The sequence below is a fragment of the Calypte anna genome, chromosome 2 (genome assembly GCF_003957555.1).
Source record: "Calypte anna isolate BGI_N300 chromosome 2, bCalAnn1_v1.p, whole genome shotgun sequence".
NCBI classification, from domain to species: domain Eukaryota; kingdom Metazoa; phylum Chordata; class Aves; order Apodiformes; family Trochilidae; genus Calypte; species Calypte anna.
The window spans coordinates 127675078-127787900 of NC_044245.1; the positions used below are offsets into that span (position 1 = coordinate 127675078).

The 112823-nt window shown below is 40.0% G+C and overlaps 3 protein-coding genes across 4 annotated transcripts; 1 reads left to right on the forward strand and 2 right to left on the reverse strand.

Moving 5' to 3' along the window:
* Positions 1-28561: 28561 nt before the first annotated feature.
* Positions 28562-93344, reverse strand: RAD54B (RAD54 homolog B). Its single transcript, XM_008502442.2, has 15 exons — positions 93250-93344; positions 88310-88463; positions 87453-87627; positions 49671-49871; positions 46269-46556; positions 43636-43798; positions 42823-43048; positions 37967-38174; positions 37280-37419; positions 36295-36585; positions 34455-34630; positions 32072-32333; positions 30724-30790; positions 30229-30429; positions 28562-28906 (listed from the first exon to the last, which is right to left on the reverse strand). The coding sequence occupies exons 1-15, from the start codon at positions 93297-93299 to the stop codon at positions 28689-28691; spliced, it is 2820 nt and encodes a 939-aa protein (XP_008500664.2). The 5' UTR covers positions 93300-93344; the 3' UTR covers positions 28562-28688.
* On the reverse strand, positions 65411-72086 carry FSBP (fibrinogen silencer binding protein). Its single transcript, XM_008502441.2, has 2 exons — positions 71127-72086; positions 65411-66901 (listed from the first exon to the last, which is right to left on the reverse strand). Exons 1-2 carry the CDS (start codon positions 71495-71497, stop codon positions 66376-66378), a joined length of 897 nt encoding a protein of 298 aa, XP_008500663.1. The 5' UTR covers positions 71498-72086; the 3' UTR covers positions 65411-66375.
* LOC103536313 (RING finger protein 151) lies at positions 92820-111884 on the forward strand. Of its 2 annotated transcripts, XM_030446477.1 has the most exons (9): positions 92820-92986; positions 98374-98491; positions 99926-100151; positions 101300-101439; positions 103175-103337; positions 104558-104678; positions 105638-105880; positions 108874-108890; positions 110948-111884. In XM_030446477.1, exons 3-8 carry the CDS (start codon positions 99946-99948, stop codon positions 108886-108888), a joined length of 888 nt encoding a protein of 295 aa, XP_030302337.1. In that variant the 5' UTR covers positions 92820-92986; positions 98374-98491; positions 99926-99945; the 3' UTR covers positions 108889-108890; positions 110948-111884. The 2 variants fall into 2 exon arrangements, with proteins under 2 accessions (XP_030302337.1, XP_030302338.1); XM_030446478.1 differs by lacking the exon at positions 98374-98491.
* The last annotated feature ends 939 nt before the right edge of the window (positions 111885-112823 follow it).

The following is a 112823-nucleotide window of genomic DNA, read 5'->3' on the forward strand; positions in this document are numbered from 1 at the left end:
TTGTAGTTATGTATATGCAGACAAAAGTAGTTCCTCAAATCCAATGGCATAAGCATCATGAATCAAGTTTGAGAGGCAGAGGAATGCAAGAGGAAAACAAAACATCAAGAAAAGCAGGGGAAAAAATCAGATTTGTTTTAGTAGAAAAATTCAGAGTTGTTTCAATAGAAAAGAGCCTCTGGAAGTGCACTTCATCCCCATGAATTTAGCAGGAGAATACATCTTAATTTTCTCCTCAGAGCACCTGACTTAGTAGACTGTGTTCCCAGTAGTCAGTTGCCTGTGAAGGCAATTAATTAAGTCCACATCTTCCTTTCCTCCAGACCACTGTGACATCACACATTTTGCTCTGCTTCTCACACCTGTGCTGGCTGTCAGTGCTGGCTGGCCCTTGGAAGTTCTCAGCCCCACCAATAGCATCACCTTTGGACAGAATGGTTTTTTGCAGCGTCTGACAAACCTTTCAGTGAAGAAATTTTTCCTAATATCCCACCTAAACCTCCCCTGGTGCAACTTGAGGCCATTTCCTTTCATCCTGTCACTTGTTACCTGGAAGAAGAGACCAACACTGACCTCCAACCTCCTTTCAAGTAGCTGTAGAGAGCAATAAGGTCTCCCTCCCTCCTCCCAGTTCCCTCAGATGCTCCTCATAGGATTTGTGCTATAGACTCTTCACCAGACTGCTTGCCCTTCTCTGGACTTGCTCCAGCAGCTCAATGTCCTTCTTGTAGTGAGTGGCCCAGAACTGAACACAGGGCTTGAGGTGCAGCCTCACCAGTGCTAAGTACAGGGGCACCATCACTTCCCTGCTCCTGCTGGCCATGGTATTTCTGATACAAGCCAGGATGCTGCTGGTCTTCTTGGCGACCTGGGCACACTGCTGGCTCATGTTCAGCCAGCTGTCAAACAAAGGTGAATGGAAGTAAGTTAGACCCACAGAAATGGGACCAATAGATCATTTACAGTGACTCATGCCCACAGCCTTTCCTGTTTCACATCCAATGGCCAGGTAAGACATTTTATCCTAAAAAAAGGTAGTAGGGATAAAATATTCTAAAACTGTGAGGTATAAGGTAGGGAAATGAAAGATTATGTGCCTGCCAAGAACTATTGAGGCTCTTAAGTGGGTGACAAACAGAGAAGGATTGTCAGAAAATAAGGAATAATAAAACTTACATTTGTTGAAATGGAAACAAAGTCAGGAGAACATTAAAGTGCCCCCTATTTAACAGAAGGTCACTGCCCCCCTCAGAGAATGAGATTTGGTATACTGGTCCCAGGAATTCTTTTCAAAGAGTACTGAATTTATTCCAGAACCTTCTTTTCCTCCATGCCACATCAGCATTTTTACAGTTCTCTAACTGAGCATTAAAAGCAAAAATGATCCTCTGATGATGAAGCATGAGGACAGGGAAGAAGCACTGATCTGTACTCCCTTGTGCACAAGACAGCAGTAAAAGCCACCATTAGAGCTTTCTGGGAATAAGATTGCCTTTAATCAGTCACCTCATTAAAGAACCCATAATTAGTCTATTTCTTGCAGATAATCTAGATTCTGATGTGCCAAAAGGAAGGTGTACTCCATTGCAGTGCACTGCAGAGCTTGGGTGGCTCTAATGGGTATTTTCCCCATTAAGGCATTAAGCCAGCACAGTCTCATTTAGCAGAGAGTGAGAAATGAGCAGCCAGAGGAACTATGACAGCTCACTTCATAATAAAATACAAGTCACTTTTTAGTATATTTAATTGGAAAAAAAATTATTAAACAAACTATCATCTATGGAAAAAAAAAAAAAAGAAGAACAATGATAAAGATCAAATGCCAAAAAGGGATTATTTCAGTAAGAGAAACTTAGGAGAAGTACTGCCCATTTCCCTTGCACTGAATGACGTTTATGAATACTGCCAATAACTGTCCAGGGAACAGGATTAATTGTGTATGACATAAATAAATGTACTTTTGAAATGGAATAAATGCAAATGAAAAAAAAAATCATAATATACTAATAATAGTAGGATGTGAGTTCGCCATAAATGTTCTTCGAATGCTGCTCTAAAAAAACCTTCAGACAAATGGCACCAGCACAGATCATTTTTTGCAGCTGAAATATGTATAGTATGTTGCAGCACTCACTGCATTCAGGTTCAGGAGTCACAATCTCCTTTGCAGCCACAAGAATCACAGGTTTCAATAACTTGATTTTATAGCATTCAGTCATGGTGGTAATTGAACAATAGGCAACTTCTGCACAGCAAACCCTGGGTTAGAAACTTTGGCAGGATAATCTTAAGAACTGCTGAAGGGAGATCCAGGAAAAGATCTTTTGCTCCAAATGCAATTTCTTCTTCACTGTGGTGCCCAAGACTCTTACATTGACTGCAACCAGCAGTAACAATTAATACGCGAGGGGGCTGGGTTATGCTGTTTCAACTCACACAAAAACACAGAGGAAGCCCTCAAAATCCCATTGATTAAAGACAAGTTTACTTCAGAAACATTCTATGTGGTGGCCAGAGCTTGACTTTCAGGCCCTGATTGCATTTATCTGCAGGACAAGCCTGCCTGGGATGCCAAGGGAGGGCTATTGAGTTCTCCAACCCACATTGGCTTGATAACTCCCCCAGAATGTTGTTTCAGGGTCAATGTTTGGGTGGAGGTATCTCATTTCTGGGACAGAAGCTGGCATGGGGTCCTGGGCAGGGTGGGGGAGACCTGTAGGGAGATGGCCAGGGCTGTGTGTGCCCCCAGAGCCCCAGCACCCATTTGGTGCACCCCTGGAGGAGAAGTGGCTGCACATGGTTGAGGTCTGAGCTCAGCCAGGCCAGTATCACTGAAGGGGTCATACTAGGGCTGTTCTTCACATCTGCACCAGGAGAAAGGTAACGTCTAAAAACACATGGCACAGGACAGTGCCTAAACCAGCTATGCCAATCTTACAAAACAACCTCAGGCCACAGCCTGAGTACTGTTTGGGTATCTCATCCCTCCCCAGCTCTCTCGTTTCTGCACAGACAACCAGCAGCAAGAAACCCACAGCTAAATATGGTCTGCTTGGAGGGAGCCAGCAGCTCTCCTCTTTCCCCGTTTATACTATCGTCCATCTCATGCCCCTGGTTCAGTGCTTGGCTGCCTGCTAGCTGCACCAGCACCTTGTAAAATGATGCTTCATGTGATTGCTTGGTGATTCATCACCTTGTTTGGATTTTCTGGCTCCCAGGCTCATGTTTATCAGCAAAACACAGGAGCTGTCCAGTGTCAGGCTCTAAGCAGATTGGAGCTGTATGAAATGCCTTTGAGCGAGATGCTCTACCCAGTCAGGTGCAATTAATGTCTATTCAATTGAACAAAGGAACCTCTCTTATTTACATGGCTTTACTATCATGCCTTTCAGAATGCACTTTACACTTTTCCAAAATGGAAGATGTGAAATGAACAGAAAAGTGAAGATACATTATTTCTTTCCTTTTTGAAGATCTAATTCTTCTCTGTTGTATTGTATTCATATCAGGACAACTGAGCTCTGGGCCCTGCAGGTTGGATTCACTTCACCTCATTTAAACTACTTCCCTTATTTCCCAGGGGGAACCAGATGGGGTTAACCAGGAAGCTCCACCATGATTCATCTAACACAGGTTGCAGGAATTGTCCCTGAAGCTGCCTCTGTCCTCACTGACAACAGAGGGACCTTAGGGAGATGAGTCCCTCTGCACTAGCCTTAAAATGCACTGTCTGAAAGCTCAACTGGCAGCCAAATGAACTGAAATGAAGCAGTCCCTAACATCTTAATGGCTAACTTTCACCCATGTTTTTTCACATGGGAAATAAGTAAGACAAGGTGAGCTTCAATCTTACTCCACAAAGCCAGTTCCTTGGCACTAAAGGCTCTCACATTCTTACAGGGAGACACAAAAGGGTGGTACAGCTGCAGCAGGCTCTTCTTGAGCCCTCCAGCTGGGACACCCATGTGCACACATGTATTGTCCATGCTCAAGTTGCTGGGTGACCTCCTACAGCCACCACTTTTTTTGTCTTTCATTTTCTCTATATTTTTTCTCAGAAAATGGTCGTTCATAGCAATGGAGACATTATTTTAATGCTTTCTGAGAATTTTCTACAATGAAAGCTACTAACATTTCACATTAATAAGGGAGAGCCTCTCTTCATGAAGGCAAGGGCACTGAACATGCTGCTGATTAGAAGCTGTGGGTGGCTAGAAAAGGGAATATCCATCAGTTGCTCAAACACATTTCTCAGCTGAGCTGCTCTGAAACCAGGTACTTGCCATGCCTTGTTCCTGTGACACACAAAATGAGAGCAGCTGGTAGGAAACGTTTCAATGTCTTGTGCATTCTGGAGTAGCTACAGGCCTGGTTTTCATAAATCTTCCTGTGTTACTAGAGTTTTAATCAATGGCAGGGCTGGTGGATTTAGGATGTAAAAGAAAAATAGCTAATTCAAATTCAGAGGCTCAAGAAGCATAATTCTACACTGACTCACAAACTAGATCTGACTGTGTGTGCTTTACAATTCTCAGTTCTCTGTCGCTCACAATTTGGCTGACAGGGCAGAGCAAGCCAGGAGGCTGCATGGCCAGGCTCTCCCATCCCTCCCCCTGCTCTCTGAGCCACCAAGTGATGGATTTCAAACAGTTCTGTCATGCTGCAAAGACCCAATGTAACACAAACATTAACTGAGATGATAAAACACACCATAGTGAACAAAGAGAGACGTGAGGGGGAACAATACAGACACATCCCATTGCAAAAGGCAGAGGAAATATTTTGATCTCCTAGTTACAAGCTGACTCCTGTTTGACTTCTGACCCGAGACCGTGCTGCGAGCAGTTACATCACGGCTGCCTCCAGAAGCTCTTGGTCTCATTGGTATTCTACCTAAGGGGGCAACACTGGCCCCTTAAAATAAGTCAAAACCAAGCATTATTAAAATTCTAAAATATATTGAAATTATGTGTGGACATGAATACCTCATGGCCCACATACCTGTACATTTCTGGTTCAGCAAAACCCATACAACACACGTGCCTGGATGCTTCTCACACTTCACACAAAGGACAGACCACTGTTACCACATTGGTTACCCTGTCCAGGTTATTGTCCCAGCTGTCTGCCTTCACATTGCAGGCCTTTTTTGGATTATTTTCTGATTAACCACTTGATTAATGTTGTCCTTATATTTTGCATACAACTTAACATATTAACCTTCTAGCTGAATAAAAAATAAAAAGTGAGGAGAGGAAGAGAAGTCAAGAAACAAAGAAATAAGAGAGATAGAAGTCCTGCTCTCAGCATAGCCTTCTGGAGACTGTGCAGGTTCAACCACTGTCCCTTATTTGATGATGTCATATCATTTGCAGAGTGTCACTCAGCGTTTTATGTTGCCAGCATCCCAGGAAAGTGCTCTCTTTGGATGACCTTATACTCTAAGTGTCTCAGTCTCATATTGCTTAGAGTGATTGCTTAGTGACTATATTAAGGAGCCACACATCCTCAGACCAAAACAATTTAGGGGACCTAAGAGCTCCACCACTTTGGCTTTCCAAAGCATTACTCAGCCATCAGTAACATAGCATTTCTCATCATGGATTTTTACCTAGTATAGAGACAGGGCAGGACTTCCTCCAGCTTTCTGGAAAGTGAGAAGTTTCCCCTTGAGTGCCTTACCATAGGCTGGCACCGAAACACTCACAGCTCTACCTGAAGTGAGTATCAGCTGCTCTGTTCACACTGGGGGCCGTGCACCCTCGTGCACAACCTCTGCTCATATTCAAGAGGGAAGGGAACCTCCACATTTGATCGACTGCAGGCCTAAAGTCTGTAGAACTGGGAGAAAGTGTGGATGGAGAGATGAGGACAGCCTGCATTACAATTTTTTTATCTATGAAGAAGGTGAGATGATGAGGTAGATGAGATGAGATGAGATGAGATGAGATGAGATGAGATGAGATGAGATGAGATGAGATGAGATGACTTCTTCCCCAGCCATGAAGCAATCAAGTTCTGGAGGCATCAGGCATGAAATGTAGCTTTCTGTGAAGGACATATCTGGCTTGCAAGCAGCTGGTTTACAGATTATTTTATTTTCCGTTTCTGAAGAACCCTGGAAAATACTTTTCACAGTGAGGGGAAAAGTTTCTGAATTTTAGAAAAGTGCAGCAAAAAAGTCATGGAAGTGAAAGGGTAGATTGTTAATACACAATGTGTGGGAAGTGAGCTACTTCATGGAGTTGTTCTTCATCTTCAGTGTGCTTGGTGACAGTCTACTTTAGGTGACACAAATCTAATTTCACCTCAGGATCACACCAGTGATTTCTCAGTGCAGCTGTATGAAAGGTAGTTGCCTGCTGAAAATCCTGCTCCACTTTCACCACATTAGCACCCAATATTAGGGAGAAACTCAGTTGTTTGGCCCTGGCTTAGTCTAGAAGCCTTGGAAGTAGCAATCATATATTTATCCTTTTAAAAAACCACAAAACCCAGTGAGGGTGACAAACACAGCCGTGACTGAAGACTGGCAGCCACACCAGCTCTCTGCCATCATGTGGCAAAGCAAAAGACAGAATAATCCCAAGGTCAGATGTGAGATGTAAGATATAGTGCCTTGCAGACTCAAATGCAACACACTGTCTCTAGTATTAATTACTAATTTCAGTAGAGCTGCACAAATCACTTGGTAGCAACCATTTCATTTATTTAAATTCTGCGTCACTCCCTTTAGTTATTGTCTTTCCATGATGCAGTTGTGGAGTGCATACTGCCCTGCAAACAGAGCAGCAAGTTTCCAAAACCCACCTCTTTAAATGCACAAACTGTGTGTATGGCATTGGAGGGAAAACTGATTTATCAAACACCAACATAGAGGGAGAGATTCCTGAGCAGGTTTAACAAACCCTCCTGTTTGCTGTCACTGTGCCAGCTGCAGAGCGGGGAAGGAGCTGCCAAGTTCAAAACACAGCTGCCATAGGAGATGCCTCTTGTGAGGCTCAGACAAGGCAGGGAATTCTGTTGCCACCCAGACTGGTGGAAACCTGCAGGAGGCCACAGCTGAGCCAGCCCAGACCAGAAAATCTGGAGGTCACCATCCCAGTGTTACATATTCAAGTCCATGTGGCTGTAAGTGGCAGCAAGCATTAAAAAGCTTAGCCCAAGTTTTTATTTAACACAGCAAGTCTGAAACATCTTAATGATATAAATAGCCACCATTAATACTCAGTGTTACCCAATGGCTGAACTAGGTTATAGTACTTTTCAGTTCAATTGGGGATAGCCCAATATATAAATAGGCTGCGGTTATGTTTAGTTGGGTGCAAGGATTAGAGACTGGCTTAACACAGAAGTAGATCCTAATGGACCATTTAGGAAATATAAAGAGATTAATGTAACTCTAATAATAGAGCCCAGACACAATGACAACCCAGCAGCACATAATGGGTTTCATTAATTAGGGATGTTTATCAATGACCGTAGGCAGACACCTCTGATGCTTGTGTCATTTCTGATAATGAGACAAGGGCATCCCTTAAGTATTATGAGACAGGTAAATACTCCAAGTAATACTCCACTAATACATTAAAGGTTAAATTATTGCTGACATTTAAGGCATATGCCAGGAATTAGAGGGCATGTGTTGTATTATTTGTCCTGCTCTCATTAGCAAGGCATTCTGTCCCAGAAAGCAGCACTTGGGTTTCAGAGGTTGTGCTGAGCAGTTTTATTCAGACAACTGGAGATGGTGTCCATGCTCTGAGGACTTGGGCTTTAAATCAACAAAATGGTATGTACATAGCATGGTACCTGTGAGAAATAGTGGAAACTGATGTGGAAAATATTCCTAAAATAGTGATTTGTTTCTAACAGTTTAAAAGATAACTTCTGAAACAGGTGAGAAGTTGGAGATTGAAAGAAGTGGAAACAACTTCATTATAATGTAACATATGCAGTCAGAGAGCAGGCTGCATTATGCCAAGCAGTACACAAACATATATCAAAAGTACAGCCCTTGTCCCAGACAACTGTCAGCCTTGCTATTAAACTAGAGACATGGAAAAACTGAAGGAAACAAAGAGAGAGCACTGGTCAACGGGGAAGGCAATGCCCAGAGAAAATCAGCATCACAATAGTCATCAGATATTTTCAGGCTAATCAAAGAAGACTTTCATGTAGATTTCAACGGAGCATGAAATGGCTCTGAAGTCCACAGGGATCTTCTAGGCACAAGGGACAGCACAGGGAAAAGCCTGGAAGAGTGGAAACTGTAGATAAATCCTCCTTCACTGCTACAAAAAGGAAAATATATTTTCTTTGGAGCACAATCGAGTATATCTCCTGAGCAAATTCCAAGTACCTCTGGGGTTTTTAGCATGCCTTGTAGCATTTATCATCCAGTTTCAGGCTGTATTCATAATCTATGACCTAACACAACATTTGGCCTTAGTCTGTTGGTCTGGGTCTCATCTGTTTGTCTCAAAAACAAGAATCACAGAAGATTAACTTGCCCATATTAATGCTTTTTCATTTAAAAAAAAATATATCATCCTAATCTGAATTTCCAGAATTAAGCAATAACTACTTGATGACTTGATGCCTTAAGATTTTCTTCTATTCCATTTCTCAGTCCTGTAGCATGGAGAAAAACAGTATCTGAGGAGTAGGTTCTTACCAAGCCTATTCAGCTGGGCATGAAAACCTGTGCCTGGAAATGTAAAATCCTTTATATTAAAAGACTTGCCTATATTAGAACAGAATGAAATATGAAAACAACCACAATGGAAAAAGTGGAATAGATTTACAGTTTCAAAATAGCATGCACGATACAAAAGTTCATGGTTCTATTTAAACTTCAACAAAAAAAAGCTCGTGGTTTTTTTCATTAAGGAAGAATGCATTCATTGTGGGGTTTTAGCGCCTTAATTTAGAAGTTGAAGGCAGTTTTTATTAATAGCACATGTAATTCCGACACAGGAGATTCCTGTGGCAGATTTATTTGCTCCTTAACAAACACCCTTGGCATCAGTAGGAAAAAGGGCTGAGTAAGAGCTGCTTGGCAAGGGGGGCTCCTGGTGACAGTGGAGTTCCTGCTGCCAGGGCCAACTCCCCGCTGTCCTGTGGACAGGGTGGACACACGGCTCACGTTCTGGGAACAAGCCAGGGATGTGCAGCCTCAGCCCTCTGGATGGAGATGCCATCACAGAGATATCCACAAGCCACGGTGGGTCCCAGCTCTAAACATCTGAGAAAAGAGGAGCCCAGGGTGTTGCACTGCTCAAGAGTGCATACACCAGCATCAGGAGGAGGAGCAAACACTACTATAAAGCTGTCTGGAGCTGACAGCTTTTTTCTATTTCCCTCTGTTTATTCCAAGAACTCCTCTGGCATACAGGGAGCACTGGAAGGGTAGGACTGACACCATCACTGTGGTTACTACATACGGATTTGGTTCATCACAGTATTTTCATGGAAATATCTCCTGTGAGCCAGGGGAGAAGAGAAAACATACACTAATCCCACCTTCCTGAGAAAGCAAATAGTCACCAGGAAAACCCCATGTCCCATACAGCTTGACATTACTGTAAAGGAGCAATCAAAACAAATGTCCCAGAATCCACGTTATTGGAGGTCCTGGGAAATGCTGTTGCTTTCCAGACTTCCAGAACTCCAATCTCCCCCTCTTTGGGGGAATCTGCCTTCCACAACATTGCCACTGAAACAGGAGACCACAGCTTGGGAACTGCAATGGGAACCCAAGGACTGTCAGTCCTATAAACTGAAGCCCAGCCCTGCGCAAAGGGGATAGGATTAAGTTAGACAGTCCTGAGGTTAAAAAGGGGACCTTAATTCCAAGAGGCATCTGAAAAATCTTGCATAAAATCTTTAGAATTGCAAGGAAGAGTGAAAAAGCAGGGGAAGGGGCTCAGGGGGCAGTTTAGGAAGAGCTTCAGGCAATAGCAGAGCAGTGGTGAAAGGGAGCTCAGAGCTGCAATGGCATGTCTGTCCCTCTGTCCTTTGAAAGAATTTAAGGAATCCCCAGAATGGGTCTGAATACTGTAAAAAATGCTTTTTCTGTGTGGTTTCTTTTTTTCCTGATTAGTATAAATTTGATGCTTGAGTGATTTCTGGCCCTAAGAGAGGAATTTCAAGCCATCTTGAACGTAAAAGGGCTTAGCAGTGGAGTCTCTGAAAGGAGCAACAGAAAGTCTAAGACTAACAAATGATAATTTCCAGCTGCTGATGCTTTCAGTGCACAGAACAGAGCTGTCACAAGCAAGGACAGCTCTTGGAAGAGGAAAGAGAGATGCCAGGATTGCAGAACTCCTTTACATTAATCATTTTACATAAAGTTTCCAGTGGGAATCTTTTGGCACATCTGCACTCAAAAAAGTCTGTAAAACCCATTTATAAAATACTCTTCTGCTTTTCTAACTTTTCCCCCTTTGCATGTTTGGCCAATAGCTCAATATTTGCCACCAAGCTGTCCCTGAGGCAGTTCTGGTACTTCAGAAGCCACCCAACAGTGACAGCATGGGAGCTGCAGCATCAGCCCAGACCCATTGGCCAGTGAAGATACTGCCTCAGACATTCCCTGCCAAGGTGACTCCCTGGCCATGTGTTTTATCTTCTGAGAAGTTGTGCAATCCCACCAACATTTATCTGATGCTGTTATCAGGAGAGAATTCAAGATAAGTGCAACTCTCTGGTGGAAATCCTTTGCCGACGCTCTCTTCCAGGGCATCCTCTGCTCCTTAGAAGTGCAGTTACCCCTCTGGCCTTTGCATATATTAGTGCAAGAGGTTTTTCTTCCTGAAAAGGTGGTTCTCAAAGCACCCTTTGGAGGATCTGAGGTCACAGGAAATCCTCATGATGGGGAAGCTTGGGGTGAAGTCATGGCTCGGCCAGAGCCATGTCAGAGACTGGAAAGCAGAGAATGCACAGGGAGCCCCAGAGGTCTTCCTGGTGATCAGGGGAGGTGGTGAACACTAAAGAGCAAACAGCTAATAGAAGAGGTGCCTGCTGAACCTGGGCAATCCCTGCTGGCTCTACCACCTGGTTTTAAGCATTGCATAGCAGGGAGGGCTGTGCCTCTTAACCCAATGGGCAGGGTCAGGGAGTGCTCTGCAGCAGAGCACAGAACAGGGATCTAAAAAAACATGATAAAAGCTCAATACACTGTTTTTCAGTCTGGCCCACTATTGCAGTCCAGATAAGGCCTGCCAGTAGAATAAAAGACCCATAGTGTCATGTGCATGACACCATACCAAATGCATGTATTGTTCTCCAAGACCTTTCCAAATAATGACAAATTCTCTGAATGCAGATGTTTCTTTATGTGTTATTCCCTTTTCATATGTCTGCTTATCCTCTTACAGGCACTTTCTGGCACTTAGGTAAACAATTCAGCAGATTTCTGATCCATCAAAGGCCCAGGCAGTTGTCATGATAATAGGGATAACAGATATCATACAGTCTTACATCCTTTTATTACACAGACAGTCCTCATGGACCTCACTGCTGATATGAGCATGAATAAGGATTACTGCACAATAAAGCTAACTATAAAAGAACAAAACAAAGGAAGATGACAGAAGGTCAGAATAATTTATGTGGAATATCAATAAACTCTCAAAAAAGGAACACTTTTCTCTGCTTTTATTAACAAACATTTTTACAAGCACTGCACTGCTGCATCCCCTGCTGGCTTCTCAGCTGATGCTCATGCACATGGACTTTGCATGAATTTACACGTGCAGCAGTGAGGATATAAAACATGATTTGCACACAGAGCTACACTGCTGAACATGCAGAGAGAAATACAGTTCAAAAGCTTTTTTTTGGAAGACATCTTTTTTCTTTAGTGTTAAAAGATGATGAACATAATAGTCTGTTGGCAGTATAAAACAAAACGAAACTGTAAGTAAGGTCATAAATCTTACATCCACACATTGTGGTACATGGGCTGGAACATATGCAAAAATATTTGTGTTTGCATGTAGAAAGAATTAAGTCTTCCATTACAGCTCTTTCCATGACACCAAATAATGAATTTCCATCTATTTTATAGCCATTTGAATTACTTTGCACTTTATAGCTTTTCCATTTTGTGTGATATTGCTTTCTTTATTTCATATGTGCCATTTACCATCTCTGGTTGCCAATGGCTTGGATTCCAGTTCCAGGCATTTTCTGCTCATTCACTCCTGCAGCAGATACCAAGCAGCCACGTTGACTGCAACAACACACACACTCAATTCATGATTTGTTATTTTTGGTTCCTAAGAGTATTCATGATCCTAATCACACTCATCTGCAAGAAAGTCAAGTGCACTTGATTAATACTCATGAGGAAAATGTGAGGGCAGGTAAGGATGTCATTTCTGCTTCATTTGAAATACATTTTGAAAATGGAAAACCTGTATTGGTGCAAAGCCTATGTCTAAAACATTAACTGTGTTTTATCTTTCTGCATTTGCTAGCTGTAAGGATGGATGGGTTAGGAGCAGGGTTTCCCCATTACAGCTGCCATATGGATATTCTTCTTGAGACACGTGTGCACATAGTATTGCAGCCACATCACAGTTTGTCCCTGAGGCAAAATAAAATTTATAGGGAGCTTTCTATACATTTGCATGGCAGCAGGCAGCACAGTCCCACAGGGGCCACATTCTGCAAAGTATTTAGACAACTTGTCCCCAAAGATTTCATGAGCAAAAAATCTACACAACTTGCAGGATCATGGCCACAATCCCTAACCACAGAGGTGCAAAATAAAAACCAGCTTGTACCTGGCTTCATTAAAAGCCACTGTTAGGAATGACTAACAGAAATCAGCAGCAGTACATGTTCTGCAAACCCCTGAGCTGTGCCACAGTTGCTGACATACCACTTGGTTGTCACTTGATTTGTTAACACAGGTGGGCATGAGACAACAAACCCTTGATGCCCCTAGATGTGGGTAACCACAGGTGTGACACATAAACTTGCACAGCAGCAACTCTTCTCAGCAAACCTTTTGCTGGAAACTCCATTGCCCAGAGAGAGGTTCCAGGACCAGCAGCGCAGTGTTATTCCCATGGCAGTGTAACCTTCCTTTTCTGGAAGTGCAGGGGCAAAATCTCCCAGCCTGACTTACTGTAGCTCCATTGCCTGCACGGGAAGCCTGTGGACTGCTATCTCTGAGCATTTCAGTAATCCTGCTCCTTGTAAATAGCAGATAGCTGTTGCTGCAGGCTGCAAAACAGCTTATGACACAAGCAATGTTTTAATACACCAGTGCTGCAGGGCAGTGACAAGCAGCACTGGGACAGTGATGCTGCAGTGCCCAGGCTCCAGCCCCGGGAGGAAGCATCTTACTGCCCAAAGGAGACAAAACTGCTCAGCCTTCACCCCTCATCTGGGGGCAGGGGGTTTCTGTGCTGAAGTTAGCAGGGCAATGTGCAGCCTGTAGGGGAAGGCAGTGACTACTGCCACTTCAGCACTTGTGTAGGAGCCTCTGTGCTACTGTGAGTACAGAAAAGGCAGTGACTGCACCAGTCCTCCTGTCCAGGGACCCACACAAGGGACAAAGAGGAGCGAAAATGTGTGTGTGTGCGCTCTTGAAGTGCAATGCAACAGGGAATTTGGGGGACTAAAGCTAACAAAGCAAGCTGCCAAACACACCTAGCCCAGCAGCACACCTGGGAGGATATAAGCACACAGGATTTTGCCAAACCATTTTCAGGTGCTTAAAATTCTGCTTTGTGTGTGCCCCTAAGTGCCATTGCTGTGGTCAGGATTACCATGACTCCTCTGCTAAGATTTAAAACAATTAGCTGCCAAGACAGCCTGGTCCCCTAGGGATTCCCAGTGTATATCTAAAGTATTCAGTGATATCCACTTAGCAAAAGACAATCAAACAAAAAAAAAACATCCCTAACAGTAGTAATTTCCACCCTGAAATAGCTAGATTAATTGTAAGAAATTTTTCATAGCAAGCTTGTGGACAGAACACTCATGCAGGAAATGGGAAAGTGGTATTTTCTCATCAAACCCATACATTTCCTGGGCTGTTGCTGCAACATAGTCCCAAGAAACAGAGCCCAGCACTGGAACTCAAGCATGTCCCTCCAAACTGAATCTTTCAGACACTAGACCACACTCCTGATTTTATATATCAGACTGTTGCCCTTAATTTTGCCCTTAATTGCCCTTAATTATCAGCCCCATGTGCCAATTTTAGCAACAAGTTGCTCCCTACCACCTGCAATTCTGTAAAGTAGGAGCTCAGGTGTGCTCCTGAGGAAGCTGGAGAGCTGAATTCCTTCACAATAAAGAGCTCTTTATGGATGAATGTTGTAAGGATCTGTCTATTATGCAAAAAGTTACCTTACCTTCTGTGCCATCCCCTTTTCTCAAGGTGGACAGAGAAAATAAGAGAAATACCTCTCAGGTGCACGCAGGGGTTAGGTGTGATTTTGCAGCTTCCTCTATAAGGTTATTTCCCTGTGTTCCTCCTGCAGAACACCACCAGAAGAGCTCACTTGCTCACTTTTGGCTTCAGCCTTCTCCTCTCCTGACATCCCCAGGAGTGATGGTTGTGCTGCTGTGGTTGCACCCACTGAACTGTCCAGGCACTGGTGGAGGGGTCGGAAACCCAGACTGGTGCCATACTTAACATGGAAGTATCCTGTGGAGCAGTAGCCCCATAGGATACAGAATTAGGGAATGCATCCCTGCTTCAGGACGTACTGAATACACGATTCCTGCATCCAGTTTTCTTGAATTTAGCTAAGCAGCCTCCCCATCCTAAGACCTTTTGGGGATTTGAATGTTGTGCTTGCCTTCCACCTTACAGCTTTCTTGAAGAGCTGTGGAAATACCTGAGAGGAAACTAAATATTTTTGTTTGGATAGTACATCCTAGGGAACCAAAGTTTGGAGCAGATTAGCAGCAAGCTTGCTTGTTCAACCAGTTCAATATCTAAAACTCTTTAAAAACTCCATGGTTTAATCCTGTGTGTCTGAGTGTAGTCCAGAGTGCCTTGTGCCTAGCACAATTTGAGGCTTTGGGCACACATCATCATCTACTTAAAGAGACTGATCTAAGCTTCAGTAGGTTTTACCATTCTTCTTGTGGGTTTTTTGCTGGCTGACTTATCCTGTCTAATTCCCCATCTATTTTTCTGAATTTAGACCATATTGACAGACATACATCAGAAAGTGATCATCTGGGCACCTCAACCAGCTATGGTACAGGAGCTGCAATCTGTGGTAGCATTCTCTGCTCTTGCAAGGGGCAAGCGAGATCTCTTACTTGTGCATTAAGAAATCTTAGCATCTCACTTTAAAACTGGACCAAAAATATTCTAGCTAAATATCAGCTTCTTTTCCCCATTTAGTGGAAGAGGAAAGCTTTTTGTGCTAGCAGAGTCTTAGCTGTTTCAGTGTCATTGCTGCCCATAGCAGCATGGGAGGAGGAACAGCTTCAATAAAGCAGACAGAACTCAAGGATCTCTTGTGAGCCACACAGTTTAGATTTAGTTTTTCTGTGCAGCATTTTGTCATGTCAAACATTTGACACAACACTCTTGGTGCGTGTTTCTATACGTAAAGCTCTCAGCCCAACAAGAGACCAGCACAGTTTTTGGCTTTGGAAACCTCTCTTTTCTATCAGCTATGACAGCAAACAGAAGGCACAACCATCCTGATTAATTAATGCCCATACAGCACCTCCTAGCAACCAAAGGTTGTTTTGCTAACACTTCTAGCTGGGGCTTGCAAGAGTATAACTTAACCACATGGGAATGCACTATCTCATTCTCATGAGCTCAGAAGTCTTTAAAGGAAACGTTACCTACCTCAGTGCTTTTTCTGAGATGCCATCAGTGGCTGGATGGACAGCATGACCAACTGAGAGTTAGTCACAGCAGGCAGGAAAAGAAGGTCCAATGCCAAAATATGTAATTACAATTAGACACTCTTCCATTCAGGCCACACAGTCAGACCTTGGCTCCAAATGTGTCCACCACAGCAAATGATGAGGAATTTCAGAGTCCAAAATTGATGCCTTTCTGGCAGGCACCTAAAATACTGAATATGTGTCACTTAGTTTTACAGCATCAAGTGCTGATAAACAACATGATGCATGCCTGTCTGGGATGCAGGGCAACTCACAATTTTTGTGCTTTTTTTGACACCCTGACACATGCTATCCATGCAAGAGCCATTTCCAGACCCCACATCACAGTGGGGTGCATCAGCACTGAACTTTCTCAGTACTACTAGCAAGGGCAATGTGACATCCCACCCTTAACACTGCTTTCAGCAGTATTACGTTCAGTCTTGGCACTGACAGGTTATCAAGGTGTTACTCCAGAGTGTCTGTAACCATGTGTTTTTCAGATGCATCTTTTACTAGAAAATGTTAGCTGAGCAAAGCTAGAAGAGAGTCATCTCAGCCATCCTGAAGTGTGAGGAGAAAAGGAGGTGGCTCCAAGGTTTACACTTGAAACAATCCAGGAGACTCTGCAACCAATGATGTTGATTTACCTCCAGTAAGTGTTTTACATTGAGATGTGTATCCACCTGGTGTGCTTCACCTGCTACACACGCTCTTTGCTGAAACAAATTAACCTGAGGAAAGGAAATTTATAGCATAATTAATTAATTTTCAACACTATGTTATCAGAAAGTCTAAAGAGTGTTTATAACCTGTGGATCTCCATGACAAAAGGACATACACAAAGAGAGACCACTCAGGATTAAGGGCCCTGCCTGGAGTCACATACTGGAGCACAAAGGTGCACTCGATAGACTGGGACAACCTTCACAGCTGCAGATTAATTCTGCTGGCCTGGAGTGCACAGAGGGGCATCTCAGGAGTCTACATAAATGTTATCAGTAATTCTAAGTGTATGTTTCTGTTTCAGCACTTGCAACTCATTTTTTGGATTCTAGAAACTTATTTTTTAATTTAGCATTTTAGCATAGCAAGATGTATTTTACTGCCACTGATCTCTGGTATCAAACACCTGGTATCTCTGATCTCCAAGATCTCTGGTACTGAGAGGGATGTCGAAGTGATCTGGAAAATGCTGGTGCTCCTCCCTCTGGGGAGCACTGGATTATCCACTTAGGATGTTGAGGATGGTTCCTCACCAAACTTTCCTCCTCCAAGCAGCACATCATGTCAGTAACTGCAGCACTATCTACTCCCCAGGTCTTCTCTCACACATATTTGTAAAGCCACAAATATGCATCTTCTCTCCTAAAGAGGATGGAGAGACCCTTTACTGGTGATGTCCTGCCAGGCCATCTCTGAAAGTTGTTCCTTCTCAAGCCTGACCACTCGCAGCAGCACTGAGTGGGAACCTCATGACAGCAGTGGGAAGATGCTCCAGTTGGATACCATGAGGATTCAGTGGGGTGTCAGGTATGTGCAGCCTGCTGCACATGCTAGCAAATAAGCTGAGGCACCTGGACCAGGCTCTTGCTAGCAGCATCCTCACACAGCCTATGGGTCCACAGCCACAGGGCCCCCAGGAGTCCTCCTGGAGGAGAGGAGACAACTGCCAAGGCAGAGCAAAGTTCAGAGCTCCTTATCAGCACAGCTGACTGGCACAACTGCTGTCCCTTGCAAATCATGTATTGAGTTCTCTAAATCAGGTGCCATTAAGAACACAGGGCCATAACTTTCCTGGCTTTGCAAATCATGTGGTGAACTGGAAGAGTGGGAAGAAGTTATTTTTACTAATGCCTGGACTAAAAAAAACCCACTACGCTTCCTCCTCTCTGTGCCAAGGGGCTGGTGTGAGTCCCTACTCCCTGAACCCAGCCTGGCTGCAGCCCCTTGACAGCCATGGCTGTGAGCAGGAGGGGGTTCCCAAGGCCAGGGGAGGAACCAGCAAGTGTCAGAGAAGCTCAGCACAGAGAGTTCATTATTTTCCACAACTCATTTCCAGTCTAAGGGGAACATCTGCTCACTGAAACTTCTCATGCTCTTTCCCAGCTCCTGATTCTTTGCTTCCTGAGAATGACCAAAGTGCAGTAATGCAGTGTGCATCTTCTTCTAAGAGGCACAGACAATGATTTGGAGTGAAAGGGTTTCTGTATTGGATATCCTACAGGGCTCAGCTAGGACAGTTCATAGAATTATAGAATTATAGAATGGCTAGGGTTGGAAAGGATCTTAAAAATCAACTCACTCCAACCTCCTGCATGGTCAGAGATGCCTCCCACTAGACCAGGTTGCTCAGAACCCCATCTAACTTAACCCTGAACACTTCCAGTGATGAGGTATCCTCAACATGTTCCAGTGTCTCACAACCCTCACACTAAAGAATTCTTAAGACCTAAACTCAGGCTATCCTTTCTCAGCTTACAGCTCTTTCACCTCATCCAGTCACTATGTGCTTTAGTAAAAAGTCCCTCCCCAGCTTTCCTGGACTCTCCTCCAGGTACTAGAAGGCCACTGTAAGGTCTCCCTGGAACTTTCTCCAGGCTGAACAACCCCAACTTTCTCAGCATAAAGGTGAGAATCTTTGGATAGCTTTAGATAGCCTTTCTGATGGAGCTGGCATTCCCAGGGAAGCCTCCCTTTTCCGGCTATAGAGTATGGCAGAATCTCATGTCCAGGAAAGGCAGAACTTTCCCTACAGGGCCTTCCAGCCAGACTATTCACCTGAGCACCCAAACCTTCCACTGAGTTCAAAACACAGGAGGGACTGCGGTCCAGCAGCTACCACCTTCTACAGGGGCCAGAAGTGATGAAGCCAGGGTGTGCCCACAGCCAAGCCAGCAGCTGAGGTGTTCCCAAAGGGGTTCAGAGGTCTCAGCAGATGACTTCACTGTGGGTTGCAGCCTCTCCTTTAATGATTCCCCTTCATTCTGTCCACATCTTCCACAGAAGAAAATCTGCTAAGAGGTCATCCAGGGGGCAAACCCATCCCACTTGCACACTCCTTGCAGGGAGTCTCCAGGCCAGCTTCAGAGCTCAGGTTCAGAAGGACTTTCTTTTCATTCTATCTGACAGCACAACCACATTCAGCCATCCCAAAACAGGACCTGCTGATGAAAACTTCTGGTAGAAGTCAGGGGCTGGACATGAATTTTTAACTTGTCATGAAACCCATCTGTGCATGCCCCTGGAAGAGACTGTTTAAAAGCTGTATTTGTTCAAGCACAAGCTGTCCTCAGTTCCATCTCCAGGAAACTCAGTAGCTTCTCCTGGGTCCAGGAAAAATAAAGCAACCAGTAGCTTTGGATAATAATAAATAACCTCCGCAGGAGACTTCTGGTCATCTGAAGCCTGGCATATTGCAGAATGAAATGAAATCAGTATCCCCTTTCATAGACAGTTCTCAGAGATGCAAACAAACGTGTCCTCACATTTAACCAGATTTTTCTCCATGGCCTTAGATGATGCACTTCAGGTCACTATGCAGTAATCAACCCATCCATGTTTATCTTGGATGCTGTAACAGATCTATCTTAGTGGGAGGTATACTGTTCATATGGTGAGTCCCTGGAAGTATAAGAGAGGCTACCATACCTAAAGAGAGAAAATGAGTAAGACATGCTCATTTCAGACCTGGTAATCAACAGGTCAGCCTTCTGTATCATCAACTCTCTGCTGTCTGAAGCCGAACACTGTTAAGGTACCATGGCCCAAAGACATCAGGGAAGAGCAGCTGGAAAATGCCAGGCTTGCTTGAACTGGCTCTGAGCATATTCATGATTCAGGGGAAAAAAAAAAAAAAAAAGGCCAAACTTGAAGCATTATTCCTTTCCTACTCAATTCTTAGCCAAGAATTTCAGGAGAAGTGTAGCCTGAAAGAAATTTTGTGTGTGTGGTCTCAAGATTTTATTGCCTAATGGTAATGCAGTAAGAATTAATTCTGTCCCAAGGGACTCTGGCCCTCTCAAATGAAACACCAAGATCCTGGATCCTGATATAATAATGCAAAGTGGCCAAATTTGGTAATGAATAGAGTTGGGACCTTAAACACCACAGAAGGCACGTCTGAAGGTTATAATGGGTTGTGATGCAGCAACCTCTTTGAACTATTACCAGGCATTTTAATTTGGAGAAACCCTCAGGCTGTCTCAAGATACTTACAAGATCCTACTGTCTTCTGATGGCCCTGGAAATGAAAAGAACAGAGCAGTTCTATGCAGTCATTCTTCTTTCCACTCTTGGCTCGGGAGCAAGCTTTGGAGAAGGGTGCCAGCATCAGCCAGATTTGCTGATGACACAGCTCCTTTGAAGCTCAGTATTATGGCACCAAGTCTTTTGATACCACACCATCCCCCCCCCCCCTTGTTTCAGAAACCATGGCCCTGAGTTAGGTGCACAGGCACAGTCTGCAGCACCTGGGCTGAGATGGGTGACCCCGCTGCTATCCACAGGGGACAACAGCACCAGGAAAAAGACATAAAGTCATTCCCAGTTTTTTAAACCCTGTGGCAAGTCTTTGGCAACAAAACACTGACCTGAGATTACCCGCAGGAAGTCTATTTGTTTGGGTGTGTGTTTAAATTAGTTTAGATATTTTGCAGCTCAGCCTGTAGCCACAGAGTGATTTCAGGACTGGGTTTGTAGGTGTCTGTGGAAGCACGTGGGCAGCACTGAGGTACCCAAATCCCTCAGCTGCTGTAACCACCAGTGCCTGAACTCGGTTCCTCAGGCTGTCAGCCACCTATCAGCAGGTGCCAGCAGCAGCTCTGACCTATGAATCATGAGTCGCAAAACCTGCTCGGCTTGCCCTTTCTTCACTGGAAGGTATAATCCCATCACAACTCCCAACAGAGCTGGCGACCAGACTGACATGTGCCTCGTTGATTTTGAACAGAAGCAGCCATCGTGCCTTTCTTCTGCCTGGAAGCAGGCAAGCTGGCTCACATGAAGTCTTCTTTGTAGCAAAGTTGCCTTCCTCGCCACAGGCACTCCCGATAGGTGACAGAAATCCTGTGTCACCTTCACCTTCGCGGCTCCCTTTGGCCACCTCCCTGTAACTCGGAGATCCCTGATCTCTGTGTAGGTCTCTGCAGACCCCTCGCACCCCGAGTCCGGGCACCTGAGCACTGCGCAGTCCGGTCCGAACATCCCGTGAGCAGCTGCTGCCACCCTCAGGTCACCCGTGCGGGAAACCTCTGCCTGCCTCTGCTGAACGCTGCCTTTAAAACTATTAATTAAAAGCAAACGCAGCAAGGCTGCCGGATTATGAGTCTTGCACCTTAATGGGCACACTGGCATTGCTTGCTGTGAATGCGTCAAAGCTTTTAATCTAAAATACGTAAGAGCGGGAGCGGAGACAGCTCTGAGGGGGGTGGCACAGATGCAGAAGGACTGCTAGGGCTGTAGTCCAGTTTCAGGTTCAGGCAGAAGACTGCAGTGCAGACCCGCGGCCTGGGAGCAGCAGACAGTCAGTCCCTCTCTGCTGTGTGACTCCTCAGCTCTCTGCCACCCGAACCCCTCCGAACCCGGCACACTCGGGCAGCCCGCCAGGCAGCTGCATCAGCACTGCAGGAACATGAAGCTCAAGACAAGCTGTGCCAGTCCCAGGAGCATGGAACAGCAAGAGGGAAACTGGAAGACGGAGCTAAAGAGGGAGGTGGCCTGAAAGTCACCTTAATTCCCCACTTCCAAACCCCCAGGTCAATCCCAGTCTGGATTTAGACATGCACACTCTTATGCTTCTTGTTCCTCGCTGTAACTTCGTAGCCAGACACACAGCTGTGGCCAAGGCTGGAAAAAGAGTGCTGTGTCAAGCAGCCTTAATTGCTTTTTCATAAGTGTTTTCCTTGTATTTATACCACTGCACACCACCTACATGGATTTGTACCAGCTGAGGGACATAGGTCTGGACACAGTTGAGACAGAGCAGCGACGGGGGCAAAAAACACCCGTGGTGTCATGCAGGGTGTTGCTCTGAAAGACAGCAGTGACCCTTCTTACTTACAGACCTGCTGTGGTGTAGGAGCAGGGATGAGCTCAGCCACGCAAACTTCGCTTCTGCCCATTCTTTATAGCTCAAGTGCTGGGTTTTGCTAGGAAACAGTTAACAAAAAAAACCAAAAAACAAAAAAAACCCAAAACAACCCCACACAAAACAATTTGAAGGTGGGCAAAGTCTTTGTTCTCCTGCTACCCCTGTAATCTTTTCACCTCTGCTGTACTTCTGTAATTCTCCTAGGGAGAGGAAAACGAATCAGTTGTGTGTAGATCTCTCTTATTGGCACATACAAGTGCAGAACTAAATGAGTCGTGTCCTGGGGGAAATTTTATGTCCTCTCGACAATGTATGCAATATTTTGCTCTGTAATATTTTCACCTTCAGCATATCCTTACCTCCCTAATATTTTATCTGTTGGGTTCTGAGACTGTCATAGCTGCTAAGGAAGAAAAGATCTAGCAAGGTCATTTCTGGTCTGTGTTTAGTTTGAAATCAAAGCTGAGATTTCAGAACTTGTAACCCTTTAGCAGTATCTTAAAACTGCTTTTGTAGCAGTCTTTTGAGTTAGTATAACTTTTGAGTTATACTTTTCTGTATTGTACAGCTATGCAAATGACTAGACAAAGAGTAGAGTCATTGCTAAAAGCAACTTGAGAAAAGCTGGTGCTACAGTTTCAAGCAGCTCCCAGGTTCAGGCAAACTTCCACAGTTCACTTGCATGCCACAGGCTTCTTGGTTAACATTGGCTCTGGGAGCTGCCAGCAGGCTGTTAGTGAAAGAACTCACAGACCTTTCCAGGCTGCTGATTTCATGCTGGTGGTAATAAGCTTCCCTCCACAAAGCAGGATTCCTGAATTCTTTCATCATATCAGTTTTAAAATCTCAATTTTTCTGACCGGATTCTGTTACTCTACATCCATTACAGATTTAGAAGCCAAGGAGCTTCTGAAGACAGTGACTGCTAGTGAGACACAGACCTTCCAGATCTGTACTTCATCATCTGTACCACAAAGGATGGAGCTTCCACAGACTTCTGGGAGGCCTCTCTCAGTGTTAATCTCTTTAACTTTTTTCTTTTTCTTTCTTTCTTTCTTTCTTTCTTTCTTTCTTTCTTTCTTTCTTTCTTTCTTTCTTTCTTTCTTTCTTTCTTTCTTTCTTTCTTTCTTTCTTTCTTTCTTTCTTTCTTCTTTCTTTCTTTCTTTCTTTCTTTCTTTCTTTTTCTTTCTTTCTTTCTTTCTTTCTTTCTTCTTTCTTTCTTTCTTTCTTTCTTTCTTTCTTTCTTTCTTTCTTTCTTTCTTTCTTTCTTTCTTTCTTTCCAATTAGGATTTTTATTCTGCTGTTCACAACTGTCATCTCCTTTTGTTGAGCACCTCTGGCAGGAGTTCAGATCTACCTTCTTTCTAAACCCCAGGTCAGATTTCTGACTGCCCCCATCTAGCTGAGTGTTGCAAAAAATTTTGTTAATTTATCTTCACACCACTGCTGAAGGTTTATTAGCCACATTTAAGAGGTGAAACATGAAGACTAAAGACAGCAGCTAAAAGTTTAAGAAACAAAAGCCAAAGACATTTGCTAATTTGGAATGCCCCATTAAGATAAATGGTACCAGATTTCTGTGAAGCAGTTGCAGCTCAACTTACTCCCAGATCACTGTCCATCCTCTTAGCTGGATGAAGCAAGGAAACAGAAAGTATGTTCATGCAAGACTTCATTGTCATGTACATATACAAGATAATACTAATCCTGAATGCCTGCAGCTTGCAAAATAATATCTGCATCCTTTAAGAGGTCATGCTGCAATGAAGGTTGCAAACAATTTTATCTGGATCATACTCTCAAAGTCTGAGTGATTCACAAATAACAAAGAGAATTCAGTGAATGAAAGCTTCTAGATGTCAGCTAAGAGGAAAAAAATTGCTTTGTGGGTGACTTCATGGGTATTTGCCAAGAGCAGGGAATGGTGAGTCTTGGGAATCATGGGGTCCATTACAGGATCTGGAGGAGAGCATCCTCCCTCCACCAAACTCAACAGTTCTTTTTTTAGTAGTGGTACCTGGTTCTAACCTTGATTTTTTCATCATCTGATCCCCACTCTTCCTGCTCACTTAGCAGGATTGGCCTTCTTTGACTTCAGAATCTGACTCTGTACTCTATTTTAGCCTTTGCCTGCCCAGTCCCAGCCCTCCCTCCTACCTGTCCATTTCCTTGCTCCAAGAAGTGGTCTTCCCACTTCCTTGTCTCTCTCTGTGCCAATCCTGATCTCCCTGCTTTACTGTCCTCCCTGAGGCAGCTGAGATGTTGTAGGCTGATTTAGCACACGGATGAGACAGTTCCTTGATGTCTGTTGCTGCTGGAAGCAAGATTACAGGAAGAATCCTTTGAAAGGGCTCCAGTCAGATGGCATTTAGTCACTCTGTGGAGTGTGGTGTATTCAGGGCCTGATCACGGGTACAAGCTATGAGGGAATGCAGCTTGCTCAAACTAGTAAAACCTAGCAGTTCTGAATCTCATACAAGACTGGTGTGGAAGAAAGAAGCTTCAAAGAAAGAAGCCATTGCCATACATATTCCTACTGCCTTTTCTTTGCAAATATTTATAAATTGGTGCAGATTCTAAGGGGAACAGTGAAAAATGTGCTAATACAGAAGTCGTGCCTTTTCCTTCCATCTCTTCCCACCTCTATTTTAAGTCCAAATCCAAATATGAAAGCAAGAAGGTATTTCAGCAGAAGGGTTTGAAGTTCTGGAATAAGGACAGGCACAAACTGTTTTCTCCTACCCACAACCTTAGGAATGAATCTGTCATTTTTGCTGAAGCTTTTGACCCAACACAAACATAAATCATCTTGGCAGCAAGAAATTGATGGAGGGAACTTTAGTCCAAACAGGGAAAGTTTTAAAGTAACAAATCAGAAAAGTGCTGTACCAGGAATTGCTGGGCAGCTTCAGTGTTAGGAACACCTAACACCTTCTGTGTTTGTAGTACATATATTGAATACATTAACCTGAGCAACCCACAAAGGTTCACCTACTGAACTCAATGATTTGGGCTTCTAATCCAGACCCCAGGTCAGCACAAGTCCTATGAGGAAGGGCTGAGGCAGCTGGGGGTGTTCAGCCTGGAGAAGAGGAGGCTCAGGGGAGACCTCATCACTCTCTACAACTCCCTGAAAGGAGGGTGTAGCCAGGGGGGGTTGGTCTCTTCTCCCAGGCAGCTCTCAGTAAGACAAGAGGGCATGGACTTGAGCTCTGCTAGGGGAGGTTTAGGTTGGATATTAGGAAAAAATTCTGTACAGAGAGGGTGATCAGACATTGGAATGGGCTGCCCAGGGAGGTGGTGGATTCTGTGTCCCTGGAAGTTTTTAAGAAGAGACTGAATGTGGCATTCAGTGCCATGGTCTGGGAACTACAGTGGCAGTGGATCAAGGGTTGGACTTGATGATCTCAGAGGTCCTTTCCAACCTGGCTGATTCTGTGATTCTGTCTAGCAAGGTTTTGGATAAGCCTTGACACCTGCTCAGAACTTTGTTGACTCAATGAGGCTATGAAGAACAGTGTGTCCAAATCAGGTACAGGACAGAACAGAAAACCCATCAAAGGAACACCTTCTAACTGGAGGCAGGAAATTTCAGGCTGCACTTTTATTGTTGAGCAAAGTCCATCACTCACAATGAGCCTCAAAAAGCCAAAGGACATGAGGGAGCTCACTGTTACGTGACATAACTCACACTCCAGAAAACTAAAGCCTGGGCCAAGACAGTCATAATGAAGAGAGGGAAAAGATGTTTAGCTAATGGTCAGGAAGTGCCCAAAAAGCTAGCTTGTGGGGGCACAAGCTTTTGTCACAGTGGCTGATGTTTTGCCTGGTTGGAAGGAAATGAACTAGAGGAGAATGAAGAGCATATGTTGTCAAGTGGATGTAAATTGAATTAAGCAAACAAAGAAGCACTGGGAGAACTCAGGCTGACACCAAGGCTGAGAGAGAAGAGGCTGGAAGCAGCAACAGCTGCAGATGCTCTTAGACTGACTTCCTTCACATCAGCTTAGATTTTTACATGCTGATAAAAAGCCAGGTGAAAGGTGGCAGCAACCAGTGTACCTAGCCAGGGAAGTTTCTAGCAGGACACCCACAAGCTTATTGCAGTATTCAGTGTTATTATTACCTGCGTCCTGACACGTGCTGCTTGTGCCAACACGTATTACCCCTCAAGAGCAGGACATCATTCAAATCCTCCAAGTACCTGTGTCTACAAAAACAGTTATGCTTTTGTACTAAGTAATAGCACACAGATTTCAGTTCAGCTTATTCTTCAGTTACTCTATAAAGCCAAAAGTGGTTTTCCTCATTGTTTTTTTTATAGCCTTCCCAGATCTCCTAGCCACAAACACATCATTTATTTAAGCCACACATAAACAACCATAATTTACGTCAACTTCTCATTCAATGGAAAGCACATGAAAGAACTACTTTCCTTCTGTGTGTTGCTTGCCTGTGAGGGCTGCATTCTCTCTGCAAATTCCTACTGGTAACCCCAAGCAGTTGTCAAAGCTTGATCCATATTTGGCATTTTAAGAAGTTTCTGTAAGTTTATTCCATTGCTGAAACACACAGTCACCTTTTGGCATCATTTTTGCACCAGATGATGAGTCAGAGAACTTAATGATCTCTGAAAAATGCACATTCCTAACTGGACTGGATGTCAACCTCTTGTAAAAATACAAGTTACATCTACTGCAGTTGTCATACAGACTTGTATGACAACCAAAGCTTCTTGCACAGTTCCTTAAAAATAAGTGAGCAGATTTACAATTTAGATTGCTATGCTGCAAGGGAATAATAATACAGAGACATCATCTCAATCCCACAAAAAGTGAGCCAGGATGTATAAAAGCTGAATTGTCAAAAACAGTCATAGGAAACCAGTTGAAAAAATCCCTTGCTGCAATACGCAGAAATAAATAAAACACCTCCTCTTCTGCTTTTTAAATTCAGGGCTGGTCTCAGTTGAGAACATGCAGTACACTTGTCTCTTTGGCAGTATGCCCTATACCAGCAGTAACAGAATTTCTCCAAAATCTCCTCCTCCCAGCTACGAGCTGGCAAGGAACACAATATTGATTGCTGAATCTGAGGGCTGGTTGACAACCCCTCCTGCCCAGCACGATTTAGAGACCTGAAGTAGTCATCTAAGCTAAGCAGACCATCCCCTGGGAGCACATGTCTTTCTGATCACTTCTGACAGGGCTGAGCACTCCTCTCTTGGGTGTGCCCTACAGCACATCTCAGCTCAGATGGAGCACACCCTGATTTGATAACCTTCCACATCTCACACCTTTACTGGCACTGAAATATTTAGCTTGCACTGTCCTGGCCACTTGCTCAGAGGTACCTTTGTTTTCTATACATTGTTGTTAATTCTGTAGCAAAAATAAATGTCAAATACTGGCAAACTTTAGTTAGCATTTGAAAAAAAAAATATGCTGCTTTCCATTGTGCTTACACCTGTGGTTTCTGCTGCTCTTCTTGCTGCCCTGAAGAATCCAGCAATTGAGACCTATGGTTTGGCAGAGCTGCCTCATTCTTTGGCATGGGTCCAGAAGAACTACCACTTGGTGGATGAGTGTTTGTAAAAACTAGAAAAGACAGTCAAGTACATTAATCAACACCTTGTGCTGCAAACACTGTACTGGAACATGAAGAATTAGAAGCTATGACTTCAACAGCCCTTGCCTCCCCCTTTCTGCGGGATCTTGGATCTAGAGTAGGACTGTTTGGTGGGACCATGCAACATAAACTACTGCTTTACAGCTTGCATTGACACTGAAATAAAGGAGGTTGTACACCACATGGCACAGTGCAGGATTACTGCAATGGCGCCCTATTCTTGCTCAAACTCTTCCAAATTGTGTAAGCTTGCAGTATTTCTGAAAATTATCCAATCTTCTGTTCTTCTGGGCCTTTTGAAGTACTTCACTTAGAAGCTGTAAACTGATTTCAAGCTTTTGTGCCTTCAAAGGATAATATAGTAATAAAAAATAAAAAGTATATACCTTGAAAATATGTTAGATTCTCCAGTGTTTGGCAAAAGTGTCCTTAAAGGAAGCAATCTAAAATTAGATAAGGCTGTACTGAGAAATAAAGTTTGTTTATTTTGCCAAGTAAAAGCAATAGGTGAGTTTCAGAGTATTTTGACACAGTACCAAGCTGTGATCTCAGAATTTTGGACCTCAATGTCTATTGCTCTGAGTTTCATTAAATTGTAAATTCTGGGGAATGAACACCTACCTTGTTATGAAGTTAACACAAACACAAAAGTTTTCATTGCCAAAACAAAAATCCAACCAGAATCTTGTTAATAACATAAATGTATATAGCATTACCTAACCTTGTAAAATTTGGCTGAAAAGTTGCCAGCTTTACAAGCAATAAATCATTATGATCAAAAGAAAAATAGAAACTAAAGTAAATATACATAGGAATGTGCACATAAGCAATCTTACCTATTATGGTATCAGAGGAAGAGAAGACTGGAAAGCAAAGTCACTTTTAAAAATCTGTATTATAATTGAAGCAATTATGATTAACTTAGTAATAGCTGTAACTTTCTATAAACACCAGGAAACACATTCACCCAGAGACCTTGCAAGAAATACACAAAACAGAACCTGACAAACAGAACAAAAGGTAACTGTTTAGTACACCTATGAGGAGGAGGATGCAAGTGGTAGGGAAAGACACTTAAGTTTTATTAGGTGGGGGAAGTTGGATTGGTTACATTCTGGAAAATGAAAGAAACATTCTCTTTTATCCTTTCAAGGAAAGGATCAGCTAGAGTCTGATGTTGCCCAGAAAAATGTTTCCATTGCATCAACTGTGACATGGATAGTGGTTTCTTTGAATTAGGCTTCCCTTGGTTTTGTCCAAGTTGGCAACTTCTAGACACAGAAGGCTTTTCTGAAGAAGGATCTGAAAAAAATGATGCAGTAGACTAATGAGACAAAACTAGACAGAAAATTTCAGTCTGAATCAATAAGCAAGCTGGTGATAACAAAGGAGAGAAAAAAAAATAGAACATCATAAATAAACCTTGTGTGTCAATGTAAACCAAGTATGTATTCACAGTAAGAGAGGAAAGGCTGATTCTTGCTCATTGATTGAATTTATTGAAACCACCATATGCTAGCATAAAGACAAATCCTTTTACTAATAGATGGTAAAGGAAATATCTTTTCTGGCAATTTCCTTTTTTTCTACCTTTTTAATTTTGTGACATTTGGTCTACTACCATTCTTCAAGTAAATCTGAATCTAGAAGTATGTTGCAGCCAAATTCATGCTAGTTTCTATTTCCTCCCAGAGAAGTCATTCCATGCAGCTGAGAATAATTTGGATTTTGACTCAGCAGACTGGAGCTGGGTCTCTAGTGCACTCTGTACACCCAGATTATGGCAAGCCGTTCAATATACACAATATTATACACTGTGTATCACAGTAAGGAAAAGATTATTCTCTGTGAAGCACAAAGGGAGGAATTCACTTTGGACAAACGATTCTAAAGCCCCAAACAGGACCAGGCCATTGCAGGGTATGTCACACTTTGCTGGCTTCATGATTCATCTGATGCATGTGATAAGTAAAAAAAAACATTTGGGTAGGAAAAAGCTGCACCATTGCTGTTACTGGATTAAAACCCATTGTCAAATATTTTCATAGCTACATGCTATGTAACCTCAGGAGAGATTTAGGTTAAATATTAGGAAAAGGTTTTTCATCCAGAGTGCAGATGAGCAGTGGAAAAGGCTCCCCAGGGAGCTGGTCACAGCACCAAGCCTGCCTGAGCTCAAAAAGCATTTGGATGACACTCTCAGGCACATGGTGTGATCCTGGGGGTGCACAGGGAAAGGAGTTGGACTTGATGATCCTGATAGGTCCCTTCCAACTTGCCATATTCTGATTCTATGCTCCTTAGGAAAGACCCATGGTATTAGCAGAAGAATGACAGAATGACTCAGTATTCTTGAGGGTTTTTAAACTTTTGGAGAGCCCATAAAGACTCATACATGCAAGATTTTCCTTTTGACTGGTGCATGATGAGCCTTTCCTCTTTTTCATCTTGTGAAGGGCTCCAATAGATTAGAAAAATCAGCCAATATCTGGCAGATCCCTTAATGAACTTCACTCCTTCAGTCTTATTTTACTGAGGATCAGAGCTTTCTCTGTATTTCAGACCACATACTCAGAACAGATGTACTTCCTCAGCCACAGCCAGATAATGAAGAAGAAACTCACTTTGATGGTCTTTCTTTCCCATACAGTCACACTCAAGCAAGTCATGGGTAACACAGCTGGAATCTTCATGAAGTGTAAAGAGATTTCTAAGCTCCTCAATGGAAAAATGGATGTGTTCAGATGTCTTGGAAAGGTCTACAACTGCCCCAGAAAGGTCTTGTTTGCTGATCTGTCTTTGATAAATCTTTTCTTCTATTGAGCCTGTATTAGAAAAAAAATAGGTACATTGGGATAATTTTTGACCAATCCTTGTAAAAAAAAAAAAAGCAAAATCCATTTCTTCAAATCAATATTCATAGTAATGCTAAACCATTATTTCTACCTATTCAAGCAAAAGCAAAGCAAAGGCAAATCAATATGGCACCTCTATTTCAACTGAATTTAGAACAAATAATACATATTTTTAAAGAACAAATTATTTTTTAAAACTCTTTTTTTTATGGACAAAATTTCATTAGCTCTCTCACTCTGGGGTGTTTGAGCACCATCTCTGACCTGTGGTTAGCAGTCTGTAGATATATACAGTGCGTTTCTGGCCATCTCTCCACACTCTGGCCATTGCCTGAAGAAAACAAAAAGATGAAAAGCATTAGCTGCCTACTATGCAATATTATTTCAACTAAAACTTGCAGCCTACACTGATCAAATTAACAGTTCTGCTAGCTCATTCAGAAAGATGATGTCCAAAGAAGGCATTCCTCAATAAGTGTCTTTGACTTTTTATAAAACACTGCTGGTATCAACTGTAAATAATTTTGAAAAGAATATTGACTTTCTACCCCCTTTCTTTCCATGTAGTATAGCAGGGAGGTAGGGTTTTCACCTCTTTCCTGCCAGAAATCCCCAGAAATACTAAATATTTGTTTTCCAAGCATTAGCAGCTGTTTAATATTTCAGGAATACTCAGCATTCTCCACCATCTGTTTTTTCGACACACTACAACTTAAAATATGACATTCGAATTTCTTTTAAATTTTAAAAATACAAGTTTCATGTACCCTTTTAATTCTTAAACAAACAAAATGTAACTGAGAACTGTTACATGGATTTTCTTAAAAATGTATGGATTACCCCTGAATATTTGGTACAAGTACCCACAGCATGGCTTGCAGTCTTTGGCAACCTATAGCAGTTTTGATTGGTTTAGCAGACTGTGTTTCAAGCAACATTCAAGTGACCACATGAGGATGCTCATTCACACTTGGATCAGGAGTAGGGTCAAGAAGTAGGGCTTATTTCAGGTAATAAGCACACAGCATTATTCTACAATAAAAAGTTTTTTACTGTGTTTTTGGGGTGTTTTTCTTAGTTGTTATTTATATTTTTAACTGAACACTCTAATGCAAACTAAAAAATCCCTTGAGGCAAACAGTGCCATTCCAAGAATGCCACATCACTACTTTTGTTTTTTCTTTTAGCATAATTGCCACGTGATTTTCATATTCTCTTAATTCTGATCAGAACCTCTCCTATTTTCTCAAGTATTGCAAATCAACAGCATCGCTTACTAATCATAATTTTCACAGTCTAATCATAATTTTCTTTTTAGAAGCACAGCAACTTGCTGTTATAAAAGAGTTCAGGAGGCAAAGGATATACTCACTCCTCCAAGAAAAATGGAATTTACCCTGTATTTTTTACTGCAAGGTGGCTTCTAATGATACCAATATTTAGACTATGACAGACAAGTTTCTTTTTCTCAGATACAGTTTTCCTCCAGTAATATGTCTAGATGCAATGTGATAACTGCATAGCAATAAGTCATGTAAAACCAGGGATTTCAAAATCAATCAGGACCTCACTGATGCCCATCCCAACCCCCATGTACACAGCTGTATCCCACCTGAATATCTGTAGCTGGATTCCAGTCAATATCATACAGGATCAAATGAGATGCACCGACCAGATTCAGTCCCACTCCACCAGCCTTCGAACTCAGCAAAAAGATAAAAGCTGGACTGAATTTACTGTTAAAATTATCAACAATCTGTTGCCTCTGGGAGACAGGAGTTTGTCCATCCAGCCTGGTATAAGAGTATCCATAATGTTTGCAGGTTTCTTGTAGTATGTTCAATGTTTGAGTGTAATTGGATACCAGTACGACTCTGTCAAACAGTAAAATAAAGTTATCATCTTAGACCTTGCTAAAGTTACAAGTCTGGTAATAAATTACTGAAGACATGAAAATAAAATCATGAGTCAAGAAAAAATTACACAACCTGAGGTTACTCATTTTTCCTAAGAAATAAAACATTTCTTACTAATTTGAAGCACATACTAGATTTGGATGCATTACACCTGCTGTTGATCATTCAAATGTTAAATAATGTATGGTTTTATTTGTAAGAGAATTTGGCTTACTGCACAGACTGCAGAGATCCAGAACCTACCACAGAGATAGATTACTTATTTTTAAATCTCTATTTATATAAGATAGCTGTTGTTAAGGCAGCATTTGCAGAAGGTGTTGTAGCAGCTGATAAATAATATATATGTCTCTACTTACTGAAAAAGCTACTGTGAACTTTTAGACAACCTCAGAAATTTCTAAGAAACAAAATCCACAAAGTCAAATTGGAAAGCAGCGACTTTTTCCTACATATTATGATAGTAAAGAACTGGGATGAAGGATGGTGAAAGATACCAAAAACAACATAGTCTGCATTAGAAAAAAAAAATTAAGCAAAATGACCCATATTGTGTTAGTGTTTTTTCTCTGAAAATTTGACTAAATCAGTTCCAGAGTTCTGCGAATCTAGAATTTCTACCCTGCCAGACAGTGGGGATGATTCTACTGAAGGGAAACAAAGTTCTTTTGAATTTATAATAAGTACATAAAATAATAAGCACAGTTGGGGCATTTTCTGCTAGATCTTGTTTGGAGGACCATTACAATCTAAGTTAAATGTACAAAATTCCATCAAAGGGGCCCCATTTTTAAAAATATTTTTTAATTAAAAACAAGTATTGGAGAACTAAACAAATAATTTTGCAGAAAATATGGGAAATGAACATTTTTTAATTTTTAAGGTATTTTCCTTATCATCATTGATTCTAAAATAGACCTATATCCAAGATTTATTTGTAAAGACTTTTCAAGTTTGATTTTTTTGTTCAATCAACCCCAAATTTGCACTGTTGTTTTTATTAAAAATAGAATTTGAGCTTTATTAGTCTGCATATATCAAAAACTATTTAGTACTAAGGTAAGCAGAGAAACAAATGGAAAACAAACAATCATCACTGAAAGTAACTTTCAAGTGCCTCAAAGTAGTATCTCAGCAGCTCCTACAGCACTGATTAGGAAAATACGCTTTTTCGTGATACCACCATTTCTCTTGAACTACAAGAAATAAAGCCAGTACATTTAGATATTTAGCTGTCACTGTTTTGCATGGATATTAGGCATTTTATATGCCTAAAACAACAAGCTCTGCTTTCTGATTTGTAAAAAGATAGCATCAGGAAGAAGCAAATTCCATTACATCAGCGCCAAGAGATCTGCTGTTGCTTCCTGGTACTGAACTACAGCATATCCCATTTAAGTTAAAGGCAAAAGCTAAATATTTTTGGAATAGCTGGGCTTTAAGACACGAGTACATAAAAAAAAGTTATCATGAGACACAAGGCCATGTGAGATTTCTATGAATCAGCAACTGCACAGTAACTAACCATGTGCATCCTATTATCCTGTGACAAACAGACGTTTTCCTACATGTCACTGGCATTTACCACAGGGTAAATAACCAATTGTTGTGCAAGTTCAACTGTTGTGACCAGCTACCCAGAACAGAAAAGGCAGCAAGCACTGAGCAATTAAATGTGATTAAAAGAGGAAAGAACTTACAACCTCGTAATTAAAAATATTCTTGTGCAATTTAAAGTACTTGACTACAAGGAGATACAAAGCATTGGAAAGTCTTCACAAGTAAAGGTAATATGTCATAGTACAAAAGTGGTAGAAACTGTTTTACTTGCTGGAAGTCAAGATGAAAAATACAAGCAACTTTATGTCAAAAAAATGTGAAGGGCGACTTTGAAAATGTCAGCTGTAAATCCTAATCTAGTTATTCAGCAAGGAAGAGCCAGAAGTACAATGCATAAATAGGCTCAGTATCTCTGCAAACAGTTGCAATGCATTTATTTTGAATATCACATCCTTGTGAATTTGAAAAGCAAAACCAAACACTCCTATTATCTCTCTTCTACCTTTCTTTCACACTTGCCTTTCAGAAGAGTTGAGCTCATGGATTGCAGCTAACAGCTTCACCAGCACCTGCAGTTTTCCTGAATCACTTTCAGTGAAAGTGTCCGAAGTATAATTTTGTGGAAAGACATCTATTAGACCTTCATAAAGACTGGACTCATCATGTTCATCAGACATAGGCTCACAGCTTTTTTCCTATTAAAAATAAAAGGATTCAAGACCCACATTCCATTTAACATATTTTGGCTTTGTTTGTTTTTAAAAATTTTTCCTATATTTTTATTATGAAGACAAAAGCTCCTGCAAACTACTGTATGATACGAGCACAAAACCCACTAGTACTAGGTTGAAAGCACTGTTTTAAAATACCAATAGTGTTTATGTTGGTTTACACCCTCTAATGTAAGATTTAGTTCACAGCTAAGAGAAAGCTGAAATGCTTAAAACTTTAAAATGTGGTTTTATTTATTTCAGTACCTAAACAACCACACAGATGTACACCCACAGCAAAGCTGTATCTGAAAAAAACAATACTGTGCTTTGTCTTTCTAGAGCACATGCAAACTCACCAGTCACTGACTTTTTTTTTAGGAAGATAGAATCATAGAATCATAGAATCATAGAATTGGCTGGATTGGAAGGGACCTCAGAGATCATCAAGTCCAACCCTTGAACCACCGTTGTGGTTGCTAGACCATGGCACTGAGTGCCACATCCAGTCTCTTTTTAAATATCTCCAGGGACAGAGAGTCCACTACTTCCCTGGGCAGCCCATTCCAATGTCTGATCACTCTCTCGGTAAAGAAATTCTTTCTAATATGTAACCTAAACTTCCCCTGGCACAACTTAAGACCATGCCCTCTTGTCTTGTTGAAAGTCATCTGGCAAAAGAGCCCAACCCCCACCTGGCTACACCCTCCTTTCAGGTAGTTGTAGAGAGCTGTCATTAAGATTCAGTTATGCAACTGGAAATAACGAAAAGCTACCAAGTTAAACCAATAAAATGGGAAAATACAGGTAATATTTTCTGTAATTTGAAAATCAATCTTTCACTGGGAGGAAGAAGCCAAACAAATCAAATCTCCAAACCACAATGGTAATAAATGACTGGCACACATAGGCCTTTCCATCCCTATAGTTTCTGAATGGTTACATTTTCCCATATGGAAAATTTGTAGTGCTTATTTTATGAAGTAAAGGCAATGATTTTACTTGGTAGTGTTGAAAGTTAGAGGGAGTTCTGTGCTGTGGACATTCCCACAAATCATGAAGGATGTCTTTTAAGAAAGATTTAAGTTTCCACCCACCTTTCATGGATTTTGACTTGTGGCCATGGAAGTGAGTAATATTAAAGTTCTAACTATCACATTATTTACCTATGCATTTCTATAGAAATAACAAGGTGTACAGTGCAATAGGATGCCAGGAGAAGTGGAAATGGAGACATGTGGTAGCATTGACATCTTAAGCCTTCAGCTCCCAGTGTCTCTAAAACTTAGAGAAATAATCATGTGGACAGGGAGGTTTCAGAGGAACCAGCAGAGTTACACAGAATAATTTCTAGGTAGTAGTGTTCTTTGCAAAAGTCACATTTGTATGTATTTTTACAAATATTCAGAGACAAGATTAAGAGGGAAAAAACACTGAGAACAAGAAAATATGACAAGACAATTGGAAAGTGGTGAGGTAACTTCCCTGAGTACATTCAGATGCCTTAACATGTATGGTATTGAAACCAGATCTCCTAAAGGAAGTTGTATGTGATGACCTTAAATAACACACACATTCTACAGAATTTCAGTGACCTTTGCCTGCTGAGATGACTAATTGCAGGCACCCACCCCCATGCAAATAAATACCTTTATAGCTTTAAACAGAAGACATGGATGATTGCAAAGTTTTTTCAGAGCTCCTATACAAATTAGGTGAGGACTGTTTTCTAGCCTGCCTTGTAGACAGGACCTAATGACTCGAGAACTCAGCAGCTTTCGATACAATTCAAGTTGCAATGCTGTTGGTTGGCAGAAGAGTATGCTCTCCTTTTTGGGGGGCAGAAATTTGTTTATAACCTCCTGTGTTCTCCTAAGAATAAAGAGTCCAGTGAGGCGTGTGAGTTCTGCTGCTCTTTTTTCTCCTAATTCCTTTTCCTCCTGAAAGAAAAAAAAAAAAAGCACAAAATTAATTATAATCTTACATTTCATTTCAATAATATTCTGTATTATTTTAATTAGGTAGTTAAGAACAATGATTAATTAAGAACATTAAAAATGTAAATTTACCACTTTCTAACATGGGACTGTAATGATCAATTCTTCTCCATTTAGTACCATTACATTAGCTTAATTCTATGTCTGGTTTCCAGAAGTCTTAAACAAAGGAAGAACCTGTCCCAGAAGATACCCAAGAGTCTAATTGAGTTACAGAATTTCCTGACTGATGAAAAAAAATCATGTAGAATTTGCAGTATGGTGGAGAAACTAAGAATGAATAAAGTATCACCACATGGCAATATGCATGGCTGAAATGCCATGATCTCAATATGCAAATATGCCTCCAGCTGCCCCTGGAGAACAACTGATTTTATCCCAAATAGGAAGGTGAAAAGCTTTTGCTACCATTAGTTCTAAGCATCATTTTATTAGAAAGCAAATCCCACAGTGCTGTCTATGAATTTTTTTCCATAATCACATTTTTGTAATAATATACCTTTGTTGTTGAAGGTTCTCTAGACTTGACAATTGGTTCCTCGTATATCTTTCTATATGTGGATAAAGAGCCAAGTATTCCTGGATTCACAGACTCTATTAATGCATAAAATTAATAATAATTTTTGTAATAATATACCTTTGTTGCTGAAGGTTCTCTAGACTTGACAATTGGTTCCTCGTATATCTTTCTGTATGTGGATAAAGAGCCAAGTATTCCTGGATTCACAAACTCTATTAATGCATAAAATTCTTGCAAGTCATTTTGGATCGGAGTACCTGGAAAGAGAAAAAAATAATTCTGTACTTGGTAACTTTTTTTTCCTCAAAATGATAGAAGTACAATTGTTGAATGAAGGATTAACCACTGAGAATGAATTCTGAAAACAGATGTTTTGTTTCATGTAAATTACACAGAGTACTGAATTAATCTAGAACTTCATTGCAATTGATAAACTACTGTCCCCCTAACTAAACAGACTGTAAATCTAGTGGTTTTGACAAAGGAATTTTTAAAAATGAAGTTCTAAATTAATTGTATTAAATAACGAGAAAGGAGAACAGTGAGTGAATATAAACAAGAGTCCTGATTCCCTTACAGAAGTTTTCAGGCTCCTTGCCTGCCAGTGTCCCTCAAGTTAGAAAAAATTTGTATTTTGTTTTTCAAATTGGAACTAATGGTTTTACAGGACCTTAGATTTCTGCATTTAATACTCATTGCCAAAACTTATACTGTGCTCCTGCCATACCTACAATAACTTTTTGCTTTACCCCAACCTAGTATTATTAACATGGCTAAATATTTGAAGTAGCTATAGATACCAACCAGTAAGGATAATTCTCCTCTCACAAGACAGACTGGTGAGGGCTGCAGTTGTCTTAATAGAGCTATTTTTCAGACGATGTCCTTCATCACAGATTAGGAGGTCAAATTCTATAGCCTGAATTTGATCCAAAGATCGTAGTAGCATCTCATAGCTGATTATCAAAACTGAATAAAGTGGAGAACTGATGAACTCTTCAACTTTATGGTCCTGCAAGTATAAAGGAAAAGGAAAAGGTATAAAGGAAAATATATCATACAACTAATTTTTTGATATCACTAAAGATCCAGTGTCCATAGACATTTTTTGGCATGACACCAGATATTGAAAATCTCCTCCGTGAGTTTGGTTTACTGACTCTTTTCTTATTTGCAAAAGAAATTTTGGACCTGATACAGCAATTTAGAGTTTACCACCTCATTAAAAGAAAATTGATTATTATTTAGGCCTTCAACTCCTTTGAGACACATTACCATGAAGGTGAAAAGAACAGGCTCCCTGTAACAACTTCCCTGTCTTGTCATTTATGTGAGCTTCGAAGGCATAATTAAAGACAAGATAACGAACAGGAGTAAATAGCTGCCTGTACATTCAGCTGGTATGGGCAACATTTGGGATCTCAAGCCACAGGGTACAGTAATGAGGTCCAGTAGGATGTAACCACACTTCACTGCTCTAAATTTGTCTTTTAGCTTTGAACTGAACATGGTATTAACTTTTCTACAAGCCCTTAACATCGATGAGTTGACTAACAGGTGCAGCTTGGGATTTAGAAAATAGAGCCTAAAGGTAGCCCCTGATAAGATGTCTGTCTATTGGTAAATAAATGCAATTGATTTCTAAACACAGTATTAGTGGTCAAAAAAAAAATGGCTATGAGCTCTCTGGCCCTAATATACCCTTCTTTTTTTTTTTTTTCTCTTCAGAAGCCTTGATATCTATTGAAGGAAGCAGACACACTCAATAAAAACTCACTGCAATGTGACGGAGAGATTCTTCCAAAAAAGCATCCCAGAGGTAGTTTCATTTCTATGCAGACTTGTCAATATACTAGGATTGCTTACTTGTCTTGCAGTTGTGCATAAAACCAGAAAAATCTACTCTGGACACTGAGCCCCAGACACTAATTCCCTGCATTCTCCTTTCTATTTTCTTACAGTGCTCACTAAGCAGCTATGGGTCCAGCTGACAAGCTGAAGGACCTCTTTAACACTACATGCAAATCAAGCTAAAGCCTTGGAAGGTATTTTTGTTTCCAAACAAGATCAGTTATCAAACACAGACAATTAAGTCTGGAGCCAGATGGTGTAATACACTGTAAAAGCAACACCACTTAATTATCATAACCTTTAGAGCCTCCTAACAGGTGATTCAGATGAATCTATGGGCCAAACCTGGCACGTTAATCCCACAAAGTACCTTGTGGTAGATCAGTCCCCACATGCTGCTCACAAAAAGGTTCAGCACTAAGCTGGTAACAAGTGCATGCACCCATTTCCCCAGTGTTTGAATGGGAACCAAGCATTCCTGTTGTTTCCAGGTCTGCAGTTAAGTGCCAGTTTTCTGGACAGTATTTTTACTGCCAGTTTCAAAACAGGGGTAGAAAATTTCCCAACTCAAAAACAGAGACAAAGTGGAGCCCTGTAGGCAGCAACCAATGTTGTTCCAGGATTCAGGCTCTACATTGCAGCTCTGAAAACAGAACCACCTCTCTCTGACCTTCTCTGGGGATGACCAAGCATCAGAAGATGTTCAGAAATAATTTTGTATTCTTCCATTTTCTGGGTGTGAGCTGAAACTATGGGGAAAGTGGTGAGGGCACAGGGAAACTGCCTCCAGTGTCCAACCACTAAATAAAAGTCTTCTGGACTGCTCGAAGCCCTTAAAAAAAAGTAGGAGAGTCCTGACATATTATAAACCCATTCCTGCCAAATATAATATATTCCCTGCTGTATATAACAACAGCAGTGGATGATGAACTAAAAATTAGAACAAAATTTGCACAGCAACGTCAAGTTATTAATTTATACTCTTAACTGGCTGCAAGAGATATATGTATTATAGCCTCCATCTTCATTTACCCAGAGTGGCTTGTCTGGTTTAAGTGAGTTGCCTGGAGCCATTTATGGAGCAATTGTCAACCACTACTGGAGCTCCATAATGTCCCAGACTTACTCTTTGAACAGACCCTTCTTTACACTAGTCCAAATCCAATGTAGCCAGTGAAGTGCAAGTTAAATAATACTGAATCATGAAGCAATGTAAACCTTATATTAATTAATTCTCCAGATATGTAGACATTTAGATATTTAGACCCCAAACTAAACCAACCCCAGTAGAAGTGATACTCTGCAAACAGATAAAATGGTTATTCTTTCAAACATACCTCAAATGCCAGCAACATGGGTTATCAAAACCTAAAAGCAACCCTTTTGGGGATGCCATCATTTTAAAATGAATGTCCTCTACATGACATTTGCATTTTAGCAGAAGTAAACTAATCACACTTTAAAAGCAGATAATGTCCTGGTTTTTTGAAGAGTCTGCTACTGAAGGGTTTGGGGTGTTACAGTGTGAAAGCAAGGAAATCATGCCTAACATATTTTAAAAAGTCTGCCAGTTCTTTGAATGTATTCCTTATAGGTAAGAATAGAAAAAAACTTTGAGACAAGCTCTTCCTTTTAAGTTATGCTGGAGAAATAACAGTAAGTATGGTAATTGCTGTTTTTCCAGAGAAGATAGACAGTAAATTATTTTGAAATACCTCATTATACACCAGGCAAGTCTTGTGTCTTCTTTTTGCATGACAATGTATTCCTTGCTATTTGGGAACACAATCTTAAAAGCTGCTGAGTGTCCTAAATCCAAATGGCTTCAACAAGATGAGTAAGAATATTAAAGTTATTTAAATTAAAAGAAAATGAAAGCTACTGCCATTTTGGGTCATAGCAACTGTCAGCAGATTCAGGTTTCCTCCTCCCAGTATAATTCACAAAAACTGGAGAAAAATATTCAATTATTTCTAACTACCTTTTCAGGTAAAAATGTTGCCATGTTATATTTTGTCTTTTATCTCCTTATTTTCAAAACTACCATATATTTCTTCCTAACCTATATTAAATTACAGTTTCTGACAAATCAGTTTGCTTCGTTCCCACACCTTGAAACAAGTTACTAAAAAGAGCAAATGATGTAAAGAGCACCTATTACATGTGAATTGTCCTCAGTGGAAGATGAGTAGGTTCAGTAATTTCAAGGGTTTGACATGAGTAGAATTCAAATAAATAACAATTGTTACAAAAATTTGTATGCTCTACAAAAGAGACTAAAAACAATGTGAAAGTTTCCATTTCATCTGAAATCTTCACTCATCACAGACAATAAAGATAATGCAAGAAAATAATAATCAAGTCTTGATGTAAGAATTGAACTGTCCTTAAAAAGAAGTGCTATTTGTTTCTTCAATCTATTTGGAATTATATATTGAATTAATAGATTTAAAAGTAACTTTGGAAAATAAATATGTGTATCTCTGTTGCAAGCACAAATGCAGATACTTCTAAGTTCTCCACTTCCTCTCCTTTGGCAAACTTCAAATCAGCAAGGGAAAAGTAGTTGTCATGAATTCCTGAATGTACCTACAGAAACCAGTTTGCTAAACAACTTATTTCCTTTCTGCTATGAAAGCCCAATCCATAAAGCCAGGAGGACAAGAAGTCTAAGGAAAAGGAATATTGGATGGCAAATTATAAAAGCCAGAGCTTGGATGTGAAAGCTTCAGAAGCACTAATCAAGGCATGAGCAAGTCTCCTGAATGCTGGTCCCTAAGGTGACCCAACTCTCTGACTGAGACATTGAGCCATGCTTAATGGGAAAATTTACACAGCTTAGTGGATAATCAGAGCAAAATGTGGCTCTCCTTCAGAGAAAGCCCTCAGCCAGTGCTGCAACAGCCTCACTCTTTGAATTCTTGTCTTTCATGTGGCCAAGTGCTTTCCTGTCTGATTTGGTCAACAAAGGTCACTGAAGCACAGTATCTATGCTAGAACTTTTAATTGCAGTCAGGGACAGAGACAGGTTTATGTTTCAAAAATAAAGGCAAGACCTGAAAAGTATATCAAGGAGATTAAAATATGGAATACTTTGTCAGTATATGGGATTCATCCAGGCAGTACAGGAACTTGGGAGTGTTGTTGCCACTACAGGAGGGATGGGGATCAGCACCATCCTGCTTTCTTTTTAAGATCTGTACTTATCTGCATTCTTCTGGAGACAAGAGATACTCATATTCTCTAACACTGACACTCTAGGCTTGGTAACTCATGAGACTTTAAATTACTCCTATAGAAACCTAATTCTTGATAGTTAAAGTAAAGGGAATAAACTTCTGAACAGACAACCAAACAAAGAGGAAAAGGTTTTCAGTACAGAACAAAAGCAACTACCACAGAAGCAGAGTACAAGTCAGTCAAGGCAGATGCTCTGGTGCATAAAGCAGGGAAGATGTGCACTTTGATAGACAACAGAAAGCTCTTCCCTAATCTGAAGAGGCACACAGAAGAGCATATCACCTTTTACATCTTCAAAGGTGAAGCCTGAGATAAAATGAGACAGACATATGCAATACAGGCAAGTGAGCCTAAATTATGACCTGGTTACTGACAGCTAAATGCCCATGTGGACAATTACCTGAAGGAGAAATAAAGTATTACATATAAAATAAATAATTACTAGTTTTGGCCTCTGGTAAAAAAAAAAAAAAAAAAAAAGGATAAAAAAAAAGAGAGAGAGAAAGAAATCGCAAGTCCTATATTCTAAGCCAAGTACAACCTAATCCCCTTTTTGAAATAAATCTTACCTGATCAACTGTAAAGACTTTGATTCTTTCACTTCCCAACCATTTTTGAAACTCTTTCTTCCAGTTCTTTACCAGACTCCCAGGGGTGACAATTAGTGCTCGCTTTAGTACAGGTTTGCATCCATAGACCCCCTGACGCAGAAGAGTCCAGACGAGTGCAATGCATTGCAATGTTTTTCCTAAGCCCATTTCATCAGCAAGAATAGCTCCATATCTACCACTAACTCTGTAAGATAGGAGGTGGTAACACTTTAAAAGACATACCTATTAACAAACTGGTCTTGTGGTTGTTTTCTGAAGTATAAAACCTATTTGTATTTCTTACGGTCTACTGTAGGTTTTCATTCAGTTATAACAGAAGACCTTAAAATGACATTCCTTGTTTCCTAGATCAATGCATTAGTCCTCCAAAACAAAATAGTTTAAATCTACTTTTAGCATTAAAATTATCATCTAATATTTTTCAAAACTTGTATATGCCTTAAGGAACCTATGACTCAAGAAAACACTTTTAAAATTTTTGCAATATGTTGGTAAAACAGTTTCTTTATTCTAAATGCCTATAAGTTATGAATAATTATTAATTACATTAATTGTAATCCCAGAAAACACTGTTCTTCAGCATGAGTTAGAAGGTATCTGTATTTACAAGACTTGCTATCTGCAGTAGAATGAGCAGGCCTTCTGCTGCAAGCTTTACTGGGAAAAATTACTGATATATTCTCAAATCTTCCTATTCAAAATGTCTACTTCTGAAATTGGGCATGAAAATATTACAGGTATTGAAATCCAGAAGGATAATTATTGTCTTACCTCATCCCCATTACACATTCATATAGAAATATAATTCCTTCTTTCTGATGTGGTCGGAGATTATTTGCAACGTAAGGATCCACAACTACATCCACCATAGGCAAACCAGCTTTATTAAATGTCCACTGATGACTTGCGTTTGGTCTTGGCATAACTAGGGAATCTTAAAGTTCAAAATATATGCAGATATTGCACAAAAACATTACTTTAAGTCTGTTAGCAAAGGGTATTACTTCTCTAACTCAGAGGCAGAATTATGTCAATCAATGAATGACTACTAAAAATACTGTTTAATATACCAACCATTCTCAAAATAAAACACATTTACCAACAGAGCATCTAGATTGCTTTCTAAATAAAAAAACATTATACAAAGGTTTCCCAAACAGTTTACACTTTTCTTAAAGGTAAAGGTGACAAATGAAGAAATAAAAGTATTTTTTTTATGAAGAGGTTAAACTGCCTAACTAATAAATGTTGCATGATGACTTTGAATGCATAGCATTAAATAAGAAGTTATAAAAGGATTCTGAAAGTGTAAGAAAAAGAACATAAACAATGACCTACATAAAGTCTAGATGCTACATTTCAATGCAATATTCTTGTAACTGCCCAGAAAGATGTCTCTGGCAGAGAAATGAGGATAAAAAGACAAAAAAATTATAAAAAAAAAGAGGAAAGGACTGAGAATGAGCTGACAAAGACTGCCACAGTGCATGAATAAAAGAAGTTGACAGGTTTGAAGAAATACAGAGGCTAAAAAGAGCATGAAGTATTCAGCTACATATATAAAAGCTTTGCTAGCCATAATTTGCTTACAAACTCTAACCTAATAATTTTGCTAGTTAATGTCCATACTGGCTTGCTTATATTGATACTACATATCTTCACTGGGAAGTTGTATTGTCAGAGGAAAGAATGAGAATACAATGTATAGCTGCTGATATTTTCCTAATTTTCCTGTGTGACTAGAGAAGATATTATACGTTTGTGTATATATATATATGTATGTATACATATACATATATACACACACATATATATAAGAGCCATTGGTGACAAACAAATAGCTTTTCTTACAAAATCTTGCAGTTTCATAGATGGTGAAGAAACAAGTAATGGATTAAAAGCTTAGAACTCATATGTGGAACACGTGGCTTTACAGCTTTGTCACCTGCCCTGTTCTGCTGAGCATGAGTATAAATGGCTTTCCATTTTGAAGAAGCTGCATTTTAATCAACTATATATAGTCACAGACCTCAACATTCAAATCTCTGAATGCTGCAGTACTAAGGTCCTGGTCTTGCAAAGTATCTTGGTTGCATTTGAAAGAGGTTAAGCAACAAGGCATTAAACAAACTATGATTCTCTAAGCAATTCCAATGACTGAAAGTCCAACCTATTGATGTGTTGAGGGTTCTCTTTATCAGGAAGCTTAGGGAAATCTTATTGGAGGTACTCAAATTCAACAGAAGACAGGTCACGGGAGACAACTAGAATAAAGTATAGCTTTTTAACAGATTAGTGCAGAAACAGCAAAGAAGCTGAGTGCTGAATATATCAGCTCTGTGCCAAATTTTAGAAGGTGCCAAGGTTAGAAAGCTGATGCAGTATCATCTTGCAACCACAGGAAGGAACATTCTTAGATACAACATAACCAAGCTGAACTCAGCCAAGAAGCTGAAGTTAAAACTGCTGCTCTATAAAAGGGCCAATGAAATAATTAATTGTGTCTTTATTAAGATTTCATTGTATTTATATAGCACCAAGGTAGCTTTGAAAATTCCTATAGCATTAGGATATAAGGTAAGAAGTAGGATGGAGGGATAACTATAGTAAGAATATAGAAAAAAACTTTTATTTAAAAAAAAAAATTTTCTGATTGCTCTGATTAGTAACATTTCTTTAAATTATTTTTTGTTTTCATTTGAAAGATAAAGCCACCAGCAGAATATGGCTCCCAAACAGTTTGTTATTGACAGACAAAAGAGTACTTCCCATTTAGATAAGCAAGGCCACTTCCTGCAGCTATAAAGTGTTTACTGGACCCCTTACACAACTGCTTACCCAGCCTGTTCCTGGCTCTTCAGCACATGGTACCTCTTGCATGATAAAATAAAATTTTTATTCCAGAATAAAATGTCTGGTTGAGTTTGGGATGTGTAGTTACCCTGTCTGGCTGTGAAGGATCAGGCACTGTCAGAAGCAATTCTTTGAATCTGGCTCAACTTCTCTATTACTGATACTCTACTGTAATCACTGTGCTGCCACATTATGTCAGTGCTTCACCAACTCCAGTGGGAAGCTGGAACTCATCTACAACTTCTAGCATGTGTCAGACTGTTTCTCTGATCAATAAGCTTATTTTTCTTGGCAGAACTCTCAGAAACCACTCTACCTCCATCTGTTTCTACATCCATCTGTAACAACCATGAGAAACTATGCAGTGCAGATCATTTCACTTGGTAGAAACATACACTCTAAATACCTAACATGGTATTGATAGAAGCACTAATACTGTATGTCAGGAATACTTTAGTATTATATTGTGGAACATTAAAATTTTGGTTACACATTCAGCTTTTTTAAAGAGTCAGAGGATGCTTAAAGAAACTTAAAAATCTGAATCTTACTTGAAGCATTTGGATCGTGGCGAGGTTTGCAGCTTTGAGGATCTCTGAGAACATTCTCTTTAGTACTGGATTGACACACACTTTTGAATTGCTTACAGAATGGCTTCCTATTAGTTTGAGATACAGCAGTTGGGACTGTGTCATGAGTCCCTATCCCAGCCTGGAAACACCTGCCACTGCTGAAATCATCTGCGGAAATTACACCCATCACTTCTATTTCTTTTCCTCCAACCAGCAGTGTTTGGCCTTCACTGAGACTGTCTAGCTCCTTAGATTTATATCCAGTACCTAAAAGAAGATAAAAATTTAGCAGTTAGGACAACACAGCAAATACTACTTCCTTAATTATCTGCAGGAAGGGAAAAAAACCCTGTCAACAGATTCTTGATTCTTAAGCGTTTGAATTGCTACACAAATTAACTCATACAGCTTTTCCCTCCTTAACATTTCAGTGCTAAAAATCAGAATTAGATACCAGAATATCTAGGCAAATATTCTGTCATCACCATCCACAATCAGTTCTTCTGAATGTCAAATATCCATCCTTAAGGGAACTGACAAAAAAAACAAAACAGCCCCATAGTATAAAATATAGCAGCTTATCTTAAATTTTCCTAGGTCTCTTCTCTTCGTTTGATGCACTGATAGGAACACCACTAGGCCCTCTTGCTGTGGATACAGGCAGAACATTCTACTTTAAAAATCATTCTAAATTAGTTTTTTTACAATTAAGGATTCATACTCATCTGAAATCTTTACTTCTCTATATGTTCGGAAACATATATGCTTGTTTTTTATCAATCAACTCAATAGTTTGCTTATCAAAAACCTATTAGGAAGCTGATGATTTTTCTATGCCCGCTTTGGGGGCTCTATTGAGTGGACATTCTCAGAGCAACTACCACATACTATTAGTCTCATTACAAAATATTGAAGTAGCTGCCACTTCCTTTTAAGCTAAAGATACAGGAAAGAGTGGTGGTTCCTTCCGTGAAACGGTATCCTAGTGGCTGAACCTCTCACATAAGAAACAGAAGACATCTACAGTTTCGTTTCTTAATTCAGGGACGTCAAAGCCACATCTCTACCTCAAAATTAGTAACAGGAATGTTCTTTACTCCACTTCTTAAATTTGTGCCACTTTGAATAAACAGGTCTGGATCCTTAGTTGGGCCAAAAAATAAAAAGCACATCTGTGTAGGCCAGCAGTTAAAAGCACTCATTTGTGAAAGAGGCAAAACTCCTCAAGGTTTTGCATGTATTTTCTCCAACAAACAGTGCACATAAAGACAGCTGGGAGCTGTCTGCAAATCTCAGGTCTCCCATGTCTAGGAATGTGCCTTTCCCAAAGGGTTGGAAGGTGAAGATCTGGATTTGAATTTGTTTAAGAGAATGGATTTACAGAGGTGTTTCACAGCCTAAGCAACTGCCGAAAAATAGTCTGATCAAAAGGGAAAGGGAGGTATTTTTCTTCCCCACATCTAAATGCATGCACAAACCACACAATGATCATTGTTTGCTCTTAAAAGAACACTGGCTTTTAGGAAAGAGATGAAGATGCCAGAAAACAAAAGAATGCACATGCTTTTCCTAAATGAGGTGCCTGGAGAGGGCATTTATGACTTCTCCATGGCTCTGCATTTCTGTTTTCTGTTACTGCCTCTCTGCAGCTTGAAGCTGAGCATACTCAATACAGGTGTATCCTTGTGAAAGAGTTTTTGGATTAAAGTCTAAAGAATCTCATTTTAAGACAGAATGGGCTTTAAAAATAGACAGGAACTTAGGATGGGCAGAAAAACCTACAAAGCTCAAATGTTTATGCAGCTCAAGAAATTATAGCTGATCCTGTAACATACTGCAAATTACAAGAGAGCACTTGCTAATATCTTTGTAACACATTACTAAGGAATTAGGAGATTTGCAGGGGAGAAAAGTAGGATGTTCTGCTCCCTCAAAAACAATCTAGACTGCTGGTGTTAGGTTCTCATGACCCTGGTTAGATCCAGCCCCGGTTCACCTAAGCAAAAAAATTAAAACTTCCTCTGCCCCTTTCTTCCCATTTAAAAAATAATAATCCTGGATGCTCATTCACATTCAGTGCAGACTTCCTAGTGCTAAATGGAATGCTGGAGGTAATGCCACTACCAGACCTTTCCTTCTCACTCAATGGGGTTGTAAAATAATTGCAGAAATTTAGAACTTACACTGCTCAAGTTGATCAATTTCCAACTTTCTTAGAATCAGTGAGCATTGAAAGCAATTCTGAACGGCCAAATTAGCACCAGTCCCATTGGTATCATTGGGCTCCCTGACACCATCAAACACAGCAAAAATACTTTCACCAGGCAAAATCAGAATATTCACTTTTCTATCCTGTTTTCTGCTAATTCAAGAAGACAGGACTTGAAAAAAAAACACGCAACAGGGTGGTGGCTGATGCATTCCAGGCATTACTCTTTTTCTCTCTGCGTTTTTCAAAAACAAGCAAGTCTATACATATATTGCTTTGCTATAAATAAATTCAAATTAACTTCTAAGCCACAAACTGATCTGCAAATGAAAACTGCCTGGACCTAACAAGGCTCACAATGTCATGATAGTAACAAAAGAGCAGAAAAGCCATCTCATCCCTAGAATTAATCAAATCAGGTTTTGCAGCAACCTTGTCCAATCATACTCCCTCACCAAATATGTTTGGCTCAGTTAGCAAAGTTAATGTTTTCCTTGCTTTCAGTAAAAAATTATTGCTTCAAGTTCACTGCAGCCTATAGTTTGCAAGTCTTATTTTTAGCTCTGATATCAACTGAAACTGTCTTACAGCAGCTGCTGCTTAAACTTCAAGACTAAAAATTGCTACACAGTTGACTTTGGCTTGGCTGGAAAATGTTGTTTGCTTGTCTTTAAAACAAAGATGGTATTTTTAGCTGTTTGACTGGCTGAAAAGCACAGCTCCAACCTCTGACACTGCCGGCTGCCATGCTACTGACTGGAATATCTATAAGGAACAAAACTGTATATTTTCCCCTAATTTTAACACATCCACCAGTGCATCATGTGAGCAAACAAAATCAACTACTCAGCCCTCATTTAGCATCCCTGATGAATTACTACAGCGTTCCTTTCCAGATCATCCCCTTGGACAAGCATTTGGTGTTTCTGTGAATAATGTTTTTTGGCCTACCCCAGCCTCCCCCATGCATCCGCCTTATATGTAAGAAATATAAAGCTTTCTTGCTGTCTCCCCCTCTGCCCTCCATTCCCCCCCCCCCGAAAAAAAACCCCACCCTAGTCTTTTTTCATCCTGTGGTCAACACTGGTATGGAGAACTCTAAATTATCTAAGAGTGGGGTCTTTGTTACACAAAGCACAGTAATTTTAACCCAATATGCAAATCAACAGTACCTTTTCCAATGTCTTTGCCTTCCATATCTTTCAGTATTACTGACTTTCCTTTAGCAATAAGAACAGCATCGCCTTCCCACTTCTTGTGCTTTTTCTGTGATGCCTTACACCACACAACACTGAAATACTTCACAAGGCAGTCAGGTTCTTCCTGAGCTGCTTCTTTCTTTGCTGTCCCTGATGTTGGCAAACACAGTGCATCTAAAAGGGAAATAATATAACAAAGAATATCTCAGGTTCTCTTTATGAAGTATACAGTTATTTGCATTTCAAGGAAAAAAAGAACAATCTATGCATTTCATCTTATATAAACAAAGCAGTGTACTTCCTCTCCTGGACCACTTATGGTAAGTTGAGACTGAGACAGAAAAGCACATAAGCAGTCATGGTGAAGTAAGAATCATTAAATTGTTTTGGAAAGTATACACTTCCAGGAAGAGCATATTACTTGCTACATTAGTCAGTGAGCTCCTAATTTGACAAATATACAAGACAATGAGAGTGAAGAAAGAATAAAAGGAAAGGCTGTAAACAAACAAAGGTTTGGAAAAAAACACAGGAGAAAATGAACACACAGTCCTGATGAGAAGGTCTAGGGTAATGTTCTGGAAGCAAGGACAAGAACAGAGAACTCAAAGAAAGGAAGAAAGGATGGCAGTAACAAGATCTGGAGCTAAAGTCATTTGTACTGAGTGGCAGAATAACCACAACGGTAATAATGTGAAAGATTACTTTGACTTCTTTCCCTATACACTTTTAAATAAGTAATCATGCAAATCTTGAAACAGACAAGCTCTTCAATTTGCAGCAACCCAAATGTTAATAGAATTTGATTTGTGGAATCACAGAATGGTTTGGGCTGGAAAGGTCCCTAAAGGTCATCTATTTCCAAACTCCCTGCATGGGCAGGGACACCTGCCACAAGACCAAGCTGCTCAAAGCCCCATCCAACCTCACCTTCCCAGGGAAGAGGCATCCACAATTTCTCTGGGCAATCTGTTCCAGTGTCTCAACAGCCTCATAGTGAAGATTTGCTCCTTAATGTCTAACCTAAACCTACCTCCTTCCAGTTTAAAGCCATTATCCCTTGTACTACTGCTACACATGGCCTCACAAAAAGTCCCTCTCCAGCTTTATTGTAGATTGATTTAGATTTGTAATCAGTTACCTATTTATAAGTGTCAGGGATGTAAATATTGATAGGAAATATTTAAGCTAATAAGGTTAAGGAAACTACAATAGAACAAACAGTTGATTATAATATTGATTCAGAATAAATATATGCTTTCAAGAATTGGCAGTCTCACATAAGTAATGACAGATAAGCACCCAGCATTACATAAAGGAATATCTGTAGCATCCCTTTTCAGCACATGCACAAATTCAAAGAGAGAATCAGACTAATTTTCATTAAAATACCCCTGCATGCTGGTTAAAGGCTCAAATCAGTTTGCTCCTTTGATTCCATCTGGGATTCAACACTATACAAATCTGTTGCAAAAAAAGTGCTTTTGCCACAGACTAACTTTTCCAAAATTTCTCAGTGTGCTGGCATTTAAAGGAGAAGCATCGAGTTAAGTTTTGTTCACAATAATGGTCCAACAAAGAAGCAAATTTATTACTTCTACACTAAATCTACATATTCTTTAAACTGCACAACACTTAAAAGTTACATGCCTCTAACAAGTGCAACTTTGCAGACTAGGATTTCACAGAATCATAGAATGTTAAGGGTTGGAAGGGACCTCAAGAGATCATTGAGTCCAACCCCCCTGCCAGGGTAGTGTCACCTAGAGCAGGTCACACAGAAATGCATCCAGGTGGGTTTTGAATGTCTCCAGAGAAGGAGACTCCACAACCTCACCAGGCAGCCTTTTCCAGTGCTCTGCTACCCTCACAGTGAAAAAGCTTCTTCTATAATTACATGGAACCTCCTATGATCCAGCTTGCACACATAAGCCCTTGTCCTGTCATTGGACATCACTGAGAAGAGCCTGACACTCTGACACTCCTGACACTCGCCCTTTACATATTTACACATTTTTACTATAAATGTTTTCTCTTTCTAAATGAAAAATGCTATATTTATTGAACAGAATTTTTTCACAATGTTCTCTAAAAGTTTTATTGTCTGTACAGAACTCTATGCTAACACAGTACCTAATGTAGATCAGATTTTCCATATGCAGATGTTTCTACAGGGCACAAGCCAACATCTGCAGCGTTTCATGCAACAGATGCCCCCATCGCCAAGGAGTAAAAGAGCAGCTACTGAAAATTGGCACCCCACATCAGATGAGAAAACAGAACAGAGCACCTCTTTTTGAAATTGAGGGGACTCTTTTCAGATGGAACCTAGAAAATGAGCCAGAGAGCAAAAATAAATAATTTCAGTGTTGCAAAAAGGTACAATGGCTCTATTGGATCTTCAGTAATCACAAGTGATAAGATTGAGGGGAATGAAGGAAGGAGCAAAGGATACAACACCCAAAGGTTGCTAAAAATACTATAGACTGATTTCTGCTTGTAAACATGATAAATACAAGACTGTTTCCTCTTTGCTTTTCAAACTGCTACTTGTAGTATAAACAACTTTTTCACTCCTGTTAAGATTTTAAGTAACTGTTACTGCAAGAACTGGAGATTTCACTGCAGAACTTTCTTCTCTCTTGAAAGACCATCCATAAAAAAATGACCAACTCCATGTCTCCTCCCCTGACCTCCCACATAGGTTTGGTGACCCCTGAGATCTGTTTTATAGTCATTGTTCTTTTACTGAGGGAGTCCAGCATGGTGTTATCTGAATCACCAGTATAGTAACTTTCAGACCAATAACAATTCTTCAGACTCTTCTTATCCCCACTTCATTTAAAATAGTAAAGTAACAAATAATTTAGAAACATAAATAGAAACTGCTTGCATATTTTAATCGTAACTTTTGCTGAAAAAGCAATCTGACCACACTGAGCAGCAAACTGGGCACTAATATTCCACACAACCATATTGCTATGGGTAAACTTAAAAATAAGTCTCTGCAATGTTCAGATTTCTGCCCTCAATTTCTCTGATGATTTATTATAATTTCTTTTTATAAAAAATATCCAATAATAACTTCTATGGTACATAAAGTATTTTTTATTTACCTACAGTATCTCAGAATAGCCTCAGAAAAGTGTTAATATATTTTTCTTTTTTAAAAAATTAAATATTTTAAAGTAGAAATAATTGTATCACCTCAAAGTTATCTTCTATAGAATTTTCTTGATTAGAAAACCTAAGCCTGTCCACCAACAATGCTGATTACATACTTGAATTCGACCTTATTTTTATCTTGCAGTTTTTACTTGTATTCAGCATCACACTTATTTACCTTCAAAGGTTTATTCCAGTGTAACGGCAAAATATCCAAATTTAATAAATAAAATGTCAGGAACTTTTCAGGAATTGAAATGAAACTAATATGTTACACACATGGACTAAGCTCAGTGTTTGATAAAGAGAGCAATGGTTTCAACAGTGAAACCCTAGCTGCTCACTGACCATAGACAGTATCTTAAATAGAGATGGGATTGATGAGACCCTGGAAAAGAAACTGCATTTGTAAATTCTGAGCTTTGCTGTTAATCAGTTTGGATAGAAAATAATAAGCAACAGGAACTATGTGTACATCATATTGTGAGAAAGATCAGGAAACCATGCCCACTCATTTCTCTCCCAACCCAAACCACCCAGCCTGCAAGTGTGATTTCCTTAACCATGAAAAAACTGCAGCAGAAGGAAGGGCCTGGAAACTTTAAAGACATGGCTCACAAGGCTTTGAAAGGCTTAAACAAATAAAAAAGCTTTTTCTGTCTGGTTGAGAAAGCAAGGGCTTAAGTTTCAAGATATAAACCACAGCCTAGTTGATATGAGGAAGTTTCAGCAGCCTCAGGAAGGTGATGATTTACAGAAAGCGGGACAGGATCCAGGAGAGAAGATGGGGGAGCGGTTCCAATGGCAAACTAGTTTAACCAGTTTCTGATGATGAGGATTTACAGAAAATGCATTGATTAACTGCATTAGGTTACTCCCAATGCACCAAGAAAGCAGCTGCATTATAAAAGAATACAGAAGGCAAACTCAAAGGTGAATTTTCAGAAGGCTGTAGCTTGCAGTACTGCAAACAGTGTTATCTAAGGAGTGTGGCATGCTCCAGAGAGCAGGGCAGTAGATCCCTCAGCCTGAGGTGTGGTTTAATGGATGGTTTAACCCCATCCCACTGCAGGCTGCTGCCAAAGCCCACAAGCTCACCTTTCCTTCCCTCTCCCCCTCTGCTTCTCATCCAGCACCTGCAGGTTCAAGGAATTCCATCAGGAACTACAGTCAATACAGGGAAGGACATGTGCAGTCTGGAACAAGGAGACTGGGAGGCTGCTCCTTTTTTGTGGCAGCTACTGTTAGGTTGGGGTAATTTTGAAACCACAAAATGTGTCAAGTTACTCAACACCTCTGTACCTGAACTTCCACACTGTAAGCATGTATGGAATAACAGGGAGCTTTTCCCTCAACCACTCTGAATAAATAAAAAAACTCTTCTAAATAAAAAGAAGTTGCAATTTAAAGAAGACAACTTTGATTCAAGTGCTCTAAAGTGCTAAGGAATAATTAATAAAGAGAGAGGCAGAGAAAAAAAAACTGGACTGAGGTAAAAGGAAATTTGGGCTCTGAAAGAGCTGAAACTACTTCGACAGCAGTGCTCTGCCGCAGCTTCTGCAGCCACCCTGCCTGTGTGCCATCCATCTCCTCCACATCACCAGCCTCATCTCCATCTTCTGAGCAGAGGGAGTTATGAAAAATCTCTGAATCAAATTAATTTGTAACATTTAGAGAACAGACATTTATATAGTAGTTAAATGTCTTGTTCCATGTGAAAGATCTGTAATGTTTAACAGTCTTAAGATATTGGTGGAATATTTAAAGAAATAAGAGACAGAGATAGCAACAGCTTCATTTCAAAGTAATATTATTCTAACGATAAATTAAATACAAGCTATCATGTAAATATACACTAATGTGCCTCAAAGAGACTTTCATGAGTGCAACCAGCAAAAGTCAAACCAACTTGCCCTAAAACCATATAAATCGATGGCAGCTGGGGTTACCTCTCAGAGTTCCTTGCTTGAAACCCAGTGTTTGTATCTCTCTTTCAAGTACAAAATGTATATGTAATTCATCATGCACATCAGCATCATTAGCAAACTCATAGAAACATGGAATGTTAGGTTGGAAGGGACCTCAAGGATCAACCTGTATTTCAAGCAAGAGTATTTTCCTTGAAAAACACATTGGTTTACATCCAAAATTATTTTTAAACAGAAACGCAAATTAATATTTTAAACATGTGTCAAAGTAATTTAACATGCATGTCTTTCATCTGAAACTCCAACCAAACAAACCTCTAAATTGCTGAACAAGCATTACTATGGGGATCTCCATTTGTAGATCTTACTTTACCCAGCTGTTAACTTTGCCAGGCCTTCATATGATGTCTTCCATGCTGGCTCAATTTAAACATACATATTCACACACACAATGTCCACAAAAACTTTCAATGAAACAATAAATTGCTGTTCATGAGAGCAAAAATCACAGCTTACTGAAGTTTTAGTCATAATGAACAATTATTCCCTGCAGAAGCTCTAACAACTCAATAGTCTGGAGAAGAATCTAAAAATCTGTGGAGAAGATAGTGCTTTTTTTGTTTTGGCTGGGATAAAACTTTTTCCATTTCTGAAAGCTAAAAGCTTTTGGAAATAAGTGCAGTTTGCACATTCCGTGCAGCTTAATTTCCTGAGGATTACACACTGGACATGCTCTAACTGAGGCTGAGAATAGCTTTCTCTGTAGTCACAGATCTCACTGCTCAGACCAAAGCTGGGTCTTTTCCAGCATGCCAGCAGGGAACTTCTCCTGGTCCCTCTCCTTTGGAGACACCATCTCTCCTCCTGACATCAACAAAGGAAAGATGGAAGACAGGACAAGGTAGAAGGAAGAGTGATTGGGGAGAAGTCTGAAAAGAATGATTACTGCTGGAAAGGAAGGCTGATGTTAAATCAGTAGAAAGCTGACAAGTGGGTAAATCAGACTCTGTAAATAAGAGCTAGAATCTGAGCACACCAAAGGAAAGGCTAGATATTGAGCAGGGACTAATAAGAGTAGGAAGACAGATTATTTTAGGAGAAGGGATAGGGAAAAAAACTGAGGCAGACTGGGACTGGAGTCCAGTATAAGACTCAAGCAGCAGACAGAGAGTTGGGATTTCCTGAGCAGTAACTGGGGCAAGAAAAATTTACAGCCCCTCATCTCTGTCACACAAAACTCAAGGTTCACTAAAAAACATAGCTGCAAGCCATCACAGGAAATCAAGGAAAGACTTGGGAGGAAGAAATGAGAAGAGGAGCTGATTAGACAACGACAGGGAAAATATAGTGAAAAGTGACAGTGGAAGAAGCCAGGTAAGGACAAGATGGTATTGAACATAAAGGATGTCAAGCAGGTGAGCCCAGAAGGGCACTCAAGAGCAACCAAATCTCATGGTAAAGAGGGCCCCAACACTCTTCCTCCATCCTTTTGGTATAACTTTGTTCCAAAATCAAATTTTAAGACTACCAAGCTAGTCTTAAATGTAATTAACATAAAACTGCTATAATTGTTACACTGTTCCATATTATTTTACAGAATGGGATTCAGCAGTTGCTCTCCTGTGGGTACAATTTGGGGAAAAGAGCAAGGGCAGATGGAGCTGCAACATTAGAGAAGAAAGCAATTAAGATTTTGAACTGGATCTATTTGACTGATTGTACCCTGTGAAACAAACCCACATAAATTCTGTGCCTAGGACCAGTGGAGGACCCAGAATCAGGCAAATAATTTCTAGTAGACCAGCTGGTGAAGGAAAGGTAGAAGTTGAAGCTTGGATAATTTTATTGCTTATCTCCAAGTCCCTCTGGTACTTTCTGCACTTCAACCCGAAAAAAAAATAAATCAGTGTTTCAGTTTCTTTGCTGTCAACAAACACATGCAAAACTCACTGAGCAAAACACTGCCTGCCACTACATTAATGATCTCTGCTGAATCCAGTGACCTCCTAATACAGTAATTCACTTTATTATCCCAAAGGGTAAAAATAAGGGTTCCAACATTGCCTCATCTTACATAGATGAAAACATCAAATTACATGGAATAATCTGTTTAGAAAGGTTAACTTGCTGTGAAAGCCAAAAGACAAACATCTATAACCCCATGCTACAAAACTACATGCATCATACCTCCACCCTATGGCCCAAACCTCGGCATCCACTAGATGAGCAGTTCCAAGGCTGTGAAGCAGAGTAAAGTTTGTAAAGTCAAAAATATGACTGTTCAGTGATGTGATCAGGCCCATTGGGCACATGCATTAATGATAAAGCCTTTTACAGAAAACATGCTGCACTTCATTGCTGTGGGACATCTGGCTCATTCAGTGGAGAGAACTGAACTGCTCAGCAATGGTAGGGAAAACGGGGCTGATGCTGCCTACCTGATCCCTCACCTGCTTTGTTGTCAACAGCAAAAGGTGTGTGATGAAAGAGGCTGAGACTGCAGGGACAGAAAGCTGTCCTGGTTTGGGCCAGGATAAAGGTGATTTTCTGTCTTGTAGTTTTGCTTTTAGCTAAGTCTCTTGTAAGTAGTTGCGCTTGCCGAAATTAACAGCAAGCTTCTCAGACAGTGTGTGCTTCTGGGACTGATAACACTGCTAGAGACTGGGGTGCAGAGCCAAGGACACTGCTCAGCTCTGAGGAAAACTTTTACCCTCCAGGAGGAAGAAAAAGATCACACCTGCAGCCCTGCTTTGGGGAGGAACAGACAAGATAGATGCCAGAATTGACCAAACAGAGTATTCCATCCCATACACATCATACTCAGTATAAATTTGAGGGATCATGAGGGCCAAGTCATGATTTCCTGCTTCCCTTCCTTCACCCGGCATCCTGGAAGGATCCCGTCTGTTCGCCTGCCTGTGGTCCTGATCCGTGCCAGCCCATATCTGTGTGTTCCTGCCTCCAGCTCCCGACTGCTGCCGACTCCAGGAGTCCAGCCTGGACTTTCCCAGGGCTGCCCTGCAGCCTCGGTGGTGACGTGAGAGTTATTGGGGGAAAAGGGGGGAGGAACGTGGTTTCCATTTTCCTGTATATTTTTATATATTTAGTAATTTTTTCCTATTTATCATTACTGTTTCATTAAAGCTGTGTAGTTTAGTTTCCAACCCATAAGTCTCTCTCCCTTATTCTCTCTCCTTTCTTTATCAAGGAGGAGAGAGAGATTAATAGAGAGCATCTGTTATTCGGTTTAATTGCTGGGCCAGTGTTAAACCATGACAAAAGCCCAGTCCTGTGGTTAGGTAAGCTGAATAGTGCCTCAGAGAACTGAATTTGACTTGTGCCTTCTGGAGCTCCTCAGTGGTCCAGAAAGGCATTTAACCCCAACTTCCTAGTGGAAAACATTTGTTTGAGTGCCTGACTTGAGATTCAGTTTCACTGGTAGTACTAGTGAAGAGTCATGAGTGCAACTGGAATTTGTGGTTTGGAAAGATTAGCTCTACAGTATGCTAAAGCACTGAGATAATGCAGGCCTAGCTGATTCAATCCACACCTTCACAAGCAATGGGTCTTTTTGGTTTTATTTTCTGTGCTTCAACTCCTTTATTATCTCCTAGAAAATGGAGGTTATACCAATTTCTTCTCTCACAAGGATGTTGTGAAATGTAATTACATCTGAAGCACTCAAATACTATCATGATGAGCACTAGAGAAAAAAAAAACATTAGCTAATTAATTCAAAATAGTTTGAATAGTGTTCTGAAAACAAGGTACAAGTCTACAGCTGAAGAAAAAAGTGGAAAGAAAATAGTGGATAGTGGCTCACTAAGTGAACACAATCCATCCTGTCAACTGAAACTGGAGAGGAAGACTACAAAAATATAATCCATAATCACATAATTAATAACTGTACCCAACAGCATGAGAAGGTTGAATTGAGGATATGTGCTTTTGCAAGTTTTGGAGTATTTGAGTCTGTAAGCTTAATTTTCTTTTTCAGCCTTCCATATACAATAGAGATGGCAGATGTACTCAGGCTGAAAAAACGAGAACAATCCTCTCATCACTGTTTAATGAAACATTTACTTTTTAAGGCTACCAGCTGCAGAGAAGGGAAGATGGAAAGTATATACGCTCAAAATTATAGCTCTGTGGTGGAAAACTCTTCTTCCTAAACCTTTCAATTGTCAGAAAATCTGACTCCAGCTTCCACAGTAAAAAATTAATGAACTAAGCTGAAAGCTTCTGTCAAGTCCACAGAAATAGATGTGCAAGTCCTATTATAAAAGGAAAAAGCAGCATCATTGGGAATTCATTGGGAAGTCTGCAGCCAGATTGGAACCAGCCAAATGCCATCCAAGTTAACTGTTGACTACACTCCCATTCACACAAAAAGCTGTTTTGATTAATTTGTCAGGTAAAGGCTCCTTTGCCTCAGAAAATAAATGCAAAAGGCATGTCAGAGAGCAACACCTCAGATTAGGTTCTGTTAATATTGGATGTTACTGCAATGAATGATAGCCTAAATGGAATATCAGTGGGGAAATTCCAGATATTTACACTACAAAAAATTCCAAATGACTAAGAAATAGTTATTGGACTATTACACAACCATGACACAATTGTCACTAACTCAAAAAGCAGTCAATTTTTGAAGCAGCTTGCCAGAGATACAAGTATGCATCCCTTTGTGTTTAAATGTTAATGAAACATACACAGTTGGATCCATTTGTGATAGCTTAAAAATATATAGTTTGGCATTTTCTTAAGCATTTGCTATTACTTGTCCTGTTTTTTATTAAAAATAAAACTACCTTTCTGTGCTGTGCAAAATCTCTGTCTGTAAAATGCAAAACCTTTAAGATATGTAACAAAAAGCATGAAGGAAGAAAGGGATTTACTAGATTACATATCTTTCTTACTAGCATCTGTTTTAGTGCATATTGCAAAGTAAAACATCTTTAATGTACTGTTTGTGTTTGCTAATGACCATCTTTGACTTCCCTGCATTATAAAGAAGAGTCCTCAAAATAAAAAAAATCAATAAAACTTATGCCCACTGTAATAAGCAGGAAACACAATATATCCCTATCCTAAATTATTTAAGCAGGACAGTTTACAATTTATGACATTACCCAGGAAAGAGGCACACAAAGGACGAGTCACATTCTTGAGAATTTTCATGTGTGATGCAGCAATGATTACTTGAAGAGTGGCTGACAAAGTATTTGGAAAGAGTAATCTTTTCAAATCAAATTACATAACTTTAATGTACATAAACATAATCCATTCAGCACTCCAAGCAGAAAAGCAGTATTTATGGCCTAAGCACAAAAAATCTAGAGCTCTAGTTGCTATTCTTAATAGGAAAGCAAACTGGAACAGGGAAGATGAGGGAGGAGGGAAACAGAGATCCTTGAATTCATCTGTCACCTTTTTTGGATCTAAACAGAGTGGTTTCCTCACCTTCTAGCACCAAAACTAGGGACACATTTTCTTGCCTTCATTCAGGGTGTTCACAGCTGAGATATTACTGTTATGTATTGCAGTGCCCAGGGTGGACAGACTCTTTTAAAATTCAAACAGGGGCTATATCTGAAGTGTAACAAACTTATACTGAAAATGACCAAATTCTGTATTTGCTAATGACTTAGGAATTATACAAACTTGAGGGAGGTTTTATAGGAATGGCCAAAGACCAGCTTGGTTCCAAACTTCATGTTCTTCCAAAGCACAGTAAAACTATCACACTACAACAGGAAGATCATAAGAATTCAATACATCCAAACCAGTGCATTCTCCCCACAGAAACAAGCTGAGCTACTTCAAAAAGACATAAACAAACACAAGTATGTTTCTAGAATACACACATTATAGCCTGCGAAGAGCTAACCCAGCATAAAGTGGTTTGGCCAAACTGGTAGTTTATGCTACCAACATCACCTGGAAGTCCATCAATACAACCTATTGCCAAAGCTGCATTAAAATGCAAAACAATGCAAACCTCACCAGAGTGAAATTTGAAGAGTCAAAAATAATGTTTTCTATCTTACAAGTGGACCCCTAAGTGAATGCTATATTATGACAGAGAAGGTATCAACAGTAATTGTAATGCTACATACACCTGATTTGACTTCTGTATTTCTAGTACATGCCATACAAACATTTTTAGGGTTCACAGAGTGGTATTCTTAACAGTTTTGACAAATGGGCTAAGTACAATCTACCTGCAAACCGCTGCAGAGTTCACATGACTTTCTTTCACATGACTTCTTGAGCAATTAATAGATACGGCTTGGGAGTAGTGCAACAGATTTTATCTGATACAAATGAGGAAACAAATAACTTTGCAATAGCTGACACAGGCACTTCAATCCCTCCTCCCTATCCCCAAACCAGATGCACATTTTCTGCTATTGTCTCACTGATAAATTAAAGAAAAAAAAAAAAAAAAGAAAAAAATTGGTAATCTATAAATTGATTTACTTATTTCAAGCATGCAGAAAGTTCTCATCTTTAAAAACAGACATTTTTAAAGAAGCATTAGCAATACAGACAACAATAATACAAGACATACCAGGTAAGTAAATGGTGACACACAGAATACTCAAAGCAAAATCACTGAGTTCTGGCATCAACTGACTATGGAGGGTACCATAATCCAGATTATTTTTTACATGACATCTATGTTAGATTATGCTAATTACTGTGATCATGCTAACTACAGATGAAAATTGAGAGCTAACAGGAACCAGCCAGGAAACAATACATTGTTTTTTGGTGTTTTTTTTAAATTCTATTTGCACACATAAAATACAAAAAAAAAATTAAGTGGGATTTTATAGTTCTGCAGCTTTGCTAAACAGCAAACAGAAGTCATAAATCATGTGGAGTAACTGCTGATTAAGTATTCAATGAAAATTTATTATATTCTTCTTGTGTGAATAATAGGGAGTCAAACAAGGTGTTACATTCACCCCGAGATGTCTGGATAGGTGAACAAATGGTTCTGTGTAATCGCTAGCATGAAATCCCACAGCACAGGAGAAGGGGGGGGCAGTGGGGAATGCCAGTGCCTGCAGATGGCTGAGGTTTCCTTGGGTCCCCTCACCCTCACCCTCATCCACCCCTCTTACACACAAGTCACAAGTGAGGTTTTTAACTACTTTAGCACCAAAAAACTGCAGGTTTTATGAGAAAGAATTCACAGAGACAAATTTTTTTAGCTAGTTTTCAGTTTGTGAAGTTGTGTCTTCATTGTGGAGGAAACTTTTCCCAGACTAACTGGATGTCATTTAAGAGCAACCATCACTACACAGGCAATTCAGCCAACATCAAGGCGAACGCTTCCACTTTTAGCAGAGATAAAACACAAAAAGATAGGTGGCAGAATTAATGAAATTCAGTCATGTGTTACACACCCAGCTAAACAACTCTTAGTTTAACTACTGTAAACCACACACTGTTGTTTTTTTTTTTTAAATCTAAGGCTCAGACAATGAGATTTTTCAAATTTTTAAAGACCTGTTGGGAATATACACTGAGAAGCTCCACGTATTTTAAAACCTTGAAAAATTCTAAAAAGGCATTATTTTTAAAAGGCTTTTCATTATTTTCATGTGCAAAAGAGAAAATTAGTCAACATTTTAGGAAAACAACTTATCATCCCTATGAGCAACCTTTTTATGATTTTATCACAGTGAAAATTCACACAGAACCATCCTGAAGCACTTGAAAATAGGACACAAGAAAATTAAAAAGACAGCTTGGCAAGTCAGCTGCAGTATCACAATTCTTCATTTGCTCTTCCCACTTAGAAACAACTCTCTCATAATCATAATCAATTAATGGCCTTGCCTGCCTACTGGAAATCCAGTGGGCACAAAGTCTGCTCAAAGACTGCATCCAAGCCCTAGTCTATGCATTTTCATAGTGGGGGAGGGGAGCCTCAAGACTGAAAATGTGGAGGTACATTAAATGAAAAAAAGGAACTGAAGATAGGAACTGTTAGAAAACAGGAGTATGGCAAGCCAGATTAGCTGTAATTAATCTCTCCTGGACTTGAAGTAGATCTCTCCAACTGGGATGATTCCACAGGGGTCAAAAGCTTGTGGGGGAAAAAAAATTAAAAAAAATTAAAAGCACAACATAATTAGGAACCAGACAAAAAAAAATTATACTGATCATTAGATAATTACTCAGACAGATGAGCTTACGAAAGACGTTACCACAATTATCACAGTTATCACAGTCACAGGTTTTTCCTCTAATCCTAAACCTAAATCCAATAGATGTTGAGAATGAAATTACTAGCCTGCTTATTTCAGTTATTTTAGAAGAACATATGGCAGAAATTTGTCCTTGCCTAAAATTACTCTTGTATTATGTTCATTATAAACAAACAGACAGGGAATGGCACTGCCAGATGTAGTAAAGGGAATAAGAATCTAAGGACAGGGGTGAGGGAGGGAAAGGCTTCCACCCGTCTCTTTCACATATGGTAACAAAATATCATTTGCTGGAACAGTAAAAATTCATAGTACATCAAGGTCCAGAAGGACTGGCCACAGCTGTGGTGCATGTACCCAGATTAGGAATACATGGGGAAAAAAAAAACAGGAACAGGCACTGAGAAGTGAGAAGTCTGACTCGGATAACCTGATACTGTAAAGCAGATGTGAGGTGAGAAAGAAATGCAGATCCACCAGCATGAAGTATAATAGCACCATATGCACTGACAGACCCATATAATGTCACTGAAGGAGAAAAACCTTTCTGTAGTGAAAGGATGTAAATGTCATTTCACTACAAAAGAAACAAACAAGCTCCATGGGGACTTAGGAGATGTCCCCTCCCATCCCAAGCTCCCCAAAACCCAAAAGAAACGCAACCAAGAACAAAGGAAACAAGAAGCATGTGGGAACTCTGAACTAGAGGTGCTGCCTTAGGTAAGAATGAAAAGCCTTCCACTAAGAAATGAGACACAGTCAGAACCACCAAACAAGGATTAATGTTGATTATATGAAGACAGCTCTGACCAGGTCAGTGTATTTTAATTCTTTACCCATTTGCATCTTTCCTGTTCCAGTATCAAGATTGCAAGGGAAAATATGCTCTACCCAGAGTTCTATTTTTGCATCTGCTTTATCTGTCAGAAAAGGACTGCAAGCTTTCAAAGACAAGAAATTCCACTGGTTCTAGTCCTCAAAATAAAAATGCCATGCAAATAGAAACACTGGAGGTCACCTCTTCATCTAGCTCAAGGAGAATGAAAAATTCAACAGAAAATACTCTGAAGTCTCTAGAGCATTTTGATGGCCAACATAAGAGTAGCTTTAATTCAAAACCACTGTAAGATGAGCTGAATGGGAATTGTTTTCTGAACTATTTAAAAACTTGCTCATTTGCATTAATATGCAAGGACAGAAACAACAAATACAAATTAATTCCTTACCACTGGAAAGTGGAATTCTGATTTTCAACAAGAAGATCAGGCATTTCCAAATCATTAGATGAGTACAGATAATCTAGTGTTGTTTCCCATTTCTGATAAACAGAACAAATAAAAGTACTTATTTATTTATTAAAGCCAGTGTTTTGACTGCTGTGAACTCAGTGAAGTGAGCATGTCATTGAAGTGTTTCCAGATACACAAAAACTGAACTGAAAAATACAGCAGCAAGCCAAGGACTGTACAGAAACACAAGCCAGTTATTCAGGCATCATCATTTTCAGCACATGCAAAAATTCCCAACAGAACAAACACTGATACTGCTCTCTTCTCTAGGAAAAAAAAATAAATGTTAAGATGAAAAGTACCTGTGAACTCCATACTGACAACATCTGCTTCCACTGTCTGCATTTTACATTTTAGGTTTACATTTTAGGTTTGTAAACAAAAGACTTCCACTACTCTTCCCACCTGTAACCTGTTAACATTATCCCAAGCCAACAGTCAAGATTATTTCTCTGGTATCACTATAATAAAATTTTAGCAACAATTCTTTAAGCTCCACTTGCCCCTCAGTTAAACTTACATGCTTCCAGCCTTCAGTTTTTAATAAGCGTTTATCCCTGTGGCTAGAAAGGTCACCTAATTCACTCAGAATACTGACAAGGTGTGAGGCTTACCTCATTCAGAGCCTGCTGATGCAGACCAGGGCCCTGTGCTCACATGCTGAGGTTCTGTGGGAATGGGGAAAGAAGCAAATTTGGGAAAAGTGGTGATGGGAACAAGAGTCAAAAGCAGCCACAGGAAGAAATACTGTCCTTCCTATTGCTTTTGTTCTTTCTGTTATTGGGGCCCTCTGAGGTGAGAGGCACAGGAGGAATTACACCTCCTTTGTTCTCTCTTCTTCCTTGACGCTGTGCTTCATTTCCTTTCCTTTTTTTGTGCTTAAGGTTACAGGAAGGAGAAAGTATTGTTACGGGGAATAAGGAGCCAGAGGTCTGAAACAGGTCTGGATCTATTAAAAAAAGGCAGAGACTAAGAATTATGAAGAAATTAATCAACTGAGACTTAGAATTTCCAGGTATTTTTCTTCTGTTTACAAATACTGATCGTAACTGGAGAGGAAATGGCTTCTACTAGGACAGACAGAATAATCAATTTATTTTTCATTTGGGCCTTTTTATTTGAAACTAATCGAAGACCAGAACAACAGCATTTATAAAAGGTACCCAGAATAACAAAGAACCTTCAGTTGATTTCAAGTCACATGTTACTTACAATACAGGAACTCCCATTTTAGCAGCTTAGTCATAGTGATATTGATCAAAGGCACCTGCAACTGTCTTGGTTGCACATGCACTGTAGTAATTATGCATGCAAATGAGAACATTTTTGCACTTGATCACTATTATAATTACTATTAGCTGAATATACAATCATGGTAACTGTACACACAAATTACACATGCATGCAGTTTTAAAAACCAAGTGTTGCATTCATTATCTCTATTTTGATAATGTCCTATGGAAACACTCTTCCACTGGAAACAATAAAAAGTATTAACTTCTTAAAAGATGTACATTTATTCAACTATCTACTGAACACTAAAAAAATATAACAATCCCGTAATTTTGTTTTCCAAGCTGATATACTGGTGAAATCTCACAAGTGTCATAAGATTTACCAACTTGAAAAGAATAAGACATTCAAACATAGACTCTTATTCCTCATTTTTATATGTATTTATTAACCTGTAGCTTCATTAAGATATTAAAGGATAGGTGATTATCTGAAAAAATATTGATATGATCTTATTTTTAAAAAAGAACTGAGCTAGATTTCCATTAGCTCAATAAAAGTCTAATAGAGATAAGTGGAAATACTTTAATATTTTGGATTTTTATCATCCTAAACACCGAAATATACAGGATTTGAATAAATTTCAGACCAGAAGAGTTGGTGCATTCAAACCCATACAAGGTTTTCTAAGGTACATAAATCAACAACGTGGAAAATATGCTTTCATCTTTCACGCCCAGATTTCAATCCATCCATATTAACATAAGGAACAATTTTGCTAGGGCAAAATCATTTATTATTAAGTATTTCAAAGAATATGACAGAAGTAATAAAATATTTAGATATTGCTGTATTCTGGCAGATCACGGCGTAGTCGTATTGCCTTCAGCTTTTCTACTTTGATTTTTGTTCGCAAGAGTTCTTCTTCCAGTTGCTGCTTTCTTTTTAAACCATCCCTTTTTTCTTGGACATAAAGACCAATTTTTCTTTGATTTTCTAATATTATTTGATGCTCTTCTTTCAGCATTTGTAACATCTGTGGGTCATAACCACACATTGGTCTAAAGCGTTCTCCAACTTCAAGCCTAAAAAACTCATCTCTTCTTGGTACTGGAGAAGGAGACATCATCACTCTCATATCAACTGAAGATACTGATGTTGAAGGAGACCTTTCCATAATATGCACCAGCTGGTGTTCTTCCTCTTGTTCTATGTTCTCGTTTTGCTGTGAGTCTATAATCAAAGAAGGAGGAGGTTTGACATCCTCTTCTGACTGCAAGTCCATCATCACTGCTGCAGGATGGTGATCCAACATTGCCTGTGGTGAACTGGTACCAGCAATTGTTTCTTTATCGATACTAGCACTAGAACACACAAAATCATATTTAAATAATCCATTAAAAACTCTTATTAAAAGGTGTAGCTGTAAGCAACCAAAGCTTTATTTCAAATGCTACTCTTTGCTATCTATGCCTGGGATTCTGCTTCATTGCATGAAGCCTCCTTCTTTCCACCAGCCCTGTCTGACTCAGATGCTACAACTGCAAAGGTAGAAAGAGAACTATCCCAGAAGGCCCTTCAGGAACAGGATAAGCAAGAAGGGCTATTAGTGACAAATGAGAATAAAAACAAAGCAAGTGATGTAAGTAACAGTTTATATAATACATGTGACTTTAAAATGACATACATTCAGACTGAGTGGACTACAGCAGAAATACTTTCATGCCCCCAACTTATCCATCTCCTGTTCTTATACATTCACTGGTTTTGATTCATGCATTCAGCTATTTTGGGATCTTTTATGTAAAGCAATCACTGCATAAAATTACACAAAAAGCCTTGGGAGAAGAAAGCAGAGCTCAAATTATGTCCTTGGCAGTACACGAGGGAATCAAACTAATCCTTGCTCCTTCTCTTTGAATTGGTCATCTCAGTATTTTTCTGAAGCTTCAGGAACAGACACAGAAATGTCTCCATTAAGAACTCTGCTTTTTTTTTTTTGCAAGTACAACACCCACTTGACTCAGCGGCCTTTGTGTAAATCCCTGAGTCAGCAGCATCTCAATCCATGATTTGACATTACATTGGTTTTGATGATAATAATGGCTCAAGCTGCTCCTGCCACTTGTCTACCACCAGTTGTGTTTGAAACCTTATACTTCTGCACATCACTCATTTATTCAAGTAATACTTTTTAAGCCAGGGCAGCTTCTTGATGTATTTTACAGTACAGATCTACAAAGAATACTTTCAGAATGAGTGGGAAGGCAGTATAGTTCAACAAGGGAACAGGAATATATTAACTTGGTATTGATACCAAAGAGAGTGCACAATCATGGCCATGACTCTCTAAAACAGGGCCTACATCTGTTGGTTGCAGATATGAGACATTCTCCAGCCCCTGAAGAACTGAGTTGCTGCAAGCAGCTAGAGGCAGCAAGTAGATCCATGCTTAATGTATTGTTCATGGATGCTCTCAACTCTGGAGGACCTGATTTGCTGTCTATTAAATTAGGAGGTGGGAGGAGTATAGGTTTTAAATTCCTTGTTAGCCTTACAATGCACAAATTGAGAAACGGTATCTGATCATTAAAGCACTGTCTTGGTTAGCAGGAGATGTATGTTCAAATTCCCAGAAGAGAAGGAAAAATGCAATTTGTACATTCTACTTCTTGTATAAATGCACTAATTCTTTAATCAAAAGGTGGCACATTCATCTCTTCCACATCTCCCACAGAAAACACTTGGTTGAAAAGAAATAAACAGTCATGGTTGTGATTTCCTGGTCTACGCTGCCATCCATTAACATGAAACTGCAATTTCTAGAATAAAAGCATGAAAGCTTCTCATTACTCAATTGTAAAACTGTTCAGCAGGGTCAAGTCAATGTATTTTCCAAAAATTAATTCTGTCAACCACCTAAACTATTTTAGCTAAAGATTTTTTGTTCTGAAGTCTACACAAAACAGGCACTGAAAATAGACTTTTCATTTACTCAAAGAAAATGCCAGAATAATCTTAATTCTACTGGCTGTTACCTGAGCTGCCTATACAGCATCAGTTATATCACCTTACTCCCTCCTACTCGTGCCACAAAGCTTCTCCTTTTCCTAAAACCCTATTTCTCACATTCCTTTTATGCCTCTCACTGAGCATCAAGTATTATCCTGCACATAAATTTTCACTTGTTTTCCCCAGTGCTGACTGTAATTCTGGGTTTCACCCTTTCCACAACCACAGCTTATAACACAGCTTCCCTCCTCCTTATTTACTGGCTCCAGGCCAGCTTCTAGCCTGAGAAAAGTGGAAACAACCAGCAGGAGAAGCAGGTCATTCTGACAAAAGTAAACAGCAAAAAGAGAAAGTGAGAGAGGTTAAAGAAAAGAAAACATAGTAAGATTTAGTCTAATACAAACTAGAGGCTCCAAACAGCAAAAAATCCATCTCTTAAACAGTATAATAAAGGCAGAACTAGAAAACCATCAAACTCTTCAGGTAACTGACAAGGCACTTTTTTTTTTTTTTTCCCTTAGAGCCAGTCTCTTAAGAGGAAAACAATTAGGCAGCAAAGAGAGAAAGAAGGAATTGAGAAACAAAAGAGCTGCCTGTATGGTGGTTATTAATGTTGTTTCTGACAGCTTGACTGAAAGACAGACAAACAACAGTTACCACAACTGGGGGGTGGTGTTTATAACCCTGCAGGCACTCATGATTCACCAGGTTTTGTTTAATCACAGCGAGCTAGAAATTGCTTAAAGGTGCAATCAAGAATTTGGATTCATTATAAGTTGTATTTCCCTACTACAAAACCTAAGCCATGTCCTGGAAAGTTAAAACTAATACAGGGTTTTGAAAATTAGGGTAAAATGCAACTCAGACTTAAAATCAGAACTATGAAATAAGCACAACTTTGGAGAGGGGAAAAAATAATAATTTAAATTATATTCTTTTCCTTCAGCATACAGTGTATTGGCTGCTCCTAGGAACATCCATTTTGGGTAAGGAGTAATCAAGTCAGTGTTCCCAGAGCCACAAGGGACTGCAAAAAATGTTTAAATTATAGGAGACAAACTATAGAGATCATTAGCTCTTAATCATTTGAGAAAAGCGTCAGTGCTTTTTATAAGCCGATCTACAAACCAAAGTTCTCACACTATTTTTTTTTTTCCTTATAAAAGTTGGTAGTCAAGACACTGCAACCTTTATTAGTGCAATTAAAAGCCTTGTTTTGTTCCAGAGAATTCTTTGGAACAGTTCCTCCAGGGGCATTCACCAGGAGCAGCAGCGCAGCCCAGTTGCTTCAGACTTCTTTACGCAAAGGACCCACAACAGCGTATTTTTAGAGCATCTGGCATGTTGGGATTTAGACAATTGTTACCATTCAGTTCAACCAGTGGCACCCTGAATCCAATTCAGAGTGTGTGCACATGCCAGCTTTTCTTAGAGTGTCATGCTGCTGCACTGACTATCAGTATATCTGCTTGAAATATAGAAAGTTTGTTTCCCATTAATCTGCTTGGGAAAATAAGAAAAATCAGAGCTTTCTTAAAGTTGCTAAGGAGTTATCTGACTTTTTTTACCCTCCTCCCTAGCTTAGTTTTTTTATCTGGAAGAACCAAAACCTGACCCAGGCATTTTTTGATCCCTCAAGGACCAATACAGAACCAGCAGAGTGTTGCAAGTCAGATATGAGGGGCATTAGCCAGCTGTGGGAGAAAGCCTGCATACTGCCTGCCTGTATTATGTCTGGCTCAAATCTAGACAGCATGTCTCACTTACTGAGCAGCAGGGAAAAAAAAAAAAAAAAAAAAAAAAAAAAAAAAAAAAAAAAAAAAAAAAAAAAAAGAAAAAAGCTACAAAAAAAGAAAACTTCTAGTACTGTACCTCTCACTTTCTCTCTGTATTTAAACTACCTAACATTAGATACATAACTGCCTGGAGTTTAGACTGCAATTAGCTTTGCTCCAGCTTCAGGGAATCATCATCAATGCAAGAAAAGTATAATTTAAAAAAACATTTGCACTCACAAAGGCACTGTGCTGTAGGGAGTCAAATTTGTTTGTTAAAGGACTGTGATCAGTTAAACCATAGCATGCAAATATGAGAGTAAATGAAAGAAAAAAAGGTGTATGATTAAGGTTTCTTAGCTCTGTGAACTAACTTTCTTTAAAATCCTATATAAACTGGTAATAGTTCCATATGTTGCAAAATTACTGCAGTATTACCTTAAATGGAGGAGAATAGCCATCACTTTGTCAGTGCTTGAATAATCTGCCTATTAAAAGGTAGGGGAGGGGTAGAGGCTGGAGCTTCTATTTCTCTTTGATTCTCTCTTAACCCTCACTTTGCAGAGTATGACAAAGACTCTGAAACGGGCTTTGAAAGAGAGCTGAAAAAACGAATGCAGTGCTAAGTCACCGTAAAGCATCCCATAAAACAAAAGCAATAGTATTTTGCCATTGTTCCCTGTTCGGGGATTTTCTCTGATAAACGTTTCCTGTAGGAGCCTGAACACAAGCAAAGCGTTACAGAGCAGATAGGAGGCGCCATCATTTTCATTCAGTAACAAAATAAAAAGAATCGTCTCACCTTTGAACACCGCTCCTGTCTCTTAAACACACATTGGAAATCTGTGGAATCATCTCCACAACTTTCTTGGTTGGCTCGGAAATGCTGCTTTTACAATCTGAGTGAGTCTCCTTTTGCTGCAATAGCTCCTGTTTGGCATATTCTTTGAGCCTCTTGTACAGCGTGCGCAGGCCCTGTGCAGTACGAGGAGGGCGATCTACTCCGATGGCATTGTAGTTATCAGCTATGATATCCCAGCATTTGTTTTTTTCCACTATTACAGAATGCTTATTGGTATGTTCCTCCAGAATTTTAACGTACGGCTTCACGAGTTTTAGCAAATCGAGCTTTTCAGATAAGGTAAAATTAGAAGATCTGGCCTTCCCAACCATTGTTAGCTTTGAATTAAGGAAGCCGTTTCTGAAGCCACCATGCAGTCCCTAGCTCTGCTCAGCTCTTTTTCACAAACAGAAAAAGATCAGGCTTAACTAGGCTAGTCTCATTTAGGCCCACGCCTACAAGGGAGGGTTTATTAAAATTCCTTCAGCTTAAGCTGACGCAGGTTCAGGAAATCTGCTTAAGCCAAGCCTGACCTACATAAGGCTTCAGACTGAAGAAGACGAGAAGAAACAAGCAAAATACACTTTTGTATGCACAGACCAGACATACACTGGAATTAAAAACATAAAGGTTTAAAGATTAGCACATTACCCAGCTAAAAATTACCTAATTTAGCTTGAGTAACAAGCTCTGACACATCTCCCTAGCTCTCTCACACGTCTCTCAAACTGAAACCGCGCTGGAGATGATTTTACGTGTACCCGTGTCCCCCTCAAAAGCAACAACTGCTTTGTGAAAGGCCGTGCGCCTTTCGGGGGCCGGGGGGCGGTGTGTGTATCCATCTCCCCGGCCAGCGCCAGCGCCAGCCCCCGCCCGCCGCGCTGCCCGCGCCATTTGCATAGTGCCGGTCCTGCTGCCCGCCGGGGCGGCCCAGCCTCCCTCCCTCCCTCCCGCCGGGGCGGCCAGGCCCAGCCTCCCTCCTGCCGCCTCGGCCAGGCCCAGCGGCGAGCGGGCAGCAAGGCCTGGCCTCGCTCGGCAGCCCGCTCCAGCCACCGACACGGGGGCTTCTTAAAGAGGCCGCTGCGCTCGGCGGCCGAGCCTCCAGCGCCGGCTGGAATAGCGGCACCAGGCCCGCCAGCAGCCCCCGGTGCCGCCGCTGAATCGCCTTGTTCGTAGAAGCTGGGCCCGCGGCTGTGCCCTACGGAACCGCGCCGGGCTGACAGCGCCGGTGCCGGCGCCCTGGGGTCCGGCGGGACTGGGAAATGGCACCGTGGAGCGCCGCGGGTGCAGGCAGTCGTGGGGGATTGACCCAGTGCGGGAGAGTCTCTGCATACTGGGATTGTCCGCATGTCCACCAGGAAACAACCTACTTGTAATAATACTCCCCGGCTTTCCTTCGGGATAAAAATCCGATTATTATTATTATTATTAACAAGATATGCGTGCACTTCTGTTTGCTCGAAAACGTATCACCTTAAACCGAGTTTTCACATAAAAATGCACGCACGGGCTTTACATTTCTGTGGTCTAAACTAAATCGAGAAATCGCATAAAGGGAAAAACCTGCAGATGCAAGGAAAGGTGCTTTCAAATACAAAAAGCAAAGACTAAGTTTGAAAAACGACGCACAGGACTGAAAGAGTCCGGAGGGTGGAAACAAACAGCGTTTGAGTTAGTGGCAACTGCTTCTCGAGCTTAACATGTTCAGCCTTGAAAACAAGGGAGCCTGGAAGGGGGGTGAAGAGAAACCTAATTATAGTTTGAAATATCTTAAGGCTATAAAGATCTAGGTACAAACTTGTTTGCTCCAAGGGAAAAAAAAAAAGACACAAGCTGCATTCAAAACAAGAAATTCAAATAAACAAAGGGGTATTTTTAACTGCTAAAAATCAATTAGCAGGTAGAATAATATGCATGTTCAGAACCGTTTCTGAGACTTGGCTTGTCCCTACTACCTAACAAGATTGTGACCAGTCCACTTTGCTGAAATTGCTTTCAAGCCCAGATTAAATAAAGCATTTACAGCCTGAAGCCCATTACACTAGAATTTAAGAAACAAAAATACTCCTATGGTTAGAAGCACTGTACGGAAACCATCACTTTTAAACACCGAATCCTTTCCTGCTTCTCCAAACTTGCTCTTTATCAGTACTCAGGGTAGAAGGATGGTGGTCTGCATTTTTTAAATTGATGCAATTGGTTACTCCTCATTAACTTAAAAAAAAAAAAACACCAACAAACAAATATGCCTCACATAGTGAGCACTGAATCCCATGCAAGCCTACATTGCACCCTCTGATGCTGAAGCAGTTGTGCAGCACTCAGTCTCGACTTTTTAGTGACAAAAAGAAAAGTCAGTGTTAGGTTGTGTGACTGAAGGCTCCTCCCCACAGACACAAAAGAGCACAGATGAACAGTGTCACGCAGAGGAACTCCAATTACCCGAATGAAAGAAACTCAGCCCTGGGTTTGACTGCTCCCAAGGCTGCCAGAAACACGAGCAGCCCCCGGGGGCCGGGGGTGAGACCCAGGCAGGCGAGTCCATGAGAGAGGCTCTGTCCATCACCCAGCAGACTGGAGGGGGTTACTGCCCACTGGGTCACAATGAGGTGCCAGGAACTGTATTTTGGGATTGCAGAAGGCATAGTACAATATATTTACAGGAAGAACCAAAGGAAAGAAGGGGCAGAGATGGAAGTGGTTTGTGACAGAATAAGCATACAAGACAATACTGAAGAAAAAAAGGCATTAAAAAGGCCAGGTGCATGTAAACAAATGGCTTCTCAGTACAGTTGTCCAGCCATGCCTTGCACCTGATCATTGCCATTTGTCCTATCGTGGTGTTAAACTACACTTGTAGCTATTTTCCTGGATGAGGGGAATCCCTACTCCGTGTGCATGACTGTGCATGGAAGCAAACAGCTGAACACTGGAGTTTTAACGCAGGTCATAGGGGCAGCAGTAGGCAGAGAGGCCAGAACCCATGCATATTGCCTGGGTACATTGGCCAGTCTGTGATTGAAGGCAAACACTAACCCGGAATAGCCAGTCTGGGTCAGATGCTGGAAAGACCAGCAAGTCTGAGACTTGGCAGCTTGAGGGACCAGGACACCTGGGAACCAGTCACTGGTAAGGTGATACATCCAAAACAGCTACCAGAGAGACCCAATGCAGCGTTGTGAGGCAACTGGGAGACCAGGGATCAGGTACTGTGCAGAATAAGAGTCTAAAGGCCACTTGATGGAGGGATCCATATTGCATATGTATGTATTTTCCACATGCAGGCTTTCATCCCAGAAGACAAAGGATAAGGCCATTGGTGCTGCTTGTGTTTGCATGAGTGCTGCATTTTATGCAGGGTTGTATAGAAACGTATAGCAAGTACACATGTGCCTCTTGAGAATACTCCCTCAGCCTTACTGCAAGCTGGACCTGACCACAGGGAGCTGCAGCCATCTCCTCTATACTGGGCTACCAGATGCAGCAACTCCTAATGTAGACCTATTCAAACTTGTATTACTATACCGTCTTACTGCTTACTGCTACTAGAGGGACCAAGTTTCCACACTAAAACAATTATAGCAAAATATTTCTACAAAGATTTCTTCTGAGTAAGTGCCTGAAGGAATCAGTCTGAATTGCATATTATTCTGCAGGAATGTAAAATAACCCTTGTTTAAAAAAAAAAAAAAAAAAAAAAAGCTGGCTACCAACCAAGATTTTTTCATTCTTTTTTTCCCCCCTTTTTAAAAATAGTTATGCTCATCAGCCTAAGGTCATATCAGTACTTGGATGAGAAATTACAGAAGGTGAGAAGCCTGCATATTAATGTTGCATATAGCCTTCTTTGAGTCACAACAATAGGTGTAGTTCCAAGACAATTACAGAAAAAGAAATGTTGCAGTCCACCCACACCTTTCACCAACACTAGCACTTCTGCAACCCAATGCACAGCCAGTTCAGGGTGATGATACAACTACAGACTTGGTCAAATTTTATTTTTTTTTCCCAAGCACAGAGTTAATCCCAGAATCACAATATTACTGAGGCTGGAAAAAACCTCCAAGATCATCAAGTCCAGCCTATGACCTAACACCACCACATCAGCTAGACCATGGCACTCAGTTCCACATCCAGTCTTTCCTTAAGCACCTCCAGGGATGGTGACTCTACCACTTCATTGGGCAGCCCATTTCAATGCCTGATATTCAACCTAAACTCTTCCTGTCACTTGTTGCCTGGAAGAAGAGCCTGATCCAGGCTCCTTTCAGGTAGTTGTAAATAGTGATAAGGTCCCCCCTGAGTCTCCTCCACACTAAACCCCAACTTCCTCAGCCTCTCCTTATAAGACCTTCATCCTAGTCCCTTCACCTTAGTTGAATAATAAATCAACATAAATGTGGGATACTGCCAAATCAGAGATTTCTGCCTGCCCCCAACCAAGGCACTCACAAAACTTCTGAGTAAGTAAGATCAGGGAACTGATTTTTCTGCAAATTAATCAACTTTTCTGAGCTGGGTTAATTTTAGCCACCAGCTGATCCAGCATGCTACAGGACAAATAACTTGCTGAAAATAAATTGCAAAATCTTTTTCTGATGCTACCTGGATCATTTTAGGAAAATGGTTTGTAATGCATCCTACAAAACCTTGTATTGGCATAGCTGAGGGGACAAGCCACAGGTAGAGGGGAAGAAATAGCCATACATGCACCCATCACATGACTTCACTGCCTTTTACACCTCCTATTTTAATCCTGTGTGCAAGATGCAGCTCATTTTTCCTTTATATTTTCAATGTGAAATCCACTGAACTACTTGGAATTCTGAAAGGAAAAAAGTGTTCAGTTCAGCAAGGTTTTTGTATTTACTTGATTCTTTCCTTTTAAAAAAGCCAAAGAGATGCTTCCCAATTTAAATGCTCAAGTGGATAAAATCTTCCTATTTGGAAGTTCATGAAAATAGGAGCTGTAAGAGTATCTCAGAGTGTTTTTCTAATGATGCATAGGGTTAAAACGTGCTAACAGAGGAACAATGAAGTGTCCAGGCAGGATGTTGCCAGGCAGAATGTGGCCAGGCAGGGCATTGTTAGTCAGGATACCTCTAATTTATTGCAAGGGCAAACGGGAGGTGCTGCTGATAAGCTTAGAGAAACGCCAGACTCAAGTAGTTCTGGTTTGCTGCATTCAGCATTTCTCAGCAAAGTGCAAAAATTCAAGGCCCATGGTTATAAGTAAATTGTGAAGAAGACTTGAAGCCTTCCTTCCAACCACCCTCGCCCACAACCACCAGGAGACTGTGCATGCAGAGATGGGTGGAATCTTGTAACTTTTGGGAGATTATTTGAATAACCCGGCTTCTTGTATGGAAATGTAATACACATGTATTATTTGTAAGGATAAAAGTGTAACCAAATAACCAAGTGGGTGTTCGGAGGAGCAGTCCCCCATGTACCCAGCACTATAATAAAGAATAACTTTGCTTAATAGTCTCAGTCTCTGTGGCTGTTGAGTTATCCTGACTTTGTAGGCTTCACTGGAAAAGAAAATTAGCATGATTATTCAAAAACCAAGCAACAGCTAGCTCCTTGCTAAGGTTGCAGGATTCCAGCACTTGGGAAATAAGGCTCAAAACTACAGGCAACAGATAAATTAATGGTTTTGCTGTGGAAAAGTCTAGAATTTATTATACAAATGGTGCATCCTGAAGAGCCATCAAGAGATGAATGAATCACAGCTACCACACAGTTAAAGATTACGGTAGTCAAATGACTATGAACTGCTGAAAAAAGCTCAATGGGTGCAAATTTTACAAGTGACAGATATGTGTCATAGCCAGTTACTGCATCATGTGGCCTGTGTAAATTTAGGCACATTATGAGACAGAACACACTTTGAAGGAGAATGTCTTAAATCAGGGGAGAACCTTGGATGGAGGAAGAGGAAGGATCCTTTGTCATACAGAACTCAGGAGGAATTTCTCCATAACAGACTTAATAAAATTTTAAAATAAAAAAAAAATGGGGGGGAGGGAGAAAAATCACTCTAAGGTACATGATTCAAAGACAAAAAAAAACATTCAGAGAATTAAAGAATAAACATCTTTTGAAAGATGTAATTTCAATCAGACAGCAGACTTGCATTTTTAAGGGAATGGCACTGATTTAAGTGATTCAGACTGGCACCTCCTGGTGCAAAAAATATCAAATCAACTGATAAAGTATTGCTATACTCTGTGAAGGTGTTCTGCCCAAAAAGTGGTAGAGTGGTAGCCCCAGAATAAGTCTGAAGGACAGCCTTTCTTATTTACTAACATGAAAGCAAACTAGCTGGATTTAGCATTTGCAATCACCTAGGAGCCTGAAAATCAAAACGAGAACAATTGCCAGACCTGAATCAAAGCTGAAGTGAAACCCTGACACCCCAGTGCTTATAAGAACCTGTAAGATTTGGTAGCCCAGATGGGCTATGTTACACATCACCAAGTATACTGGGGTATACTGGCAGCAGAAACATTTGCTAAGTATTGAGGCAGTTGCTCACTCTTGCAAATGAATTTGGCAGCTGCAGGAGATGTCTTGAGAGTGTCTGTAGATAGCAGCAGTAAGGGCTGCAGAAGTTCCATTAGGTCATCACACAGTCCTCTCTATTGACACAACAGCAAGGCAGTGCCAAGTCATTCGATCTGCCCATCTTAAGAGACTGCTGCAGCAAAGGGTAGCTGGGAATGTTTTTGACTCCTAAGGGCTCTCACAGGGGCAGTTGTTTCAACATTAATCTCCAAGATTAAGAGTTGCAGGCTTTATTCATTATGGAGAGGGCTGAAGATGACAAAGCTTTGGGAGCCAAAAGCTGCAAGATGACTTCACCTGAAAGCTACTGTGCTTAAATACAGTCTCTCCAGACTTTTTATAAAGCAGTTTTAAATCATTTCTATTTCAAACAGCTCTCTCATTTAACTCACTCTTTTCTTGTCTTCATCAACACTTTAACCATCAGTTTTGCACTTTCTTGTCCTTACTCCTGCTGTACTCTGAACCCCTCAGACTACTTCTTTCTCTTCTACTGCACAATTATTTCTAAACCTTTCTACAACCCTGCCCTGCTCTGGCAGTGGGGAGAACAAGGAGAAGTTTTACATTTTATTTCTGCATGTATTTCTGCCATCACCATCCAGCACATATTAACTTCTAACAACTTAACAGAGCTTGAAACTGCTGCAAGAACAAAGGTGCATGTATGTCCTGACAAGCACAGAAACACAGAAATTAAGGATGTAATTATTACCTTTCAACCACTCATTGAAACTTGCCTGAATTACACATGGCCTACTCCAGAGCACCCATCAGCTAAAATTTCAAGCATAAAAAGTACATACACTTCCATCCCCTCTGCTGATATAGGACACTCTCTCAACATTTAGCCCACTGACATAGGAAAAATATGCCATATGCCAAATTTTAAAGAATTTATCTTCATCTCAGTCTGACAATCCCAGGCCCACACATTCAGAACTACCTGTAAGTATCCTTAAAAATTAATTTGGTTTAAAGGTACAAGATTCTAAATTCTAATACTAAATGACTATACATCATGCATTAGCTCTTCATTCTACAAGTCATATCCTTAGAAAAAGAAAAGCTAAAAGCATAGTTCTTACTCTTTACAAGTTCAGGAGTGCATCTAGTTTTTAATACATGCTTGTATTCCTTCTCTGATCTTCCAGACAAGCTTGCTAATGACTGATCAGAAGAAGCTAAGAAATCTAGAAAGATCTGAAGGTCTAATTCCGTCAATCTTTTGCTTAAATTCTTAAATCTTCATTAGCAAGATAGTCTCTAGATCCCATCTTTTCATAGATATTACAGTATGGGAGACTGTGCTTTTAAATACTAACCTCAGAATAATTACCCATGCACTATCCCCTGCATTTGCTATAGAAGCAGCTTTCTTATTCTAATTTTGCTCAGCAGGTATTTTGAGGCTAGTGAGATAACTATCTTAGTATATACCTTGTTGATTTTAGTGAAAGTCATATTGTGACAAAGCTTCTGTTTCAGAGAAAAACTTAGGGCCCAGAGCCAAAACCTGGGACTGAACTCTAGTTGTGCTGGCATGGCAACAAAGGGAATTCAAACAATGAGCAAAGCCACAGAAAGATTTGGTGACTATCTTTGGAGGGATGCAGGCCAAGTCTGTAATAGTAGTCATGATACCTCAAAAAAACCCTAATGGCTACATTCTCTCCATCTTCTCTTAAATGTACCTTCATATCTTTTTGACACAGGAGAACTGGGGAAGAAAAAAAACAAACCCACAAATAAATCCCACACCCCAAAATAGAACTTTCCAAAGGGTGGGAGAGTAGAAAAACATCTGAGAAATTTAGAATAGCTCTTTTGCCCATCTTCACTCCTTACACACACACACAGCCTGATAATAAATCTCAATTATCAAGAAAATAAGAAACTATATGTACAACTTCCCTCAGTATGTAGGAAGAAACTGAATTATGACTTCTAAACCTGAACCTTGAAAATAGTCTCTATACAGAGTAATTCCCAAGTCTCCCATTTTTAAAGTTAGATAATTCCATTTTCTATATATCACAGACTATTTGCCATGTATGTGCATGCAGCTACCACAAGCTAAATTATAACTGTATTGGGACAGTATGTTGTTCATTTCCCAGCACATCTCTCACCACCCCTTGGAAAGGGGACTCTGCTTTCTACCTACAGTTTTAAAATTAGGTTTTTGTCTCTGCATTAAAAAAAACAAACAAACAAACAAAAGCAAGCAAGCATATTTAAGTTTGGGGTTTTTTGTTTACAAATTTTAATTTTCAGTAACTTAGAAAGTTACAGAAAAACACCGAAATTATTATCTTTACATGCAACACAGCTTTCTGCAACAGTGGATATATCACTACTCAAGTGTAAAGAACACAGCAGTTTACTTTTCTTTTTTTTGTAAAAAATGATAGCTATTCAATAGGCAAATTACTACTGCAAAACCTTCACTTTAGTATCTCAAACTTTTTGGAAAATGTTGAATATCATACATCTAATATATAGTCTTTTTATTTTCTGGCCATTTAACACCCTTCTGAATTCTGGTTTTCTTCCCCTCTCCTTCATTATCTCCATCAGTTCAAACAGACATATCAGAGCACACTTAACTAGGGCAAATGAAATGTATGTTTCACTGTCAGTTCACTGCTCTTTTCTGAAATGTGTGAATATCCTGGTTATATCACCTATCATTACATGAAGCCTAATTATTCACATGACAGCAAGATATGATCATATCAGACTATAAATTATATTGTACTAACTGTGAAAATATCACACCAGAATTATTAAAGTCTGGATTAGTTTTACAGGAGTCTATTATATTGCATTGCAGATGGCCACCCAGTTCAGTAAAGCAGTTTTGCAGTCCCTGAATGTTATACAGTATGGGACTTTTGGTGGTGCCAAGTTCCTTCTTCCCATCTCATTCTTGGTTCCTATCTCCCATGACCTATTTTACTACTCAGCAGGTAGGGAGCCCAAATTCAAGATGAATAACACTGCTTAGGGATGTTAACTTCTTCAACAGGCTCATCTCTCACCTAAGTACACTATATTCTTTTGCTTGCTTTCAATCTATAGCAACTAATTCCATGTTACCTATTGCTACAATCCAATAAGGGTTTCTCCACTGACAGACTTTAAAGTAGTTGGGAATTCACAGCTGCTGTATTTGGTGCTTCTGTATACAGAAACAGAAGCCCCTGAGGACAGTGTACTGCTCAGTGTGTGGTTCTGGTCACTGTGACAGAGAAGGTAATGAATCTATATAGGAAGAGGAAGGCAAAAAACCAAAGCCAACTTTCAAAACCACAAAGAGTCATGAGAACAAGCAATGTCAGCCTAAAGAAATTCTCATATATTTGTTTGGTTTTGGTTTTCTGTTGTTTGTTTTGGTTTGGTTGCTCTTTTAAAAAAGTCTTGAAGAGCTTTGACCACTTCAAGATTCCAGAAGCAAAGTTATTTTGCTAAAATGCTGTTCTCTGCTTTGCTGCTGTACCATCTCCACACATAATTGTCAACAGTACATGACCACAGCCAAAGGGAAACCTGAGTGTGCAGGATCAGCTGGAGAAATGCTAGGGAAGGTCTTAATGCCAGCAGCAGAGTAGAACACCTCACATCCCAAGGAAGAGCACCAAGCAAAAGGTGTGATGCTCAGGAGATGCCAGAGAGCCCCAAAGCTGCAGACTAGAAAACACAAGCCACCTAGGACTCAATATTATCACAGAAGTCTCAGTGAAAATTCTACTTGCAACACACTGAGTGCTGTGCAGTGGAGTCCTGGTGGAGTACCAGTAGGTGACAATGTGTATGTATAGCTATCATGGTTGATTTATAAGTGTGCAGTTCTGGAACCAGTGTCAGATCAAGATATGGACAGTTTCTCTGCCAGTACATTTACATCAATCTAGTTTTCTTAACCAGTCCCATCTCCTCAAATTAACTGATCAAACAGGTACAGAGGACACCTAAACAGTAAAAAAACCTACCCTGAATTTAGAAACAACTTGTCTATTCACTATTATAGTGTTCTGTCTATAGCACTGCAGGGAGAAGGGGGCCATTTTAAATCATAAAGAGATAGCAAAGTAATTTCATACTATTTTGAATAAGAAATTATAATTAAAATTTACAAACTTGTAAAATCTATCTTGCAAACAATGCAGTGATATAGTTATTTGCACTCAGGCATCCAGTAAGGTGGACTTAGTAATTATGAAGAGCTACAGATGTTTACTCAGTATCTTTTATGCAAAGACTTAACTGCTTTACCAGCTGTTCAGAAAAAACATTTGAGAGGCCCACTGAGGTTCAGCTATACATGCAACACCACCACTAAAATAGACAGATGACAAAAATACTCCTGACTGTAATCTTTTCCAATTTAGTCTGTGAAGTGTAGCAATACAAGTGAATGCAATAATAAGTTTCATTATGAGATCTCCAGTCTCAGCATTTTTGGGTGTGTTGTATAGAAACAAAAAGTAGGCAGATAGACTTCAATTGGACAATATTACAAATCCTGAAAAATAACTATTTTGAATCCTTAGACTAAAAGCAATAGGCAGTTGATTGGTACTGTCATAACTGAATGAAAAGTGGATTTCCTCTTGTAATACTCAAATTAATTGGTTAAGAGTGATTTTATTAATACTTATCACCACTTGATATCTGGACTAACCTGTAAAAATGTTACAAAAACTGAAGGAGAGAGAAAATGTTCCTATTACGAAAATAAAACTGATTTATATTACCAGAGTCTAAACCTAATAGACCAATGTACTGAGGAAACATTAACATTCCACATAAGATACGAGAAAATACATTCTAAAATACATGCAAATGATAAATGCATTTAATATCACAGGCATGAAAAACATTCAGAAACCTGCCAAGACATACAAGGAGAACACATTAACCCTGTTACGAAATACGCTTACAATCTGTCTTCATTGTTAGCTCAAAGGTAGCATTTGAGTATGACTTCTGACAAAATTAATCTTAGAGGATGCATTAACAGATGTTAATGATGACAAAGTACTCCTTAACCAAAAACAAAACAGGAGGTGAGATGCAACAGAATAAATCTCCAGATCCAGCTTTCCTGTTCATCTACATCAGGCTGAAACAATGAAATCTCAGTCCAATACAGGTGAAAGAGCAATTAATTTCCACACATCATATAGTAAGCTCCAAGGAAAAAACATTTTCTTAGATTAAAAATACCAGCAAGTTGCAAACTCAAATAATAAACATAAATTCATTATATATGCTTTATATAAATAAAAATACAATTGTTAAAAATGTTAAGTTGAAGATGCAATGTAGGCAAAAAACTCAGTTTTGGACAAGATGGCTTAATAGCAACACAGAGGAAATACTTAAGTAAGTGTAGTTCAGAGATCTGCCCATCCATTTTTTCTTCAATTTCAAATTGTTTGTTTTGGGTTTTTTTTATTTTTGCTTATAGGTCCTCAGAACATAACAAGAACAAGTAGAAACCAAGCACTTTTAGGACCTGCAATAATATCCTTCCAAACAGATTTCTTATTTTGTTCTCAATTAGTGTTAGATAGTTTAGAAATGTTGAAGTTAACTAATTTTAAAGAGCATGCAGACTTATCTGATATAATTCTCTGGAGGCATATGAGAAAAAGCATTAATGATAATGTCAAATAAATTACCTCCCCTCCACATATCCATTGCCAGTGTCAACAAGTACTACATTCTGAATACAAAACAAAGGTACCAAAGAGATAGCCATGTTCTTTGCCTCTTAAAAACAAAGAAACACCGATTCAAAAAGCAATGAAGTTCATTTTCCTAAAAAGGTATTTTTTGGAAATACATAATTTTCCAGTATTCTCAACTCATAATAATGATTATTTAACTCCTAGTGAACAGCATGCTCAGTATCTTACAGTTCAAACTGTCTTAAAATTACAACACTTAGGTAAGTTTCACTCAACAACAGATGCTACAATCTTACTAAAACATCTTTAGAAGTATCTGGTCTCATAGAATGTCAAAGTCCCTTAGACTTTACTTTTGTTAGTGAAATTTCAGGAACATGCTTATTTTGAAAAGAAGCCTAGAAAAACAAGTATTTTTTAAGATAGATATGCTATAACTTTAAGGCTGATGCTATCTTATCAAATCCTTTATTGTCTACTCCAGGAAATTAACACAATGCGTCAGATAAGTTTCTTAGAAAGAATGTTCAGCATTTTCAGGGCTGGGTTTCAGAAAGATTAGCTCTATGAAGAGTACAGTTGTCCAATGGCTCACAGGTGTTTCACAAGAATCTGGGGTATTTATTTACACATTCCACTGCTGCACTGGAAACCCAAACACAGCAGCTCTGAGCATGAAATAAAGCTAACATGGTTTATCATCTGCATTTAATGATATGCAAACAATAAACCAAAATAATGCATACACGCAGACTTATTCAATCTTAAAATTATTTTCATGCCCCTTTAACAGAGGTCTTTGGCTGCAGAGAGTGGCAGTCAGATATAATTTCATTACAATATTAATAATAATAAAAAACCCAAACTCACTCTGGCTTACACAACTGGTTTCCATTACTTCTGAATTTCATACCAAAAACTGCTTTAACAAAACAGTTTCACTTCACACTACAAAGTAAGTTCTGATTTACACAGTCTATGTAATTGCTACATTAACTGTAATGAATTGCAGACAAAAATGATGTAAAGGGCAGAAGTTGTCGTGGAAAATCTAAATCATTAAGAATCATAGAATGGTTTGGGTTGGAAGGGACCTTAAAGACCATCTAGTTCCAACCCCCCTGCAAGGGGACACACACCTTCCACTATATATCAGGTTGCTCAAGGCCCCATCCAACCTGGCCTTGAATGCTTCCAGGGAGGGGACATCCACAAGTTCCCTGGATAACCTGTGCCAGTGTCTCACCACCCTCACAGGAAAGAATTTCTTCCTATGTCTAATCTAAATCTCCCCTCTTAAAGTTTTAAACCATTGCCCCTTGTCCTCTCACTACAAACCTGTGCAAAAAGCCCTACCCCAGCTTTCTTGTAGGCCCCCTTAAGATACTGTACAGCCATTATAAGGTCACCTCAGAGCCTCCTGTTCTCTAGGCTGAACAACCCTAACTTCCTCAGCCTGTCTTTCAGAAGAAATTACTCTAAGATCACAATGTCCAGCTGTCACCATGTCCCCCCTCAATTAAATGAAACATATTTACCAATATCTGCATCACCCTGTCCACTAGAGTATGTCCTGAAGTGCTTTATCTACATGTTTTTTAAATGCTTCTAGGAACGATATCTTTTCTACTTTACAACATTTTATCTAGGGTAGGCTGCTGATTTCATAGATTATTTTGTAAAGAAATCCACTACTTATCTTTTAAGTACACTGCTAGATCAAACTAGCAAATAAATTTTTGGATATATATTAGGACCACTCAAACAACTTGTCCCCTACACAATGAAAATTTTCTGTAAGCATGACCTTCATCAGAAGAACTGCAAATTACAGCATGCAGCAGATAAAAACAAAAGCCATAAGGTCAGAAGGACTTAAGATAGAGGAGGCTGATTTTTCCTACATGAGCTCTGCCAAACAGAATACATATACTCTGGGTCACAAAATATGATAAAGGCAATATGTTCTCAGGGCTGTCACAGGGACTGATCAATCCTCATTTTCTAGGGGTGAAAGCCAACAAGAGACAATGGGAAGGGCTCTGAATAGCACCTTATAGAATGACATGGGGAGTTGCTGCCTACTGAGGTCTGAAACTCACAAGATGCTAAAAAGCATCTGGAGATTGCACAAGGCTTATAATGAGATTTTTTTAAGGAAAAAAAAAATAGGACAAGCAAAAGGGTCATATGAAGGTGTTCCAGGGAGAAATAAGCACAGGGAAGTAGAAGGGAAAAAGCAGTCCCACCTTTAAACAGGTGACTGGTCAGTATGTGTGTCCAGCAAGACACTGCACTCTATTGCCACAATCTGTCCCATCTTCTTACTAAACTGCATTTCTAAATATTTTCCAGTGTGAAGGGACTCCATTCTGCATGCATAAGTGTGTATGGAAGTGAACCTGCCAGTAGCTGTAGCACACAAAGGTCACAGGTAACTGATGTGCCATCAAGCAGAGAGGCCAAAGCCCATGCATACTGCCTGGGTACATATGCCAGTGTGTGATGACTAGAAAACACCAAGATGGATTAGCTGGCAAGTAGGATAAGATACTTAGGAGCCAAGTAGTGGAGTAGTCACGAGACTAGCCCAAGTACTGTACAGACCAGTGGGTCTGAGAGTTGGCTACTGGAGTGACCAGGAAGTCCAAGCTGGACTCTCTGACCTGGAGAGATCAGGACATCTGGGTGTTGATTACTGGCAAGCCAAGCTACCAGGGAGATGTGCTTGTATGTATGCATCTCTTCTTGTGCACCCGGGAGACAAGTGGATGCAGGAGCCCACCAGTAAGTAAACCAAGTGTGTAAGGCCAGTTACTGGAGGGAGCTATAGTGTGTTTTTACCTGTGGGAGCACAAGTCTGAGTACCAACAACTGGACTGGGAGCTGTGGGCAACCTGTTCAGTGTCTCACCACCTACACAGGAAAGAATTTCTTCCTGTGTCTAATTTAAATCTCCCCTCTTCAAGTTTTAAACCACTGCCCCTTGTCCTCTCACTACAAACCTGTGCAAAAAGCCCTACCCCCAGCTTTCTTGTAGGCCCCCTTCAGATATTGGAAAGCTGCTCGAAGTTTACCTTGGAGCCTCCTTTTCTCCAGGCTGAACAACCCCAACTTCTATAGCCTGTCTTCACAGCAGAGGTGCTCCAGCCCTCTGAGCATCTTATGGGCTCTACTCTGGATATGTTCCAGGAACTCTACATCCTTCTTATGCTGGGGACCCCAGAACTGGACTTCCATCCCACAGGGTTTGAAACCCAGTTCAAGTGCAATGCTTTCAAGATGCACTCACTTCCTGAAGTCAGGTGTTCAGCTTTGTTCACAAAACACAGAATATGTCTATGGTCAGGGCACACAGAGAGTGGGAAATGAAGACACTCAACTCCACAGCAAAGTGCATTTGCTAGAGTTCAGACACCAGTACCTTTGCAGTGCTTACTATCTAGCTTTTAGAAGTAATATTCATTACCACGGTTAACAATGAATAAGCACACACACAAATAACAGAGCCAGTTCTGCTCTGATGCTACACTGCAGTTCACAACCCATGCTTGAACCTTGACTGCCTCTTGAAGACACTGAAGAAAAAACCAGCTCAGAACTTGCACTGAAAAAAAGAAACCCTCATGAATTCAGAATAACACAAAGCCAGTCCAAACAGTAAGCATTCTTTGCATGACACCAACAAGGTCTCCAAATTACAACACTTCTCTGCTATTTAGGGCATCCCAACACTCATTTTGATATTATTTTGGATTAAAGTGAGTTGGCTGCAATAGAAGACACACCATAAGAGCAGCACTTCCAACTGGCTTCTAAAACACACTTTTTTTTTTTCATTTTCTTTTTAAAAAAATCATTTAACATTTTTTTCTCTCACTCTCTATCCAGTAGAACACCAAAGAACACCATTGCATGAACCTTACATTAGTATTTCATAAAATCTTAGTAAGTTAGCCTATAATTCCTAAGTTTTTAAATTCTCTTACATGGGAGTAAGTAATAAAGAGCATCTTACCAGCTTTTGGCGTACTTAGTGCTTTCATTTCCAGCTTCATACACTTATTAATGTTGAAGCATGGTTTTGTGGACTTTACTTTTCCAGCTGACTCCACAGATGGTGTAAAATTTGCATGGTGATTCTGGCCATGTATTTTAGAATGCAATGAAGCACCTTCCTCTTTCTCATCTATCTGCAAAAGAAAAACAAGTTCATGATAGTGTTTCCTTCATGCAGCTGAAGACAAATGAAGAGTGAGAAAAAGGGATCTTAATAGATACTAATTCTCATAATCAAACTACATAAATATGTACATCCCCACACATATATATGCATGCCAGTCTTCACAACAAAAAGTGCAGGCACAGAACACCAAATACCAGTTGCACAAATAGTTTATAAATTGAACAGAAGTATCTGTGGATAAAATCAATGAAAACTGTGATGCTTTCATTTGGTAGATATCAAAAGGCTTCAGAGAAAGTTCTTTGTGGCAAAATTGCAACTCTACGAACTGACATTTCATTACAAAGTATCTTTGGTTTCTTTAACTGCTTTTGCCACAGCATTTCAGTCATATCAATCCAACAAAGCTCACACCAAGGTGCAATCCATACCTCAGCTAATGTATGAGATTTGTATTTGTGTTCAATACCGATTACTTCTATTTATTTGAAAACCACTTTTTTGCATCCACTTCACAGAGTGAAAGAAATTCACCTGAGAAGCAAAATCAAATGTAGTAAGAGCAAAGGTAAATTCTACTCTGAACAGTCTGATTATCTAGGCAGAAATTGTTTGTGGTGAGCTCACATGCTCCGTTTTAGTAACAATACTGTAAAAGCATATGCTTTTTAGTACACTGCTCAGTTTACCTCCTTTAATTTCATTTCTTTGTCCATCTCATTTGTTTCATTCTTGAGACAAACTGTGATACTTTTTCCTGGTGGTATAAACCTTGGTTTTTTGGCCACATTTCCTAGCACTTGACTTGGAGCTGCTGATCGCCGCATGTTTAGCTGTACTGCTCTGGAGAGTGGAGAGGAAGGAAGGAAGCAGATAAAGACAACTGTAGTTAGAACAGGCTTTAAATATAAAAATACATCCCTAGATAACAATATAAGCACTATTAAAAAGGCATTTAAAAATTCAAATAACAATCTTAATCTGCAAGCATAATACAATTTAAGAAATATTGTCACAGTGGATTGTCTAAGTACCAAAAAAGATCAACTGCTGCAGTGACATCTCCATTTTCATTTGAAAAACCAATAATGCAGTTCTCAATAGTAAGAAATGCTCTGGAGATACACAGTATAGGGATGCTTAACAACCACCATTTTATGAAACGAAAGACAATTTGAAACTGAACTGACTATTCTAAAAAATTAAAACAATTTTGAAAAGCCCATTATAAGTGCATAATGAATGTTGAGGGTATGCTTCATACTCAAGAGTAGTATTTTGCATTAAATATTCAATTACATCTTGTGGATATTTAATAGTCATTTATATTAATCATTCAGATTATAAGATTAGAAGTTAGCAGAAAATTATCTCCACATCACAGTGGAGATTATCACCCGATGTTATGTCCACTTAAACAGTGGAATGAACATATTGCAGGTTTTACCTCAAAATACAAGACCATTATTCCTCTACACAGCCTCAGGATGAAACCAATCACACATCAATGTTACTATGACAAAACATAGTTGCAACTACTACAATAATGAGTTATAATCTTAATACTTCAAAGTAGTTGAAACAAACAAGAAAATTCCAATAGCATAATCCAGCAGGTGGAATGATGAAAACAACCATGGTACAGCAATTTACAGAACATAGTTTCACAGAATAACAGAACTGTCTCAGTTGGAAAAGGCCTCTTAACGTCACTGAGTCCATTACCATCAACCCAGAATAAAACACCATGCCCACTAGAAAGTGTCCTAAAGTGCCACCTCTACATGTTTTTTTCATACCTCCAGGGATGGTGATTCCACCACTTCCCTGGACAGCCCTTCCCAGTGCCTGACTACACTTTCAGTAAAGAAATTTCTCCTAATGTCAAGTCTAAACCTCCCCTGGTGCAGCTTTAGGACACTCCTTCTAGTCCTATCACTATACACTTGGGAGGAGAGGCCAACCCCTACCTTACTACAACCTCATTTCAGGTAGTTGTAGAGAGCAATGTCTCCCCTCAGACTCCTCCAAACTAAGCATTCCCAATTCTCTCAGCCTCTCTTCATAGGTCTTGTTCTCTAGATCCTTCACCAGCTTGGGTGCTCTCCTCTGGACTTGCTCCAGCAACTGAATGTCCTTCTTGTAGTGAGGCGCCCAGAACTGAACACAGTACCTGAGGTTCCCTCTTCACCAGTGCTGAGTACAGGGGCACAATCGCTTCCCTATTCCTGCTGGCCACACTGTTTCTGATTTTGGTTTACTTCTCCATTCATATGTGTACTGTTCATTTTGATTGACACCCTCTCCCCAACTATTAGGTAAAAATACACAATAGCATGGATTGCATACACAAACCTCTTTACCATCTGGGAAGCACCTTTGCATCCCATTGCAACAGCCTATCTGTTTCTGAACTTTTTTGACACTATTCTGCACTCCAGTGGCTTACTACGGGACAACAACCTTTCCTTCCAAGATCTGCACAGAAGTAGCAACAAACTACTATCAAAATAATCGGCAAACACGGAGACACTAATGTGAATATCACTGTCTCCTTCATAGCTGAACAAGTAGCATACATATGATGCTGTTACGGGGCAGAAACCTTAATGGCAAAATGACCTGAACAGTGGTCATTTCCATTGTGGCTGTTATTAAAAATACAAAGAAAAGGGGCTCTGGATGCATCAACAGCAGTTCATGTAAGTTATGCCTACCTGACAACAATTTTAGCATTTGAACTCTAGTTAACCCCATGCAATGAGGGAGTAGTTTGTTTACTGCAACACCAATAACTACAATGTAAACAACGGAGGGTCACTGGGAAAGCTGCAGAGATGTCAGCACTGATCAAAGATGATCAGACTATGAGTGACAGCACTGACCACAGCTACCTTCAGGTGCTGGGTGAATTTGAATGAGTTTACCCAGTTCCAGAATGCATGGGTGACACTTGTGTAGATAACCCAGGTCACTCCACAGCTCTACATAAGGACTACACATAGCAAAGCTGAACTGCTACAAAACTCTGCCCACTTTAGAGCTTGTCACATCTCCCATGGAACACAGGAGTTATGCAATGCAGAAATTCCATGTAGTTGTGATTAAAGCGTTTTGATTTCTAAATCTATTTGAACTTTGCACTGTCATTTTGTCTTAAACCACAAGAGCAGACTCATTAGCAGATTTGAAATTAGTAAGAAATGTAAAGATATGACCCTTGATAACTCAAGAACTTCACTCCTGTTAAATTTAAGAGCATGTAAGAATTTTACCAACACTATCTACTTGCAACTACAAAAGACATTTGGGGTTTGGTGTTTTTAAAATGTAATGCTGCTTCCAGCAATACATCTGTCTTCAAAACATACACTTTTATGAAATATAATAAAACCATGAAGCAATAATAAAATATTTATATCTTGCATCTCTACTATACCAAAAAAAAGGCCATTAACGACATGCAACAAATGCTAGATCTTTTATATGTGATCACAGTATATGTGGCAAGGAAAAAGAATAGATCTACATTACACCTAAATCAACTGACAACCAAACATTCCCTTTCCTCAAGGAAAGCCACCAGTATGTTGAATCATACCATTAGGTATGGTTGCAGGGCAACATCTGGAGGTAATGAGAAAAGCACTGCTCCTGCCTTTAATTAGCAACCTAGCTTAAGCAAATTAAGTGCACCATGAAACCAAAGCCTAAAACATCTCATGAATGCACCTGGGTTTGCAAGCACTGAATTCCATAGTGGTTTTCTCCTCAAAGGCATCTTAACAGCTGCATCAGAATTAAATACGTATACAAAGAATATTTCAAAGTCTTACACATTCAAATCCGTACAGGAGGCATAGAGTCCTGTTAAATCACAGCATCACAGAATGTTTATGTTGGAAGAGATCTCCAAGATCAGCCAGTCCAACCTTTGGCCATCACCATAACCTAACTACTAAACCATGTCCTTAAGGCTTTTTAAATGCCTCCAGGGATGGTGGCACTGCCCTGGACAGGCCATTCCAATGCTTGACAACGCTTTCAGTGAAAAAAGTATTTCCTAAAATCCAGCCTAAATCTCCCCTGGTGCCGCTTCCATCCATTCCCTCTGGTCCTATCACAGTTCACTAAGGAGAAGAGGCTGTTCCCCTCCTCCCTCCAACTTCCCTTGAAGTAGTTGAAGAGAGCCATAAGGTCTCCTCTCAGCCTCCTTTTCTCCAGACTGAACACCCCCAGCTCCCTCATCCACTCTTCATAGGACTTAGGCCCTTCATGAGCTTTGTTGCCCTTCTCTGGTCACTCTCCAGCACTTCTCTGTCCCTCTTAAAGTGAGGTGCCCAGAACTGAACAGAGCACTCAGGATGTGGCCTCATCAGAGCTGAGTACACAGGGACGATCACCTCCCTACTCCTGCTGGCCACAGTGTTCCCAATGCAAGCCAGGATGCCACTGGCCTTCTTGGCCACCTGCACACACTGCCGACTGTCAACCAATACCACCAGGTCCCTCTCCAAGGGAAAATCAGTTACATCACTCATCTTGACACAAACCTACCAGGCCTGCTCTCTCGAACGTTTGAAGAGACTTTCCTTGGTCAAATGCCAAACGAGGTTTTTGCAGACAATTAAAAAAATTCGGGGCAGGATTAACTTGTGCTCAGACAGAATTAAACTGTAGGCAGCCACTGCATCCCTTTAAATAGCAATACGGGGGTAAAGTCAGTCCAAATACGTAGTAACGGTAAAGAATTTGGGAGCAGGTTCAAAAACCGATGTGATCAGAATCGCTAATTATCAGAATCGCAACTCCCCAGCCCAGCCCGCCCCAGCCACCCGGTAACGGCCGCAGAGGGGCTGCGTCCCTCCCTGCGGGCAAGCACCGGGGTGAGGCGAGGCCAGGGGCCTTTCCGCCCGCTTGCCCGCCACCGGCAGCACCTCAACCCTCCCAGCCCCACCTCAGTGCCTCGGTTTTCCGGGCCCTACCTGTGCCGCCGACGGGGCGGCCACTGGGACACTCACTCAATGGTCCCGCTGCTGCTGGAGCACTCGCTCCCTCACTCAATGGTCCCGCCGACGGATCCCGTCAGCCGGCGGGAGGGGACACGCACGCGCCATGCGCAACACCCCCCTTCACCCCCCTCCCCCGCGTAACCTCAATTGCGCCTGCGCTGCGCCCCCCCCCCCCCCCCTCGGTGGTCCGTGCTGGGGCCGTTGAAAGTGGGGCATGCGCGGAGCTCTGTGCCACACTCAGCGTGGCGGAGAGGTTCTGCCCCCTGTCGCGCAGCCGCCAAGCAAAAGCGGCCGTCAAGCAAAACTTCCCGCCAAAGTAACCGCCATTTCCCGATAGCGCCGGTGGTGGACGGGGTGAGTGCGGGGCTGCGGGCGCCGTGAGGGCCACGGTCGGGGTCCGGGGTCAGCGGGAGGCTGTGCGGAGGCAGGCCAGGGGGCCGCTGGCGTTTGTGCAGGGGCTTCACCGTTTGCCCGAGGAGCTTCGCCGCTGACAGGCCTGGCGGTGGCACGGGCAGCCCCCGGGCCCGGCTGGTGGAGTCTTTTCCATCCTGGTGAGAAGGTGTATGGGTGGTGGGGGTGTCTGCGTCGTTAGGTGCGGTGGCTTGGCCACCTTGCACCTTGCTGCTCCAGGTGTTTGCAGGCCAGTTTTGTTCTCTGTGAGTAACATCCTTGTTTACACCTGAAGAGCCGAGCCAGGCATGACCCAGGGGCCTCCCTGCCACCTGTGTGAAATCCCCCCTTCCCCTCAGGAGCCGCTGAGGAGAGCGCTTCTCACCTCGGTCTTGCTTCTGTGCACCGGAGTCCAGCCCTTCTGACCTTAAGAGGTTCTCTGTGAGCCCTATGTCTTGTATCACTCCATTTTGAGTAGGTTTTGCAGCGAAACAAGTGGAAGCATTATGTAAAAATCGGGTGTGTCAAAGAAGCTCTGTTTTTTGGGGGGTAGTTCTGATTCAAATTTAGAAAATAACGGGTTAAAACGTAGAAAACCGGGAGTAGAGAGAGTCTAGTCACAGATAAGAGGAACTAACTTTGTTTAGGTAAGCGTTAAGCCGGACTTGTATTGTCCACAAGGATCACTCCTGGCACGGTCCGTAACTATGAATATTTTATATTTTGTTTGTGAGGAAATATTAGCCACTGCGCACACACGTCTTACAAATTACAAAAGTAACCAGGCTTATGGTTTCAACGAAATACAATGGTTTATTTCAGGGAAAAAATAGCATCACGTTTGAAAGGAGTCTTAGGAAGGAGTTAATAGAGGGAGAGAAACAGGGAAAACAGGTTTTTGAGCAAATTAATCCCCCAGTGGAAGGGCTATTAAGAAAGAAAGAGAACGACTGCCGTTTGTCTTTCCTCCGGCTGCCGGTGTCTGTCTCTTGTCACTGATGCTCTGCTGCTCCTTGGTGCCGCTTCCTGTTGTCTTCCGTCCTCTTCCGTTCACTTCTCATTTTTTCCCCTTTTTCCTTTGAGTTTTATCTAGTAAGAAGTTCCTTCTTTTCATCAATTATTTCCAGAGATTGCGAGTTGGTAAACGCGGGTCTTCGCTTTGTATTCAGGTTTCCTTGAATTCTTGTATTTGCTGCCAATTTGCGTTACCAGTCCGGCAGCTTATCAGGAGCCGTTCTGATTAGCATTATATCTTTTTAGTCCTGACAAAGGAGGGGGGTCTGCTGGTGAGATCAGTTTGTCTTTAGACACAGCAAACTATGCCGGCGCCGACTCATGCTGGCTTGGATGTGATTTTGCTGATTCAAGAGGCATTTTTTAAATTTCAACGTATCCACATTACAACTCCCAAAAAAAGAACCAGCGAAAGCAGTTCTGCTGTCTGGAGCCCTGCCAACTCAGCAAAGGTGAAAAGGGCACCCTGAGGAAGACTTGGAGCCTTCCTCCAAAAGACCCCTGCCTGCGACCACCAGGGTACAGTGCACATGTGGAGATGAGTGGAAACTTATGTTAATGGATGATTTGAATAACCTCGCTTCTTGTATGCATATGCATGTTTCTGTAAGCATATGTATAGTTTTGAGTGATAAATAGCTGCCTGCATTTAGCTGCGGTGTGCAGGTTAGGAGGAGGGATCCCCCTGGCACCCAGCACTGCAGCCAACATCCAGCTTTATCACCTTTCCTGGGTGGGCAGGTTTGTTTCCACACATCAGTTCCCACTAGAGATGTGTGCCTTAAGTTAATTTCATATGTCATACTAGTTATTATAGAAGCTTTTGTTAGTTAAGTTAGTGTTTCACATCAGTGTAAAGCTGGTATTTTGCTATCCATTCATTCTTACTGTCCTCTAGACCCTTTTTTTTAATATGAATGTTGATGAGACTCCAGAATGTTCCATCCGCAGGGAGCTGAGCTGGGGGAGTAGCTCTTCAGCAGCCTTAGTCACAAACACTGTGCTTTTTCTTTTCTTTCTTCACTGGCTGAAGTTGTTCATGCCATTTCTTACCTCACTTTCACAGTCACTGGAGCTTTTGCCAAGACATCTAAAAGAAGATCTAGCACAGGAAATCAGTGATGCAGGTGTATAGTTTGTTGTCTGAGCCAGCTCAAGAAAGGGACTTAGGAGAAGGAAGTAGAGTGAGACTAGGAGGACATAAATTCCTGGATAAGTGGGCTTGGGCTACTGTAGGACAGCTGTCAAAGTTTTGGTTGTTTGGGGTTTTTTTCTCCAGTTTAGTCTTAAAATAGGTCAGTTACCCAGTGTGATGCATTAAGTTACTGTAGAAACAACTTGTGCTGTCATAGCTGAAAGGGTAGACTGCTGCTTTTGTTTTTAATGCTGGCTTACAGTAACTGGCAGAGTGGTGCAAGGCACGCTAAAACATTGCTTCTGTTTAAAGTACACTGTATCTTTATGTATCTTCACTGTATCTTCAGCAGAAGCTGAAGTGATACTGCGTTTTAATGTCACCACAACCCTGGGCCCTGCATAGGTGTTGTTCTTCCAGACACGTGGCACTTTTGGAAATGCTGTCTTAGTGATACTCATCTGTAGTTCTGTTGTGAGTCATTCCAGCCCTTCAAGCAGTGATGCTTTGTTTTGTGACATAGAAAAGAAACAGATTTTAAAAATCTGTTTAAAAATCTGAAACTATGATAAACTAAAAAATGCAAGTTACTAATCTGATCAGAGTGTCCTAATTTTTACCATGGAATAGCTTTGATTAGTTCCAGATATTTAGCAAGCTATCCAGTTATTTTGTGGGGAACTACATCCAATCTGTGTTCTCCTGGCACTCTCCACTTGAACTCTAGTTTTGGTTGGTTCTTCACATATATATATATTTGTTGCACTTCATTTGTCAAGCACAATTTCCTGTATTCTGGTAGACTTCAAACTTATTAAAATATGTCAAAGAGTGTCTTGAAGAGTTAGTGCTCAAGGGTCAGAAATGTGTGCGCAAAATGTAGTTTACAGCATCCGCAGTTTTCTTAGACCAGTGAAGCCGAAAAAGGCCAAGCAAAACTGTTTAGAGACAGAGTTTTAAGTCTTTAAACAGCAGAGGTATTTATTTTCGGATCCGGGGAACTCCCAGCTCGCACTGGACAAAGAGTTTCAAGGGTTAAGGGAAAGGGTTAGTGTATTTATACAGTAAAAGGGGAGATTACAACATAGTTACATTCTCAATTCTTGCTGACTTCATTCTATTGTTACAAGGCGATATCAGACCCTAGCCATAACTTTCTTCTTATCTGTCGGTGGTGACATCTTTATGTTCTTCTTGTGTGGATGTTCACATCCTTTGGTGCCCAGCTGGCACCTAAGTGGCCTTGGCAGTGTCTTGTTTTAAGAACAAGACTTGTTTTTAAAAAAAGACTTACACTTTTAATTATCTCCGAGATAGAAGTTAATCCCGTTAGGACCTTGTATTGGTTACATTGTTCTAGTGGGAAAACGACATGTCTCAGCTGCTTTGTTTACTTCTTTCTCAGTTTAACCCCTAATTCTACTAGTTATGAATACAAATTCATTAGCATATATTACAAGTCTTAATTCTACATAAAGTAAATTCACACAAACAGCTCGGCCTGATCCACTCTCCTTACAGGAGTTAATCCTGTCAGGATCTTTTCTCTTTCTCACCAGAAACCACAGCACAGCAAAAATACAGTTTTGTTGTACCTTATATCTCTATTAAAGTTTTTTTAAAAGCTGTATCCACTGGGAGCTACCAAGCCAAATCAGGTTTTTAAGCTCACAGTTGAAATTGCAGCATGTACACAAGCTGTTTAACAGTCCTCCAGCATAAACTGACTGTATGTTTCAATGTCTTCATCAGTATTGGGAACGAGTACTTGGCTTTCCATCCTGCTACTGATAATTACTATTGTTCTCCCCTAAATAAACTTTTCATTGTGGTGCTTGCTGTCATTGCAGTCACAATATTGATGCAGACATAATGCTCATTTTGTTCATGCTGGACTAGCAAAGTTCTGAATTTTCTGTCTTTGCAGGAGACCTGTAAAAATATACAAGGAAACCACAGTGTAACAAGAATTCTTTATCATCTTGGGAATACTCTGTTTCTTGATCAGACTCTTTGAAGATACAGAATGTCCCCACTGTGGTCAGAGGAACAGCATGTCCCAAATACATATAAATTTAGTTTCTCTGTATTGTTGATGGCAAAGTAGTCACGGGAGCACAAAGCTAAATGCAGCCTGTGAAATCTGCCTGGGACCCTGACAGGAGCCTGTGGGGATTGCACTCTGCTGCTGTGGCAGCACTGTCACTAGGTCACTCAGCCAGGATGTGTCCCAGATAATCTGAAGCTAGCTCAGGCATCTCTGCAACCCATGGTGTGTGTTGGCTGTGTGAGAAACATGCCAGTAGAAACAAAACCATATATGTGGATATATATATATATATGGATATCATATAGCAAATCACGCATTTTGTGTTTGGGCAATAGACATGCTTGCTTGTGCGTGTGTTATGTCTGCTTTCATTACAGGATTTGTTAATTCTAATCTTATCAGCTTTCATAGTCAGTGAAGATATGCTTTGATACTCAGATACATAACATCGCCTAAATTCCAGATTTATATTGTATTCATAAAGAAGACTTGCAAAGTTCTCTCCCTGTAGAGCAAAATTTGACATTAGTCCTTAGAGATGCGTATTGTTCTTATACAGTTCTGACTGATACTCTCTTTGAATGCAGTACTGCAAGTGCCAGATACCAAATTAAGGGATTTAAGTGATGACATTCCTTTTTTGTTTTGTTTTAAGTGAGCAACATCAGAGCAGTGTTACCTGTTAATATCATGAACTTGAGACTGTGATAGTTTTGTTTTATAAATGAACTGCATATCATACTCCAATAAGGCCATGTATGAAAGTAGAGAGTACTTATAAGAAAATATAAGAAACTTTAATCTTTTTAGGGAATACCATTTTACCAGATTTCAGTTGCTGCTTTTCAGTAATACTGAGTTTTGTTATCTTCAGTCTTACAAATAAGACTGTATGGCTTCAAAATTAAATGGCAGCAGGGTGGGGCTTTTTGTGATAAGTATCTGCATTAGTAATAATTGAGAAACTGACTATTTTTTTCCCCTTCCCAGCCTGGCCAGATCTTGTGCTGAATTGTAGGTTTTACAGTAGTTTGCTTTGGAAGAAAGTTTTGGTTTAATGTGCTGTTAGAACACCTGTTCAGCAGCTATCTGGTTATACTTGGTGAGTTAGCAAACACTACTGAGCCTTTTTCCTTCTAATTTTTCTCATAGGCCTTATAAAGCAGTGAAGAGAAACTGAAAGAAGTAAGCAGTGCACATCTTGCTAATCAGAAAACTGTTTCAGAATTATTTGGACAAGCTGTGTATATATGGAGTAAGGTCTTAAAAGGTAGGGTGTCTTTTATTTAGAAAAACTCCTAACTAATGAAAATCGCTTTTGTGAGTCTCAATTGGGTTACAAAAGTAACTTTGTATGTTAAGGAGGAATGTGAAGCCTGAAACATATTCTTTTGTGTTCTCTTGAGTCTCCCCAGATTTTATTAGGATTTTCATTATAGGATTTTGATGAAGGCAGATTGGCTGCTAGTTCTTCCCAAAACTTCCAAATCCATTTAAAGGCTACTCAGTTTTAGAAAGTAGGACATGTAGAAGAAGACAGCAGCTCCTCATGATTTCAAAGTGAGCTGCAGTTCTGGCTTCTTTGTCTTCTTGATTATTAAGTACTTGAGTACTGTGTGCTTGGGCACCACAGTACAGGAAGGACACTGAGGTGCTGGAGTGGGTGCAGAGAAGGACAGCCAGGCTGAAGGTGGGTCTGGGGAACAGGTCTTGTGAGGAGAGGCTGAAGGAGCTGGGGCTGTTCAGCCTGGGGAAGAGGAGGCTGAGGGGAGACCTCATTGCTCTCTACAACTACCTGAAAGGAGGGTGTAGCCAGGTGAGGGTTAGTCTCTTCTCCATAGTGACTAGTGATAGGACAAGAGGAAATGGATTCAAGTTGCACCAGATTAGATATTAGGAAGAATTTCTTCACCAAAAGAGTTGTGAAGCTTTGGAATGAGTTGCCCACAAAAGTGGTGAAGTCACCATCTCTGGAGGTATTATAAAAACAGGTACATGTGGCACTTCAGAAGATAAGCTAATCATTAAGGTGGTGTAGGATTGATGATTGGACTCTGATCTTGAAGGCCCTTTCCAGTCATGATGAGTCTGTGATTAAGTGTTTCTCTAGGCATGTGGAGATTTCATGCTGTTGCCTCTGGAATGGAGGTGTATAATGAGTAGAGATGCCTTTTTTTTTTTTTTTCAGTATGTAAGCAATATGTTAAGTAAAGGGCAGTTCATAAATACAAAATCTGATGGCTGAAAGTACCACAGGTAGCGTCCATAAAACACTGTTTTGTAAGTTTGTTAGGCATTACATAAAAGATGTGAAAATGGAAACCAAATATTTGCATTTTAACTTCTGGCATGTTTCTGCTTCAAATAAAATTCAAGTAAATAAAAGCTCTGTGTTTCACAGTGACTGCTAGAACTATGTTCCATAACAGAGTTCAGAACAAGCATGGCTCAACTGTCTGGTAAAGCCTTTAGTTTCAGAAATCAGAGAATCTTTATATAAAATTTGGATTCTGGCATCCACCAGTACAACCCTCTAATTCTCACTCGCATGCCGAAGTATGCAAGTGTTTGCATTCTCACCTGTGAAGATCTTTATTCACCTCAAGTTCTTCATATTTCTAGAATTGCTTCCAGGCCTTTTTGTAGATCTAGTCATACGGATTCAGAACAAAGACTGCTTTATTTCTCTGTGTTATTTTAATAGGTTGAAAGTGTGTGGAGAGCATGGGTTATGATATTGAGCGTTTCGTTGGCTATGTTAATGAAGGGCTGCTGTGCTCCATCTGCCGTGATGTCTTAGAAGATCCCTTACAGGCTCCTTGTGAACATGCTTTCTGTACTGCTTGCATACATGGGTGGCTTGTTCATCACAGTAACTGCCCTGAAGACAGACAGACAGTTGATGTGTCTTTGCTACGTCCTCTCTACAGGTATGCAGTAATCTTGCTGTATGTTGAAATGACATTAATTTCTGAAGTTTGTTTGCACAGCTTCATCTCTTGCCATTTACTGTCACTCAAGTTATCTTTATTCAATGTGCTTATGGCAGAAACTGATTGCTTGCATGAAAGCATTAGCATTTTCTATTTATTATATCTAACTTTAAAGATATTAATATTTCAAACCAGAGAGAACACTCTCTGCTGGAGTTTCTTCTCCACCTTTTTATATCTTGGATACTGATTCTGGATATTGCTCTGAGTGTATTCTACTGTATCAAAACTTTCCCCTACTTTTTTTAGAGAAAATAGCCCGACAATGCAACAAAAACATTTATTTGGCAAAAACAATCACTAAACTGTAAACTTCATGCTAGTTAACATAGTGGGATTTGTAATGAATAATTCCTATAGGTCTGAACCAGACTTCTCACCTTCAGATATTTTTAAAAAGGTCTTTAGCCATAAAAATATTTGTATTGAGCCACCTCACCACGTAAAGCAGGCAGTGTGTTCTGTAATTCCTTGCCAGAACATAGAGTTTCATCAGTGGATTCTGTTCACTTTCAACAGTTTCAGTTTGCTATTTAACCCCTCCATTGTCTAATCTTGCTCAGTTTTACAAATATTTAAACCCATCAGCCATAGATGATAAATTAACTCTGTCAGCTCTCTGTGGTTGCGTCACTAATGAGATTTTACCCTGTGGAAAGTTGAAATGTAGTGTAGGCAGAACCTTGGAAATGAATGTACTGATTGTTTTTGTCTGTATTTACTGTAGTCTTATAGTTTGGCATATTTCAAAACACAAAACTTAAATGATGGGTGAGTAGCCCTGGTGTCTGTTATTTGTAAAACCTGCTGAGCAAGTGAAAGGTCACAGTTTAAAATTTATTAAAAAATAAATATTTCATTTGCACATTTAATTTTGGAGACTGAATTTCCCATTAGCATTGCTTACTTTAAACCTGTTATTTTCCAGTATTATGATTTGAATTGTAAAAAACCCCCAAAATTTGTTATTCACCATTTTTCCTAGTAGAGATTAGAATCTTACTTTCCTTTCTCAAAAGCTGTTAATACAAATTTTCTAATAATATTCCCATATTTAAGAACAATCTAATTTTTTTTTAACATAGATACATGAAAAATGATTTAAACCGTCTTCAGCTACATTGCAAAAACAGAGAGCATGGCTGTGTAATGGTTTGTTCTCTAGAGTCTATAGAGAGGCATGAAAGGGAGTGTGAATACAGTCAGATACCTTGCTCCAATGCTGGTGAGTAACATTCAAAAAATTTAATCTTTTATATTCAGAAAACATGTGTTTGTCATCTTTCTGTCAACAGAATTGCAGTAGTGGCCATTATTTTCAAACAAATTCAAAGCTTTAGCATGGTCTACTCTTCACAGCAGTCTTTTTGAACAAAATTTGTTACCCATTTATGGTAATCATTAGCAGCAATTTCTAATCCAAGAAATAACCAAAATTAATTACAAGGATGGACTTCAAATTTATGGATATGTAGTACTGTGTTAGTTTTGCTTTCTGTCAAGTTATGAGTTTGTATTTCAAATCTGATTTGTTTATTTTTATATTTGAATCAGTGTAATAGCACCTATACAATTTCCTTCTAAAATGGCTTGTTCCCTGGTGCATGTGCAGCTGCTCACTCTGTCTCATGGTTTTAACAAAATGTATCTTGAAAATCAGAATTGTTTTAATCTAAATTCTGGTTAATGTTGGTGGGTCCATGTTAGTCTTTATTTAAAATAAACCTACGCCTCCTGAGGAAGAAATGTACTGCTAAAAAGAAAAATCCTTATAAAATTTCCCAGTTGATTTTATTCAAAATGTCTCTGTGTTCCTAGACAAAGTTAATTTCTAATTAATGATGCCATATGCAAAAATGACATTATAATTAATTGTAAGAAGATAAAGGTGCTAGCATTGGTCCACCAAAAGTTTTAATCTCTCAGGAACAGGTGACTCCTGCATATGCTTCAGATTCACCTTTTGTACTTTGTATAGGAAAAGTAGGATTTGTAGAGTGACCAAACTTTAGCTCTGGTGTTCAGGATGTGAAGGCTCTTGACTTTTCCCCAAGAGCATGAGTGTATTTTGGGTTCCTCCAATTACAGATAATTATAGGCACTGGTAAAGTCCTCCTGGAGGTCTGTCTCTTACAATTTTCTGATATGGTCTGTTGGCAATTTTCATTGCTCCATTGTTGCAGTTTTCTTATATCTAATTTATCTTTAAATGAAATGGAAGGAGCTATATTTATCTCAAACAGTGTTTCAAAGATCAAAAATGAAGACTACAAACTTCAAAGCCTAATATGTTAAATGCAGCAATAATTTATATATTGTTCATTTTCAGTTCTGTACATTTTACACTACACTTGGGAAGTTTTTATCTTAGGTTTCTGTGGAAATGTTTGTATTTTTGCTTCGGTTATTAAATGTTCATTGAGAAGCATTCTTGTTTATGTGGTCTAGTATGATACCCACAAGGCTAACCAGTGTTTAGGAAAACAAGGCTACATTCCATCTCACCCACAGTTTTGCTACATGTCCCTGGACCACTTTTCTAAATTTGATACACCATGTTTTTTTTAAACACATACACATTCTTCTTTAATTCCATTCATTCCAGTCTCTGGTGAAGGTGCTGGCAAGCTGCTAGAGTCTTAGCTTGGCAGCAGAATTGTCATTACTTAAGTTGCTTTAATTCCAGACCAGTGGCAGAAAGCTTCACAGAAAATACCAAGTTTTTAACACACATTTTCAGTTAATGGGTAAATACAATAATAAGACTTTTAAAATGCTTCAATAACAAGTGTGTGCAACTGTTGCAATTCATATTCTAAAGAAATCACTTTTTTTCATTGCTTAAGAGATTAACAGTTGAGGTTAATCTTGAGGTTGTTTGTTGGGTTTTTTTATTATTAACTAAATGTTTTTTTTTTTTAGTTGTAAATAACTGACTCACCTTCCTCTTCCCTGTTCAGGCTGCACAGTTCAGGTTGAGCGCCGCAACCTGGACGGTCACCTGGCAGTGTGTGAATATCGGAGCCTTGAATGCCCCAATGGCTGTGGCACCCTCATCCTCAGTGCAGAAGACACACAGCATAATTGTATTGCAGAGCTGAGAACAGAGCTAGAGCTAGTTCGGTACGAATCTTCCGTTTCTGTGATGTTTGTGTTAGTCTGGACCTAAAATTGCTGCATGAAGCACTTCAGATTCTAGTGCTGCATTCTCCTGTGGGTTAAATAGCCTGCTAATTTCTTGTTAGTACTGGGCCAGAGTATTATTTATGTGTCCAGCAGAGGCTTTAAATTCTTACTGTTTTGGGTTGGGGTTTTTTGCTGTTATTTTTTGTCCAACCTATAGTAATTTCTATAAGACCATTGCTTGCAGCGCAATCTGACTATATCAAATGACAAAATACCTCACAGGACCTGGAATGAAGTTGGCAATATCATTTTTTGTTGCCTGATGTAGACCCAAAGTCACTTTTCTTCATAATTATGCTTAGTTTAGTTTTTTTCTACAAATCCTGACAGTAAAAATCTCTAAATATTTTGTCAGTTACAGACTGTTAGATTAAACCTCTGATCTAATTTTTAATTGTGATTAAAATCCTGGCAAGCTAATAACAGTTGGTGAATATGACTCTTCTTATTAGCATCTTCTTTTCAATGGTAGATATGGTTTGGAAGCTTTCCCTTTTTATGATGTTCTACTTGGGCTGGTTTTTTTCTTGTTCTTTCCTGTTTCTGCTTTTCAACATGCTGTCTTAAGTGGTGGTGAATGTTGCAGAGTGAATTCAGGCTCAAATCTGTTTTAATTGCATTGAAACATGAGAGATTCTGCTACCTACCTTCTGACTTAAAACACTGATGCAGTAATTTTAACGGTGAATCTGTGTGAGCAATTAGGTTATAATAATTTACTGTACACTGTCATTTAGTGTCCACCATAAAAGTGAAAAGATAACGTGTTTAGCAATCGTGTAGCATTTACACCTTGTATCTTGACTGCCTGTGGTTAGTAATACTGAGCAAGCACATACTGTATGTAAAAGGTTATAAATTATTTAAAGTAATGAATGTACATGATCTTGAGCTCACAGAATTATTTCAGGAATATGATACACTTGTCTCCTATATAGGCTGTCTGTGGTCACTTCAGTACCAGTTGGGTACAAAAGGGTATTATTTTATGCTAGATTTAGATAAATTAATAAACAATATTATGCTTTTAGATCAGTGTCCTGTAGAGTATCATGGGAATTGGATCAGGCTCTTTGGTTGTGAGAAAGCCTCCTGGAATTTGAAAATAATTTTTTTCCATGCTAACAAGACCTAACAAGGAGAAATAAACTTTTTAGGTCGGTAATGATATGCAGACTGGAGGAAGCAAAACATGAGATGGAGTCAAGGTTAGAGTCACAGAGAAGGTATATGGTCCAAAAGGAGGGCATTCTGCAAAATGAAATTGAAGAACTGAAGGTAAATATGATCTTTTTTTTTTTCTTTCTCTCTCTTAACAGTCTAGCTTCTTGCTTTTCTAAGTAGTAATCTCTTGTTTTGTAAGTATAGTCTCATACCAATACAAATTCTGTCAAGCATGGGAAACAGAATAGGTGTTAGTGCAACCCTGTGGCTGGGCTTATCAGCTCAGCTGCTGAGAAGCAGATTGAGTGCTGTATTCATGTGGTTTACTATTTCCAATTAATTTGGAGCTAACCTGGATACCCTTGTACCAGGGCTGCATTGTTCTGTGTGCAAATAATGTGTTGGCAGGTCAGCCTGGAACTCATTTTTGGGATCTCAACATAGGGTATACATCTCAAATTGGACGTGGTTAATAATCCAGCTCCTTTTTAGTGCTGTCCAAAGTGGCTTAATCCAGCACTGACACAGAGCCTTAGTGCAGACAGTGGTATTTTTACTCTGGTTCAGCTGTGGTTCAAAGGTTGGAAAGTAGCATGGTAAACTAAGTCAAGTAATGAGCAAGGCCAGCTTATGCTTTCATTCAGCCAGTTCTTCTTATATCACAGAGTAATGATTTTTAGAGCCCAAAGCAACAGAGGTACTTTATAGTCTACTTTTTTATTTTTAGTGGAGTTGATATTAAATCCTTGAGGAATATATCTGAACAGAACCAAAAGCTTATTTTGGTTGGGGTCTTGAAATAAAAAAACTAAGAAGTGACTGGATTAAGTCACTCTTTATACTTTGAGAAACTTTTTCACTTTTAGGAAAGCTGTATCAGAATCTATGAAACAAAACATCTATGTAGGTGAATCCTGGATTGTGTCTTAAACTGTTTAAATTTGTTCTGCTATGAGAAAATGATTTCTGTGTTACTTATTCTTTATAATCCATCACCCTATATGCATGGCCTTCATACCACCTTCTTTAGCAAGCTGTTAGTTTCTTGCAGTAAATTTGTATTTGCTTTTCAGAGTCAGATGTCACGAGTGATGTCGGATGTGTGCTCTCTGATGGCTGCAGAGAGGCAGCACCGCCAGGAGCTGGAGCAGGCAGAGCTGGAAAAACAGGAATTAATGGAGCTGCTGAGGGGGCTGCAGAAGGATTGTAGATTAACTGCTACAGGAGGAAGCAAGAAATCAACAAAGTTATGCCGTTTAGCACGACAGGAGAGTGAAAAACGAAAACTCAGGGATGCTGCAGCTATCTTAACAGAAGTAAGCTCAGAAGGCATTTTCTTCTAATTGATGTGACCATCTGGCAAACTTCCCTACTTTCTATGAATGATTAGTAAAGTGTGTATCTTTTCTGATTTATTTGCTTTCTTTAAAAATCTAGTTTACTACTTTATTTCCTGTGAACAACAGGAGAATTTTTCTCTTAGGGAACACTGGGCATTAAAACCAATAATTGGCAAACACCTTTTTAGCTAATGTTTATATCAAAAAGGGGAAGGAGACTTGATCTCTTATCTCTTCAGTGCATCATTTACAGGAGCCTTTCAAGCCTGAAAGCTAGAACCTTTTAAAGTCAAATATACTCAAGGTTGTTTCCTTTCTGGTCCATTATCGTCCTTTTAAGTCTAGTTGTGTCTACTTGAAGTCTACTTGAAACAGAAAGCAAATGTGATCATCAGTAATGACATTTGGGATGTTCTTAATTTTGGAAAAAGTCAGTAACAGGATTAGTAAGTCAGTAATAGAAATCAATAGAGCCTTTTTTACTTACAGTCTGTAGAAGGTCTGTTTCAAAGGTGGAAAGAAAGTACTTTAAATAGTAATTGTAATTCTACTGCCAGGTAGCAGCTTCAGGTGCGGTTGACTTTTCTTTGAGACCTCTAATTCTCCAGGCTGAAACACAATTAAGAGACCAATACTGAAGCCCAAGTTAATAGAAGAAACTAAAACCTTTGAAATAGATGCATGAGTAACACAGAGTTGGTGAGAGGGGACCTGCATTTTTAAAAAAAATTTGAAGCTCTTGTATGTGAAGGTATCAACCTGCAAGGTTCTGCAAGGTTCTTCAAGACTAAGGCCAGCCCATTTGATGTTTAAAGAATAAATAAACACTTAAAGTATCCTTAATTTTCTACTGGCAGGTTTTAGGCTACTTGAACATTAGGGTCCACAACAGACAAATATTTGCACAATCGTTTGGACTTTAACACCTGTATTAGTACTGAAGTCTGCAACTGTGTTAGAGCTGGGATTTTTTTTAACACACCCACAGATACTGAATCAAGAGGGCATTTATCAGTAAGAACTGCATGAGAAATTTGTACAGTTAAAGGACTTTTCCCTAAACTTCTCCTAGAACCTGTTCATGTTGTGTTCAGTGCTGTAATTAAGCCATATTCTGTCGTGTATTGCAGCTCTCCAGTGGAGTAGCTATGGAAGAACCTGTCCTCCTGTTTACTGAATGTGCTAAATCAGTTTTGTATGTTCAGGAAAATGTGTCCAGGTGCAATAAGCTAATTTTATAGTTTAGAAAGCAAATATGTTACTGTGCATGCCTTGCTGTCACTCAGAGCAATGCTTTTGTAGCTAACAATGTAATCAAAGAGAGAGGCAGCAACCTTCTTTAGCACATACACTACATTATGAATACATTTGATCAGAGCTGTCATAATTTCAGTCATTAATACATCCTTCTAACTTAATGTTTCTTTAGTACCACTGGAGCAGTTGTGCACACATTCAGGTCTTGTGCATTTAAAACCTGACAGAAATAACTCTTCTGTAAGTTTCTGATTGTTTGTTTGTTTTCCGAAAGAAAATGTTCATAGAAGAGAATGTCCAAATATTTACTTTTATAACTAAAATATGGTTTTAGTTCTTATATTCTAGATTACATTACAGTCATCATTGACAGCATTTGGGTCACTGTAGCAGTCTCACCAACTCATGACATAGCACATCTCTTAAGCAGCCATATTTAACAATCTGAAACAGTAAAGCAGTAGCTATAATTTGGGAAGACCTTCATTCACACTAAACATCCAGTGGCCAATTTACATACATTAGTGTGCATATTAAATCTGTAGGTAGAAAGTAAGAATGCTTTTACTATCTTGTGTTCTAAGTAAGTAAGCTGTTAGTGGCTGTGGTCTGTGTGACTTTTTTCAGTGTTCACACTGATTTTGAAGCTTCTTGGCAAAACTAGATTGGAATAAATATATTTTCAGGGTATGCTTTTCTTTGTGCCCTAACTGTGTGGTTCTGTGACTATATCTACTTTGCTTAATGTGCAAAAAGAAAATTCCTGTAAAATCCTATAGAACTTAGATGAACTGGATCATTTCCAAGTTGGAGGGCAGTAGTGAGAACATAATCTTGTCTGCTCTGATCACAGAAAAAAGCAAGTTATTAGCTGTGTGCTTTATCTTTAACAGAATCTCTGAATTTGCTTGGTTTAGGAATTTCACCCACTTATTGATTACTAAATTCCTTCGAGTACAGCAAATAGGGTTTATTTAGTGTTTGCCCTGCTGTCTCTCCCCTAAGCAACAGACATGAAACTGTATAAGAAAACACTTCCTAGGTGGTGAGGAAGGACTTTCTGCTGCACAATGGATGTAGCTTCTACTTGCCAGCTTTAGAGCCTTGACTCCCAGTGCTGAAACGTTGCAACACTTGGGCCCACCTGCTGCTGAAATCACCTTTCAGCTCAGTTTTCCTTTAGCAGCAAAGAGGCACTTACAGAGATCTTAAATGGGCACATACTAACTAATGGCATCAGATCCCTCCCATTACTGTAACCTTAATCCCTTCTTCAGTGTTGATAACTGTTCTGCACCTCAGATTGTCCTCTGCTAGTGCACCACTCACAAGGTGACATATACTCAAGTATGGTCATTTTAGCTCTCTTAAAATTAACCAGGCTGAAATGAAATAGCTCATTATGTTAGTATTTCATCCAGGTTTAGCTTTTCCAGCCTTATGTATTACACATCTCATAATAACAGCCAGAAGAAGCAAGGATTTTTTTTCTTTCAATGATCTGTTAATCTGCTTTATATAAACGTGGGATCCAAATATTGTAGTAGACTTGGTGTCAGAGAAAACATTTACTTGGAAATGCTACTTCTCTTGTCAGAATGATATCATAGGATTTTATGAGAGATAAATATATAGGATATAGGAGGGTCTCAGCACCAAATTACTGGTATCAGTATTCTCATATTAAATCACACTTTTCCATTTCTTTACAGGTAGACCTGTGCTGAAGGTGAGTTGAACTGTTACTCTGGTGGACTGGTAACCATGCAAGCAGTTATTGTGTTTTTGCTGTTTCTAATAGCACTTTGCAGCTCAAAAAAGGAATAGTAAAGACTGTGGAGCAGGGAGAGTGGAGAAAAAAAGTGCAGTCCAGTTGTCTAGCTTAGCAGTGTAAACTGCTTACATTAACTTAACATTAGAATTAAAAGATTAAATATTTAGCCACAAGTAAGTGGATATGAAATCCAATAGTACCAAACCTGGGAGAGGCTCAAACAAAACTCAAGAGAGAGGAGGCTGTTAAGTAAAATGTGTGAGACTACAAGGTATTACAGAGCTGAGCAAATCCTTATCTTGCATTAAACTGAATGAAAAAGAGTAACAAAGGGTAAGACCCATGCACCTGAATCAGGTGCAGGAGGGTCAAGGGAGAACTTTTTTAGACTTCCTAACTAAGATGGTAGTTTTTAATTGGTACAATTCTAGTATTAGATTAAGTCTCATATATTAATTTAAAAGCACATATAAGCAAAAATTTCTTGTCAGCACAGAAGGAAATCACATAGTCAAGTGAAATACCTAATATAGTGAAGTATTTTCACAAGTCCAAGGTGATTTTATCTCAGATGTTCTTAGGTACTTGTAAGAAGCTTAATGGATTTATACATCAAACAGGTAGCAAACAGTTCCAAAGAGATACAGAAATGGGTAGCCTTGCAAATCAGATTTTCCATGTTCTGTCTTCTTGGATGTGTCTAGCATGGTGCTTTCCTATAGCCCTTTACTTAGGGGTGCTGGGTGGCATTTATGAGTGAAGTGGCTTTGTACAGCAGTATGCTGAGCATCAAAACACTCCATGAGTTTTTCATATACTGTATTACTCACAAACTTCTGGATTAATTCAGTGAATGAGCAGGTTAAATGAACAAGTGAGAAAACCAAGGAATGGGAACCTATCCCAATGGAGAAACCATCTCACAGATGTGCTGAATGTTCTTAACATAAGGCCCAGTGTGGAGATGGAAACCCCCTTAATGTGTATGCCTACACCTGATCTTCAAATAACACCTTTGACAGTAAAGGAGACCTTAACTTACAGGGAAATTGTCCCAGGTGCCCTGGCCCCTTATTGGGCCACTCTAAGAGGCTGCAGGGCTAGATCCCCATGGATTAAAATTGACGAAAGTAAACCTGAATCAGATAAGGACTATAGGTACCAGTATAGGAGTTCAGACTCCTACCAGACCTTTTGGATTAGTAACAGCTCACTCAAGCCTAGCTCTGGAAGGTGTTCATGTTATGGGAGGAGTAATTGATGCAGACTGTCAAGGTGAAATTAAAGTAATTCTGTTAAATAATGGTGAGCAAGATTTGACTGTCCAGCCCCATGACCGAGTAGCACAATTGTTGATACTACCAGTTTTGCAAGCAGCAGTACAGAAGGGGATCATAGAATTGGCTGGGTTGGAAGGGACCTCAGAGATCGAGTCCAACCCTTGAACCACCGTTGTGGTTGCTAGACCATGGCACTGAGTGCCACATCCAGTCTCTTTTTAAATATCTCCAGGGATGGAGAATCCACTACTTCCCTGGGCAGCCCATTCCAATGCCGGATCACCCTCTCTGTAAAGAAATTCTTTCTAATATCTAACCTAAACTTCCCCTGGCACAACTTAAGACTGTGTCCTCTTGTCTTGTTGAAAGTTGTCTGGGAAAAGAGACCAACCCCCACCTGGCTACACCCTCCTTTCAGGTGGTTGTAGAGAGCAGTGAGGTCTCCCCTGAGCCTCCTCTACTGAACACCCCCAGCTCCCTCAGCCTCTCCTCATAGGGTCTGTGATCGAGGATCCACCCCCAGTCACCACAGTCTGTGGAAGTAAGGGGCTCAGATCAACAGATGTTAACAGTGGAGCCAAAGTCTGGGTCCAAAGGCCAGATGGCCCCCCTGAACCACCTGAAGTGATAGCCATGGGGAAAGACAACACCATTCTGATTAGGAAACCTGGGCAAGAAAAATGGGAATATGTCTCTGCAACAAACTAAGTGACATAGACTTTTGTTTTACAGGTTCTGCGTGACTGAATCTACCTGTCTGGCATAATGGCCCATTTGGGAAGGAATACTATCCACATCACCTGATAGAAGGACCAGATTGTTGTGAAGATACAAAAGATTCAAGGATAATGAGACTATTGTTGGTACTACTAATTATATGCTATCATGGTCATCCAATAGCAAATTTGGAAGACAGATTTTTATCCCTTGGAGAAACTGCAGCCAATTCATTGAATGTCAGTAACTGTTGGGTCTCTGGGAGCCCAGATTAGCCTTGGAGAGCCCAGCTGGTGTCACCTGGGTGGTGGATCAGCACACAAAGTGACATACATGCAGGAACAGGATTTTGGACTGAGGACTGCAACCCTTGGACAAGACACCACTGACTAATGAACGAAGGCTCATGTCTCTGTATGTGGCTTCTGAGCCCAAACTAACCCTAGAAATTATTTCACAGCCATGATATCCCCTATAGGTCAAAGGATTGATCGAAGTGCTAAGGCCTGGACAAGAGGCCCAAGCCAGAGGTGACCTATACGTGAATCTCTGTCCTTTTTACTAATAACCTTTGTACCAGTGGGTGTTGTGCTGGGTTATAGCAATAGTCATGCTGATGCCAGCAGCTAACCTTTGTACCTGTATGGTGATGCCAGCAGTTAACCACCCACAATATTGTTCATGCTGACTTGACAGCTGGAGACAATATTTTAGGAAACCCTACCAGCCATGCCCTGGACTCTGGACAAGTCTGGGTCCTGGTTGGTCAGGGGGGATAAACCAGATAGTTCCGCACAGCAAAATACTAAGTCATTCTGACTTGCTGATTTTTTTGTGAGCATACAAGGCTGGACCCTCTTGCAGTGACTTTGGATGCCTCACCTACAGATGGACACACTGCGTGGGATTTTCCCACTTGCTGGGAAGGGTTCTCCAAATCCTCACTGCAACCGGGGCTCCCCAGAGGCTGCGGATCTGGATGATGGTAACATCTGCAAGTGGTGATGAATCCTTCCTAATCACTGGCCTTTCTCTCATGTACTAATGATTTGATGCATTGCCCTGTATTTTCTCTAGTTGCCTGCTTTGAGTGCTTTGTTCTGTCTTTTCCTTATTGCGTGTTTTCTCTTTTATTTGGTTGTATTATTTGATTATCAACAGTAAAACACATCTAGTGTTTTCACTTTGGTGTCCAGGTTTACTTGACATCCTCAGTAGGCAAACCAATAAGGAGCAGTACAAGCCTTGTCTTTCTCCCATGCTGCTTGTCAGTCAAAGCACTGCAGATCAGGCAGATTTTATCACACAGACAGATGCCTTTGTAAAGATGGAGAATTCTATGCAACTTTCTAATACCAAGCATTGAACTGTCTTTCAGCATTATGGTTCACTGCCAATCTATTTACTTTTCTACCTTTATTACAAAAGGACGAGAAACAAGTGCTTAACAGACCTCAATCTCTAGTCTGTAAAAGAAACAGCAACATTATTTGTATCACTTTGATTACACTTTGTGTAAAAGTTTAACTAATAAAGGGTCTATATACCATAGCTAATGCTGTTTGGTTGACTTCTTTCTGTTGCAGAGTATCCTCTTTATCAGATGAAACAGCAATAATTACTACTGCAGGTAGTAATGAATAAACTACACTGCAGGGTCAGTGCACTGGAGCAATTAAGGCAGAACACGCTTGTCATACAAGACTTTGCCAAGTGGAAGGGATGTATAGCACTAAACAAGGCAGACATTTGATCAGTGTCCCTTCTCAAGGGTTTTGTTTTTCTCCTGCCTCACAGGTTGTTTGTGGCTGGGTTGAACAGCTGTTTGGGAGGACAGAAGAGCTGGCATGGGCTGGAAACTCCTCCAAGAGAATGACAGTCCAGTCCCACC

What these genes read in the sequence shown, in the direction of transcription:
- RAD54B (XM_008502442.2), bottom strand. Translation starts at nt 93,299, where the DNA reads ATGTTACTCACAGAGAACAAAACTGGCCTGCAAACACCTGGAGCAGCA. An exon ending in AGGCAAAGACATTGGAAAAG is followed by an intron (nt 46,557 to 49,670) that starts GTACTGTTGATT and finishes ATCTTCTTTTAG; the next exon opens with GTACTGGATATAAATCTAAG. An exon ending in GAGGAGAATTATCCTTACTG is followed by an intron (nt 37,420 to 37,966) that starts GTTGGTATCTAT and finishes TTCTCTTTCCAG; the next exon opens with GTACTCCGATCCAAAATGAC.
- LOC103536313 (XM_030446477.1), top strand. Translation starts at nt 99,946, where the DNA reads ATGGGTTATGATATTGAGCGTTTCGTTGGCTATGTTAATGAAGGGCTG. An exon ending in GATACCTTGCTCCAATGCTG is followed by an intron (nt 101,440 to 103,174) that starts GTGAGTAACATT and finishes TTCCCTGTTCAG; the next exon opens with GCTGCACAGTTCAGGTTGAG. An exon ending in ATGAAATTGAAGAACTGAAG is followed by an intron (nt 104,679 to 105,637) that starts GTAAATATGATC and finishes TTTGCTTTTCAG; the next exon opens with AGTCAGATGTCACGAGTGAT.
- FSBP (XM_008502441.2), bottom strand. Translation starts at nt 71,497, where the DNA reads ATGGTTGGGAAGGCCAGATCTTCTAATTTTACCTTATCTGAAAAGCTC. An exon ending in GACAGGAGCGGTGTTCAAAG is followed by an intron (nt 66,902 to 71,126) that starts GTGAGACGATTC and finishes TGTGTGTTCTAG; the next exon opens with TGCTAGTATCGATAAAGAAA.